Raw genomic sequence first — 144,179 nt, forward strand, 5'->3', positions numbered from 1 at the left:
GGGTGGAATGACGTTCCCCCGTAGCGACAATTTTAACTTGGACCTGCAGGTAAGAGCTGCGGTCTTTTTGTGTTTTTACCATGCTAATTACAGGTGGAGAAACCAACAGGCTGCGACAAAGCTGGTGGGCTAGATGGGATCAGCTGTGCCCAATGTCGCCTCCGCACCGGCCAGATCCACTCCACGGCAGTAAGGACAAAGCTGGTGAGGGAATGACCGCGGAGCAGCGGGCAGCCAGCAGCAGCCAGCGGCACTCGGATCACCGATAGTGGGATCAGCTGTGCCCGTTGTCGCCTCCACGCAGCCGGGCGGAAAGGCTAGACACAAAAACAAACAAGGTCGTGGACTCAGAGGAGTCCGACTTTGAACAACCGCGGGCGGCCAGCGACCGAGAGCGCTGGAGCCGGATGAAGCGGTGTGTGGAGCATTTGCTCCAATGTGACAGACTCCGGGAGATGGAGTCGGGTCACTGTGGGCCCTATGATAAACCCACAGCAGTACCTCTTGAAGGGCTGCACAGTGTTTCTACCTCATCAGAGGGGAGCACTGCGGGTCAGTTCTGGGCTGACCTGGAAGAGGGGTCCGCAGAAGGAAAGACAAGTGTGCAAGGGGTGCAGGAACAAGAGAACCTACTGGACTAATAAAATGGACTCCAACAAACACTACAGCCAAAGACAGCACCCCTACACACCCACCAGCAGAACTGGTGAAAGCTCGAAGGCCCGGTATTCAAAACATGAGTCTTTTTAGGCCATGGCCCAGGCCGGCCTTCTTGGAAGATGCGGGGACCTCCAACGCCAACCAAACCAAAAATCCAGACACCAGCGCAACAACAGCAGCGAAGAACCTACAAAAAGAAGTAAACCTGCCACTGGTAACTATGGAGGTAGGTGGGTCTGGTTCCCTACAAAATACAGGGAGCATGGAGGTTGGGGGGAGACTACACTCTTTTCTGAATGCATGGAGCATGTTAACAACCGATACTTACATCTTAAGCAGTATCCAGGGATATACAATAGAGTTTATACACAAGTACAGCCCTCCAGTTCAACATATACCGAACCGAATGTTCGTGCCTTCTGATAAAGAAAAATCAAAAGCGCAAGCTGAACTGGAGCGGCTTTACATAAAAGGTGTAATTGAGAAAACTCAACACAAACCATTAGAATTCGTGTCTGATATATTTATCAAAAACAAAAAAGATGGTGGTTGTCGCATCACCATAGATCTGACAAAATGGATACCTTTGTTACTGCTAAACAATTAATTTCCAAAGGTTACTTCATGGCCAGCATCGATTTAAAAGATGCTTACTATTCAGTGCTTATACGAGGTGACCACAGATGTTACTTAAAATTCAACTGGATGGGCAACTGTGGCAGTATAACGCACTGCCAAATGGGTCATCAGCCCCACGCTGTTTCACAAAAATTTTGAAACCAGCCCTAGCGTTTCTACAGAAATGTAAACACATGGTCATGGCATATTTAGATGACATACTCATTGTGGGCAAAACTTTGGAATTGGCCAAACAAACTGTAACAGCCACAAAACAGTTATTTGAAAAACTGGGATTTATTATCCATCCAGTTAAATCTAAACTAACGCCTTCCACTACTATGGACTATTTGGGGGTTTCACCATTGACTCAGTTCACATGTCGGTGACTCTGCCTAAGGGAAAGGCTAGAGATTTAATAGAGGCTTGCATAACCTCATTGACATCAGCAAACCATTCATCAGATTGGTAGCAAAAGTAAATGGCAAATGGTGGCTGCCTTTCCAGCCACACAATTTAGACCTCTACATTACCAAAACTTACAGAGAGCAAAAATACAAGCACTCTAAATTAATGCAGGTCACTTTGACAGACCTATGAAACTACCAATCAAGCTAAAATGGAATAAAATAGTGGATAGATAACATCTGGCTTTGTTCCAATCCAATCATTGTCAGTAACCTTTCCATGGTACTACAAACTGATGCCAGTGCACTTGGGTGGGGAGCCACCAATACCATCACCAGCTGTGGAGGTAGATGGACTGCTCAGGAGGCATCATTATTACTCACACTGGGCATAAACTACCTGGAAATGTTGGGTGCATTCCATGGCCTAAAGTCATATTGTACTGGATCATATCACCAGCATGTTAGACTACAGATAGACAATACCACCGTGGTAGCATACATTAACCACATGGGTGGAAACAAATCGACATCATGTGACAATCTGGCTAATACAATTTGGCAATGGTGTATCCAGAGAGATATTTGGATATCAGCCACTTATCTACCAGGAAGACTAAATTTAGTGGCAGACACCAGGTCACGCAAATTTAATGAAAACACCGAATGGATGTTGAATTAAAAAGTATTTGCTGATATTACAGCAAAATATGGAACACCAGATATCGATCTATTCGCATCCAGACTTAACCACCATTTATCAAATTATGTTTCATGGGAACCAGGCCCTGGGGCAGCAGCGACAGATGCATTTTCGCTGCATTGGGGGGGAAATTGTTTATTTACGCATTCCCTCCTTCCTGCCTCATCAGTCGGGTATTAAGGAAAATACAACAAGACTCTGCGTCTGGTATTGGTAGTACCCGATTGGCCTACTCAACCATGGTTCCCAATGGTATTAAACATGGTATTAGAACCATGTATCACCATCCCACATAGACCAGATTTATTGCTACATCCCGTAACAAGGGATAGCCACCCATGCCATAAACATTTGAACTTATTAATTTGTAGAGTTTAAAAACACCTCTACTACAACTGGGACTGATGGACCGAACAGTGAACATGATCTCGGCGCCCCAAAGACAGTCAACCAAAAAACAGTATCTGGTCTATATCAGGAAGTGGGCGATGCACTGCCATAAAAACAACATCACCTACAGAGACATGAACATCCCGTCTGTTCTGGAATATCTGGCAGGCCTCCACTATGATGAGGGGCTCAGTTACAGTGCCATCAACTGCGCCAGAAGTGCCCTATCGACTTACTTATGGCAGGGGACAGAGCGTTACTCTGTTGCGACTCACCCACTGGTAACAAAACTATGAGGGGAATTTTTAATACTAATCCCCCAAGAACCAGGTACTCCCAAATATGGGATGTAAGTATTATCCTGAAGATGCTCAGGAATTGGTCTACAGCAACAGCTCTGTCCCTACACAGACTGACATTAAAAACAGTCATGCTAATGGCATTGGTCACGGCACAGAGGGTACAGTCACTGCATAAACTAAGACTGGACAACATGACTTCCTCAACAGAAAATATTACGTTTCATATCTATGAGTTAGTAAGCAGAACAGACAGGGATCAGCAGGCCTCAATATACAATTTAGGTCATACCCAAACAGATGACCGTCTGTGTATAATAAGACATCTGTCGTTATACATGGAGAAAACAAAAGTCCTAAGAGGCAATGAGAAGGCACTTTTGGTCAGCCACTAGCAACCACACAAAAGAGCGACGGTCCAGACCATCTCAAGTTGGCTGAAACAGGCGCTAACACAGGCTGGGGTGGATACTAATATTTTAAATCTCATTCCACCAGGGCTGCAGCTACATCGGCAGCGATACAGTTGGATGTACCAATGGACCAAATCCTCAAGGCAGCAGGATGGTCTGGGGGGGAAAAAACATTCCAATTATTTTACAATAAACCAGTAATAAAACCTGGAACGTTTGCAGAAACAAATTTAAGTCTGTAAATTAATTTAAACCCATAAAAAGGAGTTATAAATTTGTGTTAATAAATTTTATGATTTCAATGTCGAATTCATGTCCAAATTATGTTAACACAATTCCTCCTACAGTAATCAAGCCAGACGTGATGCATGGACTCGTTTCCACAGCATGAAATCACAGAGCTTTAAAATCTTCACGTAGTCACTCACGTGACTCCGAAGTAAAATAGTAAGATTAAACAAGAACTTACCAGTTTGAAGTTTGATCTGTATTTTATGAGGAGTTACGATGAGGGAATACGTGCCCTCCGCTCCCACCCTGATCATATACTCAACTGGTATCTCTTCTCTAATCTTACTATGTTTAGTCATTACAGTTATCTGTGATTTCACACCGCTGCTTTGAAGAATGACACGCATGCGTCGTGGCGGGGTTCTTCACGTAATCCCTCATCGTAACTCCTCATAAAATACAGATCAAACTTCAAACTGGTAAGTTCTCGTTTAATCTTACTATTTTAGACTCTCCCACTAGTGGAACTATCCTCTCTACATTCACTCTATCCAAGCCTTTCACTATTCGGTAAGTTTCAATGAGGTCACCCCTCATTCTTCTTCATACTGACAAATGTATTATGTAGTAAGAGCCTGTGCCATTGTGTGGTTGACATTGGGAGGAAGGCTGGGATGGAGTTTTTAAGTACTGGAACTCAATGCTTCCAATGCAGTACTAGATAATAATATTTTATTTTCGACAAACCCCCATTAAAATATTCTCTTGCATGACCAAAATAAACTTTTACATATCACCACTAACTGGTATTTCCGCAGATTTCCGGAGATCTCAAGATACAGTTTCAAAAGTTCAAACGCTACTACATCTGCTGAACATTGGACGTGGGCGTAAAGATTTCATGGGAGCACTGTTCAATTAACATAGAAATGTTAGCTTGAATAATTGCCAACCACGATAAGAGTTTAGCATGCGGACTATATTAGTCGTTGTCATATAGATAACTTTCATTTAATGGTAGAAAAATAATTAAATATGGACTTTGAAAGCCTACTGATCATATTAACACAGAACATAGACCAGTACAGCACAGGACCAGGCCCTTGGGCCCACAATGTCCATGCCGAACATGATAGCAAGTTAAAAAAAAAAACTCTGCCTTCTCGTGATTCATATCCCTCCATCTCATGATCTTATCTGCTCATTCTTGGCTTTTACCTATTTAGTATTTTGCTTCCTAAGTTGAAATATGTATTTACAAAATGGTTCTTCTCCTTTATCATCGTTAGTTTTTTGCATATCTTTCATTCGTTTGTTTCCTATCTCTCTATATCACTGTCTATATCTCTCCTTTCCCTCTCCCCTGACTCTCAGTCTGAAGAAGGGTCTCGACCTGAAACGTCATCTATTCCTTGTCTCCAGAGATACTGCCTGTCCCACTGAGTTACTGCAGCTTTTTGTGTCGATCTTCAGTTTAAACCAGCATCTGCAGATCCTTCCGTTACAAAATAATTATTGTATTATATTGATCACTTTATGTGCAACCTGCAGGAGACTGGAAATTTACTATTTCCAATATGGCCATGAATTGGCAAGTGCAAGACTTTCTTTCAGATGATTTTCATTTAGATTGAGGAACTGACAAATTTGTGGTGACTGCTTGATGAACAGATGTTGAATTTGCTCCTGTTGCCACATGCAATACATTAGGGAGTTTAATCAGATTAAACTGTTGTTTATCATGTTAGTTTACTTCTAATGTTAAATTATCATCTTTTTTCCATTACAATAGATCAGAAATTGGATATTCTATTGTCATTTTCTACCTTTGTCACTTTTCAAAACCTTTATACGTACAATGCACAAGTCAGGGCGTGCATTTGAATATTATTCATTTGACTGATGGATACAACTCCAGCACCACTCAAAATGCTGAGCAATATTCAGGAGAGACACAAAATGCTGGAGTAACTGAGCGGGTCAGGCAACATTTCTGGAAAACGCGGATTGGTGACGTTTTGGGTCGGGACCCGTCTGAAGATGGGTTTCAACCTCAAACATCACTTATCCATGTACTCCATAGATGCTGCCTGACCCACCAAGTTACTTCAGAACTTTGCATCTTTTCTTTAATAAATCAGCATGTGCAGTTCCCTGTATCTACAATATTATCTCACTACAAGATTATCTCACTAGATTTGTACCCCATTAACTAATGTAATCATCCTCCCCCTGACGCCAACCCACCATCAAACTCAGGAATGCACTGGTTGTTCTATATATGATGCACCATAACAGCTTACCAAGGCTTCTTCAGCAGCCTTGAACCCAGAAATTCCACGTCCTAGATTTATAGAGGCCAGGTGCATGGGACATCATCAGCTCAAAGTTAAACGTAAACATCATGACTATGTCATTTATCACATTTTTTAACATCTTTCCTTTGTCAAAATGCTGAAACTCCCTGCTCAGCTGCAGTTTGGGAATATTTTTTTAATCACATGGACCTGGAATTCAAGGGGAAGGTGCACTGTAATGTTCTCAATAAAAGCTGGCTTTGCTATAAATGTCAATTTCCAGAATGAACAATGACATTCAGAGGAATTTAACATTTTAAATGGTCAAAACAATGCAAATAACCCTGCAGTTTATAAAATAAGAACAAAATCCAATTACTAAAATGTATATATTTATTGTTGTAATTTCTACTTATATAATACATTTTCAACTGATATGCCTTTTGATCTCATATACTGGTTTTCTTCATCCAAACTCACCACCAACTGGGTCCAGAGGCCTCTTCTTCTCTCCATAACAAGTCTACAGTTAAAGGATTCTCATACTTTTAACTTTACTGCGAGAATAACTAAATAAATAGTGCAATAATTAAGAATTATATAAGGACAATAACAGTGAAATATAGCTCTGAGGTGGCTGAGAAGGCCAATGTAGGACCTACAGATTCTGTCATAGGTGAGGTAATGCTTTATTTCCACCATTTATGCTGGATATCTGTATGCTCCCAGTGAAAGATCTTAGTGATCTCAATATCATCCCGAATGCTCCTTCTCCATTTTGACCAGTTGTGGTGCAGGGATCCCATGGGTCTGTGGGAATGTTACCCATTTTGACGGAGGCTCGAGAGGATCCATGACTTCTCTTTGTGTGCTAACAGGCCTATTTGCATCTATTACGGCAATTCTACTCTTTTAAATCTCAATTCGAAGACTGTAAGAATTACTAACAAGAGGTCCGTTTTCAGGTCTGGCAATCTTCCTCGTTCCACCAGGAACGATGGACTGTCTGACCACTCATGGACCCGACCACCACTGGTTAAAACGAGGCCTATCGCGTCCAAACAGAACTGTGACCTTCTGAAGCACCCGAGGAAAATATTCACTGACTTCACGATCAGGCTACTGGACCCAGCTGACAGAGACCCTGACCGAAGATAGACACAAAATGCTGGAGTAACTCAGTGGGACAAGCAACACCTGTGGCGAGAAGGAATGGGTGATGGGTCGAAACCCTTCTTCAGGAGAGATGCTGACCTCCTAAAGTGCAGAACTGCATGAATCTAAGACACCTAACTGGCCACACTGGAACAGCAGCCTACAGCGACAGAAGAAGCCAGCAACCTGGTGGCCTCTGACTGGATAAGCACGCCGCTCAGTGGGAGTGGCTGACCTCACGACCCAACCCCGAGGCTTGACTGAACAAAGGGTCTGACCTCGTGGAGTGACCGACACCGCAAGCTGAAATAGTCAAGTCAAGTCAAGTTTATTCGTCACATACACATATGAGATGTGCAGTAAAATGAAAAGTGGCAATGCTCGCGGATTGTGCAAAAAAAACAAACAAACAAACAGCAAACAGAATGGAACAGAATCACATATTATTTTACATTTTACATATTGGAAAAAGGATAAAAACAGTAATTAAAAAAAACAAACCAGTAGAGTGGTACAGTAAAGTTAGTCCCTGGTGAGGTAGGAGTTTACAGTCCTAATGGCCTCAGGGAAGACACTCCTTCTCAACCTTTCCATTCTCACAGCATGGCAACGGAGGCATTTTCCTAACCGTAGCAGCTGGAACAGTCCGTTGCAGGGGTGGAAGGGGTCTCCCATGATCTTATTGGCTCTGGAGTTACACCTTCTGATGTATAAATCCTGCAGAGGGGCGAGTGAAGTTCCCATAGTGCGTTCGGCCGAACGCACTACTCTCTACAGAGCCTCAACCAGGGGAGAGCTCTAGCCTCCGGAGCTACAACCTTACTCCCAAACTCCCTGAGGAACAGCAACTCCACACACCGACTTCCAGGCCCACCCAGAAGCAGCCACTCAACCAGGAAGTGAGGGAGATGCGCTGGTCAGCATGCTCCCGGCCAACATCCATGCTACTGAAAACCAGCTGAATGAACCTAAAGCTAGACTCACCTACCTTAGGGAACTAAGAGACTCCCCATGGTCCTATCGTTCACTGTGAAGATCATTATCCTGTTTTAGCTTCCCAAAATGGAACACCTCATATTTATCTGAATTAAATCCCATTAGCTATCCCTCGGACACTTGTCCAGCTGATCAAGATCCCAGTGTAATTATTGATAATCATCTTCACTCTCTACGATACCACCTATTTTTAATGTCGATATGTGTAGAGGTCTGCGTGTCAAAGAGGTCAGTCTAAGTGTTACCATAGATGAACATTGAGATTTATTCCCAAGAGAAGTCCAAAGCTGATGCATTCAAAACAAATGATCCCGACCTGAGAGGGAAATCAACATATGACCTTCATAAAGCCATCAGGGATATCAATGGATAATTCCAGAGCAAGCTAGAATCACACACCAACCACATGGACACTAGTCAATTGTGGCAAGGCTTGCATGCTGTAATAGGCTACAAATACAAAGTCAGGCAAAATCGCTAGCAATGACACATTCTTCTTAGACAATCTCAATGCATCCTAGGCTTGTCTTGAACAGTCAGTTAAATAATGTCACCTGCCTCGACACCCCAGGTGCATATGTATCCACAGTCACTGTCACAGCTGTCAGATTGGCCTTTGTGAGAGTGACCCTACGGAAAATGACTGGCTTTGATGGACTCCCCCGTCGCGCTCTCAGACCGTGCGTGGGTGGGCCAGCTGGTAGGGGTATTCGTGGACATATCTAACCTCTCCCAACTCCAAAATGATGTCCCTCCCTGCTTTAAGAAGACCACTGACATCCTGGTGCCAAAGAAAGGCAAAATAGCTTGCCTTAATTTCAACTGTATGATGTTGGCATCCACCATCATGATGTGCTTCAAGATGCTAGTCATGGCACACATCGACACCAGCCTCCCAGACAGCCTTCATCCACTGCAGTTTGCCTGCTGCTGCAAATGGTCCATGGCAGATGCTATCTCCCTGGCCTTACACTCAATCATGGAATGTCTGGGTAACAAAGACACCTACATTAGACTCCTACTTATTGACTGTAGCTCTGCCTTTAATACCATCACACTAACCAAACTCACCTGCAAACTAGGAAACTCCCTTCTGCACTGACTCCTTGACTTCCTGGCCCATAAGCCGTAATCAGTAAGGATGGGTAAGACACCCTCCATCATAATTTTCAACAACCTTTAACATGGCTGCGTTCTCCACTCCTTACTGTACTCCCTAGATAGGCATGACTATCTGGCCAAATTCTACTGTAAGTATATTTACAAGTTTGTAGGTTTCAGTTTTCATAGGCCAGGGCATTGAGTATAAGAGTCAGGAATCTTGATGCAGCTCTATGGGGCTTTGGTTAGGCTGTATTTGGAGTATTACATGCAGTTCTAGTCGCCCCATTACAGGAAGGACATACAGGCTTTGAAAGGGTGCAGAGGAGGTCTAGATTAGGGGTGATGCCTAGATTAGGGGTGATTAGGGTCAGGGAGGGGTTGGATGGGCTTGATTTGTTTACTCTGAATCACTGGAGCTTGTGAGGTGACGTGATCGGATTATATAAAATTATGAGATAGGGTAGACATCCTAACCTTTTCCCAGGATGGAAAAAAAAAATAGAGAGCATAGCTTTAAGGTGAGGGAGGCAAAGTTTTTTCCATTGAGGGTGGTGAGTGCCTGGAACGTACTGCTGGAGATGGCGGTTGTGTCAGATATGATTTGGCATTTGACAGACTTTTGGATAAAAATATGAATATGCAGGGAATGAAGGGATGTGGATTAAGAGCAGGCAGATAAGAGTTGGTCTTGGCATCATGTTCGGCACAGACATTGTGGGCCAAAGGGCCTGTTCTTGTGCTGTACTGTACTATGCTCTGTGTTCTTTAACACACTATACGGGGGTTGCACGTAAGGTCACCAGGTCATAGGGCTTGACGCACGGAGCTGCTCAATCCATCTGGAGGACATCGCAGCTTCTATTATATGTTGTTAGTACACGAAACGCGTACTTTCCTACCTGTTAAAAACCGCCAAAATTGTGAATTTTTCCGCTGTAAAGAATTGTGGAAGTCGGTGTATGCGTGAAAGACATCTATCCTACTTCAGAATTCCAAAAGTGAAGAGAAATTAAGGTAAAGAGAAGCGAGAGCTGGAGGGACAACAACAGCTAAAGTGGTTGGCAAACATTGGCCGTGCAGATATCAAATTGGAAAATATTGGGAATTATCACGTTTGCTCACGACATTTCATCAACGCTAAGGCATTATGTATGTTTTTTCTTTATTCATTTAATATCTAAAAAGTTTCAGAAGGGATAAATCTAGCTGTAAAATTTTTAAATCGCCCATGGTTCTGAAGTGGGTTTTTACATGCAAAAAGAAAACGCTTTGAAGCTAAATTTATCATTAAAAAAATCTCCAGACTTACGAGTGGTGTGAGGAAAAGTAACTTTTCTATCATTATGGTATTGAGATGTATATTTTGGCAAATAATGACATGTTCTGACAGGTTAAACACCCACTTCCTTTCAATGGGATATTGTCAATTTGCTGAGGTTGATTATGTCCAATTAACAGCTAACAATGATGCCATTCCTTGGCTTGAATCTGAGTAAAAGGTAACTCAAAACCCACGTATGGTTTGCGATTTTTTTTTTTAATGATACATTTTGCTTCAGAGGCGTTTTCTTTTTGTATGTAAAAACCCACTTGAGAACCATGGGCGATTTTAAAAATTTACAGCCAGATTTATCACTTCTGAGAATTTTTAGATGCCAAAGGAATCAATAAAAACACACAAATGATGCCTTACTGTTGATGAAATGCAGTGAACAAACGCGATAATTCCCAATATTTTAAATCTCGATATCTGCACGGCCAATGTTCGCCAAGCACTTTTGCTGTCGTTGTCCCTTCAGCTCTCGCTTCTATCTACCGTCATTTCTCCTCACTTTTCAAATTCTGAAGTAGGGTAAATGTCTCTCACGCTTATCCCGATTTCCATAATTATTTACAGTGCAAAAACTGACCATTTCGGCGGGTTTTAACGGGCCCGCTACGCTGGAAACAATGGTCAGTGATTACCTGCGGTTCATCGCGTGTACTCCAGTTGGCCTAGCGTAGCAACAGTACGGGTCATGGGTCGTGACTCGACTGTCGTGCAACCTCCCTATAGTGGGCTGGATCCCAAACAAAAACAGGACGTTGTATAGGATGGGGATCGAGAATTTAGTAACATGGTGTCAAAACAATAACCTATCCTCAATGCCAGCAAAACTAAAGATCTGCTCATCAATTTCAGGAAGCAAGATGGAGTACATGCCAACTGAAGCGGAGATAGTCGAGAGCTTCAAGTCCCTCGATGTAAGTAAAGCTTGGGTGCAACAAATAGGTGGCTGGACTTAACCACCCACAATGACTAACTCCACCCACGTACTGTACCCTGTACCTTCGAATGGATCTTGTAACAGGTCCATTGTTGACAACATTTAATCATTTCATCTTTCCCTGACAAAAAAAACATTTGATAACAGTGTAAAATGTGAGAGTGAATCAGCTGGTCAGACAGCCACTGTGGCCAGAGAAACTAGGTGAATGTTTGAGGTGGACAATCTTTAACCAGATCTGGAACATTAACTTTGTTTCTCCCCAAACACAGCTTACCTTCACCATTTTATTTTAAAATTATTGCTGATTTTCCGACAGGTGGAATATTTTGGCTTTTAAAAATAACTTTATTGCTATGATTGTTGTGAAATTTTGTTACATTTCCTCAGACCTCTCCTGGAGACCCAGTGGAAAAGATTTTGATCTTGAACGATTTAGCCTGAACGATGTGCTTCCATTGTCATTCATTAAAACGTGACGTTCAGCGATCGCTGGTAAATCTGACGTGAATCTTTGGGCTGCCTTATTGGTACAAAACTCCGTTTCAAGAGAAAGTTTCGCACAACTTCAGGAGGGAGATTCTGGCCAAAAAAAGAGAGTTGAGATATAGAGCCTCTCGGAAAGGAGACGCCTGGAACAAAGTTTCCAGTCCGACACTCCCTGATTTACTCCCTCCCCTGCTAGCGTCACATACGCGTGGACTTTTATTTTGATGATCAACTTCCAATTGCAGCAGAGAACTGCTGCAACTCTCAGCACCGGGCAAGGCGCACTGAATCAAGGGCAAAGTGGCAAACTCGGCTGAGTTTGTGTGTCAGCGCTCAGCCTCGCTGCTCAAACACTATGCCGGGTGGAAGGTCCGGATCCGCGCCTTCACAGTGCAGCCCGGTCCCGGTTATCAACGCTCACCCTAACTAAGGGCACTGGGCTCTCGGAAGCGGGGCGCCCGCCGTGGAGATGGATCGATCAGACACTTGCGATCCTTACAGGTGTCCCGCTCGCCGGACCCAGTGGATCGTCAGCGCCTTGGCTTATCACTACGGCCTGGACCGCGGGGTGGAAAATGAGATTATTGTGTTGGCCACGGGTCTGGATCAGTACCTGCAGGAGATCTTCCACCATTTGGATTGCGAGGGAGAGGGCAGGATCCCGAGAGAGGATTTTCAGACCCTGTGCGGGATCCTCGGGCTGGATGGCAATTCGGAAGTTGAAGAGTGCGCCGAGATCCTGGAGCAGGTCCCGCAGGAGCTGAATTTCAGGCAGTTTCACGCCAAGCTGTGCGGGCATTTCAGCACCAAAGCCGGCTGCCAGTACGAGACGGGGAGGCTACTTGTCGGGGAGGACAGCGAGCACATCGAGACCCAGATCCGGCTGAGGAGCCCCCTGCGGCGGCGCAAGAAAGCCCGAGGCACCGCTACCCTTGGAGCTCCTTCGGGCCAGACGCGCAACAGGGCACCTTCAGCAGACAGGCAACGAGCTGGCCCGTCTTGTGAACAGCGCCGCGCCTGCACCAAGGAGTGCTACGAGGACATCGTAGCCCTGGAAGCGGCCGAGGACAAGATTGCAAAGCTGGAGCAAGAGAACGAGAGCTTGAGGGAGCTGGTGGAGGACATGAGAGCCGCCTTGCAGAGCAGCGACGCCCGCTCCCTGGCGCTCCAAGTGGGACTGTGGAAAAGCCACGCCAGCCACGAGTCCCAGAGCTGCTTCCTCGCCTGGTCCAGATCGGCCACTTGTCGAAGTGTCCGGAGCCGCGCCAGTCCCAACAACGGGCTGCAGAGCGTGCTGAAGGAAATCGAGCTGATCCGCAGTTCCAGGGACGGGCAGATCGAAGAGGCGTTCAGGTTCAACCAGGAGATGGGGAGAGAGCTGAGCAGGTCGCAGGACGCGCTACTGAAACTGGAGGATTGCAACGGCCACCTGAAGAAAGAGCAGCTGCAGACGAGGAAGCGAGTGGAAGAAGCGCGCCAGGCTTTGCTGGAGAGTCTGGAGAAAGTGAAAGAACTGGAAACTAGTGCCAAACAAATCCCTCTCTTACAGAGAAACATTGTGCAACTGGAATCAGAACTGCAGTACTACAGGTAAGGAGGCGCCCAGTGCGGTTCCATCTTTAATGTCTCATTTAATGCATAAAAACTGTTTTCCATAACATTCATCAGTGGCCAATTTGACATAATCTGCAATTAGAAGGGCAAGCAGTCAATGTCATAACGTGAAATATGTTACTTTTGCACGAGTTTAAAAAGTTTTACTTTTGCATGGAAATTGTCCGATTTGGTGTTTTATGTTGAAGATATGGATATGATTGTGTGAAAAACAATTGAACCCTTTATACGATCACCCTCAGGCAAATCAACTTGCTACTTTTTAAAGATCTGACGCTTGGAAGGAAAGCGTGCTATATGCAATGTAAACATGCTATGTCCGAACTATTATTTTTGATTTACTACCAACCATGTCCATCGGTGTCACTACAACACTCTCCACTACCACCTCCAACATACACGTGGAGCCCATAGACCTATTATATTTTGATAGGAAACATCTGTCCAGCAGCCTCTGCCATATCCTTTCATTCCTCTGGCTCAGAAAGTAATACTCCAAAATTATTCTCTACTTTAGCCCTGAAGTCATTCCTTTTTCTAATTCACTGCCTCTATCCTTCTCTAAGCTCGATATATCCATACAGCTGCATACAGCAACACGCCTGTAGCTGCTCACATCTATTCATACTAATTCACGCAGCTACAAACATACTTTCCTGGCCCCCACCTTTTCAAATCTGCCTTCATATCCTCTTGGTTCTTTGATTCATCAAACTTCAGCCTCTCTTTCTCCTTTTAAGTTACACTTTCTGTAACACCATGTTTGAAACTGGTTAATCTTTTGCCCTGGCATGTTACTGAAATAGTCCTAACCAAAGTCATAGCTCACAACCTCAGGTAGAGGTGCATAAACACTGTTAATTCCTCTTGCAGCCTTTTATACAGTTGACCTCGTCATCCCCTCCTTTACACATCCATGTGGGAGTGCTCTTGGCTGGTTTTAGTGTTATCTATCCATTTATAGAACAGAAATCTCTTAAAATGTTCTGTTCCCTTTGGACCATTGCAAGGCACCATCATTTACCAATGTCAGTCCTCATTAATGTGCTTTAAGTAGAACTTCACCAGCAGTTCACTGAAAATCATTGATAATATAGGATAAATATCTCAAATAGCCATTTATTCTATCTCATCAACCTGTGGCAGAGACTGGAAAATCACATGTGGATTTTTTTCATTGTGAGTTTTACTCAACAGCATGATGTTTCCATTGATGTGACAGTACCATTTCTGTATATGAGTTGTCCCAGTATATTAATTAAGTATTGCAATTAAGTATTGGTAAATGAAATGCTGGTAATTTGAGGAAACGTTCCCCAGATTTTTAATGATTTGTATATGAAAGGCAAGTTCACGAGAACTTAGTCAAAGTTGGAGGAACAAACTCAATATATTATGTTGATACCGTATGTCCAGTTATTTGAAGCACTTGGCACATTTAAAATATCCATCTTCACCATCTTTTCTTCCTTATGGAGGTACTTGTATCCTCTCCAGTGGTCTGCGAACAGTTGCTATCATAATGATAATTCTTCCCATAGGATTGAAGATTGTTAAGATAATAATATTTTGTCCCAGTGGAAGCTTGCAAGCAACTGTGAAGAACATCAATCACTTTAAGCATTCTACAGTCCATAGATACACTAAGCAACTGAGAAGTGTGATATTTACAAAGTGAAGTAATTAGTCGTGGCCTGTGGGCAGCCGGAGTACAGGTAAGGGTCAGTGGTGGTGGCGGCGGCAGCAGCAGCCCAGCCTGGTAATGGCTGGGGAGGCTGTGCGGACTAAGGGTGGCATTGGCAGTCAAACCTGGCAGTAGCCAGGGAGATGGCGTGGGCTCGGGTGGCATCGGCTGCCCATCTGGGAAATGGCTGGGGAGGCGGTGTGGACTGGGGGTGACGTCTGCAGCCCGACCTGGCAGAGAAGGTTGACAGGTCCGTCCACTATTATCAAACTCCATCATAAAGAGGTCCATTTAAGCAAGAGTTTACTGTACACACCAAAGTGGTAATAATTGAACTCTTGAAATCTGTAAATTTCCCATACCCCCTCCTAGGCAGCTTTCTGTAAAAGGTAATCAGTGAAACCACAATATCTTTAGTGGCTCAGTGGCTACTGAGGATTTGGAGAAAGAACAATATTATTCAACTACATTGGAAGTATTGAAGGAAAGATAATTATTGTCATTTAGTTAAAGACAACATACCATGCCCCAAAGAGGACCAGAAAAACACCTAGTGCATTCTAATTATAAGAAATAACCTGGTAACTCTTTCCTCAAACATCTTATAAATAGGCAATTCACTGCACTCTATGTCCGAAATTAAGAAAATGGAGGCGATGAAATAGGTAAACATAGCATAGGAACAGCCATTTGGCCCACCACGATTCAAGGTTCAAGGTTCAAGAGAGTTTATTGTCATGTGTCCCAGATAGGAAAATGAAATTCTTACTTTGCTTCAGCACAACAGAATATAGAAGACATGAATACAGAACAGATCAGTGTGTCCATATACCATTATATAAATATATACACACATGAATAAATAAAACAGATAAAGTGCAAATAAACAGATAATGGGCTATTAATGTTCAGAGTTTTGTTTGAGTTGAGTTTAATAGAGTTTAATAGAGTTCGCACTATGACCAGCTACACAGTCATGAGTATAGAATGACTACAGCAGGGGGCTGAGCACGCAGCCTTGAGGTGCTCCCATGCTGATTGTTATCGAGGCTGACACCTTTCCACCAATTCGAAGCTAAACTGATCTCACCTGCCTGTGCAGGATCCATATCTTTCTATTCCTTGCACTTCCATGGGTCTATCTAAATGCCTCTTAAACACCACTATCATATCTGCCTCCACCACGACCCCTGGCAAAGCGTTCCAGACCCTCACCACTCTCTGAGTAAATAATTTGCCCTGCACATCTCCAATAAACTTTTCTCCTCTCAGCTTATAGCTACAGTATGTCTTCTAGTTTCCAACCTGGGGACAAGGGTCTGACTATCTACCCTTTCAATGCCTCTCCTAATTTTATATACTTCCATCATGTCTCCCGTCAACCTTTGACATTCCAGAGAAAAGTTTACCCAACTGCTCCTTGTAATTGAACCCCTGAATCCAGGCTGCTCTACATCGGTGAGACCAAGCGTATGCTTGGCGACCGCTTCGCCCAACACCTTCGCTCGGTTCGTACTAACCAACCTGATCGCCCGGTGGCCCAGTACTTCAACTCCCCCTCCCATTCCGAATCCGACCTTTCTGTCCTGGGCCTCCTCCATGGCCAGACTGAGTCCCACCGCAAATTGGAGGAGCAGCACCTCATATTTCGCTTGGGCAGTTTGCACCCCAGCGGTATGAACATTGACATCTTCAGCTTCAGATAGTCCTTGCTTTCTCCCTCCTTCCCCTCCCCTTCCCAGCTCTCCCACAGCCTACTGTCTCCGCCTCTTCCTTTCTTCCCCCCCCCCCCCCCCCCCCCCCCACCTCCACATAAGTCTGAAGAAGGGTCTCGACCCGGAATGTCACCTATTCCTTCGCTCCAATGATGCTGCCTCACCTGCTGTGTTTCTCCAGCATTTTTGTCTACCCTGAATCCAGGCAGCATTTTGTAAGCCTCCTCTGCACCTACTCAAAAGCCTCCACAACCTTCCTGTAAGGGGTGACCAGAACTGCAGGCAATACTCCAAATGCAGTCTAACCAAAGTCTTATGGAGCTGCATCATCACTCCCTGATTCTTGAAAGAAGGCAGGCATACCTGGCCGTAGACCTCTAACCAGAATATCTTCGTCCCACCACAATCCTCTGTCTTCTACGACTGAACCAGTTCTGAATCTATACGACCAAGTCTGTGTGAATCTCGTACATTTTAATTTTCTGGATCAGCCTAACATGAGGGACCTTATCAAAAGCCTTACTAAAATCAATAAATACAACATCCACCACCATCAATCTCATCCGTCACCTCATAATAGAAACCATAATAAATTTGGCAATTCTCAGTTCTTCTTTGTTTATGCAATATTTAAACTACAGATACATTGTCTCCATGATTGAAAGATTCTGTGTAATAGTAAATGATTGACATTCATTTGTCCAGATCTATTCCCTATGTTCAGAGACACTCAAGTCAGACACAAGTCAGATACAATTTTTACACTATATGCAAAAAAAAATCTGATCCTCGTAATATAATGAAAAATATAATCAATTACCAAACTTTTAATATCTGCAATTATAGTCTCTGCACTAGAGGAGAATGTCTTGTCTTATGGTGAGCTGCATGCAAAATAATGCAGTCATTGGATACTTCCATACATCAATAAAATAATACTATTTGAACAATTATCAACCTAATGGAGACACAAGAGGCTGCAGATACAGGTATCTTGACCTGCTGAGTTCATGTAGTAGTCTTTTTATTCAATTATCAACGTAACATTGATTGAAAATAACATTTCACAATTTATCTTGTTTCCTTCTAAATATTAGATGTCACATTAGCATCAAATAATGAACTGGTTGGCATTTCGTGTTTAGAAGAATGAAAGTTAGTGTTATTGAAACACACAAGATCCCAAAGGGACGTGGTAGTTGGATATCGAGATGTTGTCAAAAGTGGGAGAACCTTGAACAAGGGTACATAGTTTCATGATGAGGGACCAGTCATATAAAACCAAGGAATGTAGTGATTTATTCTCAAAGAGAGTGGCGAATCTCTGGAATTCTCCGCCATGGAGATTTGTGGAGGCTTGCTTATTAGAAGTATTTAAAGTGGAGGTGGATATTTTTTTGAAAAATTGGGGGAACCTAAGGCAATGATGTTCTGTCATATAGAAGCATTTGTGACCCATGATAATGGGTTATTTCTGCTCCTATTTTCTTGTGTTCATGCGCCAGCTTGTGATAAAATCTCACGTTTGCTCAAAGGTTTCTCAACTTACATCCACTTCATGTCAACTGTATTCACAGTAAATCCACAGTTTACAGAAAGGCGGATATAGAATTAATGTGGAAAGGATGTTTCCGCTGATGGGAGAGCCTGGGACCAGAGGTCATAGCCTCGGAATTAAAGGGCACTCTTTTAGAAAAGAGGTGAGGAGGAATTTCTTTAGTAAGAGGATAGTTAATCTGTGGAACTCATTTCCACAGAGGGCAGTGGAGGCCATGTCAGTGGATATTTTTAAGGCAGAGATAGACATATTCTTGATTAGAATGGGTGTCAAGGGTTATGGGGAGAAGGAAGGAAAATTAGATTAGGAGGCAGAGATCAGCCATGATTGAATGGTGGACTGGACTCGATGGGCCGAATGTCCTAATTCTACTCCTATAACTTGTGAACTTGTAAATGATCAAAATATTATGACATAAAATCCAAAGAAAAGTTGAATGCATTTAGTTTGAATCCTACAAGTAGTTTCCTCAACCAAATTTGAAAGCAAACCTGCAAGGAGGTTGCAGAATTGGGTGACCAAAAACAATGAATTCTCACTTCTGCAGATGCACTTGCACAGTGGAAAGAATGCTGTAACTTGTTGGGCAATGCCTCAAATTCAGACCATTCAGCTATTAACTTAAATACTAATGGTGAGATGCAATATATAATCAGACACTAGAAATAAAATCACTTAATTAGCACCTGGTATATTTAAGAAGTATGTGATGTAAAGAAAACTACTATGAAAAATAGTGTCTTTATGAATTGTGGAAATTATAATCACCACTTGTACCCAAGGGTGTAATTTTACAATTATTCCTTACCATAATATTTTTATTTATATATTTTTTGTATTTCCATTTTCTGGGGGAGTATAGAGGAAATTTAGTCACATCTTGGTTTTTGTGCTGTAATGAGCCATGGATCTACAACTCTTGTGCTTTTGAGGAGATCTTTAAACATTAACTAGACTAAGTGCAGACCCGTTGGGTCTTGCTCCCCCAACGCAATATTCCAGCACTCACCCGTTTCCCCAATGCAACCCGTTTCCCCAATGCAATATTCCACCACTCACGCGTAGCCCCAACAGCGCAGGCTCGGCTCATTTCCCCTCATCACCCAGCACTCCCTCCCCCTCCTCTTCACTCTCCCTCTTCTTCCCCCTCTCCCCCTCCCCTCCTTCAATCCCTCCCTCACCTCTCCCTCCCTCTCCTTTCCCCTACTCTCAGTCACTCCCTCCCTCCATAACTCTTCTCCCCTCCCTATCCCCTCCCTATCCCCCTCCTATCCCTCTATTGCCCATCTCCCCCACTCCTCACCTCCCCTTACACCCCACTATCCCTCCTCACCTCCCCCACTGCTCTCCACTCCCTCTATTCCCCCTCCTCCGCCACCAGATATGTGACAGGAAAAAACTGAAAAAAGAGGAAGAGATAGATTGCTCCACGGATTTTGAAATTCGGCATGCCCCACTGCCGCCGTGAAGCCCCACCGCCCCGTGAAGCCCCACCACCGCCATGAAGCCTCACCGCCGCCGTGAAGCCCCACTGCCGCCGTGAAGCCCCACTGCCGCCGTGAAGCCCCACCGCCCCCATGAAGCCCCACCGCCCCCATGAAGCCCCACTATCGCTGCAAGGCCTCACCGCCGCGGTCTCGATGCCTCCTGGATCACTGTGTAGAACCCCGGCATCATGGGTAGAAGCCCGGGTCGGACAAAGCGGCCGACGGCACCCGCGGCTGGGCACCAGGAAGGCCATGAAGTGGGATCGGCCGCTCGCCTGCTCGGCTGCTCGGCACCGAGGAGGCACTCACGGACGCAGCTCCAGCCGGTGAAACGTTAATGATGCTCACTCCGCTCCTTCAGCTTTATATTCTCCTCGCCGGGCGCCGCCCGTGGTTGACAGCGGACCTGGCCAATCAGTGCGGCAATGGTGCAGGAAGGGGCTTCGCCATCCCGGCGACTGACAGGAGAGGAGACCAATCTGCGTGGCGGCGACAGACATGAGAGGAGACCAATCTGCGGATGCGCAGTTTTAAATAATTTAATAACTTTTAAAATATACCATCAATTGGAACAAAACCTGTTGCCCTTGTCGCATAGGAGAATGGTGAGTAAGGTGGCGAAAATTCGTAGCGCTATCATGTACCGTTTTTGTGCAAATAGAAAAAAACGCAAAACTGGAAGAGCACAGGATCAGAGTTTTAGTTATGTATAGATATTATTAATGTAAACCTATTGCTAAGGGACATAATTGGATCCAAGACTTTGTATGTTTTAATGGGATAAATAATCCTTTCATAAGGTCACTATTTTTAGATTACAGTCCTGTTAATTTTTTTCTTGCGAAGGTGAATGGTAACCAATGACATGGAGAGGAAAAGTTTTGGATCGGAAGTTTTCACATGTTAATTAATCATTTTGTTTGCTGGTGGATTTCATGCACTTTATTCTGCTTGGTTACTTATTCCCTCTTTATATAGCTCTGTATCTTTAGTAATATTACAAATATTTCCTCAAAGTCTTTGCGCTTGAATGACGGAGACAAAATATTTGTAATCTTGGGTTGAAGAGGACATTAAAGAACAATAACATGTTTAAGAAGGAACTGCAGATGCTGGAAAATCGAAGGTACACAAAAAAGCTGGAGAAACAAAGAACAATAATAGTTTTGCACCACTTATCAGTTTTACCAATCGGTCCCATTTCATTAAATTGTTTAGAATCTTTTTACTGCTTGGACCACTTGACAGAAAGTAACAGTAAAGTTGATGGAGTAGTTTCTGCTTGACAATGTATCCTCTTTTTTAATGATGTTTTAAGGAGATAGTATGTTGGGAATATTTTGATCAGCTATTCCCAATCATTTAGTGAGTATTTTAATTTGACTGACAGTGAGGGAATTCAGTGGCCTAGTGCTATAAGAGTTTGCCAGAAATGATCAAATTAAGATGCTCTCAGCAATTGCATAAATTGATTGTAGTAAATGGTTCAAATCCCAGTAAGCTGCTACAGTTTATCGGCCCCTTTAAGCATTAATTGGAAAAGCCTAAGGGTGTAAAATTTGATTTGGTTGTGCCTCTTTTAATCTATCAATTGTAAAAGAAAAGTTATTCAGGTGGGAACAAGTTTAACAAGGCAGAAGAGAATATTAGTAGAAGTCTGGTTGGATCTATGTTATGAAAATAAATGGAGGTTCTTGGGTTTAGGCTTGGGTTTATTGTTGTCACATGTACCGAGGTACAGTAAAAAGCTTTGTTTGTATGCTATCCAAACAGATATGATAATATATATGAATACGATCTTCAAACTCAAGTAGGTAGAGCGAAGAGAAAGCTACAGAGTGCAGAATATACTTCTCAACATTGTAGCGCATCAGTTCCATAGATAAAGTCCAATGTCCATAAAGGGGTAGAGCTGAATTGGACCGTATCCTAGCTTATGGAAGGACCATTCAGAAGCCTGATAAGAAGCTGTTTCTGACTCTGGTGGCGTACACTTGCAAGCTTCTGTATCTTCTGCCCGATGGGAGCAGGGAGAAGAAGGAATAACCGAGTGGGGCAAGCCTTTGATTAAGTTGGCTGCTTCTATGAGGCATCATGAATTAGAAACGGAGTGAATGTTGGAGAGTCTGGTCTGTGTGATGAATTGGATGGTCCACAATTCTCTGCAATTTTTTGTAGTCTTAGGCAGAGCTGTTTCCAAACCAAGCTATGATGCAACGCAACAGTATGGTGCATCTGTAGAAATGTGTAAGTCATTAAAGACATGCCAAATTTCCTCAACCTCCTCAGGAAGTAGAGGCACTATGTGCTTTATTGGCTGTTGCATCAGTATAGTTGGTCCACAACAGATCTTTGGCAATAATAACATGGAGGACTTTGATGCTGATTGGGACATATGCTCCACCATGCTTCCTGAAGTCGATATCTAATTCCTTCATTTTGCTGACCTTCAGGGAGTGATTGCTGCCCTGGGCACTATGTTACTAAGTTCTCTACCTTCTTCTTGTACTCTGTCTCCTCATTATTATTGATCCGGCTCACCTCAGTGGTATCATCTACAAACTTGTACAGCCAAAATTTACCTGTACAGTCGTGAGTGTATTGGGAGAAAAGTAGGGAACTGAGAATGCTTACTTGTGGAGCCACTGGATCCACGACCTTCTGACCCACCAAATTATTGTGGAAAAGGTGTTGGCACCTATCCTCACTGATTCTGGTCACAAAGTAGATGTTCCAGTGGCAGAGGAGGGTTCTGATTCTTAGGTCCAGGAGTTTGGAGATGAGTTTGGATGGGAATATGGTGTTGAAGGCGAAGCTATGGTCTATAAATAGAGTGAGGTAGGAGTCCTTGGTGTCTAGGTGTTCCAGAGATGAGAAGTGGGCCTACTGTGACAGTAAACAAATGGCAGTGGATCAAGGTGGGCTGGGAGGCTGAAGTTCATGTGCACCATCACCATCACCAGTCCCTCAAAGCACTTCATGATGGTGGATGTTAGAGCCACTGGATGATAGTCATTAGTGCTCATTACCTTACTCTTCTTTAGCACCAGGATGATAACAATCTTCTTGATGTAGGTGGAGATCTCAGAATGGAGTCGTGAGAGATGTCTGTGAATACTTCTGCCAATTAATCCATAACAGGTCCCCAGGATGCGACCAGGGGCTCCATCTGGACCAGTTGCTTTCCACACGTTCTCTCTGAGAAAGGCCGTTCTTTGTGCCTGGCACAGTAACCATTGGTACAGGCACACCCAAAACTAATGGGCCTTCCTGATGCAAAAAAAGAGGTGTATAGGGTCAGGACATCCATGTGAAGATGTGGAATTGGGGGCTAGGGAATTGGATTTTATTTAAATTACTATTTACAATTATCATTATCTGCTCCCGGTTCATTTCTGATTTGCCTTGCTATGATTCTACAATGCTTGTATTTTTAGTTTGTTAATGTTGGATTTTAAGCTGGAGTGGAGCTGCAAATGTTTGCAGGATCTCCGAATTTCCACCCCTTGTGTAAAGACATCACAGACGCTCTCTCTTCAAAGAGACTCAACAAATTTCATTCCACGTGTAGCTTGCAAACCAAAGGTGTGAACATTGAACTTTCCAATTTCAAGTTATCTATCTCCCTCTCTTTCCTGTGGCCCAACCACACTGGTGCATACATATTTCTCCCACCATCTCCAAAATTGGCAGTCACCCTGCTCCTTTTCCCTCCTCATACACACATCTCCTATCCATGAGACCCCCATTTCCCTTTTAAACCCTTTCTTTCCCATTCCTCTTGTCCCCTTCCACCCATATCCCCCCTCCGGATTTACATTTCACTCTTCCTTATCTGACACCCTTTTGTCTCCTTTTCTCCTCTAGCCTTTGTCACTTACTCCACCCATCTGCAAATCATCCCTCACCCCCTTACTTGATCCACCCGTCACTTGCCAGGCTTGGTCCCACCCAGACCTCTGTTTTTTGCACTTTTCTCTTGCCTATTCCATCAGTCTGAAGGAGGATCCCCTGTCATCTGTCATCTGTCCATTCCTTCCACAGATGCTGTTTGACCCACTGAGCTCCTCCAACGTTCCAGCATCTATAGTTTTTTGTGCCACCATTTCATTATTCCATGCAAGAGAGCGGCAGCTGGAATGAGCCCACACCTTCTGGAGGGTAGTTGTTTTCTCCATCTGCTGAATGCCACTGATTGTAGGACAATGTTTCGCTGGTGGATCACATCAAATCTGAGATATACTGAAACCAAAATGGATTCCAGTCCCTCGGTGTTCAGCTCATGTGTTACTACGAACACTCGTTAATGCTCACCATTGTCCCTATTTTGGCAGCAACTACGATACCTTCATTATTTGGCCATCTGCCTCTTTGCCTTGTATTCAAGCCAACAATACAAACCAAAAAGCAGCTATTATACAGCAAAGGCAATTTAGAGACATTTGCAGAAATGACTCAGTATTTGAAATATACTCATGAGCACAACATGATTCAAAGAATGCCATGCTGCACCATAAAATGTGATGGGAGAGAGCGATAATATGTGGAATCAATACTTCCATCACCCAGACTTCTCTCAGAGAAGGCAGCAGAGTTCAAGAAAGAATTGACGGCAATTTTAGATCAGATTAGAAAATTGACTGAGTGGCGTGGAGTAATGTGCCAGACTTCAGATTGGCAGAATGTAAAAGAGGATATTTTGCAAGGATCATTGTTGTGACTTTGTTGTATTTACCCTATCTATGAACAAATTAGATGACTATCATCGTTTGCCAGTAACACATGGATAGGGTGCATTGTAAATAGCTTAGCAGGAAATGACAATGGGCTGAATGAAGCTAGTTGTGTCCATTGATTCTGAAAGGAATAGTCAAATTTAATTCTGGACTGGGTTTGCCCCTCCTTTGAATAGGGACCCCCAGCCTAGATATTAGGAGGGAAAAGTAAGTAAAGTTATATTTTTTAAACATTTTAATATTCTAAATTATTTATTCGTCTTGGTGCAATTTATATTTGTTTTCTTTCACTTTATAGCCATTTCAGTACTTTTTAAATGTTCCTGATTTCAGAAAAAGAGTCTTAAAGATATGAAAATTGGCTACGTCAGCCAATTTTCAAAGACTCAGGGTGATTCTCAGAATGATGCTGCCTACTTGTACTGAGGCATTGTTAAACCTTGCTATCCGCCTTGCAGGTGCTGAGTCTCACCTTAAATGGAGCTCATAAGTTCATAATGAATAGGAGAAAATTAGGCCATTTGGCCCATCAAGTCTTCTCCACCATTAAATCATGGCTGATCTATCTTTCCCGCTTAACTCCATTCTCCAGTCTTCTCCCCATAACCCCTGACATCCATACTAATCAAGAATCTATCTATCTCTGCCTTACAAATATCAATTGGAGGCCTCCCCAGTCTTCTGTGGTAATGAATTACACAGATTCACCACCCTCTGACTAAAAAAACGTCCTCCTCATCTCCTTATGGGCCTGTCCCACCAGCATGCGATTGCATGCGTCTAGCGCGGTCAAACGTGGTCTCTTGAGGCGTACGGCCTCGTGGGGCCGGTCCCAATTCGAACCGCGGAGGCGTATAGAGTTGTGCAGGGCTGGACCCGACATTATACGCACCAATCAGCTGGGCAGGAGGCGGGCCGACTGAATTTGGACGTCGCATGGCGTCGGGAATTGACGTCATCACGCATTGGCACGCCGGGCGGTGACGTCATCGCGCAATGCCACGCGCTAGGCGTACGCTGTCAAGATGCTGCGTACGACGTCAAGACGCTGCGTACGCCCTCAATGCGCCTGCGGGCGCACGGGATTTTAGGTCAGTGCAAGATTTTTGGAGCCCCGCACGATGTCGGGACCAGCCCCGCACAACTCCATATGCCTCCGCCGATCGAAGTGACCGGTTCGTCGAGGCTGTACGCCTCAAGCGACCTCGTTTGGTCGCGCTAGACGCATGCAATGCTGGTGGGACAGGCCCTTTACTCAAGGAATGTCCTTTAATTCTGAGGCTATGACCTCTGGTCCTAGACTCACCCACTAGTGAAACATCCTCTCCACATCCACTCTATCCAGGCCTTGTTCCTTGTTGGTATTACTGTTAATGGAGATCTCAGTGAAGCCGAAGTATCACTTGGCCTTCATGGCCTTCATGTCAATAATGTCAGTGCCAGTTATAGTGAAAAGGAGTGCTTCTTTGTCTTGGAGCACAGAGGAACTGTGTCAGTGGGTGCCACGTGTTTCTCTGATGCCTCTGCCATCACGGAATAGCTGGTAATGTGTGCTAGCTCTGAGATGTGGGTGCAAGGCTTGGAGCAGTGGTCAGTGTGTGAAGATTTGGTGGGACATATGAATGTTAGGCCTGAGTCGTTATTCGAAGAAAATGTCAAACAATGATGTAAATGCACTCACTGCATTAGCAACGTTTGAGTCCAATGTTGCATTTTGGAGGAAGACGTTTCTGCTGACTGGATAGCACGCAACAAAAGCTTTTCACTATATCTTAGTACACATGACAATAAACTAAATTGTAGCCGTAACAAAGACCAGATCACTTGCACAGATTATTAAACTCCTTTCTGCATTAGATATAGTTGTTTGGGGTTTTATTCTGGGTGATCATTTTCACTGTAGTCTCCTCCCTCTAGTGCTTGACCATCTGCCTGTATGGCATGCCATCCCTTGGGAAGAAAGGTCATTTCTCTTTGTCTATTTCATCCCCAGTGGTCATTCACCACCATTCGCAAAAGGGCTTGATCTGTGACTTCCACCTATTTGATGCCACAATCTGTCTGTTCTTTATGAGGTGAAGACTTGGGTTCAATTACCACTTGCTTGCAACCTCAACTGACTCTCAGAATTAAAGTCGGCCTTTATAGGTTAGGGACAATAAGACCCAAGTTAGCACTGCCTGTTCACACTATTAACAATAATATTGTGGCAGCATAAACTCTGCATGCAACCTCAAGCAAACCCTGGCTAATTACATATTTTGAGTTCCATATCTGCTTTTCATTGCCAACCAATTTCAGTCCTCTATCCCTTAAATGCACAACTTTAAATATAGACTTAGCCACACTACAGTTTATAAAGTATAACAATTTCAAATATGCTCAGAGAGCTCTAATTTTTGATTACTACTCTTGCGTAATTTGTCTTCTGGTCCTGCAAATACCACAGTCAAATTTAATTGCCAAATGTCTTGGCTGCAGAACTAAGATTAAAGAAAACGTTGATGATATAAAAACCTTAGAAGAAATCAGCAAATTAAAAACACATCAAACACCACACTGGCATCTGGAATTTTAGTGAACCTGTGCAGCCGAGGAGAAAACTGATCTTTTAATATACAACAGGTTCACTAATCACTGTGTGAATAATCTTGGAATTGAATGCAAAAGCATCAGAGTTCCAAACAAATTCCCGAAATTTTCCTAATTTGGAATTTTCTTCCACATCAGTGCTTTGTATCATTGTAAAATGGTGTCTCACAAGAGTTTGCCAGAATACCATCTGCGAAGACTAAGAAATGCTAATGTTCATTGTCTGCAAGAAAATTACCAATCTCAGTAACTCCTGAGATTTATTGCACATTGCAGCAGGAATTAACATGAGAATGTCTTAAGGGCAGAAAAATAGCCCAAGATAGCATTGAGATTGTACTACACCAGCTTTAGTTTAACTGAGATTATAATGCAACCATTCACTAATAAAGGCAGTGGACAAAATATTCTTCAAGCAGCAAGAAACAAAAATCTTGTTAAAGTAATTGTTTGAAGAAAATGTAAACGAAAGCTGAAATTTTAATCTATCTATCATTCGCTGCTTATATTTTAGAACTCATTCTATTTATTACATCATTCCTTGGCAGCAGTAGTTCTTCAGGCTCCCGACAGATGGATTTGATCATTTTTTGTTCTTTTTCATTGTTAGTGTATTTTCCCTCTGTGCTCCTCCAGCACACACTCCATGTAACCTTATGCATCATACAGTATTCCCTCATTAATGGCCCGGACAGAAGGCAGGCCAAAAGGCAATGAATAAAAATGAGAAATAAATGAGTGAGGAAGGAATGTGGCTGGCCACTAATATAGAGTGGAAAAATAAACAATAAGATAGAATAATGGAAATTGCCACTCTTGGAATTTGAGTAAAGGGCCTGTCCCACTGTACGGGGTAATTCAAGAGCTCTCCCAAGTTTAAAAAAAATCTAACTCGTGGTAAGTACGTAGAATGTACGTAGCGGCTACGTCGGAGCTCGTGGATGTCTCATAGCAGCTCCTAATGTTAACGGCAGGTACTCGGGAAATGCGGTAACTCGTGAAGTTTTTTCAGCACTGTGAAAAATGTCCACGAGAGCCCCGAGTACCTACGAACGGCTATTACCGTAATTCTCCGAGTTCGAATCAGGGGAAACTCGGGAGAACTCTTGAATTACCTCGTACAGTGGGACCGGCCCTTAAGTTGTTACTTTCTTCAGAGTCTTGGCTTCTGTTTTTAAGGGGACATTGAGCACCTGACTCCGCTCTATTTTAATGCAATCAAATGTTGCATGTGTACGAATGCAACAAATTATATCTGAATGCAAGAAATTATAATAATCTGCAAATAATGTCAGAAATTAGCAAATTTCAGAAAAAAATAACTGTTAAAATGAAGTTATAATAGTGGGAGATTTTAACCTTCGAAATAAAGACTGGACAGCCATAGTGCAAAGGGCTTGGGTAGGGTGGAATTTGTTAAGTGCGTTCAGGGAAATTTTCCTAATTAATATGTAGATGGCCGACCAGAGAAGAGCCTCCTCTTGGGAAACAAAGCAGAGCAGATGATTGAAATGGTGCAAATTGAAATACAGAGGCAGAGACCCGGGGTTGATCCTAACCACAAGTGCTGTCTGGACGGAGTTTGTACGTTCTCCCTGTGACTGCGTGGGGTTTTTCCAGGTGCTCAAGTTTCCTCCCACACTCCAAAGACGTGCATGTTTGTAGGTTCATTTGCTTTGGTAAAAAATTGTAAATTGTCCCTAGTGTGTAGGATAGTGTTAGCGTACGAGGTGATCGCTGGTCGGCCTGGACTCAGTAGGCTGAAGGGCCTGTTTCCGTGTCTGAAGTCCAAAACGTCTAAGAGAACACTTTGGGAACAATACTATCAGCTTTAAAATATTTATGGAAAAGGATAAGACTGGTTCAAAAGTTGAAGGCCTAAATTGGTGCAAGGCCAATTTTGATGGTATTAGTTTAGTTTAGTTTAGTTTAGTTTAGTTTAGTTTAGTTTAGAGATACAGCGTAGAAACAGGCCCTGCGGCCCAACGAGTCCATGCTGACCAGTAATCCCCAAACACTTACACTATCCTACACACACTGGGGACAATTTACAATTTTACCCAAGCCAATTAACCTACAAACCTGTACGTGAGTGAGGATACTGGAACACCCGGAGAAAACCCACATGTTCACGGTGAGAATGTACAAACTCCATAAGGACACGCACCCGTAGTCAGGATCGAACCCGGTGGTCTGGCAGCAACTCTCGGGCTGCGTCACCGTGCTACCCCAAACCATTAGACAGAAGTTGATTGAGGAAGGCTGAGGGCAGGTACAGGATTGTCTGATAAGAGGGAGGCTTTTAAACATGAGATAAGCAGAGTTCAGGGACACTGCTCCTTGCCGAGTGAAATGTATGGCTAGTAAGAGTATGGAATCCTAGTAAAGGACATAAGATATTGAGGCTCTGGTCAATAAAAAGAAAGAGGCATATGTCAGGTCTAGCCAACTGGGGTTAAGTACATCCCTTGAGGAATAATGTGTAAGAGAACTGCAGGTTTAAACTGACGATAGACCCAAAAATCTGGAGCAACTCAGCGAGACAGACAGCATTTCTGGAGAGAAGGACTGGGTGACGTTTCGGGTCGAGACCCTTCTTCAGACTGGTTAGGGATAAGGGAAATGAGAGATATAGACGATGATGTGGAGAGATAAAGACCAATGAATAAAAGATATGCAAAAAAGTAATAATGATAAAGGAAACAGGTCATTGTTAGCTGTTTGTTGGGTGAAAACAAGAAGCTAGTGCAATTTGGGTGGGAGAGATAGAGAGAGAGGGAATGCCAGGGCTACCTGAGGAATAAAATGACTGTAAGAATACACTGAAGAGGGAAATCAGGAGGGCAAAATGGGACAGGAGACAGTTTTGACAGATTTGGTCAAGAAGAATCCAAAGAGATTCTATAAATATATTAAAGGCAAAAGAATAACGAAGGAGAGAATAGGACCCCTAAGTATCAGCAATGCCATCTATGTGTAGTGGTCCAGGAAATGAACAAAGTGAAGAAATATATATTTCTTGTCAGTATTTGGCATGGAGAAAGATATGAAGGCAAGGGAACTTGGGGAATGTAACAGTGATACTTAAAGAGAGTCCACATTACAGAAGAGTTACTGGATGTCTCAACATGCATTATTTTAGTTTAGTTTAGTTTAGAGATACAGCACGGAAACAGGCCCTTCGGCCCACCAAGATGACATCAACTAGCGTTCCCTGCACATTAACACTATCCTACACACAGACAATTAGAATTGGGACAATTTAGAATTTACATTTATACCAAGCCAATTAACCTACAAACCTGTACGTCTTTGGAGTGCGGGAGGAAACCGAAGATCTCAGAGGAAACCCACGCGGTCACGGGGAGAATGTGCAAACTCCGTACAGACAGCACTCGTAGTCGGGATTGAACCCGGGTCTCAGGAGCTGCAAGCGCTGGAAGGCTGCAATTCAACCGCTGCTAGAGGAAGTGGTAGAGGCTTGTCCAATTACGATATTTAAAAAACATTTAGACAGACACACGGATGGGAAAGATGTTGAAGGATATGGGCCAAGCACAGGCAAGTAGGACTTGCTCCGTAAATCAACTTGGTCATCATGGATAAGATGCGCTAGAAGGACAGTTTCTGTGCTGTATAGTTCTACGACTTTATAACTGTATGAGATTTTGGTTCATGAGATGCTGTGAGGAAAGTTGGCTGCTGTGCCGGGCTGTAGCATCAACTAATGGGGTGTTATTGTCTGGAGTATGAAACAATCGTGATACAAGAGCTCATGGTGACCATCTCTATATTTTTAAAAGGTACCCCATTTTTTGGGGTAGAGTTGGATTTAGATCTTGGGGCTAAAGGAATCGAGGGATATGGGGAAAAAGCAGGAATGAGGTACCGATTTTCAATGATCAGCCATGATCATATTGAATGTTGGCTCGAAGGGTCGAATGGCCTGCTCCTGCACCTATTTTTCTACATATGCGCAAGTTGCATGCTGCATTGCTGCTGCTAGCAGTTTTAAGCCAGGTGATAAAGTTCTGCATTTATTGATCCAAACTCGTGTAGGCGCTTATCATACGTAGATTTTCCAGGAGTCACTGAAGTGAAATCTCAGTATTTGTGGCAAAACATGCACTACCAATTACTTTCTGATCATCTCATTGTGCCTAATTGAATCCTGTGCCACATGGAATTTGCCATGCAGTGAGTGGTTTGTTTTGGAAGCAACATCCTGCATAATATTAAATCAGGCAAGCACATCTCATGGAAGATAATGAAATGAAAATCAGTTGATTTGCATGATCTGAACCAGATTTGAGGAGATGACAAAGGAGATCGATGAGAGTAGGCTGGGAATGTTGTCTACATTGATTTAAGTAAGGCAATTGATAAAGTCACCCATGGTAGACTGATCCAGAGGATTAAAATGCACAAGATTAATAGTGATCTAGCTATGTGGATTCATAACTGGCTTACTGATAGAAGACAGAGATTTGTGGTGGAGGGACAATATTCAAGCTGCAGGACTGTGATCAGCTGGGATCTGTGCTGGGACCTCTATGGTTTGTGATATATATAAATGACTTGAACGTAAATGTAGATGGGTTAGTTTGCAGAAGCCACCAAGATCGGTGGGTTCTCGACTGTGAGGAAGATTGTCGAAGTACATAAATTGAGTTTAATCCAAGCAAGTGTGAGGTATTGCACTTTGGAAGGTCGACTGTAAGAGGAAAATATACAGTTAGTGGAAAAACCCTTAAAAGCATTGATGTATAGAGGGATCTTGGGCTCAGGGAAAGAGGCATGATAAGTAGATAGTGGATAAGAAGGACCATGGTATGCTTGCCTACATTGTTTGGGGTATTGAGTATAAGAGTCAGGAAGTCATGTTGCAACTTTATAGGACCTTGGTTGGGATGCTTTCAGAATATTACTAGACTAAGTGGGACCCGTTGGGTCCCAGCTTCACACGGGAGGGCTGGTCCCCCAACCACCTCTCCACCAATTCCAATATACACACACACAGACTCACATACACACCCGCCACCTCACATACACACACACACACTCACACACATACACTCATGCACACACACACACACACTCACACACATACACTAACACATACACACACACACTAACACATACACACACACTCACTCACACACTCACTCACACACTCACTCACTCACCCGCACAAACACTCAAACATACACTCACACACACACAGACTCACACACACACTCACACATACACTCACAACTACACACACACTCACACATACACTCACACACACTCACACACACACTCACACAGACACACACACACATATACACTCACACACACATACACATACACTCACTCACACACACACATACATTCACACTCAGACTCGCACACACACACACACTCACTCACACACTATGTATATGACAGTAAACTTTCTTGAATCTACTCACACGGCTGAGTGCGGCCTCTCCACTGTGGGGCTTCCGCAGTCAGCGGAACTTCCGCAATCAGCGTGACCTCTGCACTTACCGGAAATTACGCAATCAGTGCGACCTGTCCACTAAGCGGAAGTCACGAAATGAGTGGGACTTTTGGACTAAACACAGTCGGACCTAATAAAGCATTTATTCCTTCCAAACACAGTCGAACCTAATAAAGCATTTATTCCTTCCAAACACAGTCGGACCTAATAAAGCATTTATTCCTTCCAAGCACACAGACCTAATAAAGCATTGCAATTTCAAGCACAGGCAGGGCAGCAGGCCAAACAACTCATGGCAGTGTCATTAAGGGCTAACAAATCATTTATTGCAAGTACATTGCAGACTCACAGTTCAGTTGATTTGCAGCTTGGAATGACAGTCATAGAATCATAGAATCATAGAAAATAGGTGCAGGAGTAGGCCATTCGGCCCTTCGAGCCGGCACCACCATTCCATATGATCATGGCTGATCATCCAACTCAGTATCCTGTACCTGCCTTCTCTCCATACCTCCTGATCCCTTTAGCCACAAGGGCCACATCTAACTCCCTCTTAAATATAGCCAATGAACTGGCCTCAACTACCTTCTGTGGCAGAGAGTTCCAGAGATAATAATAATAATAATAAATTTTATTTATGGGCGCCTTTCAAGAGTCTCAAGGACACCTTACAAAAATTTAGCAGGTAGAGGAAAAACATGTAAGGGGAATGAAATAAATAGTAGAGGCATGACTAGTACACAAATTAAGGACAGAATTCAATTCAAAACACAATATAAGTCAATTCAAGCACAGATGAAAAGGGAGGGGGACGTGGGACTTAGGATAGGCAGAGGTGAAGAGATGGGACTGGAAGATGGTGAGGGACACGGTATTGCGGATCAGTTGGGGGAGGGTGTTCCAGAGCCTGGCAGCTGCCCTGGAGACGGCTCTGTCCCCAAAACTGCGGAGGTTGGACTTGTGGATGGAGAGGAGACCGGCTGATGTGGATCTGAGGGACCGTGAGGGTTGGTAGGGGGAGAGGAGGTCAGTGAGATATGGGGGGGCCAGATGGTGGAGGGCTTTGTAGGTGAGGACCAGGATTCACCACTCTCTGTGTGAAAAATGCTTTTCCCATCTCGGTCCCAAAGGATTTCCCCTTTATCCTTAAACTGTGACCCCTTGTCCTGGACTTCCCCAACATCGGGAACAATCTTCCAGTCGTGGCATTTCCCTCACGATCTTGCAGATTGACTGACTCACGTCCAGGCATCCGGGGTTTTATAGTCCTGTCCCCCCCCCCCCCCTGGAAGGGGCATTACCTTCATCGTGGTTATTGGCAGGCGAGAGGACCACTCAGCTGATCTCAAGGTTTTTTAAACACTCATAACTTTTTTATTTTTCATCAATGGGAAAAATCCTCGGGGCTGGCTCAGCGGAGGAGGACTGTGAGTAAGATGGCCAAAAATCACAGCGATACAGGGTAGTGTTTTTTCTAAAATCAATATACAGCGCAGACAGGAAGTGGTCAAGATGAGACTTTTAATTATATAGATGTGCAGTTCCAGTCGCCCCATTACAAGAACGATGTGGAGGCTTTGGCGAGGGTACAGAGGAGGTTTACCAGAATGATGCCTGGATTAGGGGCTATAAGATACAAGGAGAGGTTGGACTAACTCCAGAACACTGGAGGTTGAGGGAAGACTCGATAGAAGTATATAGAATTATGAGAGAAATTGATAGGGTAACAGACAGATGTGTGGGGCACGTTTTCTACATAGAGGAGTTTGTGTGCCGGGAACATGCTTCAGGTGTGGTAGTAGAGGGAGATACAATAGTGACATTTAAGAGACTATTAGATAGGCACATGGATATGCAGAGAATGGAGGGATATTGTCTATGTGCAGGCAGATAAGAGTTAGTTGTGACATCATGTTTGGCACAGACATTGTGGGCCTGTTCCTATACTGCACTGTTCCCCGCTCTGATACAATCCAAGCAGCATTATTTTAATTGTAGGAAAAGTGTCTTTAAAACCTGTACAATAAAAATAATGTAATCAAATCTTTGCAACCAAAAGTTTTGGGCAAGAAATGGGATGACATTTGATCATTTCAGTCCAAATGCATTATTTACCTTGTACCAATGAAGGATGAAAATGCATTATAGCAACACAAGCCAAGGATCAGCAAGCAAATAAATGTAGACACAGCAGACCTCTTTGCAGGTTTACTTTCAAATTCCACTATTTGGATCTCCGTCAGTTCTTTGTTTCTGGCCTAATATCATGGGTCTGCCAAAGCAAATTATAAAACAGATTTTTTGGTGGTCGTTTTTCAGTCCAGAATCTCGCAAAACCTTATGAAAGAGCCCTTGTCTCTTTGGGCACAAATACAAATGTTTGTAACTTCTGAATCTGTGATCTGTTGGTTAATAGCATAAAAACTCTTAAAAGTTGAGATTATGAAATATCCTGGAAGTGGCTGGAACCAGTACACAGTGAACAAGTCACTCAAGGCATTCTTACCCATATGGAAATCTAATCATGTTAGTCGCTTATGCATGAGGCAGGAACCAGTCTGTCTGCTCAATATGTCCCCAAAGTAATTTATTGGACAAGATTCAATAAATAAAGGGGGCTGGAGAGTGTCAAATGACACCATGGGGTAAACGCGTCGATCCTGTGCTTCCAGCAAAGAGTTGGAAGAGATTATGGATCATGGATTAGGAAAGCTATGTTACCAAATTACAGGCTTTAATCCAGTCTGCATCTCCGTCAAATAAATTTAAGAATGAGAATTTACTAAATATACTCCTGTGCAAGAGTAGTGTTTGTCAATCTCTACTTCCTGTGTAATTAGGAGGCTATTTCTTAAGATAGACACAAAAAGCTGGAGTAACAGCGGGACAGGCAACATCTCTGGAGCAAAGGAATGGGTGATGTTTCGGGTCGAGTCCCTTCTTCAGATTGGTTAGGGATAAGGGAAACAAGAGATATAGACGATGATGTGGTTCTTACGGTTTTTATTCATTCACCCAGATGACATTTTATAAGATTCCTACTGCAGAACCCTGTAAAGATATTTACCTGGTTACTACGAGAACCTGTAACAGTGATATCTCCATTGCCAGCAGTAAAGTGATCTCAAGGAACAGTTTCCTCACAGTATGTAGTTCTAATAACATAAATAACTTCACAGTAAATTGGAAAAACTTGCCACATGCAAACAAACCTTCAAGTTTGGGATTTGAATCATTTTGCTTAGGGAAAATGTTACTGTGACAGCTACCAGGCCAGTTAATGTTTACATTGCTATATCCAATCCACTCTCACAACCCCAATTTTAAAACTTATTTTTAAATATTTCTCCCTCATAATCCAATCATAAATTATAACAGATATTCTTCCTTTATTCTTCCTGAATACTTTTTAAAACCCCAATTTTACAACTTTTTTTTTGTTCTGTCGGTGGGGGCGCTGCGAGACTGCTGCCCTGCCAGCAGCGTGTTAGTCAATTCTACTTTTTTGTTTTTTTTTTAGTATGTCCAAATGTTTGTTTTAATGTCTCTCGGTGTGTCATGTGTAGGGGGTGGTGAGGGGGGGTATGGGGTAAACCGCTTTCGGTCACCTCCTCCACGGAGAGGCAACTTTTTCCATGTCGCCTCCCTCGTGGCCTAACACCAAGGATCGATGCAGCCTTTCCCGGAGACGGGCCCGGAGCTTCAGCAGCGGGCGCAGCGTGGACTTTTTCATCGCGGAGCGGGCGAGCCATCGCCAGGGGTCGCCAAAACGGCAGTGCTCCAATCGCTGGCCCACGGCAGCGTGAAGCACTAGTCACATTTTTCCATCTCCATCCCTTTCCGCCTTCTGCAGAGACCGTTCCCTCCGCAACTCCCTGGTTAACTCATCCCTTCCCACCCAATCCACCCCCTCCCAGGTACCTTCCCCTGCAACCGCAGGAGATGCAACACCTGTCACTATACCTCCTCCCTCGACTCTGTCCAGGGACCCCGACAGTCCTTTCAGGTTGGCCAGAGGTTAACTTGCACCTCCTCCAACCTCATCTACTGTATCCGTTGTTCAAGATGTGGACTTATACATCGGCGAGACCAAACGCAGACTGGGCGATCATTTTGCGGAATACCTTCGCTCAGCCCGCATGAACCTACACGATTTCCCAGTTGCTGGACACTTTAATTATCCTTCCCATTCCTCCACAGCCCTTTCTGTCCTCAGTCTCCTCCATTGTCAGAGTGAGGCTAATGGCAAATTGGAGGAACAGCATCATATATTTTGCCTGGGCAGTTTACAGCCCAAAGAGATGAATATTGATTTCTCTTACTTCAGGTAGCCCCAGCATTCCCTCTCTCTCTATCACTCCCCCACCCAAGTCACACTAGCTTCTCATTTTCACCGTACAAACAGCTTACAACGGCCTGATTCCTTGGTCAACGTTACTTTTTTGCATATCTTTTATTTATTGTTCTTTACCTCTCCACATCACCGTATATATCTCTCATTTCCCTTATCGCTAACCAGTCTGAAGAAAGGTCTGGGCCTGAAACGTCACCCATTCCTTCTATCCAAAGATGCTGCCTCTCCCGCTGAGTTACTCCAGCTTTTTGTGTCTATTTTCAATGTCAGTAAGGGAATGGGAAGGAGAGTTAAAAAGGTTAGCAACCAGGAGATCCAGCAGGCCGTGGCTGACCATGTGCAAGTGTTCGACAATACAGTCGCTGAGTCTACACTTGGTCTTGCCGATGTAAAGGAGGCCACAACGGGAACACCAAAGGAAGTTAGTGGAAGTGCATATGAACTCCTGACTCACCTGGATAGACTGCTGGGATCCTTGGATGGATGAAAGGGTGGAGGTATATGTGTTACATCTCCTGTGGTTGCAGGGGAATATTCCTTGGTCTTGTTGACTTTGAGCAATATCACCACTCTTGAGCCATAGAGCACAATACTTTGGCCTTTGCCCATGCTGACCAAATGCCCCATCTGCACTAATCCCACCTGCTGAAGGTTGGCCCATATCCCTCTAAACTATTCCTATCCATGTACCTGTCCAAATGTCTTTTAAATGATGTTTTAGTACCTAACTTATCTACATCCTCTGGCAACTCATTCCATATACCCACCACCATCTGTGTGAAAAAGTTGCCCCTCAGGTCCCTATTAAATTTTTCACCTCTCGCCATAAACCTATCAAGTCAAGTCAAGTCACTTTTATTTCTATAGCACATTTACAAAACAACTCTCGTTGGCCAAAGTGCTTTACATTGGTGGAGGTACTAACGTTATACAACATTGGTTCATAGATTAACTACATACATAAATACATACATATAGCCCTCACTCAGAGGACGTCAAGAAAGGCTTGAGAGTAAAGATGAGTTTTTAGTCTCGACTTAAAGGAGTCGACGGAGGGGGCAGTTCTGATGGGAAGAGGGATGCTGTTCCACAGTCTAGGAGCTGCAACCGCAAAGGGGCGGTCACCCCTGAGCTTATGCCTGGACCGCGGGATGTTCAGTAACCCCAAGTCGGCCGATCTGAGGGACCTGGAGGTGGTGTGGTGGGTAAGCAGACTTTTGATGTAGGTGGGGGCAAGCCCGTTAAGGGCTTTGTAGACATAAAGGAGGATCTTGAAGTTTATACGGAACCGCACAGGGAACCAGTGGAGAGAGGCCAGGATCGGGGTGATGTGGTCCCTTTTTCGGGTGCCCGTCAGGAGTCTCGCTGCGGCGTTTTGGACCAGTTACAGGCGGGACATGGAAGATTGGCTGATGCCAGTGTAGAGGGAGTTGCAGTAATCGAGGCGGGAGGAGATGAATGTGTGGATGATCTTTTCCAGGTCATCAAACTGGAGGAATTGTTTTATTTTAGCTATCGTCCAAAGCTGGAAGAAGCTAGCTTTTACCACGGCATTGACTTGTTTGTCAAATTTCAATGCCGAGTCAAATATCACGCCAAGGTTTTTGACGTGAGGTTTAGTGAGCATTAGTGAGTAGTATGTTCTCTGGTTCTTAATTCTCCTATTCTGGGTAAAAGATTTTGTGCATTTGCCCTGTCTCCTCCCCTTATGAACGTATGCATCTCTATAATAGAACCTCTAAGCCTCCTGGGGTCCAAGGAATATAATCCCAACCTCTCCCTCATAGCTCACCCTCATTCAACCAGGTGTTCTAGCTCTTACCTGTGTGCTGACTCATTGCCACCCGTGTTTCAATGTGGTGTCATGAGGTCATAAGGAATAGGAATAAAATTAGGCCATTCGGCCCGTCAAGTATACTCCACCATTCAATCATTGGCTGATCTTTCTCTCCATCCTAACCCCATTCTGCCTTCTCCCCATAACCTCTGATACCCGTACTAATCAAGAATCTATCTATCTCTGCCTTAAAAATATCCACTGACTTGGCCTCCACAACCTACTGTGGCAAAGAATTCCATAGATTTACCACCCTCTGAGTGAATAATTTTCTCCTAATCTCCTTCCTAAAAGAACGTCCTTTAATTCTGTCGTCAGCAAATTTATAGGTAGCACCGGGCTGCGCTTGGCCACACAGTCGTGGCGTAAAGAGAGTAGAGGAGGGAACTAAGCATGTAGCCTGGAGGTGAGGAGAAGATATAATTAGAAACAATAATGTGACTCCCACTTCTCACAGATCTAGTCATGAAAAGGCAGCAGAGACTGAAAGGGTAATTAGGATGAATAGAACACAACACAGATGGTTGTCCATTTAGATCTGTAATAAATCTTGAATGCAAATGAAAAGTTGTAAAGATGCATGACCCTGAAATAATTACACAAAATGCTGGGAATGCTGAATAGGCCACACAGTATCTATGGAGAGAGACAAACTGAGTTAATATTTCAGGTTGAAAACTTTTCATCTTTAGTTTTAATTTAGTTCCGATATACAATGCGGATGCCTCCTCGAGTGGGGCTGAGATACAGGGAGAGGTTGACCCACCGAGTCCGCACCGACTAGCGATCCCCGCACATTAACGCTATCCTACACACACTAGTGGCAATTGACACTTAAACCAAGCCAATTAAACTACAAACCTGTATGTCTTTGGAGCGTGGGAGGAAACTGAAGGTCTCGGAGAAAACCCACACAGGTCATGGGGGGAACGTACAAACTCCGTACACACAGCACCCTTAGTCAGGATCGCACACGATCCATAAGGCAAGATGTTAGCTTCCATCACCTTCTGTCTTCAGATATTGCTTGATCTGCTGAGTATTTCCAACTATTTCTTATTTTTTATTTCTTGAATTCAGATGTTTTCATTAAATAACTGAATTGGATGAATATTTGGTAAAAGCCTTAGATCAAACTAAAATGCTTTAAAAAAAAAAGTTAAAAGGCATAAATGAAAAATATTTTGATGAGGTTAAAGGAATGAAGGAAGGAAGTGGTTATAAAATATGAAAATAAACTAAATGCTAGATTTGATTTAATGGGAAAAGTGAATACTGTGTGTGTCTCTGGGGTATTGCCAAAGGGCTGAGTGAGTATTGGCAATCTTCCAGTCCCAGATGTTGATATTGGTGCTTAAAAACAGTAAATAGTTGAGTGACTTGGATTTTAGTTGATCCTTATGTAACTTTGTCCATTTTAACATAATATTTCTGGAAAAATAATTTCCAATATTATAGAAGTTCTCCAATCATATTTGCAGAATACTCTGTTCAGTGACTGATAAATGCTTAAAATGCAGGCATTCATAATCAGTTTATTTGTAACCGAGAATTCAGGATGATATGACGAATATGCTATAAGATGTTAAATTAACTTGTCATGAAATGGGTGGAAGATTACTTCATTTCAGCAGAACGATCATCCCATCCCTAGTTTCTGCTGCCAATGGATCAGAAGAAAAGACGTCACAGGATGGTGCCAACAATTGTGAGCCAGTGGAAAGGTTAGCCCAGCAAGAACTTACTGATTAGGTAAAGAGCAGAAAGGGATGTTTTGCTATGAAGGTGAAGAGGAAATATAATTGACACAGGTCCTCAAATCGTAACTGTCTTGGTGGAATAAATGAAGAGGAAATATTTGCAATGGCAGAAAGTTCAGCCACTAAAGATGTCAGAAAATTTCCCTGGGATACAGATGCAACAAAAAAAACTATTTATCCAATGAGTTGGAAACTGAAAGAATGGTATGAATGGATTTAGTAATAACTCTCAAATGGAAATTGGATAAATACTTTTAAAACAGATGTAGGGAGAGTGAAAGATAAGAGGACTGCATGGTGGCTCAGCGGTAGAGTTGCAGCACCAGAGATCCGGGTTCGATCCTGTCTACGGGCGCTGTCTGTACGGAAGTTGTACATTCTCTCTGTGGGTTTTCTCCGAGATCTTCAGTTTCCTCTCACACTCCAAAGACGTACAGGTGTGTAGGTTAATTGGCTTGATAGAAATTGTAAAATTGTCCCTAGTGTGTGTAGGGTAGATGTGTGGGGATCGCTGGTCAGTGTGGACTCAGTGGGCCGAAGAGCCTGTTTCCACTCTGTCTCTAAACTAAACTAAACTACACTAAACAGATATCACAGCTGGTATGACAAGGGGAAATGGTAGGAGATGTCTATCCAGTAATGTTCACAGTTTTACAAAATGTTACCATACAAAAACTACAATATTTTAAACTAAACTAAGACTGGGTTTTCCAGTGATTTGCAAAATGACGACTGCTTTTGAAGTTATCCTAATCTGTGGTTATTATGTGGCTTTGTAAGTGACATTTTGAATTGCATGCGAGTGAATTGAAATTTACAAGTCCTATGACTATCTGGAGAGGCACAGAACGTGGATGATATGTTTTACCCAGCACTTTCAACCATGCTTCTGTGACATATCATACAGGGGACTTGTTGAAAAGTATCAAAACACAAATGCTGGTGAATTTGCTTGCTGGCCAAAACAAGACTCAAAATCATGAAAGCAAACACATGAAGTTATTATATAAACCTCCCACACTTACCATCGGGACATCTAAAGGGTCTTGTTTAACATGTTTGGAGTATTTAATCTCGGTGTTATAAGGCCTGCCTTCTACTGGGGAGCATTTAATCACTTGTCCATTTCAGTATAAGCCTGGAGCCCAGATGGAAGTACAAACTATTTTTCAAGAAATCAGGACTGAAACCGTGCCAAATATTTATACATGGCACATTGTGAATGGTGAATCTTCAAAATAAGACCTTTCAGCCTTTGAAATTATGCTTCCGTGCTGGTGATATGTTTTATGTCATTGGAAGGCTGCAAATGTTCAATTCATAGTGATGCCTGCAGTAAATGCTACCTTAACCCGAGATTCATGCTTGACTTTTTTTCAGCAGCTGTGACGTTTATCAGATTTCTTATCAAGCTTTTCTCCAGAGATGCTGTCTGACTCACTGAGTAACTCCAGCTTTTTGTATCTGGAGCATCTCTGGAGAAGTCTGTAACTCGTTATTACCTCGGCCACAGCTAACAATGGCCTGTTTCCTTTATCATCGTTATGTTTTTGCATATCTTTCATTCATTTGTAGATTAATAATATGGATTTAATGAGTTAATGTATGCAAAAATGTACATATAAAAATAATGCATTTTATTCTGGGTTCCATATGTTTATCAGCCCATAGCACTTCACTTGGCCACGGAATGAGACTTCACTCACTGCCCTGATCTTTTTTATTTTATTTTTTTTTTTTTTTGGAATATTTTATTTTTTATAGAAAGAGGGAGAAAGAGAGGGTAGAAAGTTACAAAGAAAAAAGAAAAAAAAAACACAACAGAAAGACAAGGGAGGTGGAATGGGTTACCTGTAATACGTCAATGGAGATAGGTTTGTAGGTTATAAAGTATAGCTTTTCATCTGTTCCTGAGTTCAAGTTTCAGTTGGGTCCTCGTGCTGTGCCAATCTATCCCTTCAGATAGTTAATGAATGGAGCCCAAATTTTATGGAAAAGATCTTGTTTGTCCATTAAGACAAGTCTAATTCTTTCTAAGTATAGGGTCTCCGACATTTCCGTAATCCACATTTTAATTGTGGGGGTTGTAGGGCCTTTCCAAAATTTTAATATTAATTTTTTCCCGGTTATTATACTGTAGTTGAGGAAATTTCTTTGGTTTGTTGTGAGTGTTAAGCTTTGTTCTTCACTGCCCTGATCTAAGCTCAATTTCCCAGGATAATGGTTGGGATAAGAATTTATCCTAGCTCCCTGCAGATCTCTGACAGGGAGCTGGGAGCTGGCAAGAACCTTCAGGAAAATAAAGCTTTATTCTGGCACATTGCCAGGGAAGAAAGGACAGGTCCTAATGAGACCCAAGGACTATTTTAAATCATCCACCAAATATTCGAACAGGGCTCGAAATTAACGGTTGCCAGGGAGCCAATGGCCACCAAAAATCCTGCTGGACAACCTAAAAGCCGTGTCATTTTGCCTGGCTTGGCACCCCTCTCTATCTCTCTCTCTCTCTCTCTCTGTCACTCTCCGTCTCCGCACACCATCCGTGTCCGGGCCGCCGGGTTTTCCCTCTCCGCCCGCTCCTCATCCGCTGGCACAGCCGGCCGCCTTGCACATGTGCACTGCTACGGCCTGCACATCCTCCCCCAGCACATGCGCACAACCATGGCCTGTACATCCTCCCCCTGCACATGTGCACAACCATGGCCTGCACATCCTCCCCCAGCACATGTGCACAACCATGGCCTGTACATCCTCCCCCTGCACATGCGCACAACCACGGCCAGCACATCATCCAGAGCCCTGACCGCAGGGGGGCAAATTCTACCCGCCAATCGGCTGCAAAGTCCCGATGAGGTCGAGACCCGGCCTCGGTGCCACATTTGTTGGGGGGACTTCCGGGTGGGATGTTAAGGGCACTCTCATAATTTTGTCCGGATTAAGGAAGGTGCCGGAAAATTAGTGGTGGCCCAGTATGATCAGCGACTGCCAAATGTAACTCATGTGGATCATGCATTGCAAGGTTTATATTTTGAATCAATTGCATTGTTCATTGTATGAGATCAGCAATACGGATTGATCCTGCATTCAGATGGAGCTGGATCTGTTTGATATTCATTTATATCCATGATCTGCAGCTTTATATACTTTATAAATGAGCACAAGATTATCCATTAGTGTCTTGGTTCTGACACTCAAGCAATTTGTTGCAGCAGCCCATTTATTCATATTGTCCAGTGTATGACAATGCTTTACTAAAATCGGTGGTGAAAATACTGCCATGGTGGGCTTTTGCAGTGTGATCTTTTTAATTTGTGGTCGTATCGTGGGTTTAATATTGGTCAGGATTAATTAACTAGTTTTGTCTTTGGCTAAATTCATCGCTTTATAAAGCACTAGCTATTACCCTGTAGGGAGGAACTGCAGATGCTTGTTGAAACCGAAGATAGACACAAAAAGCTGGAGTAACTCAGCGGGACAGGCAGCATCTCGGGAGAGCAGGAATGGGTGACGTTTTAGGTCAGGACCGCTCCTCAGACCAGTCTGAGAAAGGGTGCAGCCTGTCCCGCTGAGTTACTCCAGCTTTTTGTGTCTAGCTTCTTGATATTAACCTGTTATTCTGGTATTATCCCAACATTCTGTGATGGGAATAAATCTCTAGCTTGGAGCCCAGCTCTCTACCGTTCTTGAATCAGGGTAGATTTTAATTGATGGGTGTAACTGCAATTGAACTCTGTAGTCCAGTTTCAACTGTTGTGGAATTTTAAAATTAAATATTTAAACCTACAAAATAATGGACGAATAAGGATTTAGTGCATGGCAACAGTGTCTTTTAATTACCACAGAAAACTACTTATTTCACTTTTCTCAGTAGAGGTTATGTGCTTTTCCAATCGCTGACTTTTATCCTCGTCTACAGGTCTCGACCTGAAACGTCACCTATTCCTTCGCTCCATAGATGCTACCTCACCTGCTGAGTATTTCCAGCATTTTTGTCAACCACAACAGATAATCTTCGACATTTTCGCCACCTCCAACGGGATCCCACCACTGGCCACATCTTCCCATCTCCCCTTTCAGCTTACCATCGATACCGCTCCCTCCGTAACTCCCTGGTCAATTTGTCCTTTCCCACCCAAACCACCCCCTCTCCTGGCACATTCTCTTGCAACCGCAGGAAATACTACACTTGTCACTTTATCCCCCCCCCCCATTGACTCCATCCAAGGACCCAAGCAGTCTTTGCAGGTGCGGCAGATGTTCACCTGCACCTCCTCCAACCACATCTATTGCATCCACTGCTCTAGGTGTCAACTGCTCTACATCGGTGAGACCTAGCATAGGCTTGGTGATCGCTTCGCCCAACACCTCCGCTTGGTTCGTAATAACCAACCTGATCTCCCGTCGCCTATTTCCTTCACTCCATAGATGCTGCCTCACCCGCTGAGTTTCTCCAGCATTTTTGTCTACCTTAAATTTAGTTGAGTTTGGTTGAGTAACTATGGGAGGGTGAAGACTATTCCATGCTTTAATTGTGCGGGGGTACTCCATGGAGCAGCCAGCATCTCTGGATAGAAGAAATTGGGTGACGTTTCAGGTAGAGACCCTTCTTTAGACTCCCTCTGGTTTTAGTGTTTTTAGTTTAATTTAAAGATACAGCGCGGAAACAGGCCCATCGGCCCACGAGTCCACGCCGACCACCGATCACCCGTACACTAGTTCTATCCCACACATTGGCGACATAAGTCAAGAGTCAAGAGTGTTTTATTCTCTCACGTCCCAGTTAGAATAATGAAATCCTTACTTGCAGTAGCACAACAGAATATGTAAACATAGTACTCTGTAAACAATGTTATAAACCAGAAAACAAAACAGAGTTTTTTTATATATGAATCTATAACTATATAAATATACATAAAGTTCTATCGCATAGTATCTATATAAAGTTCTATCGTATAGTATCCTGTGGGTAGGAAGGAACTGCAGATGCTGGTTTAAACCGAAGATAGACACAAAAAGCTGGAGTAACTCAACAGGTCAGACAGAATCTCTGGACAAAAGGAAAATATTACATTTTGGGTTGGGTCTGAAAAAGGTTCCTGCACACCTTTGGAATGTGGAAGGAAACAAGAGCACCCGGAGAAAACCCATACGATCAAAGGGAGAAGGAACAAACTCCGTACAGACAGCACCCATATTCAGGATCAATTCCGGGTCTCTGGCACTTTTAGGCAGCAACTTTATGGGCAATGTAGAAACATAGAAACATAGAAAATAGGTGCAGGAGTAGGCCATTCGGCCCTTCGAGCCTGCACCGCCATTCAATATGATCATGGCTGATCATTCAACTCAGTATCCTGTACCTGCCTTCTCTCCATACCCCCTGACCCCTTTAGCCACAAGGGCCACATCTAACTCCCTCTTAAATATAGTCAATGAACTGGCCTCAACTACCTTCTACGGCAGAGAATTCCAGAGATTCACCACTCTCTGTGTGAAAAAGGTTTTCCTCATCTCGGCCCTAAAAGATTTACCCCTTATCCTTAAACCGTGACCCCTTGTTCTGGACTTCCCCAACATCGGGAACAATCTGCCTGCATCTAGCCTGTCCAACCCCTTAAGAATCTTGTAAGTTTCTATAAGATCCCCCCTCAATCTTCTAAATTCTAGCGAGTACAAACCGAGTCTATCCAGTCTTTCTTCATATGAAAGTCCTGACATCCCAGGAATCAGTCTGGTGAACCTTCTCTGTACTCCCTCTATGGCAAGAATGTCTTTCCTCAGATTAGGAGACCAAAACTGTACACAATACTCCAGGTGTGGTCTCACCAAGACCCTGTACAACTGCAGTAGAACCTCCCTGCTCCTATACTCAAATCCATGTACTGCCCCATAGTCTTGAATTGAATTAACACATACAGTAGCTGTAAAGGGAGACATAGCGTGACTTAGAGATTTAAGACTGGAAATGGATAGGTTTTTTTTAGTAACCAAAGTTATCAACGTATAATTTTTGTGTGTTGGAAAACTAAATATAGTGGCACGGCTGGTAGACTTGCTGCCTTATACATCAGAGATCTGTGTTCGATCCTGTCCTCGGGCACTGTCTGTGGTGAATTTACACATTCTCCCTGTTAGCGTATGGATTTCCTCCCACATCCCAAAGACGCATTGGCTTTGTAGGTTAACTTGTCTCTGTAAAATTGCCCCTAATGTGTAGGGAGTGGGTGAGGAAAGTGGGATGACAGAACTTGTGTGAATGGCTGGAGAAAATCAGCGGGTGAGGCAGCATCTATGGAGCGAAGGTAATAGGCGACATTTTGGGTCGAGATCCTTCTTCAGACTGATGTCGGGGAGGGGGGGGGGGCGGGAAAAAGAAAGGAAGCAGAGACAGTAGGCTGTGGGAGAGCTGGGAATGGGAGGGGAAGGAGGGAGAAAGCAAGGAGAAGCCAATGTTCATACCGCTGGGGTGTAAACTACCCAAGCGAAATATGAGGTGCTGTTCCTCCAATTTGCGGTGGGCCTCACTCTGGCCATGGAGGAGGCCCAGGACAGAATGGTCGGATTCGGAATGGGAAGGGGAGTTGAAGTGCTGAGCCACCGGGAGATCAGGTTGGTTATTGCGAACTGAGTGGAGGTGTTGGGCGAAGCGATTGCCAAGCCTGCGCTTGGTCTCACCAAGGTCGATCATACGCTGAATAATCCAACTACATTTTTGTTTGGAAGTGAAAAGAAATAATAGAAACTGCATTCATTGCAACGTGTAAAAAGAGTTGAGATGCTGTATTGTAATTTTGCTGCATGTCATTGTGGTATATATAATGTCTTGATTGGTGAATATGTTTAGTTTGTGACTTTATTTGAAGCAGAAATAATATGTGAATGCTTCATTGAGCATAATTCCGACTGGTAACTATGCACTTTGTCCGAGCACATTATCGCACGCGTCATGCAAGCCGTCTTAAATGACCACCTAAACTGTCATTTGGCAACCAAAAAGCTGCCTAGGTTGCCCGGCTGGCATCAGAGAAAAAAAGTTAAGTGAGAGCCCTGTGTAATGAAGTGTTTTTGAAAGATTAACTGTGTTTCTCTGTTCACAGATGCTGACTGACTTTATGGGTGTTTATAGCATTATCTGTTTATATTTCAGATATCCACCATGAGCATTTTTTTAATAATTTCCATCCACCAAATGCCTTGGTGGACCTGTTCTACGGATGGTGCAGAGATAAAAGATAATTTGCTACAAGGCCAGAGTATTCGATTTGATAGCTTTGCATTCATATCCCAACCTGACAGTCTGGTCATGACCCGAAACGTCACCTATTCCTTTTCTCTAGAGATGGTGTCAGACCCACTGGGTCACTCCAGCTTTTTGTATCTCTGGATAAAAGGTCTGTAACTTATTGTCACCTCGCCCACAGCTTACAATTGGCCTGTTTCCTTTATCATTGTTACTTTTTTGCATATCTTTCATTCATTTGTTCTATATCTCTCTATATCACCGTCTGTATTTCTCATTTCCCTTTCCCCTGACTCTCAGACTGAAGAAGGGTCTCGACCCGAAACTTCACCTATTTCATTTCTCCAGAGATGCTGTCGGACCCGCTGAGTTACTCCAGCTTTTTGTGTCTATCTTCAGTTTAAACCAGCATCTGCAGTTCCTTCCCATACAAGATTCCGAGTGTGGTCTGTATTACTGTGGTTCTTCCTTCCTGACAAAAATAGATCATTCATTTACTTTCCAATTACCTCAACTTCAAAATGGTGAAGCACCAACCCAAATGTAACAACAGTTAACCAATATAGCAATTATTAATTATGCTTAAATAACTCTACACTGCGTGATATGTATTTTGGTGTTTAAATTGTGTTCTCTTATATATAACCATATAACCATATAACAATTACAGCACGGAAACAGGCCATCTCGGCCCTTCTAGTCCATGCCGAACACTTACTCTCACCTAGTCCCATCTACCTGCACTCATCCCATAACCCTCCATTCCTTTCCCGTCCATATACCTATCCAATTTATTTTTAAATGATAAAATCGAACCTGCCTCTACCACTTCTACTGGAAGCTCATTTCACACAGCTACCACTCTCTGTTTAAAGAAGTTCCCCCTCATGTTACCCCTCAACTTTTGTCCCTTAATTCTCAAATCATGTCCTCTTGTTTGAATCTTCCCTACTCTCAATGGAAAAAGCTTATCCACGTCAACTCTGTCTATTCCTCTCATAATTTTAAAGACCTCTATCAAGTGCCCCCTTAAACCTTCTGCGCTCCAAAGAATAAAGACCTATCTTGTTCAACCTTTCTCTGTAACTTAGGTGCTGAAACCCAGGCAACATTCTAGTAAATCTCCTCTGTACTCGCTCTATTTTGCTGACATTTCCTATAATTTGGCGACCAAAATTGTACACCATATTCCAGAATTGGCCTCACCAATGCCTTGTACAATTCTAACATTACATCCTAACTTCTGTTCAACTGCATTTCTCAATTCGCTACCATCTACCATGTACGTCCTATTTTGATTTGTCCTGCCAAGATGTAGCACCTCACACTTATCAGCATTAAACTCCATCTGCCATCTTTCAGCCCACTCTTCCAAATGGCCTAAATCTCTCTGTAGACTTTGAAAATCTACTTCATTATCCACAACACCACCTATCTTAGTATCATCTGCATACTTACTAATTCAATTTACCACACCATCATCCAGATCATTGATGTATATGACAAACAACAGTGGACCCAACACAGATCCCTGAGGCACCCCACTAGTCACCAGCCTCCAACCTGACAAACAGTTATCCACCATTACTCTCTGGTATCTCCCATTCAGCCACTGTTGAATCCATCTTGCTACTCCACTATTAATACCCAACAATTGAACCTTCTTAACCAACCTTCCATGTGGAACCTTATCAAATGCCTTACTGAAGTCCATATAGACAACATCCACCGCTTTACCCTCATCAATTTTCCTAGTAATCTCTTCAAAAAATTAAAGAAGATTAGTCAAACATGACCTTCCAGGCACAAATCCATGTTGACAGTTCCGTTAACTACAAGCATTAAGCTTGTAGAATGATGGACAAATGGAAAGTATTTCAATAAAGAAAGATTTGACAGGGTCTTCATAGTCATTATGTTATCCTCGTTGCATAGTTACAATAAGCCAAATACAATTTTGTTGATTTCTTTGTACATTTGAGTATTTTTACCAGAAACATAGATTAGTTCATGAATGTAATTGTTAATAGTTACGTTAGCAACATGATCTTCTTGACATTGCACCCTCAGAAATTTCACAAGAAGTATAAAATCACAGTTCAACAGAATTGATGCAGGTAAAATATTGAGAAGAATTTTCTAACAAAACTTACTTTCAGCAAAGTTGCAAATTAAGAACTAATTGCATTGGTTATGTTGAAGGATATACCTGTATGGTGGGGAATAAATAAATGATATTAATAGAAGAGTTAAGTTGATACTATACATTAATCTTGCTTTTGAAAATGATGTAGTTCTACATTTCTGATCTGCTACATATCACCTATTTCTCTATATTAATTGTTCCACCAATGGTACAATGCTTTTAACTGCCTGAACCTAGGCTCTGATGTTCCCTTGCAAATCTTCATCTCCTTTCCCTCTTAAAGATGCTCATTAAGATTGACATTTCTGACCAACTTCTTGGTCATCTGTCTTGACTTTGTCATCAGATTTTATTTATACTCCTGCAAAGAACCTTGTGCCATATTTCTACTTTTTGAGGTGCATCTTAGTTGGTCAAGAAGACTCGATTCAAAACATAGGGCGAAAGATTCCTACCATGGTCTGCATTACTGTGGTTATCCTTTTTGAGGAATAAAGCAGAAGTAATTACAAAATTGGCGTTGTCTATGATGAAGCCACAAAATTGATCATGCTGCTAAATGTAATTGCAATCATGGTAAAATGCTTAAGAATTGTGTGGCACCATACATTCCTACATGCAATACTTCCTGGAGGCTGAAGACATTCTAGTGGATTGAGAAAATCATGTAGTCCTATTGCTTATGAAGGAAACGACATCAGACCATTGGAGCTGTAGATTCCACCAGTGTGGCATTAATTGAGGAGACATGGTTGGAATGCCATTTATAATCACTTATGGAGTGCCATGGCCTTTAGGAATTTCCAACATTTCAGAAGATGAAGAAGAGGCCAAAAAAGGTTTTAATGATTTTAATTATGTGATTACTGGATATAGACAGTTTCAACTCTGAGAACTGACTGAAACACTGCTTGATTTTATTTGAAATTGTGCACGATCTTGCCTGCAGAAATATTCTGAGCCAAAACTTTGTCCATTTCCCTCCATTGAATCTGCCCGGTCTGCTGAGTGCATCCAGTAGTTTATTCATTTTGCTCGAGATTCTGATATTTGCAGTCTGTAGTGTCTCTGTGATCTTATTTTCTGTTATCCAGGTCTGTTATTGTACTAGTTTAAATGTCCACTTTAAATTATTGAATACTAAAGGGCCTGTCCCACTTGGGCATCATTTGCGCGTCACGCAGGTGGCGCGCGAAGATTTTATGAATCCCAAAATCTTGGGGCGCCGCGCGCAACCGCGCGTCACTGCCTAAGTCACCACGAATCATGCGCAAGTAATGCATGCCATGCGCGCGTAATGCATGCACGTCACGACGCGCGTGTTGTGCATCGTGACGCGTAAATGATGTCACGTAAATGACGCGTAAATGACGCCCAAGTGGGACAGGCCCTTAAGAGTGAGAGACGTTGAAATGTAACTGTTGCACCAGACTCGTTTTTTCACTTGTATCGTAAGGTGATTGGCACTTGGTTAACTGCATTACGTTGAGAAAGGCGGTTCGCTTCACTTCATCCCATCACAAGGGGAAACTGTTGCTGGTCATGGGAACAGAATTGGCATAAGCAATGAGGGGGCCAGTCCATTGAGCTAAAGTGAGTGTGCATTGTATGAAAGAGTGTGTCTCTCAATAAAGTTAACGCAGTGTTCCTTGTGAAAATATGGAGAATGCTCAGGGTCACCCAGCAAAAACTTCACTGAATCACTTACATACTTTCCGATAGCCTGATAATTTACTAGAACAACCTCATACGTTAAGGTTTAAGTGGAAGCAAATCTGTAATACCAGCTCGTTAGTTTGATGAAACATGCTCACAAAAGGGCGCTGGAAATTGGAAAATCCTCCCATCAACTGACAGCTGATTTGCTCCCAAAGTTTGTGAGTTCATTCTTGCAGAGCTGAAGTGATTAATTGAGTAGCCCAGCTGAAAAGAAGGAGGCTGGGGGGATGCAAGCAAGAAAAAAAAACAGTTTGGTTCATTACCGTGAAAGAACAGAGGCCATCGAACCGTCACCTTCTTTTCATCCTTTCATTTCTGCAGCCTTCTCTGACCTGGAGCAGCGCTGTTTAAATCAAACAGTCAAAGTGACTGATGGAAAACATGGTTGCTTTCCAAAACAATAGCGGCCGTTTGCAGCGGTTAAAAAAAAGAGTAATGCCATCTGGAGGGTGCGGAAAACACTCGGCCATTTGTTTCTGCTTTTTATTAGCAAGTCTCATGTTTGAAGGGCCACGAAGAGGGGCAGAGCCTTTCTATCCCTGAGAATGGGTGGCAGTTTACACAAAGCTCCTGCTGCTCCATAGCAGGCATCTTGTGTCTGTGCGAAAGAAGTAAATGTGAATAAAAGACCTGGCAATCATTCCAGACGATGAAAGACACTACGTAACCGATTGAATACTTCTTTTAAATTTAGTCCTGCTGGCTTACAAAAGTGTAATGAGTTTCTCATGGTGAAGTGAAAAATCTAGATGGGGCGGAATTCTTTTAATTTTTTTTGAACTGGCTACTGATTTTACACCGCCCAAAACGTAGCCTAAACAAGGTATATATTGTCGCCGTCTTTGACTTGAATTTATTCTAAAGATTGCTTTCAGCTCTGGAAAAGGATTTTAAACCCTTTTTTTAAGTTTATTTATCAGCCACATGAACTGCAGTTCTTTTATTCAACATCCATCTGTTTGTGGAACTTAAATCAAAGTACGCTACAGTTAAATAAAGCCATGTTGCTTTTCAACTATTCACATAGGTAAAGCATAAAGTGGAGAGGGTTGAATAACGTTTAAAAGCATGTGTCAATTACTAAAGTTGATACTTTAACTTTAGTTGATAAGTTGTTTTAGTTTTTAGTTTTAGAGATACAGGGCGGAAACAGGCCCTTCAGCCCACCGAGTCCGCACCGACCAGTGATCCCTGCACATTAACACCACCTACACACAGCAGGTGCAATGTACATTTATACCAAGCCAATTAACCTACAAAACCTGCACGTCTTTGGGGTGTGGGAGGAAACCGAAGATCTTGGAGAAAACCCACGCAGGTCACGGGGAGAAAGTGCAAACTCTGTGCGGACGTAGTCGGGATCGAACCCAGGTCTCCGGCGCTGCAAACACTGTAAGGCAACAACTCTACTGCTGCGCCACCGTGCCGCCAACACTTACATAAGCGATACTTAAGTTGATGTTAAAGTTAATATTTTAACTCAGGAACAGGCCTTCTGGAGGTGCCGCGTGGCAGAGGCCTTCTGGACCCAAAGGAGCGGCAGATGCGAAATTGCATGAAGGCTCGTCGGACCGCGGTGCCAAAAATGCGTCACTGGAGATATTGGACGCGAGGAGTGGGCCAGTAGGAGGGTAAACCAGGGTAATGCCTCCAGCGCCTTCAAGGGCGGCTACAGGAGGCACTCCCGGGACACAAATTTGGCCGGGCAAGGAGAGAAGAGGGACGTTGGTTTGGGGACCAAGCCGCTCAGGGGCAATGGAGGAAGGCCCTGCAGGAACCTAGAGCTTACTGAGATCGCGAACTGCTCCAGGAGACCGAGAGAGCGGGTGGATAGGACTTTGGACTTCGGACTTGGCACCAAAGCACGGTGGCCCGCATGTGGAAGTATGCAAAAAATTAATTTCACTGTGCAGTCACATATGTGACAAATAAGACACCATTGAACCATTGAGAATCCCGCTGGCCTTTGCCATGACTGCTCCGCGTTATAATAAGTTGTTGGATACCTCTTTGTCAAGTTTGACTGTACTGATATTTGGACAGATATATGGCTAGAAAGTGTTTCCAGGACTATGGGCCAAATGCAGGCAAATGGGACTTGCCCAATATGTCAACTTGGTAGCCATGGACAAGGTGGTTCAAAGGGCCTGTTTCTGTGCTGTACAACTCTATGACTCTACAAGGAAATGTAAGGTTCACATGTTTTAGTCAGTATGTCCCATAGTCAAGGTCCCACATAAGACATTAGTATACAAACTTAAAGCACACGGTATTGGGGGTTCAGTATTGATGTGGATAGAGAACTGGCTGGCAGACAGGAAGCAAAGATTAGGAGTAAACGGGTCCTTTTCACAATGGCAGGCAGTGACTAGTGGGGTACCGCAAGGCTCAGTGCTGGGACCCCAGCTATTTACAATATATATTAATGATCTGGATGAGGGAATTGAATGCAACATCTCCAAGTTTGCGGATGACACTAAGCTGGGGGGGCAGTGTTAGCTGTGAGGAGGATGCTAGGAGACTGCAAGGTGACTTGGATAGGTTGGGTGAGTGGGCAAATGCATGGCAGATGCAGTATAATGTGGATAAATGTGAGGTTATCCACTTTGGTGGCAAAAACAGGAAAGTAGACTATTATCTGAATGGTGGCCGATTAGGAAAAGGGGAGATGCAACGAGACCTGGGTGTCATGGTACACCAGTCATTGAAAGTAGGAATGCAGGTGCAGCAGGCAGTGAAGAAAGCAAATGGTATGTTAGCATTCATAGCAAAAGGATTTGAGTATAAGACCAGGGAGGTTCTACTGCAGTTATACAGGGTCTTGGTGAGACCACACCTGGAGTATTGCGTACAGTTTTGGTCTCCCAATCTGAGGAAAGACATTCTTGCCATAGAGGGAGTACAGAGAAGGTTCACCAGACTGATTCCTGCGATGGCAGGACTCATATGAAGAAAGACTGGATAGACTCGACTTGTACACGCTAGAATTCAGAAGATTGAGGGGGGATCTTACAAAACTTACAAAATTCTTAAGGGGTTGGACAGGCTAGATGCAGGAAGATTATTCCCGATGTTGGGGAAGTCCAGAACTAGGGGTCACAGTTTAAGGATAAGAGGGAAGTCTTTTAGGACCGAGATGAGAAAATCATTTTTTACACAGAGAGTGGTGAATCTGTGGAATTCTCTGCCACAGAAGGTAGTTGAGGCCAGTTCATTGGCTATATTTAAGAGGGAGTTAGATGTGGCCCTTGTGGCTAAAGGGATCAGGGGGTATGGAGAGACGGCAGGGATGGGATACTGAGTTGGATGATCAGCCATGATCATAACAAATGGCGGTGCAGGCTCGAAGGGCCGAATGGCCTACTCCTGCACCTATTTTCTATGTTTCTATGTTGTCATCTCCGGATGCCTCAACGATTTAACATCTATTGTAAAGAAATAATCTTGCTGAAACAACAAATAAATATACTTAAGGTGTTGCAGCAGTTAATGCTGCTGACTCCCAATGCTGGGACCAAGACCTTGGATTCTATTTATGTGGAGTTTGTATGTTCATCCAGACAGAATAGGTTTTCTTCCTGTTACTTTCCACATTCCAAAGATGTGCTGATAGGTTTATAAACAATAAGTTACCGGAGTGCCAAGAAATAATAAAAAGGGTAATGAGAATGATGGAATTGGTTAGTTTGGAAGTGGCATGGACTCATTTCAAAAGCATCAAATCATCTCCTTCCATGTCATAATAAGTTGATAATGTTTAGCAAGCTTTATCGAAGATCTTGGCACCGAGAAATTATTTAAAAATACTTGCCTAAAATAATAACTATTGCTTAACAAACTACAGTAACATTATTTCTGAGCTCTGGTGCATTGTTGAAACCTCAGCAACAAATGTACTTGTATATATTTTCCCTTGAATGCACTTTGTTTGTAGTTGCATGGAACAATTGGATGACGTCAATTGATAGGATTAACCGATAACATGTCAATTTCAGTTAGCCATCTATTTATGTTTACTAATGTGTTGTAAGTGGATAATATCCTAAAAATGCTACATTTTCCTTATTTTTGTACTGTAATGCATGCTGAGTTTATAATCAACCATTGTTTAGGATCCACACTGGGGCTGCAAATCCAAAAGTTTAAACAAGTTAAGCTCCTGTCCCACTTTCCCGAGTTAGTCACGAATTCTCCCGAGTTTTCCCCTTGATTCAAACTCAGAGATGCCAGCCGTGGGGCTATATTTTTTACTTGTGGACATTTTTCCACATGCTGAAAAAACGTCCCGACTTACCTGATGCCTCGAGTACCTACGGCTGGCATTACGAGCCGCTACGAAATATCTGCCGACTCCTACGGCCGCCTACCGACTTGCTACGGACTCCTACGGACTCACTATGGACATTCTCCGAGTTTGAATCAAGGGGAAAACTCGGGAGAATTTGTAAGTAACTCGGGAAAGTGGGACAGGGGCTTTAGTATCCTTGCAAGTAAAGCTCTGGTTATAGGAAAACCTTGTCTACAAGGACTGGTGACTCATTAGCTAAAAGTATTAGCAATATTAACTTGCCAACATTTAAATTTGAAGTGAAAACTGCATCAAAATTAGATTTGGAAACTTACTGGAAGAATAAAGGGGTAGGCTATTTAGGACTGAGATGAGGAAAAACTTTTCCACCCAGAGAGTTGTGAATCTCTGGAATTTTCTGCCACAGAAGGCAGTGGAGGCTAATTCACTGGATGTTTTCAAGAGAGAGTTAGATTTAGCTCTTAGGGCTAAAGGAATCAAGGGATATGAGGAAAAAGCAGGAAGGGGGTACTCATTTTAGATGATCAGCCATGATCATATTGAATGGTGGTGCTGGCTCGAAGGGCCGAATGACCTACTCCTGCACCTATTTTTCTGTATTTCTATGTTATTTGGTTAACACTGAGGTTTGCAGCTTCTTAGAATCTTCTTAGCATCTCATCACCAGAATCCTAGCTGGTTTCAACAAGTAGAACTCTTTTAATTTGCAGTAAATGAATGTGCCATTCTTTGGACCCAATTTAGCAAATATTGACACTTCTCCAGTTCCCGAAAATAATCTTGTTTATAGCTGACCCCGAATCCTTGTCTCCCTCTGCACACATACAAATACAGACAAATACAAAGAAATGCACGTTAAAAAATCCTAGTCTTCAATCGATGGTCTCTGTTAAAAAGACATTACCTCTCTCGCTTCTAATTTCAGTAAAGTGTATGACTGCTTAATAACTCCTCATTACAAGAATCCATATCTCTTGAATTAATCCGGTTAACTTTTAAATGTTAACATTTACCAGATTACTGTCATACATTTGTAACGTAGTGTAGTGTAGTTTGCCATTCACCAACCATTACTGCTCATACCTCAGATTGCGTGATGCCACACCACCATTTACACCTTCGCATCATCACCTCTTTCTGCCTTCCGCTGAGCCCACTCCCTCCGCAACTCCTTGGCTTATTCATCCCTAACTAGGAGGGAAAGGAGCTGGGCAGTGAAAGGAAGGGGGTGGGGGGTGATAAATGGAAGCACAAGAAGCTGCAGATGCAGGAATCCCCAGGCTTCATCTCTATCTACATCCTGCCCTTCCCCAACTGATCCATCTTCCCCCCGAGTCCGCACCGACCAGCGATCCCCGCACATTAACACTAGGTATAATTTACATTTATACCAAGCCAATTAACCAACAAATCTGTACGTCTTTGGAGTGTGATTACGTCTCGGAGAAAACCCACGCCGATCACGGGGAGAACGTACTGATTTGTTCCTACTCCACCCATCCCCTCTACAACTTGGCTCCATCTGCCTATAATCTCCCTCTTCATCTGTTTCCACCTAATGCACGCAACCCTACTTCACCCATCTCTCCCAGCTCTTCACATCGGCTATCTCCCCTCTCTGCTCAGTCCTGATGCACAGTCTTAACCTGGCCAGCTGAGTTCCTCCAGCAATTTATTTTCTCTAATTACAGCATCTACAGACTATTTTGTCTCTATCATTGTCTTTCCTGTTATTGTTAACTACACATTGTCTAGATATTATATTTGTTAGTAAAACACAAAGTGCTGGAGTAACTCAGCAGGTCAGGCAGAATCTCTGGAGATAGACACAAAAAGCTGGAGTAACTTAGCGGGACAGGCAGCATCTCTGGAGAGAAGGAATGGGTGACGTTTTGGGTCGAGACCCTTCTTCAGACTGGATAGGGATAAGGGAAACGAGAGATATAGACGGTGATGTGGAGAGATAAAGAACAATGAATGAAAGATATGCATCTCTGGAGGGCATGGATACGTGGTGTTTGGGGTTAGGACCCTTCTTCAACCTGGTTTTACATGATGTTAAAGAAATATTGCAAAGTGCCTTCAAGAAATATTGTCGGGTACACAATTAGAGATTTCTCGGCTGAATCTGCATTTAGTATCATACAGACTAAATTTAATGCCATTTTTGAAATATTAGGGCTGTTTATTCTACTTAAATCAATGATATGTAAATTGGGTAGATTCTACAATGAAATTCACAAACCAAAGGTTTTCATTAAATTAATAAATTATGTGTTCATTAATTTCCCACCCCTTTGTAAATCACGTTCCCTAAAATCTCAATTCAGTACATATTTTATTTCTAGCCTCGTCTCCGTACCTCAATATTTAACAGTATAGTAAATAGCACATTTAAACAAGTGCATATTATTGTATTTGTATGCTCATATTAATAGTACTGAATTTGTACTGAGTTTGTACGTTCTTCCCGTGATCGGCGTGGATTTTCTCCGAGACGTAATCACACTCCAAAGACGTACAGATTTGTAGGTTAATTGGCTTGGTATAAATGTAAATTGTACCTAGTGTGTGTAGGATAGTGTTAATGTGCGGGGATCGCTGGTCGATGCGGACTCGGTGGGCCGGAGGGCCTGTTTCCACGCTGTATCTCTCTTAAGGGGCTGTTCCACTTGGGCAACCTAATTGGCAAGTTTAGAAGAGTTTGAAAAAGTGTCATGTTGAAGACCTCGTTCGACTATGTTGAAGACTGTTTTCGACCAAAGAGGTTTCGACTAGCTACAACTAGCTACGACTAACTTTGGGAAAATTGGACACCGAATAGTGGAGAGTGAAGATGACCTCCTTCAACCTCCCTTCGACTACCCTCGATTACCTACGACTAACATGCCGACCTACTACAACTAAACCTATGAGTAAAAAAAGTATCGATTTTTTCCCAGGCAACCTTTTTTTACTCGCGGGCATTTTTTAACATGTTGAAAAAACGCCGCAACCTAGCTGAGACCTCGAGCACGTGGAGACCACTCTCAAGCATGAAGGAGAGTTACGAAGACCTCCTACGACCTCGTGTCGACCATGCTGCGAGTATGAGTCGAGGGCAAACTCGCCAGAACTCGCGGATTAGGTCGCCCAAGTGGGACAGGGCCTTTGGGCCCCCTTCGGTCATGGCTGGCCATGGGTGCTCCAGGGTGCTATTCCCTATATGGAGGACGCATGTGCGTGACTTTGTTTAACGTGGGGAGACTGGTGCACAGACAGCCACCACACGGTCCTTGACAGATCTGGGTCAGGATCCAGTGGCATGGAGTCCAAGACAACCGGAGACCCATTTCTGCTGCTGCAGCCTTCATCCGCCTTCCCAGTCGTTGTGACGCTCCACTAAGGTCAGCCATCGTCCTCTGCCTGTTCCACCGTTGAGGTCTTGGTTGGATTGGTCTTTGTCAGAGACCTCCCCCTCGACCTTACCACCATGGGTGGCCCTGCAGGAGCACAGCTCCAGACGGCTTCGGTCTCAGGATCTCAGGTCCACACAAGTTTCTCCACCACGACAAGGCGACAATTTCTACACTAAATTAAACAAAACTTAATGATACAATATACTTTATCGTAATTCCCTTCTATTCAATTGCTTATAATTATTGCTCAGATTTTGGACAAAGAGCAACAATGCCTTTCCACCAAATTAAATCATGATTAGAAATCGAAATGGGAACTGTGAGTGCTTATATCAGGATGCCCCCAAATGGATGGCAACAGCACTTTTGGCTGGCTGCTGGATAGCAGATAAAACAACCCTACTAGCAGGGAAGCAAATCAGTGACAACATGTCTGATTCAATGACAGATCCCACCCCGACTCCCACCATGGGGCTTCGGATCACGCAGGCTTCAACCGAGCTCTCTTTCAAAGGTTTCTTCCACTGCTTTATGAAGCAGGATTCCTGATACATAAGCCTCCGGGGCTGTCTCTCAGACTGTCAGTGTGTGGCAACACATATAAAAGAGGCCTGCGGTTAAATTTAACACAAAAGCAACCATCCGTGCACTCAGAACTCGCCTCCAGATTAAAATTGTGTTGGAATAACACATTATAAGAATCTGTCACAGATAACAATCCTGTTAGATTGTAATATTTTAACTGTGTTATTACTGGATTTTCTTTCCTGATTCCAAAATACAATAGCCATGCCAACGAGTTATAGAACACAATTAATACTTTTACTTTTGTCTTCTCCAAATAAATATTAGAAATTCAGTAAAGGTTCACAATTCATGCTGAGTTTGGGAGACCAATCATAAAAAACACATACATTTTCATTATTGTTAGGATCACTGTCCCTTGTGAATCAATGTGAACTTCCGTAATTTGCTTGTAGTTAAACTAAGGCAAGAGGTGCCAGGATCTGCTTTACAATTTATCAAGATAGACACAAAATGCTGGAGTAACTCAGTGGGACAGGCAGCATCTCTGGAGAGAAGGCATTGAGTGCAAGAGTGTATGCTCAAGAGTTCATTATGCTGAGCTGGTCATTTCCTAGAGGGTGTGAATGGCACAACACTCCACCTTCACGCATACACTTCACCGCAGTCCCCCATCCTCCCCCTCACCCACCTCTGCAAACCAGAAGTGGTGTTAACTTGGCTCATTAAAATCTCTTCCACCAAAGTGCAGCCAATCCCGGATATTAGCTTGCAACTGGAACTAAATGTAGTGACCTGATATTATGACTATCTTTTAATACAGAAACACAAATCCCCAACTGGTATTATTGTTTCTGCTATGAGATTATATACTTTGAGGTTTTCAAGTGGCTGGAGACTTATGCTCTGCCTAGATTCATCCGCTAATCTAATATCGTTCTGAGTAAACACACTAAATTGTTCAACCAACTGGCCACTGTCAGCTGCTTGATAAACTGTCAAATGCTATCACAGAATTAGGCTCAAAATAAGATGATCAATGTTTGATTCAAACTGAAGGCGATGGTTACAGCTTTATTACCTGGCCAGCCTAATTCATGTGAAAAATTTCCTCAGATTTTGAGATATTCCTCTTCTCAGAACACTGAGCTCTCACTAACAAAACTTAAATTGCAACAACTTTAGTTTAGTGATACAACGTGGATACAGGCCCATCGGCCCACCGTCCGCACCGACCAGCGATCCCCGCACACTAACACTATCCTACACACATTTTACATTTATACCAAGTCAATTAACCTAGAAACCTGTACATCTTTGAGTGTGGCAGGAAAACGAAGATCTCTGAGAAAACCCACGCAGATCACAGGGAGAATGTACAAACTCCATACAAACAGCACCCATGGTCAGGATCGAACCTGGGTCTCTGGAGCTGTATGGCAGCAACTATCCCACTGCTGCCGTAAATTTGCTGTATATAAAATAAAAACATAAAATGCTGAAAATATTCAAGTGGTCAGGCATCAACTATGGAGAAAGAAAAACAAAGTTAATGTTCAAGTTGTGACATAAAAATTCCAGTTCTGATGAAATATTATCAAAATGAAAGATGCTCTTTTTCTCAATCCAAAGATGTTGTCTAACATTTACATTATTTCCTCCATTTTCTGTTTTATCCCAGATTTAAAGAATCTGTGGTGTTTGCATTAAACTTGATGTATATGTTTGATAAAATAACGAAGCGAGAAAAACAATAAAGTCGTCAAGAATTTCATTTCAGTAATCGCTGTTAAAGAATCGGAAATTATATATAGATTATATATACTTTTGTTCAGTTACTTTTTTGATTTAAGGATTTTTGGAAAGAAATGAAAGCTGATAGGAATGCAATAATTTGGCAGAATTTTCTAACAAAAGATAATCACCATGGAAATAAAGGCAAGAAGAATTATGGGATGGATAACCCCAGGGAGCAATGATGGGCCTTTTCTGTTCCTTTAATCCACATGAATGAATAGATTTAGACATGCAATACAAATTGTTCAAAGTTGGCAGATGGTGTTAACCCCATGGGTGGGATCAACTGTGCTGAAGCAGCCATGGATCTAGTGGGAAAAATTGCAACCATGATATGAGACAATGCCTAACCTGATGAAATGAAATTAGTGTTGGCTATGCAGTTGGTGGAGCCTATGAATAACTGGCATCGAACAGCCTGGGGAGAGACAACAGGAGCTACCTCAGCATCATTAAGTGTCCCTGCTGAGACTTTATCCAAATGATGTTTTCCTCATCCCTAAGGCAGGCTCTTGATCTAAACGTATTATGAGAACAGCCTAATTAAGGTCCAAGATCTAAATACCCATCAATTCTACTGAATAATAAGTAATTGTTTTAAAGATGTCATTACTCTGACATGTATCTATGAAACATTTATCGCAGGTTGCTTCTCTTTATCAGAGTCAATTTATCTGCATAGGTCATTACATAATGTAAACCAATTAAAATAAAATGCGAACATTTATGAAGTAATGAGAAAAGCAATTTATTTCAAAGACTATTGATCACCCATTTAGAACTTGTGAAGCATGTTGATCGATTGATGTGGCCTTGAATTAGAAACTGTATTGCAAAATGTGTTGAAAGCAGGTTGTGCTGTTTTCTAAAATTCTTCTAGAATTTGATAATGATTTATTTTTGCTCTTTGTAAATGATGGGCTGATGGCTATTTGTTATTAAGTCAATCCTAGTTGTGTTCTAAAGGCTAACAATTGTTTTTAAAAATCTCTCCGATGTGGCTTCCATCTATTTCTCCCAGATCACATAAATATACATTAGTAAATTTCTGTTCATAGACATGAAGAAACACATCTCAAGATTAAAAAAAATAAAGTCAGATTATCCTTAATTGCATATTTAATTGACAGACTTCAAAATTAAAGATTGACTGATAAAGAGGAATTACAGATTCAGGTTTAAACGGAAGGCAGACACAAAAGGCTGGAGTAACTTAGAGGGTCAGGCAGCATCTCTGGAGAAAAGGAATAGGTGCGGTTTCAAGTCAATACCCTTCTTCAGACTGAGAGCCAGGGGAAAGGAGAACGAGAGATATATTGTTGCTTTTTGCATATCTTTCATTCATTCTTCCTAAGTTCCGTCTATATCTCGTTCCCCTTTCCCCTGACTGTCAGTCTGAAGAAGGGTCTCAACCTGAAACATCACCTCTTTAAGATTAAGGAGTTCGATCTGTACAAGAAAATAAATTCAATACGAGAATAGTGAAGAGGACAATTCTACAGTGGATTCTGAGCTTTTGAGAGTGTTCCATGGTAAATGGTCTCCACCAAGCATCCTGGACTTTTCCGACCACTGCATAATATCACTTCTACTTCTTCTTCTTCTTCTTGCGTATGGCGTGTACAGCTTAAAGTTGTAGGAAAACTTGTACAATATCACTAAGATCGCTTCTCATCCAGCTTTTGCTACAATTAACAGTAAGAAAAAAATAGTGTCTGGCTGTTGCCAGAAGAAAAAGATGTTCCATGAAGTTAGGCTGTAAAACAGTCTTCAATAAGTTGCCTCTAATTCAATTTTATATATCTAGAAAAATCAAGGATTTCAACTAATTGAAGTTAATTAATTTGATTAACGTTTAGTTTATCAATTTATTAATTTGTATAAAGTTTAGTTTAGTTTATTATTGTCATGTGTACCGAGGTACAATGAAAAACTTTTTGTTGCGTGCTATCCAGTCAGCAAAATGACTACACACGATTACAATACACCACAGTGTATATATACAGGATAGAGGGTATAATGTTTAGTGCAAGATAAAGTCCAATAAAGTCCGATTAAAGATAGTTTGAAGGTTTCCAATGGGGCAGGTGGTAAGTCAGAACCACACTCAAGCTGGTGAGAGGGCAGTTCAGTTGCTTGATAACAGTTGGGAAGAAATTGTCCCTGAATCTGGTGCCATGCCTTTTCCAACTTCTGTACCTCTTGCCTGATGGGAGAGGGAAGTAAAGGGAGTGACCGGGGTGAGACTGGTCCTTGATTATGCTGGTGGTCTTGCCGAGGCAGCGTGACGCAGTCAATAGAAGGGAGGTTGGTTTGCATGCTGGTCTGGGCAACATCGACAACTCTGTGCCATACCTTGCGTTCTTGGATGGTGCTGTTCTCAAACCATGCTGTGATGCATCCTGATAAAATGCTTTCTATGGTGCTTGTGTAGAGGATGGTGAGGGGAGACACAAAATGCTGGAGTAACTCAGCAGATCAGGCAGCATCTTTGGAGAGAAGGAATGGGTGACGTTTCGGGTTGTTAGGGACTTGCCGAACTTCCTAAGCCTTCTAAGGAAGTAGAGGCATTATCTCAAGGCTATTGATAGAGGAATACAGTTCGTTCAGAGTAATCTTGTCATCAGCATGGGGAGGAATGTAGGCTGATGTCAGGATAGCTGAGGTGAATTCTCTCAGGAGGTAGCAGGGTCAGCATTTCGCAGTTCGATATTCCAGCTCGCCAGGACTGCCACATCTGAGCACCACGAGGTATTGATTAGAAAGCGGACCCCACTGCCTCTAACCTTGCCCAAAGATGCCATGTGGTTCATCCGGTGAAGGGAGAAGCCCTTGGACAGGATAGCGCAGCCAGGTATGTCAGGAGTTGGCCACATCTCAGTGAAACAGATCACACAGCAGTCTCTCAGTTCTCTAAGGTACGTCAGTCTGGCTAAAAGATCATCTTATTTTAAATAATTTAATTGGCATGGTGGAGTGTTATTCATTTGATGGCTCTCTTCTAAATGCTTTCACTTTTCACAGGTTTATGAATACAGGTATTTGATTGTTATTTGAAAAACTGATGGTTGTAGCATCAATCTCTTGAACACTCTGTCAGAACTTATGATGGAACTCCTCTGACAAGAAATTGTTTCCTGTACTTCTGCCATCTTCTACATTCCCATTGATTTATATTGAATGTCCAAAGCTTTGAATTTAACAACAAATCTTGCATGGAACTTTCTCAAAAGTTCAGACTGCTCAAATTAATTATTTTAACTAATTTAATTATAAAATGGGACTTTGATCTATTTAACATGATTTTCCAGCCTTTTCTGTGCACATTTCTGTGCAATTTTAAAAAAATGAGCTCTTTGGGTTGTTAACGAAAACTGGTAGTAAGGCCCTTTAATTTAATTTAAATTCTCCTAAATATCATATTGGCATTTAGCAGCGTGTCATTTATTACCTAGAAATAAAATGTAGAATTTTATGAGAATGAAGCTTAATTACATTTTGTAAATCACAGGCTCAAGATATCTGGTTGAACCTTGGTCATATCACCACAGTACTAAATAATAATTTGCTGTTCCCTCTATAAATTCAACCATCCAGTTAAAATGTATTCTACGTTTACTTTTGCAGTGTGACTTGCCCGTCTCTTATTTCATTAAATTATTATGATCAGGAATGGAGAAACACTGTTATTTCCAACTTCAGATTCAGTTTAATTGTTGATAGTGAAGTTTCTCTATGTTCCTTTTCTCTTCCCAATTTCTCCACCCACTTGAAGAGTGAAATTCTATGTACTTTCCTCAGAGGTGTGTGGAAAGTAATTACCCTATCAATTATGTTTGAAGTTTTCATTGATATTAGTAAATTAGATTAATTTTGTGCACATAACTATCCTCCACTCAGTTGCACTTTCATAAATAAGTTACCTGACATTAATTGGGAAGATGTCATTGTAGCTTTTGCCATATTTTCTGTTTCCTTTTGATTTTTTTTAATAAAGACTGTTCTATGTGCAAAGATACAGAGTTTAGTGTATATGACATTATTTGGTATGAATCTGATTCCTACTCGTTGGCTGATACATTGCTATCAGTAGAAACAATTGCAGAAGGGTCTCGACCCAAAATGTCACCCATTCCTTCTCTCCAGAGATGCTGTCTGACCCGCTGAGTTACTCCAGCTTTTTGTGTCTATCTTCAGTTTAAACCAGCATCTGCAGTTCCTTCCTACGCAGAAAATTAAATGTTTTGCTTAAAAAAGGGTTCACTGAAAACAGAATAAAATATACAAACCCATAGTATATTAAATGAAATGTTTGTCATTAAAGTTGAATCACTCAGATAATCAAACATGAGTTCTGCAACAGTCATTGTCAATCGTGTAACAACTATGATTTCTGATCAGGCTTGTTAAAACCTTTACAGTTAATTGGATTGAACAAGAAAATCTTGACAGGTGACAATGTATTTTGCTAGTGCTTGATTGAAGGGAGAAATAAACCTTTTTAACAGAGCCTACAGGATTGATTGCAGGCATCACAGCTGAATCTAGTGTAACAAGGATTCTAGTCCAAATGTTTCCTGAAATGTTTGATTCGATCATCATTCCAGCCAGCTAAGATGATGGTTCTTTTGTTCAAAAATGTTTTTCTCTCCTCAGTCTTTTATGCTTATTATCCAATTATTTTTACTGTACTTAGAAATCTGCCTGTGATTATTATCTCATGAAGGAAAGCAATACATCTAATAGTTTTACCATTATGTCGACACTGAGGTTTGAAACGTGCTTCCTGTAGTATTAATTCTTCTTTATTGAAGCATAAAAATTAAGCCATTCTAATTTCAGCTCAACAAGAACAACCCACTCCAATACAATTATTGTTTCCCCTGTTTCTTGATTAGTATGGGTGTTAGGGGTTATGGGTCGAAGGCAGGAATATGGGGTTAGGAGGGAGAGATAGATCAGCCATGATTGAATGGCGGAGTAGACTTGATGGGCCGAATGGCCTGATTCCACTCCTATTCTTTATGACATTATGTTCTCTACGAAGTCTGGCACCCTTTATTGTGGATATCTGTTGATATGCTGCATATTATGAAGAAAGGTGATCCATCTAATGGTTTGTCAATTATTTTATTGTCATTGTTTTGTATTTTCAATAAGATGTTCTACCTGTTTTACCTTTATCTCTTAGTCATAGCATCTTAGATTTGTTCAGCACAGAAATTGGCCCATTATTATTGTCACATTGATACAGTGAAAAGCTTCATTTTGCCTGCTATGCAAACTGATCATACATACCAATACCATACATTGATACTCTTGGTTCAAACTCAAGTACAATAGTTTTTAGTTTAGTTTTAGTTTAGTTTATTATTGTCGAAAGCTTTTGTTTGTGCGCTATTCAGTCAAAAAAAAAACTATACTTGAATACAATCAAGCAGTCCATAGTGCAAAGAAAAAGGTTAAAGGATGCAACATTTAGTGCAGAGATATAACATTGAAGTCTGGTTAAGTCTGATCAAAAAAAGTTCAACGGTCTTCAATTACGTGGATGGGAGGTCAGGATTACACTCCAGTTGATGAGAGGACTGTTCAGTTGCCTGATAACAGACAGGAAGAAATTGGTCCTGAATCTGGAGGTATGTTTTCAAACTTCTGTCTCTCCTGCCTAAGAGGAGAGGGGAGAAGTGGGAGTGATCTTGGTGAGGAGACTGGTCCTTGATTGTATTGGTGGACATGCCGTGGCAGCTTGAAGTGTAGATGGAGTTGATGGAAGGAAGGCTAGTTTGTGTGATTTGTCTGGGCTGTGTCCATAACTCTTTGCAATTTCTTGTAGTCTTGGATGGAACTGTTCCCAAACCAGACTGTGATGTATCTTGATAAGATGTTTTCCACGGCGCATCTGTAGAAGTTCGTGAGGGTTGTTGGAGACATGCCGAACTTCCTAAACCTTTTAAGGAAGTAGATGCATTGGTGTCCTTTCTTGGCCATAGGTTCAATGTGGCTGGTCCAGGACAAATTGCTGGTGACATGTATTCCTGGGAACTTGAAGCTTTTGATTATTTGCACTTCAGCGCCATCAATGTAGATTGGGGTATGTGTACTGCTTTGCTTCCTGAAGTCAATCACCATCTCCCTTGTCTTGCTGACATTGAGGGAGAGGTTGTTGTCTTGGCACCAGGTCACTAGCTTCTCAATCTCCTTCCTGTACTCCGTCTTGTCATTATTCAATACCCGGCCCGTTACGGTGGTGTCATCTGCAAACTTGTAGATTGAGTTGGATTGCTATTTGGCTGCACAGTCGAGAATGTATAAAGGGTATAGTGGTGGGCTGAGAATGCATCCTTGCAGGATATCAGTGTTGAGAATTATCATGGCAGATGATTTGTCACCTATCCTAGAGATAGAGCAAATGGATGATACAAAGTGCAGAATATAGTTCTCAGCATTGCAGCCCATTGTCATACATCAATTCTTTAGACAATGTCTGATGACCACAATGGGGTCAAGGTGAATCGAGCTGTACTCTAGCTTATGGAAGGACCTTTTTGCCCATTTACACTAATCCCATGTCTGCACGTTGGGATTCTATCTTTCGATGCTTTACCTGCTTAAATGTTTGTCTAGGTGCCCCTTAAATGTGGAAACTGTATCTGATTCCACCACTTTCTCTGGCTGTGCATTCCAGATAACAGACATCTTCTGTGCAAACAATTTTTCCTCAGATCCCCTTTAAAACTCCGACCTCTTATCTTAAAAAAATGCCTTTTTGTTTTTGACTTCCCTAAATTGGAAAAAAGATTTTGACTATCTACCTGATTTAAGTCTCTTGTAATCTTATATGCTTTCATCGGGTCACCTCTGCTCCAGGACAAACAAACCCAGCCTATCTAATCTCTCCCAATAACTAAAGTCCTCCATTCCAACTATCCAATCCAACTAGTGGCACTCTCTGCAGTGCAATCACATCCTTCTTGTACTGCATGTAAGTGCAGTCTAACCAACGGTTCGTGAAGTTGCAACATAACATCCCAACTATACTATCCTTTGACAAAAAATGTACATCTGCTGGAGGAACTCAAGAGTTTCAATAGTGTTAACTTATCATAAGTACCAGATATGATCCAGAACAACAAAAGCCTAATTTGTAGCAGTTTTACAGGCACATTAGACACAACAACAACTAATAAATTATCAGTTAATCTAGGTAAATTGGACGACGATAGTGCTAAAATACGAAGTATGGAGAGCAACCATTGCAGTGCAAAATCCGAGTGGTTTGGTGCTGAGGTGGGTCCAAGTATGTCCTTTGTAAATATTCCTCTAACTCTTCCTTTGAAGCTTTGACCTTTCCACTGTTTTCCTGACTAAACATTCTTTTAACAAATTTAAATGGATCCCTATAAAACGCTGACCTGACTCGCTGCTCCTTCTCTCTCTTCCTCCAAAGGTGTTCTGCCCTCCTTAATATTGTTAACCGATTTCTTAACTCTTCTTGCAAAACATTAATTCCCTCTCTCTCATCAACTGTAGACTTCCTCCACTGCTTTCTCAACGGTCTCCTCTCCTTCACTAATCTCTTGATTTCTCTCTCGTCTAGGTCTAACCACCTGTCGAGCCTGCACCTTCTTTTTCTCAATAACACCGTACATGTCTGCACCATATTGATAAATTAACTGTCCCATCTTATCTAACTTGTTTTCCACTGTCCCTTTCAGACTCTCTAGCGCCTTTACCAAATCTATATTAACAGTTTCCCATTCCTTCCTTTCACTTGCCCTCGGCCATTTAACTCTAGGTTGGAGCCCACTGTTCTTCTCCCTGACTGACAGATTAACCTCGCCACCACCTATATCCCCCTCTACGGCGCTTGTTCCCTCAGCATCAGTAACAGGGGTAATGATATCCTGCAAACCGTGGTTTTCTACCTGTCGCTGGACATCACTCGACTGACTTGACTGACTTCTCAAGAAGTGCTGCTCAATGCGATTTCCCTGCACTCCCTCTAACAAGCACTTCTTATTTCCTTGATGTATTCTGAGGCCCTTTTTATGTGCTGACTTTCTGCTTACAATTTACTGTAATTTTGGGCTTGGATCCCAATGTGTCTCAGTTCAGAAACACCCCTTTATGCCCTACCATTTACTGCTTTGGTTCTACCCATATTTGACTTCCCTAAATGCATCACTAGTCAGGATTAAATACCATCTGCCCATGCTCAACCCAAATTTCTAGTAAATCTTGGGGTTTTATTTATTTTTATTTACTAATGTTCTCTATAAATTCAAACATTACTGAAGCCAATAATTAAATAGAAAGACGAACACCGTGTCTTTTAATCACATTAACCAGTGAAATTATAAAAGGAAGAGAAGATCTCATAATGTTTGAGATTACAATATTTATGAAAGAAAATATTCAGATTATAAATATTTTTAACGGTGAAAATGTGTTCAAGCTACATGAGGGAACTAATCCGCTTTGTATACATTACTGTAGTTTGTATATTTTTCTAGCAGTGATGTAACATCATGCACATTAGAAAACCTAGTTCCTTTTTTGTTGACTTTTGATTTTATTTTCTTAAAAGCCAACAACTGTTGATATAGTTTATAATTACTGATTACACATGGACATTTTTGAGATTTTCTTTAAATCAAACTCCTCTGAAAGTAAATCTGGAGAAACAATTTCTGCCATCTGCTTTCCTCATTTACCGCGTCTTGTACTTACGAGACTGCCAGAATATGTTGACATGTATCTCGTCGCAATAGCAATGCTGCTCAGCATTTACTGTCACTCCAGAAAACTTCAGTTCCACATCAAATCTTCGGAGAGACCATACCTGTCTACTGGAATGCCTGTTTTCATCTAATTGAGATTGCCGTCATCCCTGATGGCAAAACCTACACTGGAAGTTAATCATGTTTGTAGCATTCAATACCTTGATCCCAGCATATTTGATGACATGATTCCGGTATCTCCAATAGAGTTGGATTGTTAGAGATTGAATGAGCCTTCAGTATTTGACCATGTTGGGTGAAGAGCTTGACTAACAGATAAGACATACTGTAATAGGCAGATTTTCTAAGTCCTTACATGCACAGCCATCTTATCATGTCAAATAGATTCGGATTCAGATTCAGATTCAGATTCAAACTTTATTGTCATTGTGCAGTGTACAGTACAGAGACAAATGCAGTTAGCATCTCTCCAGAAGAGCGAACATAGAATATGAGCAATAAATATATATACGTACATACAGTCGTAGTAGTGCAATTGTTTCTGGGGGAAGGAGTGTCCGGGGGGGGGGGGAGGGGGGGGTGACTGGCAATCACCGACGTACAGAGTTAAGTAATGTAACAGCCGCAGGGAAGAAGCTATTCCTGGACCTGCTGGTCCGGCAACGGAGAGACCTGTAGCGCCTCCCGGATGGTGGGAGGATAAACAGACTGTGGCTGGGGTGAGAGCCCATATAGATATAGGAAAGTCACAAATGTTCAATCTACAAATTTCATTTTGCAAGATGGAATTATGTTGCAAGAAGTATTTGTAGAATGAGTTGGAATGGGAGATTATGAATGATATAGTTTAGTGTAAAGATACAGCGTGGCAATAGCCCCTTCTGCCCACCGAGTCAACGCCAACCAACAATCACCTGTACCTTAGTTCAGTGTTATCCCACTTTGCTATCTTATACACTGGGGGCAATCTATAGAAGTCAATAAACCTACAAACCTGCACATCTTTGGAACGTGGGAGAAAACCGAAGCTCCCGGAGAAAAACCACACGGTCACCGGGGGAACGTATAAACTCCATACAGACAACACCTGTAGTCCAGATTGGTTCTATGCCACCCTAGATTGAAAATTGCCAGGTAGAAGAATGTGTAGATTGGCAGATTTGCAGCTGGAAACTAAGAGAAGGATAAGAGACTTTAGAGATACAGGACTTTAGAGATACAGTGCAGAAACACCGAGCCGGCTCCGACCAACAATCTCCCTGTACAGTAGCACTATCCCACACACACTAGGGACAATTTACAATTTTACCGAAGCTAATTAACCTACAAACCTGTACATCTTTGGAGTGCGGGAGAAAACTGGAGCACTTGGTGAAAACCCACGCGGTCACAGGGAGAACGTACAAACTCCGTACAGACAGCACCTGTAGTCAGTATCAAACACCGGTCTCTGGCGCTGTAAGTAGCAATGTTACAAAATTTTGAGATTTTAAAAATCAAGTCTGCAATTTATCCCATCAGATAAAGCATAAAAATAAGTTTAATTTGACACCTAATTCACTTTCATATCTCAAGTATTTAAAAAGTTATGGCCATTTTCATACTGGGAAATGAGCATCTTGTTCCCTATTGATTTTCTATGGACATAACAAAAAAGCTGTGATCGTGAACAGTCAAAAGCCCATAACTTTCTTAAAAATTAAGAGAACTGAATGAAATTTTCAGTTATCATAGATTGAAGCATTCTGAAACAAATATAAAATAATCTTACTTGGATGACCTGAAATTAAAGCATATAATTAGTTAGTTACCTAATTGTAGCTAATTTCAGACTTCAATTACTAGATCTAAACATCTATCCATTTCTTAATAAATGATTAACATTTTTAAATAGCCTAAATGTCCAAATAATATTCACAAATAATTCACAATAAAACATGATTTTTAAATCTCATTTACATTAATTTATAGACCAAATGGAAGGAATTTAGCGTTCAATTGCTGTAAATTAAAGTCCATTTAAATCAGCTTTCCAGTGGGTCCCTGTGGAACGCGCTGGTTTAGAACGTTCACATTGCGGTAGATTTGTGCCCCCAAATGCCCAGAAAAATACTGCGGGATATAATGGGCCCAAAATGAGCTACTCGCAATATTAAACTTTGTATAAAGGGATCTTTAGAAGCCCTTTTTAATGTAAAAATATACAGCCTACCTTCAATTGACTGCTTTATGAGACCCTGCGGTTGCTGGTGTTCGCGGGTTTAGAGATTGATTTTTAAACTACTATAACTATTATACGAGGCCTTTAAAACTAATAATAGCTTTTGCGACGGGGTCTTCCAGCGATTTTTCGTTAATAATTAACTAGGCTGAACATCTTCGATTTGAACAGCCTAGAGAAAATCGCGTTTTAAACCCGCCCCCTCTAAACGGCGCCAAAATTGCGCACACGCACTGGGGCAGATTCTCAGCGACGCTTCAGGTAGGCTTTGCAACATACCTACTGTAAGGCAGCAATTCGACCGCTGCACCAATGTGTCACCCCCATCGCCAAATTTGATAATCATCAAAAAATGTTTATTCCTATACTTAAACAAGACAGCCTAATTTTAATGCATCTTATAAACACATAGAAAGTATTAAAAAAAACCTAACATTAGGTAAATTTCTTCTTTTGATGTGCAGCATCCTTTAAGAGAAAATCTTAGCCCAGTCTTTTCTGATTTGATTTTAAAAAAGAGTAACTTCTTCCAAGTACATCCTAAGAACTAGCTACAGTTTTAAATAAAAAGCTTAAAAGCCCCGAAGCTCTGGAGTATGCTATGATATGGTATGGATTTATTATTGTCACGTGTACTGTCTAGTGCTGCTGTCTAGTTAAATCATACTGTACATGTGTACAATCGAGCTATACACAAGGACAACTGGTATTGTAAAGTGAAAATACCAGAGTGCAAAACATTGTGCTACAGTATTATATCATTAGAGCTATGAGGAAAGTGCAAATAAAAAAAAGTGCAAGGGCTGCAGTGAGGTAGGTTGGGAGATCAGGTCTACACCCTTAGTTTATGAGAGGACCATTCAGTAGTCTGATAACAGTGGGAGCACAGTGTATTTTCTGCCCAGCAGGAGAAGAGGGAATGACTGGGGCATAAATTGCCCATCCCTGAGGCAGCATGAAGTGTAAATGGAATTGATGATGGCTTTCTTCAGGTTAGTTTAGTGTGGAAACTGGCCCTTCACCACCGAGTCCGCACCAAGCAGCGATCACCTGTGTAGGATATACACTAGGGACAATTTAAAGAAACCAATTAATGTACAAACCTGCACGTCTTTGGAATGTGAGAGGAAACCGGAGTACCCGGAGAAAGCCCACTCATTTACAAGGAGAACATACAAAGTCCATACAGACAGCATCTGTAGTCAGTATTGAACCTGAGTCTCTGGCGCTGTAGGGGAGTACCTCTACCACTGTGCCACTGTGCTATTTCTGTGATGGACTGGGCTAAATCCACAACTCTCTGCAATTTTATTTGCAGTTTGTGGCAGGACTGTTGCCGTAACAAGTTGTGATACATCCCAATAGGATGCTTACTCCTGTGCACCTGTAGTAGTTGGTAAGAGTTATTGGACACATCCTAAACTTCCTTAGTCTTCTGAAAAATTCCTTGGTATGCTTTCTTGACCATTGCTTTAATGTGATTGCTCCAGACATATTGTTGGTGAGTTGGAAGTAGGGTCTCAACACGAAACATCACCTATTCCTTTTCTCCAGAGATGCTGCCTGGCCCGCTGAGTCACTCCAGCTTTTTGTGTCTATCTTCATATTGTTGGTGATATTGAAGCTACCATCTTCAATTCGGCATCATTAATGTTGACTGGAGCGTGTACACCATCTCGTTTCCTGGAGTCAATAACCTGCTCCTTTGTATTGCTGACATTGAGGGAGAGATGGTTGGCTTGACACTATGTTTCTAAGCTCCCTATTTCATTCTGTACTTTGTCTCAACAATACTTGAGATCCAGCCTACTGCAGAATGTAAGTTACAAAAATCCAAGTTAGGCTGTCAGATTCAGCCATTGCTCGATCAGAGACAGAGTAAGGCCTCTATTTGCTTTGGCAGTACATTGACCTCAGAATGGAAAAATGCTGGATGAGTTCCTACATTACACACGGGCTATCCTTGTGAGCAACTTGAGACTGGCACACAATAGAAATGGAATTGAGACTTCCAAACCTGAATAACCGTTGCCAATTTTGTGATGGGTGTGTGATAGCCTGCCAAATCTAACAATCTACGTAAGTCCATAAAATATAACAGATAGAATAATTCATGAAAAACTCTTGGTAAATGATATTGTATTGGCCTCAATTGATGCTTGAAGCATGTAAGACTGTGAAATTTATTTTGAAGAAGGGTCTCGACCCGAAACCTCACCCATTCGTTCTCGCCAGAGTTGCTGCCTGTCCCACTGAGTTACTCCAGAATTTTGTGTCTATCTTCGGTTTAAACCAGCATCTGCAGTTCCTTCCTACACAAATTTATTTGATCGTTTGACTGCGGGAAATACCACCCCAAATTCAACAGTTAACTTTGTTTCAGATCCAGTCATCCAGTGCAAAGTAATTTATCACAGTCAAGCCGAAGTATCAGAAGAGAAAGGACATTGTGCCAATTTATTAATTTAACCTGTGTCTATAGATTCATTTTTTGTTCCAAGATTAACTAGATTCTTCATGTATCCCAAGACTCTCTATACTTTAGCAAGAGTCAAGAGTGTTTTATTGTCATACTAGACCAAGTGGGACCCGTTGGATACCTGTCACATGGGAGGCCTGGTCCCCCAATGCAACCCGTTCCCCTTTCTCCAACACAACCCATTCTCCCAGCGCAATATTCCAGCACTCACCCACAGCCGGGCGGGACCACTCTCCATGCAGCGGAGGGCCGGCCGAACGTGGCTTCCGCTAGGGGAAGCCCACCCACCCGCGTGACAGACGATCGGGTGGGGTAGACGGAGAGGAGGTCGTCCCACATGACGGCCAGAGATCGCCAGGTGGGATCGGGATCACTAGCGAGGAAAAGGCGTTGCGATTCCCCCAAGTCCCTGCGATCGACAGAGGAATCGCAGGTCTCCATAGACGACCTATTGCAGAGGGAGTAATGGCTGCCCGGGCCACCTTCCCATCATGCTGCCCCGTACACTCACCCACGCCCGCACGGTGATAATGACCGCCGCCATGTTCTAGAACTTCAAGGAGCCCAGCGGAGTGCGCAGCACGACCTGAGCAGTGGTTTTAAAACGCTAAGTGACAAATTTATAGAAGTGAAAGTTAAGAACCCAAGAAGTACAGAAGACATAACAGGGTGATGTCACTCGCAAGCAGTCAGGCCCATTGTGACGTCATCAGCGAGACCATCTCGTTTATTTTCTAAGTTATTTGAGATTTGTGAACATTTTCATAAATAACTCGAGGAATAATGCATAAGATTTTCAGATAAGGCGATTTTTGACATTTATGGCGTAAATCTCTATCGGAATATGTAAAAATTTCACCGTTAGTGCGTCATGTTTTTGAGGAGATGTGAAACTCACACAAGCATCACACAAATAAATACACATTCAAGATCAGTTTTATAAGTATAGAGATAGAAAGATGTCTCAGTTAGAACAATGAAATTCTTACTTACAGCAACACAACAGAATTTGTAAACATAGTACACTGTAAACAATATAATAAATGAGAAAAAAAAGTTCAGTGTGTATATATACACACACGCATACGTACACATAAAAAACAAACAAATAATAATAGTGCAATAATAGTCTATATAGTTCAGTGCTTTTTTTAGGTTGTAGTGTTTAGTAGCTTAATGTCTGTAGGGAAGAGTTTCTTCCTCAACCTGGATGTTACAGTTTTCAGGCTCCTCTACCTTAGCACATGAAACTTTGCAGTTAGAATAGGTTTTAGGTAGAAGTTCCTGCTAATTATTGGAATTTCTAGCTTTGATAATCAAAAAATGAATGCACTAGGGGGAGAAATTACTAAAGTGCTTAACTCTTACTGCATTTTGGCTTCTAATTTGCTTTTCAAGTCCTCAAACAGTCAGAGGAGCATTGATTAGAATGTCATTAGTCATGGATAATATTTCAGGACCTATCACTTTACAATCTTTCACTCTCTATGACATTGTTTCAGGATCTAAAGCCGCTTACATCAATCGCACAAAAGAACTGGAGAGATGTTTGTCTCTCACTATGGCGACCTCATTCCGCCCTGTTTGTGTACTGATACATTATCAGTGTCTAATGTTTCTGAATATCATCAAAGTGGGTTGTGGACATTGCCACACCAATTTTAAACTTAACACTGGCATTAGGTCTGTGAAATGTTACACTTAATTGACGGTCAAAGCATTTTACAGATTTTACCTGCTAGTTTTTTTTTTAAATGATGTGTTGTGTGGCTCATTGAAGCAAATAGAGGGAATGTATAATTAACATGAAGAAATCTCTTGTCAAAAACTCAACATTAGAACATGTCAAACAGAGGATTATTTGGACAATTAAATGTTTAACATTTTTTAAATGTTTGATGTTGTGAAAGTACAAAGTTACTCGACACTTTGAAGCATTGATGAATTCAAAATTGTTGTGGATTTTAAATGTGCCTATATATTAATCCTTCAATTTTTTAAAGCATTTCTCTGGTTTGCAAAATATATAAATACAGCAGTAACAAGTACAGTGCTGGGAGATTGTTGAGATTGTGTAACACCAAACTAATTTTGGAATCTGATTTGGCAATTATAAGTTATTTTGCAAGAATAAAATGTTGTTAATATTAAAGCATTATAATTCACATCTCTTTCTCAAAACTGATCAGAGCATCTAAGAGTAACCATTCAGAACTTAATTTAAATGTGTGCATATCTATAGTTAAACTGTGAGCTTCCAACCTATAGCTCTGCACTCCAATTAGTTCCAACTCAGTGTGAAACGGCAGCATTTTCCCATTGGATAGTTTCTAAGAGTGATATATTGATGGGGATATTTTATGAGGTCACTTGTTTGGCTCAACCAGTGAATTCATTTCAACCATCTTTAATTGACTGATAGCTGCAGTAATGGAAGATTAGTGAAAGCATGCCGTAATGTTTTTTTAAATGGCCCTTTTTCATTTTATATATTGTCTTATTACCGGAGGATTATATTCTTAGTTACTTCTTGAGACTAAATCGCACAGCGGGAAGGATATGGCCACTGCTTTTCCTTTATCCGATGTACGGTGAAAAATTTAGCATTGTTTTAATGTGTCGGAAGGAACTGCAGATGCTGGTTTAAACCGAAGATAGTCACAAAAAGCTAGAGCAACTCAGCGGGACGGGCAGCATTCCTGGAGAGAAGGAATGGGTGATGTTTCGGGTAGAGACCCTTCTTCAGACTAGTTTGGGAAAAAGGGGGGGGGTTCCATTCCTTCTCTCCAGAAATGCTGCCTGTCCTGCTGAGTTACTGCAGCTTTTTGAGTCTAGCATTGTTGTAATTTTGTTTCACCTCAATTTTGTGAATTTTACCTGATACGTTTGCTAATATATTACAAATTATTCCAGTTTTAAATCCCACAATAGAAAAAGTTAAATAAAACTGATTTTTAATCAACTTAGTGTAATTTATTTTCAAATACAGCAGTAATAACTAATAATAATTCCTTTTCATTAACAAACAGGAGGATGGCAATTTATCCAACCTGCTTTGAAATTCAGATCCATAAATTTAAAAGGTTGATCCATGTTGATCAATATATGTTGGTCCAATGTACCACTAAGCAGGGCTGCCAACATTGGGTGAGAGTTGGGAGTGAGAAATTGCGAGAGACCAAGCCCGAGGGAGTATAGCGACCGGGGGGAGGGGGGGGGGGGAGGAGAGTGTCCCCCTCCCATTGGTACGGAACATTTGCATTTTTCAGCTTGAAATTGTGCAATATGGTGCATACTGTAGCGAGTCTTTTAATTTACACTTGAATGCAATATATATGCTTTAAATTGGATTGGAGCCTTTTTGAAAGGGGGGAGGCTGTGCGATCACTGATCACTGGCCTTGGGGGTACCCGGTGAGGGAGTGGAGCAATCGAGTGGGGAGAGGGTGTGGAAGAAGGGTGTCCTCCCTCCCAGGGTAGGAACTTTTTGAAATTTGATGTATTAAAATCATGTTTTAGTGCACTGTAGAAGTATGATTTCAATGTTTTTTGTATGATGTAATTTTAAGAGGTAACTTTTTAAGGGGTAACTTTATCCACACAAAGGGTAATGGGTGTATGGAACAAGCTGCCAGAGGAGGTAGTTGAGGCAGGGACCATCACAACATTTAAGAAAAAGTTAGACTGATACATGGATAGGACAGGTTTGGAGGTATGGACCAAAAGCAGGTGGCGTAGCTGGGACATGTTGACGGGGAAGTTGCACCGAAGGGCCTGTTTTCACACTGTATCACTCTATGACTACATTATACCTCCACCATGCATGAATGCTTCAAAATCAAGTGATCAAGGTTTATTGCCATATACTCAAGCATAGAAACATAGAAAATAGGTGCAGGAATAGGCCATCGGCCCTTCGAGCCAGCACTGCCATTCAATATGATCATGGCTATTCATCTAAAATCAGTACCTCTTTCCTGTTTTTTCCCCATATCCCTTGATGTCATTAGCCCCAAGAACTAAATGTAACTCTCTCTTGAAAACATCCAGTGAATTGGCCTGCACTGCATTCTGTGGCAGAGAATTCCACAGATTCACAACTCTCTGCGTGAAGAAAGTTTGTTTTCATCTCAGTCCTAACTGGCCCCCCCTTTATTCTTAAACTGTGACCCATGGTTCTGAACGCCCCCAACATCGGGAACATTTTTCCTGCAGTTACAGTAAGTGAAAATCTAGCAGGATGCTTTCACCAACCACCCCCATTTGAAGTCCACTATCTTCCACCGTATCTACCCAGTGCTTGGTACTTACTTCCAGCAGCCACTGGTTGTCCTCCAGGATGCACCGAGCCGCAGCCTGATCCATGCCGGTCACCTGGGCGAATTCGGCACAGAGACTCTCACGGCAGCGGCGCAACGCTTCGACGCCTCCGACGGCCCGGGACTCTTGCACTGAGGCTGCTCCATGGCCGGAACTGCAGTGAGCGACTCGCCAGCCCGGAAAACACTCTCCAGCCCCGCTCCCCGTCCGCATCTGTCCCCGCCGCTGCTTCCGCTTCCAACACCCGCTGCCCATGCAGTTGATATGAGTTTTGAAATTTTCGTTGATCACAGAATTTCTCACCAGAGCGAGAGAAATTTATGATCAGCGTGAGAATTTGGTGAAATGCGTGATTCTCACGCTCAATGCATGGGAGTTGGCAGCCCTGCCTCTCTATCCACCTCTCCCTCGCCCCCCCTCTCTCTGTCCCCCTCTCTCTCTCCTCTCTCACTCCCCTCTCTCTCCACCTCTCTTTCTCTCCCCTCTCTCTCTCCCTCCCACCTCACTCTCATCCCTCTCTCTCTCCCATCTCTCTCCCCCACTCTCTCCCCTCCACCTCTCTCTCTCCCCCTCCCCCCTCTCTCTCTCCCCTGTCTCACCCCTCTCACTCTCTCCACTTCCCTCTCTCTCCTCTCTCTCCCTCTCTATCTTTCCCCCCTCTCTTCCCCCCCGTCTCTCTCTTCTCCCATCTCTCTCTCTCCTTCTCTCTCTCCTCTCTCTCTCTCTTCCCCCCTCTCCTCCCAATCCCCCCTCACTCTCCCCCCTCTCTCGTCCCCTCGTCTCCTCTCTCCTCCCCCCCTCTCTTTCCCCTAACTCTCTCCCCCCCTCTCTCTCTCGCCCCTCTCTTTCTTCTCTCTCCTCCCCTTCTTCTCTCTCTCTCCCGTCTCTTCTCCCCTCCTCTCCCTCTCTACCCCCATCCCCTCTCTCTCTGTCTCTCCTCTCACCTCTCTCATCTTCCCCCCCCTCGGTCTCCCCCAACTCTCTCTCCCTCTCATCACCGATCTCTCTCCCCACACCTCCCTCTCCCCCCTTGGCTCTCTCTCCCCTCTCTCTTTCTCCTCTGTCTACCTCCTCTTTCTCTTTCCCCCCCCATCTCTCTCTTTCCCCCTCTCTCCCTCTCTCTTTTGCCACCCATCTCTCTTCCCCCTCTCTCTCCCATTCTATCCTACCCTCTCCTCCCTCTCCACCCCCTCTCTCTTCCCTCTTTCTTCCCTCTCACTCCTCTCTCTCTTCCCTCTCTCTCTTCCCCCCCTCCGACCTCACTCTCCCCCCTCTCTCTCCCCCCCTCTCCCTCTTCTCTCTCTCCATTCACGCCTCCTCTGTCTCTCCCCTCTCTCTCCTCTCACACCCTCTCTCTCCCCCCACTGTCTCCTGTCTCCTTCCCCTCTCTCTCTCTCCACCTCCCTTTGAGAGTCTGTCCCTTCGACACAGAGACTCTCGCGGCAGCGGCGCAACGCTTCCGACGGCTCCGTGTCCCGGGACACTCGCACTGTCCGGAGCTGCTCCATGGCCAGAGCTGCAGCGAGCGACTCGCAGCGCCGCAAACGCTCGACAGCGCCGCAAACACATTGCCAGTCCCGGCTCCCCGCATCTGTTCCCGCCACTGGTTCTGCTCCCATCCCTCCCGCAGCCCCTGCTCTCCAACACCCGCGGACCATGCAGTTTACCCGAGTTTTGACATTTTCGTTGATCACAAAATTTCTCACCACTGAGCGTGAGAAATTTCTGATGAGCGTGAGGGCGTGAGAGTTTGCTTGAGGGCGTGAGTCTCACGCTCAAAGCGTGAGAGTTGGCAGCCCTGCACTCAGTGACATATTGATAAGCTGTTTATTTGATGTTACATATTAAATGACGAGGATATCAACATAGGGTCATAATATACTGTCTTCTACAAATCCACCGACAACCTAAATTGATTCAATGGAAGGGAAGAACTGCAGATGCCAGATTAAATCGAAGAGAGACGCAAAAGGCAGGAGTAACTCAGTGGGACAGGCAACAAGATGCTGCCTGTCCTGCTGAGTTACTCCAGCATTCTGTGTCTATCTTTGATTCAATGGAAGGCAGTTTCCAAATGCTTTATTTGTTATTATGGTGTGAAAATGGTTGCATTTCTATATAATGTAGTGAGTTTCAATGAAACAAATGTTATTAAATCATGGGATTGAAGTGTTTGTCTCACTGAGCTTCATGGAGGGGATCTTTGGATTAAAATGAATTTATTATCTTGCAAACAAAACAATCGATGGTGAGCAAATCGTTCCAGCTAAATGATCAGGAATCACCAGAAAGTGTAATGGTATTTCTACTTGTTAGGATAGCTGTAAATTTGTGACAGATATGTTTGTAGGTATGTAAGCATTTTTGAAAGGGTCAGAAACTGCAGTTAAGGTAAGAAAACCTCAAACACTGTCAGTAATCTCAAGGGGATTTGCTCTTACATTTATTCACTTTTTGTTTAGGTCAGAGGTCATGAAGTTTCAATTCCTTCAAGCAAATCCGTCAGATGCGAGGTCTCCTCATGCATTATACGAATGGAAGGGGTGTTTACCCGTGCATCAGGAACGCAGATCACTGACAGGCGATACAGAAGCATCAACTTATAATGGTAAGAATATTTAGAGGATTAGAAAATCTACAATGTGTTATTTGATGCAGATGGACCTTTATTTCTTCTCATTTATTTGCCACGTTTACATAATTTACTTCATTTCGATTTACTATTTCATTTCCAATTTAGGTCTTTCATTTGCTATTTTATTAGGACCATTTATGATGGAGGTTCTGATTGTTATCAACATACTGTAGAAGTCTAACATCCTACTGGTTAGGTCTAGAATTAAAACCACACTCAACAGTCTACATGTTGTCGTCTAACATGTCACATCACCTGGAGAGAACCATAGGCAGGTTGGATATAAAATGTGTAGGAAGGAAAATGCAGATGCTGGTTTACATCGAAAATAGACACAAAATGCTGGAGTAACAGCGGGACAGGCAGCATCTCTGGAGAGAAGGAATGGGTGACGTTTCCAGTCGAGACCCTTCTTCAGACTCAGCCTCAGCATTATGGATTATAAAATGTTAGGCGAGTTTATAACCTCACAGTTGTTCTGTCCTCATTTAACTTTCCAAATTCCATCACTTCACACTTATCTGAATTCCATCTGACATCGATTTGTCTATTTGCCTAGTTGATCTAAGCCCTGTTGTAACCTTAAACGCCCATCTGCATTGTCCACCACATCACTAGTTTTAGTGTCATCTGCCAACTTTCTAATCATGTCACCTACATTCTCATCCAAATTGTTAATATGTGTGATAAAAAACAGGGAATCCAACACCAATTCCTGCAACACACCATTGTCACAGGCTTACAATCTGAAAACGACTCCTTCTTGGTGGGTCTTTAGTCAGAGGGTGGTAAATCTGTGGAATTCTTTGCCACAGAAGGCTGTGGAGGCCAAGTCAGTGGATATTTTTAAGGCAGAGATAGATAGATTCTTGATTAGTACAGATGTCGGATGTTATGGGAAGAAGGCAGGAGAATGGGGTTAGGAGGGAGAGATAGATCAGCCATGGTGGAGTAGACTTGATGGGCCGAATGGCTACTCCTATTCCTTATGACCTTATGAGCCTCTGATTCCTATCACCAAGTCACAATTCCAAATTCACCAAATTCACTACAATTCCAAACTAAGCACAAACAGTTGCTTCAGTATCTATATTACTAAAAGTCTGATCTTGATCACTTCCTGTTCTTCAGTATATTGATTTTAGAAAAAACGCTGCCACTTACGACTGTGATTTTTGGCCATCTTACTCAGTGTCCCCCTCCGCTACGCAGGACAAGAGGATTTTTCCCATTGATTAAAAATTAAAGAGTTAGTGTTTAAAAAATGTTGAGAATCTCTCTCCTGAAGGCCACACCCCTTCCGGAGGGACTATAAAACCCGGAAGTGTTGAGTGCCTCAGTCAATCTCTGCAAGATGGGGGAGCGAGAGGGTCACGTCTCTCAGTCTGAGCTGTGAATAACACTGAGCACATGTCTACTAAACTTTGAGTGCCCTTAATGTGGTTTGAAAATGTAGTTTGAAAATGCCTCAGTGTTTTTTGCTTTGAAAATGCCTCGGTGTTGCCTTTGCTTTGAAACTGACTCATTGGAAAGTGGTTGGTATTCCCTCTGCTTTGAAAGTGCCTCATTGGAAAGTGGTTGGTGTTGCCTCCTATATAATTAAAAGTCTAATCTTGACCGCTTCCTGTTTGCGCTGTATGTTGATTTTAGAAAAAATGCTACCACGTATGGCTGTGATTTTTGGCCATCTTACCCAGAGTCCCCCACCGCTCATCAGGTGCCGAGGTCCCATCGATGAAAAATTAAAGAGTTATTAGTGTTTAAAAAATGTTGAGATTCTCCTGTCAATCACGCCATGAAGGCCACACCCCTTCCTGTGGGTTGGGGGAGGTACTATAAAACCTGGAAATGTGGGCGTGGCTCAGTCTCTGCAAGATGGGGAAGGGAGAGGTCACAACTCTGTGTTTAGTGGCCTTGCACGCTGCTTGAAGTGGCATGAAACTGCACTTGAATTTGGTGGCCTTGCACCCTGTTTGAAATGGAATTTCAAGGAATAGCCGTGTCAACTACTAGCCCACCAGCCGTGAGTGAGTGAGTTGCCAGCACAACAGGCTTGAGTGTCTGAGCCGCCTGCCCAAAAATCCATTCGGCCACAATGTCCATACTAGCCCTCTAGAAACCAGTCCCTTCAGCCCACAATGCCCATACTAGCCCTCCAGAAAGCCCCCACTCCCCTGCCCACCAATATTGGAATTGGTGGAGAGGCGGAATATTGCACTGGGGGACCAGCCCTCCCATGTGAACATGGGACCCAACGGGTCCCACTTAGTCTAGTAAAATATATAACCTTATATAACCTTATAATTGTACATGATAACTCGCATGTCAGGAATAAAAAGGTGTAAGATATATCAGTGAGTCAATATTTCTTATATTCTGACTAAAGGTTTGCAAAGGAACGCCAAAGGTCAAACTGTGTGATAGACAATTTTTTATCTAATTGGCTAGCTTACTCTGTGTCCCATGTCTCACCTTCCAAACCAGACTACCAGGCAAACAAAATCTTTTCTAAGCTCATTCACAGTCAACTTTAGAAACCACTTGCAATAGTGCAAACAAAAGCCAAATCAAATGCAAATCAGAAATGCATATGGAGTAGATTATAACAAATAAACATTTGTACAACAGTTTGTGATTTTTTTTGCTGCAGAAACACAGGCATTATACCATACATGAAATGGATCTCATAATATTTTTATTTCTTAAACAAGATAAAATTCAAAGGCATGTGCAAACTATGTTCAATATAAATGTTATTAATGAAGAGTACCAGATTCTACTATATTTATTACTCAACTGCAAAATGCAGTTTGTTTAATTATATTTTGTTTAAAGCTTTGCTGAATATTCAATCCATTTTGACCTTTGGCATTCCTGTGCAAACTATACAGAATATAAGGAATATTTGCTCACTGATATTTCTTGCATAATTTCATTCTTGTCATGCGAGTTATCATGTACAATTATCAGGATATCCTATTGTATTTTATACTGGAGTAACTGTTGATTAGTTTGTGCTAAGCTTGGAATTGTGGTGAATTAAAGCTCGTAACTTTATATGTCAAAACATCAAAGACAAGAGACTTTGGGAACATTTTGAAAATTTTCAATTTGCAAGTACTTATAAATAGTTAATATTTTTATACATATTTATTTTTTAAAGATAACCATCTCAACTTTTCCATAGAAATGAACAGTGGGATCACACTGAAGTGTTGTTACAGTTTTGCAAGTTTAAATGATGTTAAATATTTGCTTCTGTGCATCAACTAGTTGAAGAGCAGCTGTTTCGCTCGGTAGAAGGACAAGCTGCCTCAGACGAGGAGGATGAGAAGTGGACTGAAGATCAGAAGACCCAGGTGAAAGAATTGAAGAAACTTTTGAACCGTCTCTGTTGCTGTGGAAATGGGTGAGCAGAACTGCTGAACCTAACCATAGAACTTTAGGTATCTCACTGCAACCCAATGCAAAAATCTAACTGAAGGGTCATACATACATCCCTCTCTCTAATGAATGCTCCCATTTCGCCCCAGTCCCATAGATTAAGGAATTTGAAAACGTTCTTAATTCTATCAGAGAGAATATAGGTTTAATTTTTGAAACGAGTATTAAATTGGCATGTTCATTGCTGATGCAATACGTGGTAAACAGGGATAAAACTGCTATCTTCTCAAGTCTCTCCTCATAGCAAAACTCTTCATCCCGGGCAACATCCCCTGCACCCTGCCCTGCATTATTATATAGTTTCTGTAGTGTGGTGACCAGAACTGTACTCCGACTGCGGTCAGACCAATGTGGAGTGCAACCCGGATAATTGTAAAAAATGGGTTCACCAATTTCCTTCAAAGTAGGAAAGCTGCCACACTTATAATAATAATAATACATTTTATTTATGGGCGCCTTTCAAGAGTCTCAAGGACACCTTACAAAAATTTAGCAAGTAGAGGAAAAACATGTAAGCGGAATGAAATAAATAGTAGAGACATGACTAGTACACAAATTAAAGACAGAATTCAATTCAAAACACAATATGAGGCAATTCAAGCACAGATGAAAAGGGAGGGGGACGTGGGGCTAAGAATAGGCAGAGGTGAAGAGATGGGTCTTGAGGCGGGACTGGAAGATGGTGAGGGACACAGAATTGCGGATCAGTTGGGGGGAGGGAGTTCCAGAGCCTGGGAGCTGCCCTGGAGAAGGCTCTGTCCCCATAAACTGCGGAGGTTGGACTTGTGGATGGAGAGGACACTGGCTGATGTGGATCTGAGGGACCGTGAGGGTTGGTAGGGGGAGAGGAGGTCAGTGAGATATGGGGGGGCCAGATGGTGGAGGGCTTTGTAGGTGAGGACCAGGATTTTGTAGGTGATCCGGTGGGAGATGGGAAGCCAGTGAAGTTGTTTGAGGACTGGAGTGATGTGATGCCAGGATTTGGTGTGGGTGATGAGTCGGTCGGCTGCGTTCTGGACCAGTTGGAGTCGGTTGATGTAGGTGGAGCTGATGCCAAGGAGAAGTGAGTTGCAGTAGTCCAGTCGGGAGGAGATGAAGGCATGGATGAGTCTTTCAGTAGCGGGAGGTGTGAGAGAGGGTCTGATTTTGGCGATGTTGCGGAGGTGAAAGAAGGAGGTTTTAATGACATGGCGGATGTGAGGCTCAAGGGAGAGGGTGGAATCAAAGATCACGCCAAGGTTGCGGGCCTGGGGAGATGGGGAGACAGTGGTGCCGTCGATGGTGAGCCCCTCTTTGTAACTCCACAGCAACTCCACCAATAGTAACCCCCTTAACTATCCTGAAATGAGTAAGCAAATCTCATTTGGAAATCAACACAATAGAGTACTATTTCCTAGTAGAGCACTGTGGATCAAACTCAATTAAATTTCTCTAATTTTAGACTAATAACTTCTCCATCACAGATAAATCACTAATAACTTCTCCATCACAGATAAATCACTAATAACATCTTCATCACCATCAGGACTTTCATATGAAGAAAGACTGGATAGACTTGGCTTGTACTTGCTAGAATTTAGAAGATTGAGGGGGGATCTTATAGAAACTTACAAAATTCTTAAGGGTTTGGACAGGCTAGATGCAGGAAGATTGTTCCCGATGTTGGGGAAGTCCAGAACTAGGGGTCACAGTTTAAGGATAAGGGGGAAATCTTTTAGGACTGAGATGAGAAAAACAATTTTCACACAGAGAGTGGTGAATCTCTGGAATTCTCTGCCACAGAAGATAGTTGAGGCCAGTTCATTGGCTATATTTAAGAGGGAGTTCGATGTGGCCCTTGTGGCTAAAGGGATCAGGGGGTATGGAGAGAAGGCAGGTACAGGATACTGAGTTGGATGATTAGCCATGATCATACTGAATGGCGGTGCAGGCTCGAAGGACCGAATGGCCTGCTCCTGCACCTATTTTCTATGTTTCTATGTTTCTAATATGAATTATGTACTTGCATATCAGGAGAGGTTGAGCAACGTTTAAGAAACAGTGGGACAGGTACATGGATAGGACAGGTTTAGTGGGATATGGACCAAACGCAGGCAGGTGAGACTAGTGTAGCTGGGACATGTTGGCCAGTGTGGGCAAGTTGGGCCGAAGGGCCTGTTTCCCCGCTGTATCACTCTATGACTCTATTGAGGTGTCATGCATAAATAAAAGAAGGCTGGATTATTACTACAGCATGTGCAATGCACATTTTCAAACTTTCAATGTTCAAATTTTCATATTGAACAATATGTCTGCTTCACCAGTAATTCTGCGCAATTTGCAAAGAAATAACAATGAATACCAATCAGCCTCACTGTACTGTTGACAGCAAGTCATGAAATTTTTAACCAAAGTGCTTTCTACAAAAAATTGTACACATCTATTGCACTCTCAGACCCTTGACAGTCCCTTGTTACATGTTATGTTTTCACAGCTGTGATGATAAAACTGTAAGGAAGCTACTGTCAGAGTTTGGGAACATACAGTGCGACGAGAGCAACAATGCGATTTGGGAACTGGTTGAGAAAGTGGCAAAATTAAAGGAGCAACTGGAGTTAAAGGAATATGAAACCCAACAAATGGAGACCGACATTGATCAGGTGAGATATCGCAACGTCCCGCTGCATTTCTTTGTCAGCAAATGTACATTTATGACAAAAATATTCAAGGGGTTCTGCGTTTGTTAAAAATCGGCTTTCAACTAACTTTTGATATAATGATTTTTGAATCAGTTCAAACCTTTCATTCTCATTAAGCAAAATATCGCGCATGCTGGAAATTGAAATGAAATCAAGTCAGACAGCACCCTGTGGAAAGAGGAGGAGTGCTGGTGTTTCCAATTAATGATCTTTCATCAGAAGAAAGAACAGTTTAAGTTGCAGAGAAGGTGGAAGGGCGAGATGAGGGGAATTGGAGGCTGAAAGGAACTATGGGAATATCTGATAGTGTGTAGTCCAAGGGGAAACAGATTGACATAAATAGAGTCATAGAATGATACAGTGTGGGAACAGGCCCTTGGGCCCAACTTGCCAACATCAGCCAACATGTCCCAGCTACACTAGTCCCACCTGCCTGCGCTTGGTCCATATCCCTCCAAACCTGTATATGGTTATACTTTCAACTGATAGAGGGTGGTGAAGGGTTGTTAATCATAACTAATCCTTCTGAAAGAAGGAAAATAGTTAATCCATCTGAAAATAGTTAATCAGCATTTTCCATTTTAATTCCCTTGGTTTCATACTTGCCTGCCATAGAAGGAATACAATTTGGAATAGCACTCTTATTAGAAAGAGGACAAATTTTACTTGGTATACCTTTGCAAGGGGATTGAAATTCTATCCATTCTTGTGAACAAAACACGGATAATCTCCTTGATAGTAAAAGTAACTGCAGAACCCTGCATGAGGTTTACAACCATGTTATTGCACATGTGTACTACTTCCTGGAGAACTCAGAACATGACTCTCTGTATAACGTTACAGAGGAGTCAGGTACAAATCTGTCTGAACATCACCATCCAGTTTTAGTTCAAAATTAATAATACTTTACCTCAGGCATGGAGCAGCGATTATTTCAAGTGGTTATATTAATAGATCCACATCCTCCTTGGAGTAGATTCCTTTTAAAATTCCAATGTAATGCTGAAAGCCTTACTCAGTATTGGGTGATGTTCATAAAATATTAATGTCACAAAGCCAACTTTGAGAGATCATACATTTCCATAATTGATGTGAACGAATGTACCTCCCTTCACTCTAGAGTTCTTAATCATGTATTGTCTTTCCGCTGACTGGTTAACACGCCTCGGTACACGTGACAATAAACTAAACTGAAACTTTGTCTGAACATTTTTTAAAACAATGCCTCGTCAGATGTGGCCCAAATATAAAATTATCCTGTTTCCTAAAAGTAAAAACAAGTAAACACAGATGCTGATTTACATAAAAGCATGCAAAGTGCTGTAATAACTCAGCGGGTCAGGCAGTATCTCTGGGGAACATGGATAGATGATGTTTTGAGTTGTGACCCTCCTTCAGGTGGGTCCTTGGAGTCCTTTTCATGTTTCCCAATAGGTTGCGGGAAGGATAGAGCCCTTTGACTTAATAAATTAAATGATTGCTCCAGCACTTTGTGTCTACACTTGCATCTGCAGTTCCTTGTTTCTATCTTTAATAAGCACCTGCCCCCTTTCTATCTTTTAGTTTTACAGTTTATTTGACTTATTTTGCTTTTATATGGAAACGGTGGCATACCCAACATAGACTGTGTCTTTGGTTGCATTATGGAATTAGGTTTTTGCACTGTTTTTGTTATTTCCTTTATCCTTTGTCGGTACATTGTGAATGATTTGATTGTAATCATGTATAGTATTTCCGCTGACTGGATAACTCACAACAAATAGCTTTTCACTGTAGCTTGGTGCACATGACAACAATAAACTAAACTCTACCAAGCTCTGGGGTTCTAGTCCATTGCAGCCAGACCACGGCACCACTCATCGCCGACGGATGCTTGTGCTAAATATAGTTGATAATCCTGCTTCCATAGACTTCATTGGCATGGAATTTTGGAAGCAGAGGATAATACACATATGTATATTGTATATTCATCTGACCAATTCCTACATGTAGGAAGGAACTGCAGATGCTGGTTTAAATCGAAAATAGACACCAATTGCTGGAGTAACTCAGCAGGACAGGCAACATCTCTGGAGAGAAGGAATGAATGGATGACGTTTCGGGTCAAGACCCTTCTTCAGAACGTCACCCATTCCTTCTCTCCAGAGATGCTGCCTGTCCCACTGAGTTACTTCAGCATTTTACAGAGTAATTTCAGTTTCAGACACATGAAGGAGTAAAATGAATATTTTTAATCATATGCCACACATTTAAAGTTTTCATTAAATACTTCTAACATTAATCCATAAAATGTAAAGTCCTATAATACTCATTAATAACATTGGAATTTATGTTATTCTGAACTATAACTGAGGGAGCACTCTAAGAGGCATAAATATCCTTCAGTAGGAATGTTTGTCCTTTTAGTTCATCGTTGTAAATGCTATTACAGAGCTACAATGTAACTGTTCTTAAGTTTAGAAATGTGACCATATTTTCCTGGTTTGCTTTTCAGTTGAAGGGGTCATTGCTGTGTGAACTGCAGCGCAAAGTGGATGAGACCGAACTGCTGCAGATGGAGCTGCAGATGTTGGAGACCGAGAGAGTTCGTCTGTCACTGATAGAAGAAAAACTGATGGATGTACTGCAGCTCCTGCAGCAGTTACGTGACCTTGTGAGTGAATGATGCTCTGACAGCTTTCAGTAATTTACTGCAATGGACTGCCACGATAAGGAAAAGCTCATTTCCAGTTGTGCATTAGGATTGATTTATGTTTGTTACATTTCAGAAAAAAGATAGGAGTTTCAGCCTATGTAGAAATGAATACGCCACAGGGTTATTAAAAGTGACTTGGAAGGTATTTAAGTGCCAAAATGTTAATTAACCATATTTCCATTTTGCATTGTAATCAATTAAATCCTTATTTTATCTAGAATGTGCCTAGGAGATCGCTAGGAAAAATCTTGCTCAGCACTTTAGAGTCCTGCAATAACCCTCAGCATGGTGAGTAAACAAATTGTAAAACATTTCCCATTCCTGCTTTGTTCTTCTTTGTCCTTACAGTGTATACATGCAACAAATAATCTCAAGAGTGTTTATTTGGCACATGTACCAGATGTGCAATGGAAACATTAAATTCTTCCTTGCTGCAGCTTTTGAGGCACAATAGGTATCAAACCGATATTCAACTGATTTAATTGGCAATAAAACATAAAGACCAATAAAAGTCAGTGTGTGCATCTGAGGTGGAGGAGAGAAGGTGAAGAATAAATTATTAAATAAAGAAGACTTAGTCAAGATAGATAAAGCAAGAATATGTTTTGACAAATAATGAAATACCTCATGGGTTTCAGAGTCCCAAGGGGATTCAGTCTCTGCTATCCAACAGTGGTAAAGATAATAACATCAGGTCGAGTCCTTGAAACAGTAATTAAAAGCCCAGTGAGAAGGCATGAAAACATTGTCTTATTCCAAAATTTCATCCCTGCAAAATTACGGTGAGAATTTGACCATTTTTTATTGATTTTAAATGCTATAAGGAGTGTAAAAATATACAGGTGCAAAAATGTAATGAATGACTATACAATCCAGAAATGAACAAATAACCTTTTCTTCATTGTGGACTTTGGACTGTTTCTCTGCAATTGTAACACTATAATGCTGTAACACTCTATTCTCTTCACACTACCTGTGGCAATTGTGTATGGCTTGACTTTACTGGTAAGTGGTATGATTTAATTTGACGAGATAGCATGCAAAGAATGTTTTTCCACAGTATCTCAGTACTTGTGACAATAATAAGCCGATATCAAGATCAATTCCAATAGATGCAGCAATTCACCAGATTTTACTTATGGTGCACAACTTGGGTATTGCCAACTTGCTGGAGGTGAAGGTGGAATTTTATCCTGGTACCATTAATTGTTGCGTCATTAGTCAAGAGGTAGTGGAAGTTTGTGTGGAGGAAGAAAACATAAATGAAAGTAGTGCTAACAGTTGATGAATTTACCAGAAAATCACCATGCATTGGACAGGAAATTGTTTATAGATAATTGAGGGGAGGTAATTTGGGGGAAAGAACATTTTTATTTATATCCTAGACACATTTTCAAGGTGGTAAGTGAATAGTGTCCAAAATATTATAAATCTTCAGCTTTCAGAGGTATTAAGTATGTGTTGTGGAATTTGTAAATCCAATATCATGTAAGACATTTCAAAAGAAATAGTAAGATTAAAGGAGAACTTACCAGTTTGAAGTTTGATCGTTATTTTATGAGGAGTAACGTTAAGGGCATACGTGAAGAACCCCGCCAGGACGCATGCGTGTCATTCTTCAAAGCAGCGGTGTGAAATCACAGATAACTGTAATGACTAAACATAGTAAGATTAGAGAAGAGATACCAGTTGCGTATATGATCAAGGCTGGGAGCGGAGGGCACGTCAAACTTCAAACTGGTAAGTTCTCCTTTAATCTTACTATTTTACTTCGGAGTCACTTAAGTGACTACGTGAAGATTTTAAAGCTCTGTGATTTCATGCCGTGGAAAACGAGTCCATGCATCACATCTGCCTTGATTATGGGGAGAATAGTGTTAACATCATTAGACATCAATACGATATTGAAAACAACGATAAATTTATTAACACCAAATCATAGCCCCTATTTGTCGGGTAAAATCATATTACAGAACTTAAAATTGTTTCTGCAAATGTTCCAGGTTCAATGACTGGTTTATTATAAAATCGTTGGAAAGTTCTCTCCGTTGACCATCCTGCTGTCTTGAGGATTTGGTCCATTGGAACATCCAACTTCATAGCTGCCGATGTAGCTGCAGCCATGGTGGAGTGAGATTTAAAAATATTAGTGTCTACTCCAGCCTTTATTAGGACCTGTCTTAGCCATCTCGAGATGGTCTGGGCTGTCGCTTTTTTGTGTGGCTGTTTGTAGCTGATTAAAAGTGCCATTTCTTTGCCTCTGATGATCTTTGTATACTCCATATATAATAGTAAGTGAGTTACAATACAGAGACGATCATCTGTCGGGTAGGCCCTGAATTCTATTTTTAGCCCTGCTGACCCCTGTCTGTTCTGTTTGACTAATTCATAGATATGAAAAGTCAAATTCCCAGATGAAATAGTCATGTTGTCCAGCCTTAATTTCTGTAGCGACTGGACCCTTTGTGCCGTGACCAAGGCCATCAGCATGACTGTTTTCATTGTCAGTTTCTGTAGGGACATAGCTGTAGGTGGAGACCAGTTTCTTAACATGGTCAGCACAATGCTCACATCCCATATTTGGGCGTACCTGGTTCTTGGGGGATTAGCATTAAAAATGCTCCTCATGAGTTTGGTTACCAGGGGGTGTGTCCCTACAGAATGCCGCTCTGTTCCTTGCCACAGGTATGTTGACAGAGCACTTCTGGTGCAGTTGATGGCACTATAACTGAGCCCCTCATCGTAATGGAGGCTTGCCAGGAATTCCAGAACAGACGGGATGTTGATTGATCTGTGGATGAGGTTATTGTTGTGACAGTACTTTTCCCATTTCTTGATGTACACCAAGTACTGTTTTTTGGTGGACTGTCTGTGGGCCGATGCAATCATATCCACTGTTCGGTCCGTCAGTCCCAGGTGTAGTAGAGGTGCTTTCAAACTCCACAAATTAATAGGTTTGTATAATTATGACATGGGTGACTTTCCCTTGTTATGGGATGAACCAGTAAATTAGGTCTATGATGGATGGTGATGCATGGTTCTAATACCATGTCGAGTATCACCGGGAACCATGGTTGAGTAGGCCAATCGGGTACTATCAAAATACCAGATGCAGAGTCTTGCTGTATTTTCCTTAATACCCGACTGATGAGGCAGAAAGGAGGGAATGCATAAATAAACAATTTCCCCCAATGCAGCAAAAATGCATCTGTTGCCGCTGCCCCAGGGTCTGGTTCCCATGAAACATAATTCGATAACTGGTGATTGAGCCTGGATGCGAAAAGATCGATATCTGGTGTTCCATACCGTGCTATAATTTCAGCAAATACATTTTTATCCAACATCCATTCAGTGTTTTCATTGAATTTGCGTGACCTGGTGTCTGCCACTAAATTTAGTTTACCTGGTAAGTAGGTAGCTGATATCCAAATATCTCTCTGGATACACCATTGCCAAATTGTGTTGGCCAGATTGTCACATGATGTCGATTTGTTTCCACCCATATGGTTGATATATGCTACCACGGTGGTGTTGTCAATTTGTAGTCTAACATGCTGGTGATATAACCCAGAACAATATGACTTAAGGCCATGGAATGCACTTAACATCTCCAGGTAGTTTATGCCCAGTGTTTGTAATAATGATGCCTCCTGTGCATTCCATCTCCCTCCACAGCTGGAGATGGAATTGGTAGCACCCCAACCAAGTGCACTAGCATTAGTTTGTAGTACCATAGACGGGTTGCTGATAATGATTGGATTGGAACAATGCCTAATGTTATGTTCCCACCATTTTAGTTCCATTATGGCTTCTGTTGGTAGCTTCATTGGTCTGTCAAAATGACCACCATTAATTTTGAGTGCTCTTATTTTCGCTCTCTGTAAATTTCGATAATGTAAAGGTCCGAATTGTGTGGCTGGAAACGCAGCCACTATCTTCCCAATTATTCTTGCTACCAGTCTGATGGATGGTTTTGTGATGTCAATGATTTTGCTGCAAGCCTCTATTAAGGCTGTAACCTTTTCTTTCGGCAAAGTCACTGACATGTGAACTGAGTTAATGGTGAACCCCAGATAATCCATTTTGGTTGAAGGCGTTAATTTAGACTTAACTGGATGGATGATATACCCCAGTTTTTCAAATAATTGTTTTGTGGCTTGTTAAAATCGCTTGTTTAGCCAATTCCAAAGTTTTGCCCATAATAAGTATGTCATCTAGATATGCCATTACCATATGTTTTTGTTTCCGCAGAAACGCTAGGGCTGGTTTCAAAATTTTTGTGAACAGCCTGGGGGCTGATGTTAGATCATTAGGGAGTGCCCTGTATTGCCATATCTGACCCATCCAGTTGAATTTTAAATAACATCTGTGGTCACCTCTTATGGGTACTGTATAGTAAGCATCTTTTAAATCGATGCTTGCCATGTAGTAACCTTTGGAAATCAATTGCTTAGCAGTAACAAAGGTTTCCATCTTGAAATGAATATATTGTACGAAAGTATTCAAAGTAGTCAAATCGATGATGATGCGGCAACCACCATCTTTCTTGTTTTTGATAAAGATGTTGGACACGAATTCCTGTGATTCGTGTTGGGTTTTCTCAATTACTCCTTTTTTATAAAGCCGCTGTAGTTCAGCATGTGCTTTTGATTTTTCTATGCCTGCAAGCACGAACATTCGGTTCGGTACATGCTGAACTGGAGGGTTATGTTTTTGTATAAATTCTATGGTATAACCCTGGATACTGCTTAAAATATGTGTCAGTAGTTAACTTATTCCATGCATCCAGATAGTATTGGAATCTCCCACCAACCTCCATGCTCCCTTCAATTCGTAAGGAACCAGACCCACCTACCTCCATGGTTACCAGTGGTAGGTTTGTTACTTTTTCGGCATCCTCCGTGGACGTTGAGGCGCCGGTGTCTGGGTCTGTAGTTGGGTTGATGTTGAGGGTTTGCGCATTTTCCAGGAAGGCCGGTCTGGACCATGGCCTAAAAAAGACCGATGTTGGGTGTTCCTGGCCTTTGCGCTTTCTCCAGTTTGTCTTGGCCGACTGGTGGGTGCGTAGGGGTGCTGTTTCTGGCAGAAGTCGTTTTTGGACGCTGCTTTTATGAGCCCCAGGGTTTTAGCCTCTTCGTCAAGTTCTTTGACCTGTTTGGATAAGTCCCCTCCAAATAGTAGTATTGGTGGTTTGGAGGTTCCAGGTTTGCAGAGGCCTGCAAATTTGGGGTCTAAAGCCGGTTGGATAGCACTCTTCCTAATACTGTTTAACTCGTATTGGGAGTTGCAAAATAAAGCCAGTGCATCTTGGTGATCTTGGGTCATGTCTTGTTCGTTCAATGTGCGGGCGAAAGCCGTAATTCCTGCTGTTAGGACTTTCAGAACTTTTTGTATTTTCAAGTCCCTGGCTCTGATCGATGCCCTGACATGTTTCCAGATGCACTGGTTGATACTGGGAACATTTAGTGATTTGCAGTTCCCTGGTGGTAAGTGTCTTGCCGTGGTGTCCAATAATGCCTGTCCCTGTAGCTGGTTGAATGACATGTAGTCAATACTTGCCGCTATTTTGGGCTCCAGGTTTTGGCCAGTTTGGTCGGGTTGAATAAACTGGGACACCATATCCAACAGGTTTTCTTTCACCCCATGCACACTAGGGGTATGTTCTGCACACCCCTCTTCAGGGTCAGCCCAGAATTGACCCCCTGTACTCCCCTCTGATGAGGGAGAAATACTGTGCAGCCCCACAAGAGGTACTGCTGTAGGACTTACTAGCTGCCCACTGTGGCTAGTCTCCATCTCCCGGAGCCTGCCACTTTGGAGTATTTCCTCCAACAGCCGCTCCAACTGGCTCTTATGCTCTCGGGCACAGGCCACTCGCGGCTGCTCCTGATCCTGCAGCCGCTCCAACCGGCTCCAATGCTCACGGGCACTGGCCGCTCGCGGCTGCTCCTGTTCCCCCAGCCGCTCCAACCGGCTCCAATGCTCACGGGCACTGGCCGCTCGCGGCTGTTCAAAGTCGGACTCATCGGAGTCAACGACTCTGTCTGTTTTTTGCTTCGCTTTACCGCCCGGCCGTGGTGTTGATTTCGCCAGTGCGGGAGCGAAGTCGGGCACAGCTGTTCCCATTACGGGAGATTGGCGTGCCGTCGGCTGCTGCTGCTGGCTGCCTGCAACACCGTGGTTCTCCCCCGCCAGCTTTATCGCAGCCTTCTTTCTCGTGGATCTGTCCATGCCTCCACCTGTAAAGTAAGTGGGAAGAACGCAGACTCTCCTTACCTGCTGTTCCCAGCTTTTAAATTCTGCCGCTAAGGGGAACGTCGTTCCCCCTGCTGTGACTCGTTGCAATGCGTGTAGCGATATATGACACGCATGCGTCCTGGCGGGGTTCTTCACGTAGTCACTCACGTGACTCCGAAGTAAAATATACTAATTTTGTCACATGCAAATTTAATAAAAACAATTGATTTTAACCCAAAATGTATAAAATGTCACATGCAGTGAGGTATTGATGTATTCTACCAGAAGCTCTCTATGGTTAGGAGTGTTGGCTGGTTCTTCTTCTTGCGTTTGGGGCAGTAGAGGTTATGTAACGCCCTCAAGGCGCTGTAGCCAGTTCAATGTGCTGTTGGCTGATAAATTATGAACACTCCACCTCTTTCTCCCCCCCCGCCCCCCGGTCTCCCACACCCCTTTTCCCCCCGTGCTTCCCTGTGCCCGACCCAAATGGGCATCCATTTCTCCCCTTTCCCATCCTCCAGACCCCATCCAACTCAATTATTTCAGTTGCCTTCACATTTTCTGCCTCTTATCTACTTTTATCTACTTATCATACTTTTTGTCTTTTCATCTCTAGCCTTTGTCCAACCGTATGCCAATCCAAAACCACCCTCACCTATAGCTACCTATCACATGCCAGGCTTTGTCCTGCTCCTGCCTCTCTTCCAGCTTTCTCCCCTCTACTACAATCAGTCTGAAGAAGGGTCCCGACCCAAAACGTCGCCTGTCCATGTTCTCCTGAGATGCTGCCTGACCTGCTGAGTTACTTCAGCACTTTATGGGCATTTTTGAGATTTTGAGATTGTTGTGTATTCACATACTTCACATAGAAGAAAGAAATAAGAACGTCTGAGGAAGGGTCTCGACCCAAAAACTTCATCCATTCCTTCTCTCCAGAGATGCTGCCTGTCCCGCTGAGTTACTCCAGCATTTGTCTCCATCTGCGGTGTAAACCAGCATCTGCAGTTCCCTCCTACATAATATGAATTCTAAGTAAATTTCTACTAAGCTGTTCCATTAAATCATGTTATTACAAGAAATATTTAGTCTGCATGCTCTAAGCTATCTGGAAACATTTATTTGGTGCTATGATTTGGTGTGATGTGTCTGACAAAAGTTTCCTGTGTTGAGAGAATGGGGTTCATCGAACTGTTCTAGTGACGGTTTCGGTTTCAGGGTTTCAAGGTCGGTTTATTGTCACATGTACCAATTAAGGTACAGTGAAATTTGAGTTACCATACAGCCATACTAAGTGAAAAGCAACAAGACACACAACCACATAAAAGTTAACATAAACATCCACCACAATGGATTCCACAGTGATGGAAGGCAATAAAGTTCAATCTTCTTCCCCTTTGTTCTCCCGCGGTTGGGGCAGTCAAACCATCTGCAGTCGAGGCATTCAAACCACCTGCAGCTGACGATCGAAGCCCCCGTCGGGGTGATCGAAACTCCCATGTCAGGGCAGTTGAATCTCCCGAATCGACCACTTCTTACCAGGGACCGCGGGCTTCACGTTATTAAAGTCCACAGGCCCCGCGGTTGGAGCTTCGATCCCCGCTATGTTAAAGTCCCGCAGGCTCCTGCGGCTTGGAGCGCCCGTCGGTCTCCAGGAAAGGCCGCCAACTCCACAATGTTACGTTCATACATAATGCGAAGAATGACTGCAATTACTTCAGTCCAGCAACCGATCATAAAAGATGAACCGCGGAGGTGGAGGTTGGTGGGAAGCTGGCACTAGTTTATTTGGTTCACATGGGCAGCATGCAACAAAAAGAGATAGAGTGAGTCAGAAGTCACACTTAACTGGAACATCTGTTGAGCCTGAAACAATCAAATTTTAATCTGATTCTTTGCAAACATTTGAGCAACAGCTTGCAGGAAACACTCAGCAAGTCAGACAGCATCTGTGGAGGGAAGTGGACAGACAATGTTTCTGGTCGAAACTCTTCTTCAGACCCAAAATGTCATCTGTCTATTTCCCTCCGTAAAAGCTGCCTGACCGTTTAAGTTCCTCCACAGTATTTTTACTGAAGACTTCATTGCTGCAGTCTCCTGCGTTCCAGAATTCCAATCGAATATTTGGTTGCAAACATATGTGAGTTTCTAAATTAATTTTAATTTGTTAACAGGACTGGGAGGGGTGCTTTAATATGTCTTGTTGTGATCAGGCAGAGAAGAGAAGTGTATTACATTTGGCTGAAAATTACTAACTAATGATTGCAATAATACTTTAAAATAAAAAGAATGGTCTCTTAATTATGAAGCATTACTGAACAACGGACAGTAAAGGTAAAAAATACCAGAAGAAGAATCAGTCTTATCCATCATTCAATCAGAGTTGGCAGAATTTCTACATTACATCCACTTTCCAGTCCCATCCCTTGACCCCATATGTATCCCAAAATTTAATGTTCTCAGTTTTCAATGTACTTATGAAATTATTATACTCTGGGTGGAGAAGTAAAAATGTTCACAATCCTATGAGCGAAGCAATTGTTTCTCCTCCTAGGCCTAAATTTCAGACTCTGTATTATGAGATTATGATCTCTCATTCAAGGGAGCAGCCACTCAGCAACTACCCTACCTAACATTTGGTATATTTTATTAACATTGCCTCCCATTGCCGATATCAATCTTGGGAATGTCGGAAGTAAATAATCCTTCCTTGGGTAAGGAGACTAAAACTGTGGCCACTTCTCCAGGTTGGGTCCCAACACACTTCTGTATAATAGCAACAAACATTTACCATTCATTAATAAATCCCTTGCAATGAACTCATGATTGTGGAAAACAGGATAGACCAATACTGGTGAAGCCAGAGTATATATGGTCCAATTACAAACGTTGTCACTCTGATCCTTGAACTTTTGGTTTGAATGCTTATCCTTCTCATCTGATTCATACCATGAAAGAATATCATCTAGCAAAGTGGAATAATAAAATCCAATGGATATAAATAGACTGTTTTCATGAAGTATGAAGGCCTTGATGAGAGTGTAAAATGATACCAGGGTAAGCACCTTCAGTAGACAGGACAGAATGGAGAAATTGTCTTTGTTCTCATTGGAATGGAGAACTTTTAATGTGACTTATGATCGCGAATGGGTTTAATATGGTGAATAAGGAAAAAACTTGCAGAAAGCAGATTTAAGGTGATTGCCATCAGAACAAGTGGCAATATGAGGAAACCTTTTTGCACAAATCAAGTGTTTGATCTGCAATACAATGCCTGAAGGTGTGAAAATGACACCTTGTGTGAAAATGATAAAGAGGAAATTGTACAGTTAATGGCAAGAACCTTAACAGTATTAATGTACAGAGGGGCCTTGGGGTCAAAGTCTATAGTCCCTGAAAAGGAATCATACTCTTAATTTACTTCTTTTTAGATGTTACACGACAGAATAATACATTTTCCATTTGAGTTTAATGGGAGTGCAGGAAATAAAACCCAGAGAATTTAAAGGGAGCATGGGAAATAGGGCCCTTTTGAGTTTAAAAGGAAAATTGGTACAGGGCCCCAAGGGAGTGAGGAAAACAGAACCAGGCAAGGCAGATGCTGAAATATTTCAGTTAATTCCTAAGGTGTTTTAAATTCCATTTACTTATTGTGAATAATTTTTGCTTTTTAAAGATTATTTAAGCCTCATTAAGAAGATATGAAATGGCTTTGCATATCAGAGACATACAAGTAGTTCAAAGGCATTTGATAGCAGTATAATGTCAAAAGACATCTGGCTATTGTGTAAAGGGACAGCTGTGTTTACATTTGTGTAAAAATTAGGAAATGGGGACAGAATTTTAAAGTTATTAAAGAGTTTATTGAACAGAGAGATTAAATCAATTTCCTTCTAACAGTCTCCTCCGCCTGGCAGAACTTGTCCTCACCCTCAACAACTTATCTTTTGACTTCTCTCACTTTAAAGGGAGGAGGCCCACAACCCGAAACATCACCTATCCATGTTCTCCAAAGATGCTGCCTGACCTGCTGAGTTCCTCCAGCACTTTGTGTATTTTTTTGTAAACCATCATCTACAGTGCTTTGTTTCGAGCTATAGAGAGAGGTTGGGCAAACCTAGATAATTTGCTTTGGAGCATCGGACGAGATACATGTAAAGCACTTTTAATCCACTTTTTAGATGTTACACAACAGCATAATACATTTTGCAGTGAATCAAGTGGGTATGTAAAATGATGAGAGGTATAGATTGGGTAGATGGTCAACTTTTTTTCAGGGATGGAGATGTCAAAGACTAGAGACATAGCTTTGACCTGTTCAGTGCCACCTCCGAGTATACTCAGGCCATGGCCAATAGCGAATAAAACAATTGGCAGTGAACAGGTTAAGGCCAGAAGGGGAGAGTTTAAAAGAGATGTGCAGGGTTTACACAGAGAATGGTGGATGCCAGTAACCATGGGTAGTATTGGGAACAGATATATTCTGGCATTTACGAGACTTCTAGATAGACGTGGACATGCGGGAAACGGAAGGAAAAGGATCTCATGTAGGGTGAGGAGATTAGTTTAACTTGGCATCCTGTTCAACACAGACGCTGAGGGCCAAAAGACCTGTTCCTGAGTTTACTGTTGTATGTTTTATTGGATTTTATTCCTACTGGTATCACAGCACAATTTCCTGACCAGTGCATAGTTCCCTGAAAGAGGCGTCATGGTGGATCGGGTGGTAAAGAAAGGTTTTGTCCTTCATCAGTCAGGGTATTGAGTATAGAAGTTGGGATGTTATGTTACAGTTGTACAAGACATTGGTGATGCCGCATTCGGGGTATTGTGTTCAGTTTTTGTCACCCTGCTGTAGGAAGAATTCATTAAGCTGGAAAGAGTGTTGAGAAGATTTACGAGGATGCTACCTGGATTCAAGGAGCTATAGGGAAAGATTGAACAATCTAGGGTTTTATTCCTTGGAGTATATAGGGCTAAGGGATGACCTTGTCGAGGTGCATAACCAGGGCCGGATTTACCTATAAGCTAGACAAGCTTAAGTTTAGGGCCTCGAGGTCTAGGGGGGCCTCGCAGAGCCGGATTTACCAGGGGGCCTCACAAGTTGAACAGCTTAGGACCTCTCTTCATCTAAATCCGGCCCTGTGCATAACGTCATGAGGGGTGTAGATATGGTGAATGCACAGAGTCTTTTACCCAGGGTAGGGGAATCAAGAACCATAGGTTTAAGATGAGAGGAGAAAGATTTAGTTGAAACCTAAGGGACAACCTTATCAGTCAGGAAATGATGGGTCTATGGAATGAGTTGCTAGAGGAGGTAGCTGAGGCAGGTACAATAACAAGATTTAAAAGACACTTGGACAGGTGCATGGATCGGAAATGTTTTGTGAGATATGAGCCAAGTGCGGGAAAATAGATCTAGTTTAGATTGGGCATCTTGGTCAGTATGGATGAGTTGGGCTGAAGAGCCTGGCTCTATGGGTCCCCATCATACTTAATTTACTTCTGTTTAGATGTTACACGGCAGCATAATACATTTTCTAGTGGTTTTTATGGGAGTGCAGGAAATGAACCCAAGAGAATTTGAAGGGAGCATGGGAAATAGGGGCCTTTGAGTTTAAAAGGAAAATGGGTACAGGGCCCCAAGGGAGTGAGGAAAACAGAACCAGGCAAGGCAGATGCTGAAATATTTCAGTTAACTCCGAAGGTGTTTTAAATTCCATTTACTTATTGTGAATCATTTTTGCTTTTTAAAGATTATTTAAGCCTCATTAAGGATTTTAAATGGCTTTGAAAATCAGAGACATACAGGTAGTTCAAAGCCCTTTTTTTTTTACAGCAGTACATTGTCACACTACTGTGGAAGCAGGGCCTGTCTACGCATCACCACTTACAACCCCCTTCCTCTAGTTGTACCCTTGTCATGTTTAGAAGTTCAACTCGAAACTACTTGCTAAAAGTTAGTGCAGGCCAATGGCCACAAAGGGTAGTTGGCTTAGGGAGCAGGTCGGACCCAGGATGAGGGAGGAAATAATTCACCAAACAATGAGGAAAAGGCAAAGGAGATGGAACTCGGACGGGTTGTATTGCTATGCTGCCTTTAAATTCTCTAGCATTAATTTCCTGTACTCCCATTAAACCCACTGGAAAATGTATTAAGCTGCTGTGTCACACGTACAAATAAATGAATTTAAAGGAAAGATGGAAGCTTTGGTGAGGGTACAGAGGGTACAGGAATGCTGCCTAGATGAGAGGGGTTCAGTTACAAGGAGAGGTTCCATAGGCGGATTGTTTTCTCTGGAATGTTAGAGGTTGAGGAGAGACGATAGAAATATATAAAATTATGAGGCATAGATAGGGAGACAGTCAGGAATGTTTCCTAGAGTGGAAATGTCCAACACTAGAGGACATAGATATAAGGTGAGAGGGGGGAAGGTATTTGACCTGGGACGTATGGCCATGGGTGATGGTGAGGCAGATATGAAAGTGGCGTTTAAGAGACTTTTGGGTAGGCACATGGAAATGCAGGAAATAGAGGAATTTGGATCATGTGCAGGCCAATTACATCAGTTCAGCTGGGCATCATGTTCAACACAAACATTTTGGGCTGAGGAGCCCATTCCTGTGCTGTTCTGTGTTCTAATTGGCAAGTTCGGCGAAAGAGTCAGCCCACGTATTGTGAACTAAGTGTGTAAGAAGTAACTGCAGATGCTGGTATAAACTGAAGATAGACACAAAAAGCTGGAGTAACTCAGCGGGCCAGGCAACATCTCTGGAGAGAAGGAATGGGTGACGTTTCGGGTCAAGACCCTTCTTCCCCTTCAGTTTGACGAAGGGCCTCGACCAGAAACGTCACCCATTTCTTCTCTCCGGAGATGCTGCCTGGCCCGCTGAGTTATTCCAGCTTTTTGTCTATTACGAACCAAGTGTTCCCTTTTCTGCATGAATCTTGCTAAGATGCAGTTAATATGCCAACACGACAGTACAGTGGGAATACCTTTCTGCAGCATAATGTCTTCAGAAGAATAATGCTTGGATGTCTTCCATGATTATTTCAAGTATATAAACAAGCGTAGTACTATCTAGGTAGAAAGGGTGTTATGTAATGACATTTTTGAGAAAGTACTCAGGTTAACACAAAACAGATTTTACCGATTATGTCGTCTTGGTTTGGTTAGTATGTCACCAGTATCGCAGCACCTTCTTTGTTCCTGGTTTATGCCTTACATTTGAAATGTTAATATCGCACCTGTAAGTTACTATCATCTTAAAATGTTCTTATAGGTCCTTATACTATCTTTCTTTATTTTATTTTGGCACCATCTGTACCCTGTTTCGGTTTCTGAAGGACAGCGTACAATCCTGACCCTGAAAAATATAGTCTATGCCTCAGCTGTTCCCAATATTGCCCTTGAGGTAGCTCATAAGAAGAGTTTCAGATTTACAAGATAGGATTGCTGGGTTTGGAAGCAAACATGTGGGAAATTCTACATAAAACTAACAGGCTAATCTTTGGTTTTGTTTTGATAACATTCTCATTTTAGTCTGACTTGGGAGTCCATGGTCTCAGAAGCCCAGGGAATTACTTCCGGAGATCAGGGCTCTCTGGAGAGATGGGAGAGTCTGAGGTTGTGGCTGGTGTTCAAAGATCAGCGCAGAAGAAGTCATTGGAGGTCACTGTCAGATTGGTAGACCAGTGGGGAGCCCAAAGAATGCAGAATTTGCAACTGGGCCATCCATGGGTTGGGTCCCTATCATTAGGGTGGGACCTTTCCTGAAGACCTTCTTTAAAGCTATGAAATTAATGGAACCTAATTTCCCAGGCAATAAATGGAACAATGCCAGCCTATGTATGACTATTGTGTGGTTGGCGTTAGGATAATCGGCAATGACCTAGAAACATTCTCTATCACATTCCAACCCATACACAAGCAATATTCAGATCTATAGCTTTGGAAATGTGCGCTAAAGTGTATTTTCACCCTCTCGATAGGTCCAGCGTATTAAGCTAAATATGCAAGGTTATCGATTCAATATGTTACCTCCAAGGTTGCACTTCTCAACAGATTGAACTTTAAATTTGGACGTCTGCCCAAACACTAAACTTCCTAATATTCTGGGCTGGAAAGAAATTGCATATTATAAAAACTACAAATTGCCACTCACCACACCTCCATTACTCTACTGAATTAAGGAAGTGGCCCAGAGTGCTTCACAGAATAAATGAAGGGCATATTATGTGATGTAATAAAAAGCTCGAGCAAAGGTGTCAGTTTTAATGATGGTGATAAAAGAGCAGTGAGAGTGGGAAATGTGGGGGGGGGGGGAGTTTACTGTGAGAATTCCAGAGACTGGGAGTTAGATAACTGAATGCATGACCACTATAAACAGGACAAAGAATTTGGGTGTTTAGAATCAGTGTGCTAGGTATTTATTCAATTACAATAAAAGGTTACGTTGGTAAAAATTGGCTTAAGTTGGGAGCACACAATTTTGCACAATTTTCTTGGTATCTAAGTTCCATTGGAAAAATTCACCTTAGATTTTACAGTGGAATTTTAGTTCTCCCTCGCATTTTTCCTCTAATGATGTCTCCAATAAGATTGCCAACATCATGTGTTAGAACTGACAGTTCTTATTTATTCACAGGACCAGATTTTAATCCTGAGTCCCAGCTTTTTGCCGAGCCAACACACGGAAAATATATTTTTGCCGCACAGCAACCTCTGACCTACTGCGACTTCAAATACAAGCGCAGTTGTGTGCTTTGTCATTTCACCAGAGGAGGTCAGGATCACAGTCAGTGTCTGCTTCCTGGCCCCAACCTACCTCTGCTACTGATCTCCACCATGTTTCACAGATTGCCACCCTTTGCTGTGTTAAGGAGGTCACCCAAACTCCATATTCAAGTAGAGTCGACCATCTTTCTTGTTTACCCTACAAGAAACAACAAAGCAGACAGGGGTGTAGGAAGGAACTGCAGATGCTGGTTCAAACCGAAGATAGACACAAAAAGCTGAAGTAACTCAGCTTGAGCAAAGGTGTGAGTTTCAGTGATGGCGAAGCAGCATCTCTGGAGAAAAGGAATAGGTGACGTTTCAGGACGAGGCCCTTCTTCAGACTGAGAGTCAGGTGGAAAGGGAAACGAGGGATATAGACGGTGATATAGAGAGATAAAGAACAGATGAATGAAAGATATGCAAAAAAGTAACGACGACAAAGGAAAGGCCATTGTTAGCTGTGGGCTGGGTGAAAATGAATAACAGAGAATGAGAATCAACGAGACAACTTTGAAGCTGGTACGACTTGGGTGGGGGAGGGATGTAGAGAGAGGGGATGCAAGGGTTACTTGAAGTTCGAGAAATCAAAAGCATCTGCCTGCAGTGTAAGCACCCGCAAAATACAAGCACGTGGACACTGTTCTCATACCTCCCAGGCAACAATATACCTGGAAAATCTGCCTGTAGGCCTGAACGCTTCCTGTGACTCCCGGTGCACCAAATATGCATCCTGGATACGTTCGTCTTCAACTTGAGCAGGTCCCTGAAACCCTCTAGGATCATTCTCCAACATCCATATTCAGTAACGTTACTCCTGTGTGTTTGTTCAAGAGCTGACTGCAAAGATCACATTTGCTACGTGCTGCGAACTGTAAGCACGGATAACACATCAAAAGGAAACATTGTGCTGAAACCAACAATGTCAGTTTCAGCACAGTATTACACTGGAAACCAGACAACACTGTTCTTTGAGCCTCACACCGAAGTTGTTGCTCATCGTGTGCTTTTGCAGACATTTTTGGGGTATTGGTATTGGTTTATTGTTTTCACGTGCACCGAGGTACCGGGAAAAGCTTTTGTTTACATGCTATCATGAAATTAGATGATAGTATATATGAGTGCAATCAATCTGTACACAAGTATATAGACGAAAATGCTGGAGGAACTCAGCGGGACAGGCAGCATCTCTGAGTCTCAACCCAAAACGTCACCTATTCCTTTTCTCCTGAAATGCTGGCTGTCCCGCTGAGTTACTCCAGCATGGTCTGTTTATCTTCTGTGTAAACCAGCGTCAGCAGTTCCTTCATACACAAGTATAACAGGTATGCAAAGAGAAAAATACGAGAGTACAGAATATAATTTTGCAGCATTGTAGCGTCGTGGTTCTAGGAAAAAGTCTAGTGTTCAAAATGCGGTAGAATGGAAGATTGGGAGCACAATCTAATTTATGGGAGGATTATTCAGTAGTGTGAAAACAGTGGGGAAGAAGCTGCTCCTGAGTCAGGTGGTATTTGCTTTTAAGCTTTTGTTTCTTCTGCCCGATAGGAGATGGGAGAAATGGGAATGAGTGAGATGAATAAGGTCCTTGGTTATGTGGCTGCTTTCCGGAGGCAGCGTGAAGTTTAGATTGAGTTGATAGTGGGGAGTATGGTCTGTGCGATAGACTGGGCAACATCGACAACTCTGCAGTTTCAGCGCTGTCCCCAAATCAATAAAGCCCCAAAACCCCAAGGGTAATCCACATTGCTACTTTATTGCCAAATAATAGGCTGGGTGCCGTCTCTAGGTCTGGGAGTTTAGGTGATCTAGCACCATAATATTTATTAGTGATAACGAGAATGGCCATAACTGCTGGTGGAGAAAGATTTCAAAAGCAATCCCTTGAGGGACAGAGAAATGGACTAGGAGATTGAATTTATCAAAGATTAATTGATCAATCATATCAAGTTTATTGGAGATGTTGATGCTGGAATCTTAAGCAAAACACAAACTGGTGGAATAATCCAGGGGGTCAGGCAGCATCTGTGGAGGGAATGGAAGAGCGATGTTTTGAGTGGGCATCCTTCCCTAGACTTAATTAGTACTGCTGTCGGGGGTTATGGGGACTAAGCAGGAGAAAGAGGTTAAAAGGCAAAGGTAGATCAGCCATGACTGAATGGCATAGTAGACTTAATGTGCCGAATGGCTTAATTCTGCTCTTAGAATGTATGAACAATACTATTGTAGGATGTGGAGAAAGCCTATCAAGTGATAGATGGATACAGGTGAGATGGTTTTGATTTGCAGATAGATGGATACAGGTGAGGTATAGATAGGTGTACATGTGAAATGTGTAGGAAGGAACTGCAGATGCTGGTTTAAACTGAAGATAGACACAAAAAGCTGGAATAACTAAGCGAGACAGGCAGCATCTGTGAAGAGGAGGAATGGGTGACATTTTGGATCGAGACCCTTCTTCAAACTTCTTTCCAGAGATGCTGCCTGTCCCACTGAGTTACTCCAGCTTTTTGTGTCTATGTTAGGTGTACAGGTGAGGTGGGTTTGATTTGCAGATAGAACGACAGATGAGGGGGTATTTACAGGTTTCAGCTGTATGCAAAATACCTGCTGCAATGACCTATATCTGCAGGTGCACTTCATTGTATTGGATTCTGGTACATTACAATAGACTGAGCCTGTTTTTGAGTTTTAATCATATTTTTGAGTTCAGCTGCACCTCTCCTAAGGATTTGTTTTGGTTTTATTCTTACAACTGACAGCACCATTCTCTGCTTTCTTTGAGTAAACAAAGAAACACTTTAATGCAGGAATGGGTGCCTTATCCAGCATTTACAAAATAGTTAGAACCCATGTTTAACAACTCCAAACGGCAAAGTCAGAACAGGAAAAATTGATCAAGCAAACAAAATAATAATTGATTCTTTCTTGCAGGAAAGGCTCACATTCTGGAGGTACTGAATGCCTTGTATCATGAACTTGCTGCTTGTGAGCTTCTATCTGACACGTCTTTGGAAAAGGCTCCAAGTCACCAGTCGCTGGTAAATCCGCTGCTTATCTCGTGTTGAGAATCCGGAAACTGGCTTTGCTGATTTGTACATCGCGCACTTCAAATGTTTCCTATAAATCTACAACTCCTGTACTCTGACCGAATTTGTATAAATGACTAATGCACCTTACGTAACACAATGTTAAACTTGTCAGCTAGATCAACTTGATGGAGACTTGGCTGTGTAGTCTGGTTCTTGTTTGTTAATCTTTACGATTTGAGGAAGAGAATATTAGGGAATTGGCCAATAAAGGGTGGTTAACAAATGTATTTAGTTTCAAATGAACTAGTTGTCTCTTCTAATAGTATTAAACAAACAGCCAAAATATTAGATTATCAATAAAAGGTGAGAGCAATCTAACGAAAACATATAACATTGGCTCAAAACATATATCATTTGGGAACCATAAATATGAAATATGTATTTTGTGGACAAGACCATTTAAAAAATGACAGATTTACCTCCTACAGAGTACCACTGAGGTCACGATAAAACTACTGGGTCAGGCTTCATAACATAAATAGCTGAAGTGAAGAATACAGAACAGCAAAAATGGGAAATTAGACAGTGTATCTATGATCCAGACATAATGGAAAATACCAGTGAAAACTGACGGGAGGATTTTGTTTAACTGTCAATGCTGTTACCACAATGGATATTATTGCAGCATTGTATATACATATTTATTCTAGTGCCATATTATACACAGGATATACCTGATACATGTAGAGTTCAGCTCTAAAATAGCAGTATTGAAACTCATGCCCATGAGCAGCCAGGTGAAACATTTTGATTTGTATGCTGAACTCAAAACTATGGAGACAATTGTAATTGAACCAGATATTTCCATTGGTCATGGAAGTCAAACGAGAGTTAAGTTAATTGGCATTGCATCAGTAAAATGTGGTCTTTGGAACTGAAGTCGGTCAACAAGCCTGTACTGATGCCCCCTGACACTTTGCTCTGGGAATCCATTTAAAAAAAACACAAAGGGAGGCGAGGCGTGTGACTGATGCTATGAATAACCCAACAGCAAAACAAGGTCACAGTCTCCCGCTCCAAACAGTCAAGTTAATGGGCAAGTTGCCCACACAATATTAATTTGGCAACAAGCTGTAACTATAGTTGTATCCAAATTCCACTTAGTCGCATCTAAAGCTTGCGGGTGCATGGCTCAAGTCGCGGTTGAAATCCCTAGCCTGGCCAGTGAATGATGCATAATACTGCTTAATAAGATGTGTTCAGACAGCCATAAACTGCATCACTTATAAAGGAAATTAACTAGCAATTCAGCTGGCCTGAACTTGAGCCAGTCTGCTTCACTGTATTCCCTCAGAAGTTTTGTGTAGAGGTCTGTAATGAAGATTGTTCAAGTGCGAAGGAAATGCTCTGTGGAGAAATCGAAAGTCCTGGAATGAAAGCAGAAGCAAGGCTTAGGAATGTTGAAGCTAGTTGACAGCATGTGCAAAGTGACAGATATTCTGTACATATTTCTAACATCAAAATGCATTTCCAAAATAAAGTCTGTTGCATATTTTTACTTTGGAGAAGGCTGCTGCACAATTGACCATGTACTTTACGAGTGAGTCAAACAGTCTTCTGCTACTTAACTTTGCTACTTGTGCGACTCACATTATAAAAATAAAAATAAAAGCAAAATCTTTTTCTCTGCTATGTTAGATTATTTGCTCTATTAATCAATGGCTGCTGGAGGAGATCGTTAGCCATAACTACCCTGCACAAAAACACATGTCATAAGGGATAGGAGCAGAATTAGGTCATTCGGCCCATCAAGTCTACTCCACCATTCAACCATTGCTGATCTGTCTCTCCCTCCTAAACCCAATCTCATGCCTTCTCCCCATAACCTTTGACACAGAGAATTAATGCCATTCCACACGGTAGATTTGCTGGATCACACTTCTATTCACATAAGCCTAGGTAGGATCAGCCTGATCCTACAGAGCAGGTTCAAGGGACCAAGACTAGCTTCAGTTTTGAATGTTACTAAATCAATGTAATTTTGCATGGATTCAATTCAGGCAATTTTATCAAAGATACTACAGCCAACTTATGTGTCTGCTCCCAATGTATTCATTATTCAGACTTCAACATTGTATCAATGGTATTAAATGGAAAAAACATTAAAATAAAATAGCAGCTTTTCCATACTGGTTGTAATTTGATGTATTTTATTTTTGAACTTTTCTTCCTGCACTTATCTTTCTTGAAATGTTTGACCTCCTCTGTTTTCCTGTTTTCACTTTGTAAGCAGGAATTTGCTGAAATGCATTTACTTGGGTAGAAATTGAACCTTGTGACCATTTTGAAGGTTTTGAGGGATCTATGACTTGCACCTCAAAGCCACATCAAACAACAATACTGATTCTGAAAGTCCCCGGTGACTTAAGCTGTTAAGTTTAGAGAAAATGGATTCTGACAGGACCATATTTTTTCTTAGAATTAACTAACTTCTCTAAGGTAGTGGGATTATTGATCCGTTCCACATTACTCTTCACAAATAAATCATTATTTTTGTAGGAACTGCAACATATATTGTTTCTTGCACAGAAAACTCTCAGCATGCTGAGAACTGCCTTAATGCTGCTCTATCAATCAGATCAGCACAGATTGTATTTGAAAAGCAGGAACAAGAGACAGTGATTATTTCTGGATGATAAAGCCCATGCCGCGACTTCATAAGACCACAAGTGTTGCAGAGAAGTGCGTCATTAACGGGTGGCGCTGGCAAGGGTAAGAACTGAGCAGATTAGTGAATGCTATGGGGAAAGCTTCAGTGTCAGGCACAATGCAGAATGGATTCAGCACCTATGATGTAAATTGCTGCAATATGTTCCATGCAACATCACTTTCATATTGAATAACAATACATGGTAGATATCACAGTGGATGCCAGAAAGACAATGTTCACAGATGCTGTAGGCATGTGCCGAGAAGGAAAGGAAAGCAATACAATACAATACAATACAATTTATTTGTTGTCATTTGAACCCAGAGGTTCAAACGAAATTTGGTTTCTGCAGTCATACAAACAAGAAGAAGAACCAAGACACAACACAATTTACACAAACATCCATCACAGTGAATCTCCTCCTCACTGTGATGGAAGGCAAAGTCTTATCTCTCCCCTGCACTCCTCGTTCTCCTCCCAATGTCAGAGTCAAAGCCCTCGGCGGGCGATGGTAAATAAGTCCCGCGGCAATTATAAAGCCGCGCCGGGTGATGCAAGGCCGCGCTCCGGGTCTTGGTGTTGGAGCCCCCGGTGTGCGCTAACAAGTCCCGCAGCCATTTAAAGCTGCGCCGGGCGATGTAAGGCCCCGCTCCAGGTCATCCTCAACCCCGCAACTCGGGCGGGAGAAGTCGCCGTTGCGGAAGCCCTGAATAGCGGTCTCCCAGCAGGGACCCGCGGGCTCCCGGTGTCACCGTCCACCAGACCTGCGGTTGGAGCCTCCGAATCACCGGGGTCGGGTCGCAGCAGCGCGCCACCACAGCTCCTCCCGCTCCGAACTCGGCCAGCTCCGCGATGGTGAGTAGTCCGCAGGCTCCGTGACTGGAACCCCAGGCCGTTCCGGCTGGTAGCCGCTCCACGGTGCTAGGCCCCAACGACAACGGAGACCCGACAGAGAAAAGGTCGGTTCTCCATGCAGGGGAAAGATTTTAAAAGTTTCCCCACCCCCCGCCCCCCACACACATACCCAGTTTAAAAAAAATAAAAATAAAAACTACATTCAAACGAGACAAAAAAAAAAGACAGACAGACTGCAGAGGCCGCTGCGACGTAAGTCACGCCACCCACAAAAGCAGGGATGGAAATAGTGTTATTAAGCACAGGGCAACTAAACTCATAAGGACAGTTTCGAAATTACATGGGGCAGTGTTCTTTCCCAGAGGTCTCAATTCATCAAACACCAGCCTCTTTGATTTAAGTAACTAGACCTCTGTATCTAGTTACATGTCAATCCCTCATCAATGTTATCTGCCTGCCTTCAAACGGTGGAAAAATAGGGCAGATAATTGAAGGCCACTTTCATCAAAGGTCTTATTCATCACCATAAATCTGACACTGAGGTTTTGGACGGCTGAGAGTTTATAGGGTGAAACGTTATGTTTTTGCACTGAATTATACACTGGCAGGTACTGTTGAGGCAAATTAATCAGAAGTCCTTTCTTAAATTCTACCTTTTGGTATTTTTGCTTCACAAAATGGTAATCACTGAGTTAACAATCTGTGAGGTATATTTTAGAAATCTACGTGATTTATGGCAGCAAAGCAAAAAAAAAGGCACATTGGATAACGTTAATCTTTCCATTTGCAATTTGTACATTATTTATTATTAAGTTTCCAAAAAGAAGAACAAATTCACTGACTGCGCATCGTTTCCCACAATATGGTATTTTGTAAAAGTGCAGTCTCCATAGCTTCACGAACTAAAATGGAACTTTCCGTGTTTGTGTGGCTCAGTACACATCATAGGGAACCTCTGACTGGTGAACCATTGGGAAGCTTATAAAGGGTTCTTTATGGCTATATCAGTTTTACAGGGTAATGTACCAAAGAAAACAAAATGCGACATTCAGAGCAGAATGAATATGAACAGTCTTTTTCAGAAAGTATTAGTCAGTGTTAGCTAGGAGTTTTCCAAAAGTAATGGCCCGGAAATAGAGGTAACCGGTGAACTAACTGACATTAGTTAGGCATCCGTTCCCATTGAATCTCTGTGATATTTTGCACTGGTGTAAAAGCCATGTTGAAATAACACACGCCCTCCACAGGGCATCTGGGTATAAGACAACGAACGGCATTTTCCATTAACCAATCAGTGGTTCAATGTCACATATACAGAGATACAGTTCTGCACACTATCCATCAAATCATCAAATCATACCATGCCATACATTGTGGGCGGCACAGTGGTGCAGTTGCTAGAGCTGCTGCCTCACAGCACCAGAGACCCAGGTTCAATCCTGACTTTGGGTGCTGTCTGTGCGGAGTTTGTGCATTCTCCCTGTGACCGTGTGGGTTTTTTCCGGGTGCTCTGGTTTCCTCCCACACTCCAAAGACGTACAGGTTTGTAGCTTAATTCTGTAAATTTCCCCTAGTGTGTTGAATACGAAAGTGGAATAACATGGATGCGCAGGTGATCAACGGTCAGCATGAACTCGGTGGGCCGAAGGGCCTGTTTCCACACTGTATCTCTAAACTCTAAAGCTTGCAGAATCACCATGTTGCAGCGCATTCTTTCAACCTAAGTCCAAGGAGACATGTAATTCTTCTACAGTATATCTCACTTTAAGGCCCAGTGCCGTGCAGGCATTGGGTGAATGAAGGGGTCCAGCGATGCCGTCGACTCCTTCCATTGCTGCCGCACATTGTGTGCCCGCCTGCTGTAAAGCCTCACACAGCTGCCTCTGCTGTAACCACAACCCTAGACGATCTGAAAATAAACAGCACAAGGAATGAAACTGAAGTGCCAATGAGAGTGGGTGAATTTAGTTTCACGTTAATATCGAAAGAAACAGAAAGAATGGATTTATTTAGAAAACTAAAATAAAACATTTTTAAAAATACATCTCGAATGATTAGTGGGTGAAGGTGCAAGTTCAGTAATGGTGACAGAAAGGTCAACAGACACTTCACAACTTGAAGGGTGCGTAGAATGAAATGGATGCTTATTTCTCATTTACTATCTAAAGGCAGGAGTTTTACATCAATTTCAATAGTGAATCAATGAGAAGCTGGACAAGAAAGCCTGAACATCACGGACAGAATATTTTATTCCAGAATTTACTGTGTTTTTGCTGTATGATTAGTATGGAATGCCATTAAATTCTGGCCCAATATCTAAATATATACTTCAACGTTAGCAAGACCCTGAATTTGGAATGAAATGTTGTCTTTTATTTGTCTTTTCAAATGTGTCAATGATATTTTGGCATGTTGAATTGCGTATTTTTACATGAGGAATGATTACGATTGCCTCATGTCAACCTTAGGATGAAGTGTGTTCTGCATCAGGCATCAGTGCCCTGATTTTTCACATCTGCCAGAATCCAAACTGCATGAGCTTTGGCGGGTCATCCTCGCAGAAATTTCAATAAACTACCTGTAAATCAGACGCCTTTGTGCATTTTTGTGTGGGAAACCAGACAAGCCACCAGCTGTTAATGGGATTATGCTCACTGTTAATGGAGTGCAGTAGATGGTGCGGCAATTCAGCTGCCTTTTGTGAGTAAGTACAATGATGGCTGTTGGACATATGCTTGCACTAAACATGCTGCTTTGAAATAATGCCGCATGGAGTGAAGTAAAGAAGGTTCTTCGTCTTAGAAACTGAGGAATCTCAATATTGTAAAGAGGTGGACAAAATGAAAGAGTTGGTTTTGCAGAATGATTGGAGTCCCCTGAGCTATTTGCACTAGAAGCAAGGGAGCATGGACATTTCTGAAACACTTAAAGGGCCTGTCCCACAGTCGATTTTTTAGGAGACTACAGGCGACTAGGCTGTCGCCACATGGTTGCCGGGGTGTCGCCTGTATGGTCTCCTCAGTTGCCCAAAGAGTCGTAGAGTCTTTCTAGTCGCCACAGAATTTTGAAATGTTCAAAACTTTTCAGCGACCGTTGTCTTGATGCCAATGGGGGTAGCTGACGCAGCCTGATGTAGCATAATGTAGGTGCTGTCGCCAAGATGATGTAGGTAGTTGCCAGTGGTGACATCGGTGAATTCCATTAAAGTTATATTATAGATAATTTAAATTTGAATGCTATTATAATATTTGTGTATGCAACTGTGTGTGTTAAAGTTATATTATAGATCATTTAAATGTTTATGTTATTATTATATTTTTTATATGCACTGTTGTATGTTGTAGGGGTGTACAGTCGCGGCAGTCGCCGAAAAAAATCACCTAAGTGGGACAGGCCCTTAAGTCTTCATAGTAGAGAGGGGTAACATCTTATGATCTTCTTGTCTCCATCATCTTTCCATTTAGGACAAACATGGGATGAGTTTTGACCTACATGTGGAGGATGAGCAGACTGGGTGTATATATTTAAGTTTAGAAAAATGAGAGGCCATCTCATCAAAACATACAAAATTAAATTGTATTGAATACTTTATTATCCCATGTGACAAGTCACAGTGAAACTATGCTTGCATACACAAGGTATGCAAATAGTCGCCCAGAAAGGGTGCTTACAAAGTTACAAATTCCCCCCCCCCCGATCCAGTTCCCCCTTTGTTCTTCCCCCCCAACCCCTTCACGGCTGTTCCCCCACGCCTGCTCCTTCTTTGTTCCTTCCCTCAGGAGCGGCGACCTCACTTCCATGTGGTCCGTCCTTGTTCGCCGGTCTGCGCCATCATCGACCGCCACACCGACCTCTCCACTAACGTGGCGCCGACCCCGGCCCCAGCCGCGGGCTCCATCAACCCAGGCACCGATGACCGTGGGCTTCGTCGACCCGCGAGGCTCCACCTCCGACCCGCAAGGTTCCGACCCACGAGGCTCCCGCGTCGGCTTCTCAGCAACACCTCCGGAGGGCATCTGATGCAAATTGGTAGGCTAGGTGTGAGAATGATGGTTCTGCTGTCTGGGGTGTCTAAAACCAAGTCTATGCCAAACATGAGCCAAGAGAACCTCTTCTCTGTCTGCACATGGTCCATGTCCTTCCATTCCCTGCATATCCATGAGCCTAACCAGACACCTGTTAAATTCCACTGTCATGTCTCCCTCCAACACGACCACCCCTGGCACCGCATCCTAGACACCCACTGCCTGTGTAAAAAACCTGCCTCGCGCACCTTCTTTAAACTTTAGACACAAAGTATCTCAGCAGGTCAGGCAGCATCTCTGGATAAGTGATGTGTCAGGTCGGGACCTTTCTTCAGACTGTAGTGGAGGGGGGGGAGGAAAGGTGGAAGAGAGGAAGGGCAGGAGAAAGCTTGGCAGGTAAAATGGGGATACAGGTGAGAAAAGATTGCAATGTGCAGATAGTTGGACAAAGGCCAGAGATGTTTGGACAAAAGACAGGTTGAAAGGGAGAGGGAGGGGAGAAATATGTGGAAGTCCCGATGTGGCGTAGGGGGTGGGGGGGGGGGAAAGAATGGGGGGGGGGGGGCTTGGAGAAGAAGGGGGAGGGTTTACCTAAAATTGAAGAATACAATATTCATACCGCTGGGTTGTAAGCAGCCAAGTGGGATATGTGGTGCCGTTCCTCCAGTTTGCGTGTGGCCTCAGGCAATGGAGGAGGCCCAGGATGGAAAGGTTATTGTGGGAATGGTGGGGAACCAGGAGATCCACCGCATTTTTCCTTTAGACTTTGCCTTTCTAATCTTAAAGCTATGCCTTCTAGTATTTGATTTTCCCATCCTGTGGAAAAGGTTCTGTCTATCCTGTCTATGCCTCTCATAATTTTATATACTCATATCAGGTCTCCCCTCAAACTCTGGCATTCCAGAGAAAACAATCTAAGTCTGTTCAAACCCACCTTGTAACCAATAGACTCTAATCCAGGCAGAATTTTGGTGAACCTCTTCTACACCCTTTCCAAGGCCTTCACATCCTTTCTGTAATGAGATAACCAGAACTGCACAAAATACTCCAAATGTGGCCTAACCAAAGTCCTATAAAGTTGCATAATGACTTCCTGACTTTTATAATTAATACCTTGAAGACTGAAAGCACCATTTGCCTTCTTAACCACTTAATCTACTTGTGTTGCCACTGTCAGAGAGTTATGCACTGGGACTCCAACATATAGAGGCTCAGTTTCGAACTATAATCAAAGCCAGGCTTGATAGTTTTTGCATATTAATGGTATCAATGGACAGGAAATTAGTGCCAGAAAGTAATACTGAAGTAAAAGATCAGCCATGAATCTAATTGATGAAATGAATGACTAAACTTGCGTCTATGCAATCTCCTGAGATTGTCTCCTAAATGTTTTCCTAAATTCTAGAGAGTAATGACAAGCTCTGCTTAATCTCCTTTTGCAGGACAAATTTCCCATCACAGGGATCGACCTAGAAATTATTTAATTATGTATAAGCTATTAAAACTATAAATTAACAACACTTAGCCAGAACGGCCTTGGTAAGCAGAGAAAGCAATAGATTAAATAAAGGGCATGTAAAGTGCAAAAATAGAGAACTGAGAGAAGGAGATAAAGAATAATAAATGAAGATAGAGTAGAAAGGCACGGTGGCGCAGCGGTAGAGTTGCTGCCTTATGGCACCAGAAACCTGGGTTGGATCCTGACTGCTGATGCCGTGTGTGCGGAGTTTGTACGTTCTCCATGTGACTGCGTGGGTTTTCTCCGCATGTTCCGGTTTCCACCTAAACTACAAAAACGTGCAGGTTTGAAGGTTAATTCATTTCTGAAACAATTGCACCTAGTGCTTAGGATATAACTAGTGGATGGGTGATTGCTGGTTGGCATGGATTTGATGGGCCAGAGGGCCTAATTCCACGCCGAATCACTACACTAAAATAACTAACTTGGTTTGTTCTTATTGATAGCACTACTAAATCAGATATTTCTCTTTTTTTTAAATTGGATGAGCATTTTCAGTAAGATGGATCATTTTAGTGTAACAATTTTAATGTGCAGAGGTTCACTAGGTATGCTTTAAGGATTACTATTTTCCAAAATTGTTAGGAGAGGTTTCTCTCTCTCAAGGAATCATTTACTGCCTGTCCAAAGGATAATTGCTAAAGTAGGAATGGGAGAGTTGATATTATAAAATCACAGTCATACTGTGTGGAAACAGGCCATTTGGCCCAATTTACCCACTGCGACCATGATGCCCCATCTACACTCGTCCCAGCCGCCTGAATTTGGCCCATATCCATATCCATATCCTTTCCTGTCCATGTACCTGTCCAAATGTCTTTTAAATCTTGTGATGGTACCTGGATAGCGTGGAAACAAAAGCTTTTCACTGTATCTCAGTACACTTCATGGTCTTTATCACCCCACTCCTTCATTTGCTGGTGTTTCCGGGTCTGCTTCATGGCCCTGGCAGTTGATGGAGTGGATAATATAGTGGATACATTTTAACATAAACATCCACCACAGTGACTCCTCCACATTCCTCACTGTGATGGAAGGCGAAAAAAAGTTAAAATCTCTTCCCTTCTATGCTCTTCCGCAGTCGGGGGCTTCAAGCCCTCCGTTGACGGGACGATCCTCACTCCCGTAGCCAGCAGCATTTGGACCCCCGGGATGATCAGCTCCTGAATCGGGGGGGATGTCAGCTCCCCCACGGCGGCGATCGGACCCCGGGTCAGGGCTGGTCGAGCCTCCACGACGTTGAAGCTTCCCGACTCGGCCTCTCCCGAAACTGCGAGCTCTTGATGGTAAGTTCGCAGGCCGCGGTTGGAGCGATCCCAGGCAAGGGATCAACTCCGATGTTAAGTCCGAGCCCCATGTTGGGGCTCAAGTCAGGCTGACCGGAGATGTGACCCAGAAAAATATCACATCTCCAGCAAGGTAAGAAACTGAAAAAAAAAAGTTTCACCCGACACCCTTCCCCATCCCTCACATAAAACAAACCGGAGAACACAAACTTTTAACACACATTAAAACATTTTTTTTAAACGAAAAAACAGACAGGCTGTTGGCGGGGCTGCCAATCGTGCGCCGCCAACTCGTGTTCTCACAACTATATGATAAAACACAATCAGCAATATGTAAAAATGTTCCGGTCTTGCTGTAAAGCATTATGGCCCTGTCTCACGGTGCGAGTTGACCCACGAGTGACCCCAAGTGAAAGACTCGTGATTGTGAACGAGACTCCAAGTTTATGATCAAGAGTTTAACCGAGTTCCCACGGGTATGTCTAAGTTTGCTGTTTACTTCTCATTTCTGCGATGTTCCAAGTTCTTCTCCCGAGTTACTCTTGAGCCAACCGTGAATGAAGGCCTGTTTTAAGTATCAAATAGAGGAGCTGGATAGCATCTCATACAGTCAATAGAGTTCTCTCCAGTTCCCCACGGATTCACATTCACCCAGGTTGTTTCATCGTCTCTCAGGCTAAAGTGATCTTACTGTCAGCAGATCAGCTCCACACTGGGCTGTGCCATGAGTTGACTGAGAGATAGGCACAGATAGTGCACTGAGTTTTAACTGGAGACCAGACGCACACACAAAGTCATTCACATCAAGATCCTTTTTGTTTTGATGCTCGTTTATTGAGCTGATGAAACTGCAATGTTACAGTTCAATCACAATCACTGGAAGCACAGAAGACATTGTGAGCTTTCCAAACCTTGGTGTAACAAACAATGTGAAATCAAGAGGGTAATACAGAGAGAGACAGTAATAATTCCAATCAGCACAATCTAAATCAAGACAGGATCAGCCTCCACACTGGGACTGTCCCACAGTCCGTGTCTGCCCATTACCACCACCCCCGTGCCCCTGACGCTTTCTTGTCTACATGTGTGTGTCAGAGAGATGGCACCAAATGCCCTGGACACCGCTCTGTACTGCTGCACCTTTTAACTGGGATGCCCAACTGTTCCCGGTGGGATTTGAGGAAGGGCTCCAGCAGAAAGGACGAGGAGGGGAGTCAGGTTAAAGAGGGTGGACTTGTCTGTTCTGAGCAGTCACTGAGCTTCAGTCAAGGGTCAGTGTGTGGGGCAGTGCCCTGGAGTTTACATCCTGCTGAACCCTGTAGACATCCACCATGGTTCCCCGCTCCCCGTCCCTCTCTCAATGTGTGACGGAGAATGGCCGAGACTCTAGTGTACTGAGTTTGAAGCCATTACCCTGTCAGTGAGGGTGATGAGAAACTGGAAGGACAGTGAGTTATCCCTTACCCCGACGTAAACTGCCCTTTATTCTGGAATCGACACCACTACTTCTGCTGATCTGGTTAGAGAGGAAAGATCGCAAAGCAAGGTCATATTCAACAAGTGCAGTTTGAGGACATTGGGTTTTCCTCTCCACGTTTTATTGGTTTTTGTAGCCAGAAAAGTCAAAACATGCAATCATTATTATCTTTAATTCTTACGTACCCTCGTGATGTAAACATTGTTAATCTCCAGTCAATGATGTTCCCTCCTTTTCTGAAATAACCCTGGCTGATCATCTCTGTCATTGGGTTGGAGAACATGATCCCACAGGTGAACATCAGTTATCTCTCCGACAAACGACTGACTGGTGTCAAAACCTCCACCAACTGAGTCTTGTTCCTGACCTAGAATAAACTGGCCAGGCCCTTTCACAACCTGACCCTTTCCACCAACCTTCCGTACCCTGCGTCTCCCATTGACCCAGACTGTTATCTCACCCCCTTGAGACTCCCAGGTCACATAGATGTGTCTCAGTAAAGAATTCATGTCTGGGATGTAAAACTCTGTTACAAAATTTCCTAAATACAGCCAGAGTTGTGTTTTAGATTCTTCCCAAATCAGCAGTTCGTTGTCGGAAAAGCTCGTTGCGTAGGAGAGCAAACTGTAAGAGTGAGTCGTTTCAGAGGCTGCCCTGAAACAGACAGTAAAGGCGGTCAAACTGGTGGTCAGGCGCATGCAACCTGATGAAGCTGTTGGATGTTTTGCTTGAGAATATCACTGATTTCGCATCCAATCCTGTAAAATGTGAAGAGTTAAGATTGTCATGTCAGTTTAAAGTTGCAGCTTTACCATCTGAGATGGAGCACAAAGACGCAGCAGAAATTTGGAAATGTCATCCCGTCACCCATTCCTTCTCTCCCGAGATGCTGCCTGCCCGCTGAGTTAAAGAGTGCCCATGGTAGACTCACGAGTCACTAATGTAAACAACGAGTTTAAATGTTTCAATTTTTAACTTCAGCAGTACATTTTACTTGTGGAAAACTTTAAACATGTTTGAATTTTTTCAAGAGTTAACAAGTTTCACGGGTACCTGCCATTAGCGCCACGAGTCGCTAAGTTGCGTCCACGAGTTTCGACGTTCCCGCTACGTTAATTGTACGTGATTACCACAAGTTAACATTTTTTAAATGAGTGGCACGGTGGTGCAATGGTAGAGTTGTTGCCTTGCAGCGCCAGAGACCCGGGTTTGATCCTGACTACGGGTGCTTGTCTGTACAGAGTTTGTACGTTCTGCCCCTGACCAGGGTTGGTTTTCTCCGAGAACTTTGGTTTCCTCCCACATTCCAAAGACGTACAGGTTTGTAGGTTAACTGGCTTGGTATGAATGTAAAATTGTCCCTAATGTGTAGAACAGTGTTAATGTGCAGGGATCACTGGTCGGTGCAGACTTGATGGGCCGAAAAGGGCCTGTTTCCGTGCTGTATCTCTAAACTAAACTAAAGATTGGGTCTCATTAAAGTCAATACATATAATAATGGCACTTAGGACCGAGTTTAAAACAAATTTAACTCGTGGTAACTACGTACAATTAACGTAGCAGGAACGTCGGAACTCGTGGACGCAACTTAGCGACTCGTGGCGCTAACGGCAGGTACTCCAACCATTATACTTTGAAGCTCTGTTGATTTAGGATTTGCCCTTGTATATTAGTAAATTGTAATGGAATTGTGGTTATTGATATCTATACTTGAAGGCAGATCAACAAGCAATGGGCTGAGTGGCCTCATTCTATGTTGCAGTAAATATCAATTGAGGTTGGAATAAACTCTTCATGTTAAGCTAAGCCACACATATTTTCTAACCTCGTATTAATAGCTATATATAGAATTTAAGGATGGCGTTTAACAAAGCGTTACCAGATGAATTACATACCACAGGTCCCATGTGAAGAAGAACAAATGGAAATGTTAGTAAAGGAAGTAGACAAAAAACAGACTCACAAGCGCATACTATTTGTCATGTTTATTGTTGGCAGATTGACCACAAGTGGTCCTGCATTCAAGCTGACATTAATGTAGAAGCAAACAGTGGTTTCTATGCCTGTGGGTCTTCCATGAGCAAACTGTGAGCTGGAGATTTAATAGCACTACCCGGAGCACCTAGGGTTTTGTACGATGGCGAGTGTTATACGGTGAATGGTAGCCTTAGAGCCACAGGGCGCTAAGGAAAAAGCACAGACTAATGTCTTCACACTGTGATGTGACAGTGTGCCACTGAAACCTTGGATGTTCACACCAGGAAACGTAAACTGTCAGAACTGACAGATTGGAAGTTTGTTTTGAAAAGAGCAGAGAAGGTAAATTCAACAGGATGATGATGCGGACCATTCACATGCAGATCACAAGTCATCCGAAAGGACACTGCTGGGGAAGAGGTGAATGTCACGCAGCAGGTTATGTCTGGCCCCCCTCACCTCCACAGCCCATGGTTCCAACACCCCTGCATTTAGCAGGCAGAGGGTGGATCTTAATGGTTCCACTAAGATTATACGGAACAGTGAATATGTAATGAAATGCCCTCTACTTGGCTACACGACCTGTACTACAGCTACTAACTCATTCCAGCCCAATGACTTCCATTACCAAGGAGAGAGAAGGTATTAGGATACAAAAAACATCTACATGTTTCCCTCAAGTCACACACCAACCCAATTCTGACACTAACACTTATCCCCTGCTGACTTTTTAGTTTAGTTTAGTTTAGTTTAGAGATACAGCGCGGAAACAGGGCCTTCAGCCCACCGGGTCGACGCCGACCAGCAATCCCCGCACATTAGCACTATCTGACACCCACTAGGGACAATTTTTACAATTACCAAGCCAATTAACCTACTAACCTGTACGTCTTTGGAGTGTGGGAGGAAACCGAAGATCTCGGAGAAAACCCACGCTGGTCACGGGGAGAACGTACAAACTCCGTACGGGCAACACCCGTAGTCGGGATCGTTCCCGGGTTTCCAGCGCTGCATTCGCTGTAAGAAAGCAACTCTACCATGACCGCCAATCCACGCTAAAAATCCTTTTCAATACTGAATGAGCACAACGGCGAAACGTGTTGAAATCCTCTCCACTTCCCAGGATGATTGCAGCTCCAGCAAGAAATGGGACAGATTAACCTGTTCCATTGCCACCAAGTTAATCTTCTTAAAACATTTGTTCTCTCCACTGTTGGTGCACCATGGTGACCGTTTTATAATGTGGATTACAGTATCTACATAATGCACAGAACAACTCCTCAAGCCTTTCTTTTGAGAACATTTGCTTAACCCACATCCTCTATTGACCAGGAGTGGCAGAAGACATCAGGGAATACTTCTGCCTCCAAACTGTGTAGTGGAAAATATATTGCATTACTTTACTCCAGCTGTAACAAACCCAAATTCACTAACACCATTATGCTTTAGATTTTAAACAGACAGCGTGGAAACAGGCCCTTCAGCCCACTGAGTCGGTGCCGACCCACGATCACCCCAGACACCAGCACTATTCTACACACTAGGGACAAATTACATTTTTTACTAAGGTAATTAACCTACAAACCTGTTCTTCTTTGGTTTGTGGGTGGAAACCGGAGCACCCGGAGAAAATCCACGCTGTCACAGGGAGAATGTACCAACTCCATACAGACAGGACCCGCAGTCAGGATCCAACCCCGGTCTCTGGCACTGTAAGGCAATAACTCTACCGCTGCACCACAATGTCTACAGATACTAACTGTAGCCGTTTAAGAAACCACCTGACTGCCATCTCCTTTATGGGCAATTAGGAATATGTAATTGGTTCTGGATTTGCCAATGCCAGCAAGATCTCATCAATGGTTAGAAGTCCTCCAGACAAGCTTGACCTTTTTCATTGAATTTGTTGTGGCTGTAAAAATATGATCACCGCACAACCTCTGTCATTGTAGCTGGTGATGGATTGTGACTGATAGTCATGTCCAGCACGGCAAGCACAACTGACTCAAGTTCAAGGTACACAAAAATGCTGGAGAAACTCAGCGGGTGCAGCAGCATCTATGCAACGTCGCCTATTTCCTTCGCTCCATAGATGCTGCTGCACCCGCTGAGTTTCTCCAGCATTTTTGTGTACCTTCGATTTTCCAGCATCTGCAGTTCCTTCTTAAACACTTTGACTCAAGTTCAAGTATGGGCTCTGGTATAAATTATACATTATGCGTGATTTATATATGTTTAATAAAAAATATGCATAGTTAAACCTGTTTGTTTTTATTCCTCTATTTTAGTAATTTTATAGGATGCGGGCCTACTTGTAAGAGTAAACGCTATTTTTTTTAATGGTTTTTAATAAAATAAAGGCATGTAAAGTGATTGAAGAATGTTCAACCTGTAAATTATTGCTCATTATTTCTTCCTTTTCTGGCTTATTTTCATTAATAACATTTATCTCATGCTCTTCATTATGTTTTTTTAAGAGTCTCTCTCAAGGAATCCTTTACTGCCTGTCCAAAAAGTAATTGCCTCCTCTGCTAAAGTAGGAATGGGACAGAATTTTGTGTCTAAAATTCTTATAAGGTTTGGCAGGCCCTTTGCAGGGCAGGTATTTCCCCGAACTGAGGAGTCCAGGAGCAGGAAGCGCAATCCAAAGCCATTTAGGATCAAGTTGAGAAAACAAATTTCACACTCAGAGTGTGGTGAACCTTTGGAATTCTGCACCCCAACTAGCTATAGAGATGCAGTTACAGTGTTCATTCAAATCAGACTGGTGGGTTTTGGGGGGAAATCGAGTAGATTTGGGGGGAATCGTGCAGGTAAATGGCATCGAGATAGATGGTTAGCCATTATCTTAGGGGGCAGGTGGGTAACATGTTTCTACTTTTTCTAGTTCTCAGAGATACAACGCAGAAACAGGCCCTTCGGCCCACCGAGTCTGCACCAATCAGCGATCCCCGCACACTAACACTATCCTACACACACTAGGGACAATTTACATTTATACCAAGCCAACTAACCTACAAACCTGTACGTCTTTGGAATGTGGGAGGAAACCGAAGATCTCGGAAAAAACCCACACTGGTCATGGGAAGAATGTACAAACTCCGTACACACAAGCCGCTGTAGTCAGGATCGAACCCGGGTCTCTGGCGTTGCAAGGCAGTAGATCTACCGCTACGCCACCGTGGCGCACCTGTTTTCTTATGTTCTTACATTTGCATGACTTAACAATACAGTAATGTCAGAAATAACATGTAAAAATCTGAGCAAACAAAAGTAAAAATAGAAGGAGGGAACAGCGTATTTGTTGTTTTTAAATGTATTACATTTGCTGTTTCTGCTAATTATTTAATAAACAAACATAAGGGCTACAAAAGTGGTCGAGAAACTCCTTGAATAAAGTACATAGACAAAAATGAATGATCACTGAGAAGGACAAGCAACTCCCTGTGTCCCGTATGACTACATGCTGCAGAGAGTATTCCCATTATTCCTACTGCCACGAGTTCTTAATACAACACTCAATCAAATGCCCAGGTGCTCATGTAACCTGTGCTTTGATAATGGCAATGTCTGGTAACATAAATCCTTGTGTGCGTGCCTCTCATTTGCTCCATCCTCCTCTATGGGTTTTTTATGGAAACAGGCCCTTCGCCCCCACCGAATCCGCACCAACCATCGATCACCCACACACTGATTCTATATTATCACAGTATCTCACCCTGCACATTTGGGCCGATTTACAGATGCCAATTAACTTACAAACCTGCACGTCTTTGGAATGTGGGAGGAAATTGGAGCACCCGTAGAAAACAATTGCGTTTTTCCTCCATGATTGCTTTCAAAGGAGCTTCCTTTCCCTCCACTTACATGCTTGGCTTGAGTGTGCAAACTTACCATTACTCCTAATGGTGGCGCTGCGTCTGCTTCTGCGGCTTGCCTGCAGTCCGTCTGTCTTTCTTCCTTTTTTGTCTTATCGTTAATGTTAGATGCATGTTATAGTCTATTTTTAGTTGTGTATTATGTGGGGGGTGAGGGGTGAGGGGTGGGGGAGGAACTAATTTTTATCTCTTTCTTCAACGGAGGTGCGACTTTTTTCCGTGTCGTATCTCCGTTTGCGATGCGGACTAACATCGAGGAGCTGGCGGCCTCCAACTGGAATCGACCTTGAGGCCTCCGGTTGCAGAGCCTGTGGATTTAGCATCGTGGAGTTGTCTGACTTTCGGAGGCTGTGGTGGTGCTGCGATTGCGGCTGTGACTCGATTTTCAGAGGCTTCGGATGCTTCGGCCACAGGCTCTGTGGTCTGTAACATCGGGAGCTCGCAGGTCCCTGGTTGGCGACCGATTTTTAGGGAGCTCCAGCAACAGCAGCTTCGTCTGCCTCAAATCACAAGGCTTGAATCGGCCCGTTCACAGGACCTTTCATCGCCCGGCACGGCTTAAAATCGGCCACGGGATCTTCCATTGCCTGGCGGGGGCTTCAATATCGGGAGCCTCGACGCAGCAGTTTGATTGCCTGACCGCAGGAGAAGAAGCAAGGAAGAGATAAGACTTTTTTTACCTTCCATCACAGTGAGAAGGTGCTTGGAGGAGAGTAATGGGCCTGTCCTACTTACGTGACTTTTTGGGTGACTGCCGGCACCCTTATAATAATAATAATTTTATTTATAGAGCACTTTAAAAACAATCATAGTTGCAACAAAGTGCTGTACATCACTAATCATTGACAAAAAAGTTAATACACACCAATAATAACAATTAAAAGATGGAGTAAGTAAAGATATTCAAAATAAAGAAATATTAAAAACACTAAAAACAGGAGCAAAGTCTCATGCATGGTCAAAAGCCAGGGAGTATAAATGTGTTTTAACACTGGATTTGAAGATGGACAGTGAGGGGGCCTGTCTGACGTTCAACGGCAGAGCGTTCCAGAGTGCCGGAGCAGCAACAGAGAAGGCTCTATCCCCTCTGAGCTTCCGCTTAGACCTCGGTACCTCCAGGAGCAGCTGATCAGCTGACCTGAGGGACCGGGCAGGAGCGTATGGGTGGAGCAGCTCAGAGAGGTAAGGCGGGGCGAGCCCATTCAGAGATTTAAAAACAAATAACAGAATTTTAAAATGAACTCGAGAGTGCACCGGGAGCCAGTGGAGGGAGGCCAGAACTGGTGTTATGTGCTCCCTCTTTCGAGTTCCAGTTAAAAGGCGAGCAGCAGCATTCTGAACCAACTGGAGACGAGCCAGTGAAGAACGAGCAACTACAAAATAGAGTGCGTTACAGTAATCCAGCCTAGATGTAATAAAGGCATGGATTACTGTCTCAAAATGCTGCCGCTCGAGAATGGGCTTCACCTTTGCCAGCTTCTTTAAGTGAAAGAAGCTGGACTTAACCACCGCGCCTATTTGGTGATCTAACTTAAAGTCACTGTCCATCCTAAAACCCTTCATAGGTCGCCGAAAATTTTCAACTTGTTGAAAATTCAGCGGTGATCAGAAAGACGCTACGACTCTTTGGGTGACTAGGAGACTACTCACGACCAAACAGGCGACAACCTGGCGACATGTCGCGGGGTGAAGCCTGTATGGTCGTGAGTAGTCGCCCAAAGAGTCGTACCTTGTTCTGGTCGCCGCTGGATTTTCACCATGTTGGAAATTTTCGGAGACCTGCTGTGACTATGACGGGTGCCGGCAAGTCGCCGAAAAAGTCACGTAAGTGGGACAGGACCCATTACTGTGATGGATGTTTATGTTAAATTCATGTAAGTGTGTGTTTTGTTGCTTTTTATTGTTAAGACTGTATGGTAACAACATTTTGTTCAAATTTGATTTTGAATGACAAATAAAGAAATTTAATTTCAAAACACTGAGATGTGGGCTGTCAAAATTCCTATGAAAATCTCTGGGGATTGGAGCTCAGAAACAATTCACTTGCCTCAGCTGATCACATGAACTACACACTAATCCTCTGGCCAGCCGATGCTGAGAGTAAAAGCAAGAAAATCAGAGCTACAAAAACACCGGCCCTCATTAATACGTTCATTTATTAATGCAAATTGCAATGCAAATCACAATGAAACAGTTTCTGCCCCGTCTTAGGCCAAGAGTAATCCATCTAACAACTCGGCTGCCGTTTTGCTGAATACTTAGGCTTGGTCTGCCGGCTGAATTTCCCAGTTGCTCACCATTTTAACACCCCTTCCCATTCATGAGGCATGGGGCCGCCTCCATTGACAGATTGAGACCACATGCATATTGCAGGAACAGTGCCTCATAGTTTCAAAGTATTCAAAGGCTTTTATTAGTCACATTCACATACACCGAGGTGTAATGAAGTGAAATGCTTTTTGCCATTTTGCAGCACACAAAAAAAAAGAATACAGACATAACACCAATGAGAGTCTTAAACACAAAGAACATCCCCCCACAATGGCTCCCACCATGAGGGAAGGCACAAAGTCCAGTCCCCAACCCCAGTTCACCCATAGTCGGGCCTATTGAGGCCTCCACAGTTGCCTCTACGGAGGCCCGATGTTCCTGGCCGTTCACGCCGGGTGGTGGTGCTCCGGCGTCGGGAGAGTCCTCACAGCGGCATGGGAACCCTGGAACGGCCGCCTCCGTACTGGAGGCCGCGGCTTCCGAAGCCGACAAGGCCGCGCCGGATGGAGCTCCACAACTGGCGATCTCGTCGCGAGATCCCAGGCTCCCGGTGTAAAGTTCGGTGCTGCCGCCCACAGCTGGCCGCTCCACAGTCCCGCAGCTCCGCAATGTTGTTCCCGGTGGTCTCAGCTCACCGGAGCTCCAGCGCGGTGACCCAGGCAAGGCATCGCCCGCTCCACGATAGCGCTCCAGCGCTGTGCCGCCGCCGAAGCCGAGGTTCTGGGCGGTCCGCGACAGGAAACGCCGCTCCAGGCCCGCTGGTAGGCCGCGAGGACGGGTCGAAGCTGCAGCCCGGAGAAAAGCTGCCTCTCCGACCAGGTAGGGACCCTAGAAAGGCAGTTTCCCCCTTTCCCCACCCCCCACACAAAAAAGTCTAGACCTCCAAACAAAACACTTTAACTAACTAAAAATAAAAATAAAACAGTGAAAAGACAGACAACTGCTGGCAGGGCAGCCGCTCACAGGACAGCGCCCCCTATGTATTTTGCTTGGGTAGTTTACAACCCAGTGGTATGAATGTTGAATTCCCTAATTTTAGGTCACTTGTACAAACACTCCCTTCCCCCCTCCCATCCTTGATCCCCTTCCTCCATTAAAACTAGTTAAACAGTTCCACAGTTCGCAGAAATGTACCCCTCTTGGGATCACACCATCCCTAGCCAGCAATTGGCCGATCAGGGAACCACCCTGCATTAAGTCATCTGTTGCCGGCCCTGATTTGTCCTCGCCTCTTCTTGCATCCAGTTCCCCCCTGCCCCACCTGCTCCCCCTCCCCCACCTCCCTCCCACTCGCCACCCCCCCCCCCCCCCACCCCCCATGCAATCAGTCTGAAGAAGGGTCCCGACCCAAAACGTCACCTGTCCATTTACCCCAGAGATGCAGCCTGATCTGCTGGGTTACACCAGCATTTTGTGTCCATCTTTGATACAAACCAACATCTGCAGTTCCTTTTTATTACAATTATTAATCTTTTTTGCCGTGAATCTACATTTGTATAATATTGAGTGATGAAATTCTCTCTTTCATGCTGACGGGATGAACTGGGATTTGATCTAAATTAGGGTGCAAACAATGAATACCAATGCTCTGCAGTGATATCTGTAGAAACATATTGCAAACTTCCCTTTCCCTTACCCTAAACCCATGCTCCCCAGTTTATCCTCCTCATTTTAGTTTAGTTTAGAGATACAGCGCGGAAACAGGCCCTTTGGCCCACTGAGTCCGCACCGACCAGCGATCCCTGCACATCCTACACACACTAGGGACAATTTACACTTATACCAAGCCAATTAACCCGCAAACCTGTACGTCTGTGGAGTGTGGGATGAAACTGAAGATCTCGGGGAAAACTCACGCGGTCCCATGGAGAACGTACAAACTCCGTATAGACAGCACCCGTAGTCGGGATCGAACCTGGGTCTCCAGCGCTGCTGTAAGGCAGTATCTCTACCACTGCGCCACCATGCGGCCCTGATATGGAGAAAATATTTTTATAAACTATCGTATCTATACCCCTCATAATTTTCGATATCACAGTCAATGGATGATACAGTTAGCCCTCGGTTGAAAGTAACTGTCCATGTCAGCTTATATTTGGGATGTTGATGCTTTCTAATATGTTTGAATGTGAGAAGCTGACCTTGAAGATCAGCAGTGCTGCCGACTGACATTTGAATTACAGCTCTGATCTTTGTAATAGTGCCTACAGGATTAACTAAAGGTTTCAGGCATTACATATCCAATCAAACAAACTCGGAATGCCGAAATAAGGCAAACAAGATAAAATCCCCAAACTCTCCAAAGTCAATTTATCTCAGGCTACTTTCTTCATCTTTAATTTCAAATATGATTTTCATTCTCTGAAATCATTCATTGTTTTATTGTTTATTTGTTGTCGTCCACACAATTCAAAATTCAAATTTAAAATGATCCTATTTGATTCTAAAGGAATCAGTTTGATAGGTCAACGCAGGTCATGATCATACCTGATTCACTGGAGGTGTGATGTAGGAGCTCTTCTAGTTGTGCCACTTTTGCACCACCCATGATGTTCTTTCCCTCGCCCCAATGTCTCTGGCATCACGGCTTGCTTCGGCAACTTGAATGCCCAGGAGACTGCAAAAAGTTGCCAACACTGCCCAGTCCATCATCGCCTCTGACCTCCCCACCATCGCAGGGATTTACCGAAGTCACTGTCTCAAAAAATGAAGCCAGCATAATAGTAAGATTAAACGAGAACTTACCAGTTTGAAGTTTGATCTGTATTTTATGAGGAGTTACGATGAGGGGTTACGTGAAGAGCCCGCTCAGCGCGCATGCGCGACATTCTTCAAAGCAGCGGTGTGGAATCACAGATAGACATAGTTATTGAAATAAACATAGTAAAGAAAAGAAGACCTCAGTTATCAGTTTGACCCATATTATTGAGAGTGGGAGCGGAGGGCACGTAATCCCTCATCGTAACTCCTCATAAAATACAGATCAAACTTCAAACTGGTAAGTTCTCGTTTAATCTTACTATTTTACTTCGGAGTCACGTGAGTGACTACGTGAAGATTTTAAAGCTCTGTGATTTCAAACCGTGTAACAGTTCTTACTTCACTCACTGCCGAAGTCCTTGAGGGAGGAAGTGTGTTATCGTAATCAACCAATGAATCTGTTTGTAAAAACAACAACGGTATTTATTAACAATAACAACAAAGAAATTAATTTGCTCCCCTGGGCTTAAATTAAATATTTGCAGACTGTAAAATTTTCTCTGAAAATAAAGCAGGTTTTGCCAACGGCTTATTATAGAAAGTTCGGAACGTTCTTTCCCCCGACCATCCTGCTGTAGCCAGGATGTGGTCTATAGGCACGTCCATTCTTTTGGCCGTCGACGTGGATGCTGCCCTGGTGGAGTGAGATTTGTACATGTTAGTGTTTATACCAGCAGCTTTTAGCACCTGCTTGAGCCATCTCTAAATGGTTTGGCTCGTCACCCGACCATAAGGTTTTTTGTGACTGACCCATAAGGCTTTTTCACTCCCTCTAATTATTTTGGTTGTGTCTATGTAGGGCAGTAGGTGGGTCATGGCACATAACCGTGGTTCTGGCGGGTAAGCGCGGAATTCCACGACTGGGTTGGGTGTTCCTGGTCTGCTCTGTTTGATCAGTCCCTGGATAACGAAAGAGACCTGGTCTGGAGCTATGATCATGTTGTCCAGTCGCAAAAGGTGTAGTGACTGGACCCTCTGTGCAGATACAAGTGCCATCAGCATGATAGTCTTCAGTGTAGATTGTTCCAGGGTGAGGGACCTGGCTGGTGGCCATCCCCTGAGGTATGTCAGGACCACACTGACTTCCCATATATGGGTGTACCTTGGCCTGGGGGGGTTAGAGTTGTAAATTCCCTTCATTAGTTTAACCACCAGCGGGTGGGACTCCATGGCCTGATGTCCTGGTGCCTGAGTTAAATAGGCAGACAGAGCACTTCTAGCTGTGTTGATGGCACTGTAGCTGAGTCCTTCATTGTGGTGAAGGCCTGCCAGGAACTCCAGTACGTTGGTAACTGTTGCGGTTGAGTAGGTGGTCCCTGTATCCAAGCAGTACTTCTCCCACTTTTTGATGCTGGACAAGTACTGTTTTCTTGTGGATGTTCGGTGGGATGCTGACATGGTGTTGACGGTTTTTTCTGACAATCCCAGTCCCAGTAATGGTCTTTTCAAAATCTGCAACCCAGGAGTTTGATTTTATCATGGCATGGGTGGCTTATGCCAGATACTGGGTGGGTTAATAATTCTGGGTTACTGGGAAATATCATCGGGGTTTCAACAACCATGTCGTGGAGTAATGGGAACCATGGCTGTGTAGGCCAGTCGGGTACTATCAAAATACCTGAAGCAGAGTCCATTTGTATTTTGCGTAGTACCCGGCTGATGAGGCAGAAGGGAGGAAATGCATAGAAAATGAAATTTCCCCAATCCAGTGCGAACGCATCTACCGCTGCTGCCTCAGGGTCTGGTTCCCAAGCGACATACATAGGTACCTGGTGATTTAGCCTTGACGCAAATTGGTCGATATCTGGCGTGCCATATTGCTTGATAATTTTAGCAAACACTTTGGGGTTTAACATCCATTCGGTGTTGTCGTTAAATTTGCGTGACCTGGTGTCTGCCACTGTATTTAGCTTACCTGGCAGGTAAGTTGCTGATAGCCAAATATGTCTTTCGACACACCATTGCCAGATTGTGTTGACCAATTTGTCGCATGATATCGATTTTATGCCGCCCATGTGGTTAATACAGGCCACCACCGTAGTATTGTCTATTTGTAACCGAACATGCAAGTGATGCATATTTGATGCATATGCTTTTAAACCGTAAAAGGCACCCAACATCTCTAGATAGTTAATGCCCAGTGTAAGTAGTAACGATGACTCTGGGTTAGTCCATCTACCACCTGTGCTGGATATGGAGTTAGTTGCTCCCCAGCCTTGAGCACTGGCATCTGTTTGGATAACTAAAGTAGGGTTAACGATGATGATAGGGCTGGAACTATGCCAAACGTTTTCTGCCCACCACTGTAGCTCTGATATTGCTTCAGTGGGTAATTTCATGATACGATCATAATGACCTGCATGTCGTTTTAGTGCCTGTACCTTTGCTCTTTGTAAGTTTTGATAGTGCAAAGGTCCAAATTGTGTAGCCGGAAATGCTGCTACCATTTTCCCAATTACTCTTGCCACTTGTCGAATAGTTGGTCGCTCGTTGACCATTAAATTGTTACATGATTGTGCCAATTTTGGCAAAGTTACAGACATGTGGACTGAGTTAATAGTGAAGCCCAAGTAGTCCATGGTTGTGGATGGCTTCAACTTAGATTTATCTGGATGTAAGGCAAATCCCAAGGTTTCAAACAATTGTTTGGTAGCTGACACAGCTGATATAGCCAATTCCATGGTTTTGCCTACTATTAAGATATCATCAAGATATGCCATGACAATATGTTTTTGTCTCCTTAATATTGCCAGGGCTGGTTTTAGTATCTTGGTGAATAATCTTGGGGCTGATGTTAAACCGTGGGGTAACGCTTTAAACTGCCATTGTTGCCCCATCCAGGTAAATTTCAGGTATCTGCGATGATCCTTATGAATGGGTACTGAATAGTAAGCATCTTTGAGGTCAATGCTTGCCATGAAGTATCCTTTGGAAATCAGTTGTTTGGCAGTAACAAACGTTTCCATTTTGAAATGTACATACTTAACAAACATATTTAGTGAAGTTAAGTCAATGATGATGCGACATCCACCATCTTTTTTAGTTTTAGTAAATATATTAGACACAAATTCCAAGGGTTCATGTTTTGTTTTTTCAATGATACCCTTAGTGATTAGTCTCACCAGTTCAGCTTGTCCCTCTCGTTTTTCTTTAACTGAGAGGGAAAAAACACTCTGGGGTGAATGCTGAACTGGTGGCAATTTTTCTAGTGCAAACTGTATTTTGTATCCACGAATGCTATTGAGTATATACTTGTCACTCGTGATAGACTCCCATGCTTCCTTAAACAGGTGTAATCTCCCCCCTGTTAGTATAGCGCCCCTACTTTCTATATGCTGGTAGGAACCAGACCCACCTACCTCCATGGTTATGGGTGTTTCTTCTGCTTCTTCGCAGGATGACGAGTCTTGTGCGTTGTCTGACGTGTTGGTGAGGTTTGGGGTTGGCGCATTTTCCATGGGGTCCGCTCTGGGCCTTGGCCTAAAAAAGGCTTCGTGTGGTGATATGCGGACCCCGAGCTTTCACCAGTCCCATAGGGTAGACGTCGACTGGTGGACGCGATGGGATACTGCCGCTTGGGTTTTGTGGTTTTGGTTTTGCTCGTCCCGGGGCCTGCTCTCATGAGGCCGAAAGTTTTGGAAGCCTCCTCCATGTCTTTGACTTTTTTGGTGAGGTCTTTGCCAAAGAGCAGTGTATCTGACTCAATGGTTGGAGTTTTGCACAACCCCGCGAATTTCGGGTTGAGGGCAGGTCTTATAATCTCCTTGCGGAGGTTATTTATTTCAAATTGAGTATTGCACAGCAGTGCGAGGCTGTCCTGCTGGTTTGTGGTCATTTCTGTACCATCCACAGAACGAGCAAATGAGGTGATGGCTGACGTCAGGAGCCTGAGGATCCGCTGAAGTTTTAGTTCCTGATTTCGAATATTTGACCCAACGTGCCCCCAGATTTGGCTGTTGACAGCCGGCACTTTGAGCGATTCACAATTTTCAGGAGCCGTATATTATTCTAAGACCTCATTAACCACCTGCTCCTGTGGGGGCCTGTTGGATAGGTGGTTAATGCTGGCCGCTAGTTTTGGCTCTAATGGCCGTCCTTCACGTGGGGCTGCCACGTAGCGGTCCACCACACCCAGCAGCTCTTCCTGTTCCTGTACACCTGGCATACTCCCGACTTCTTCAGCCATTAACCCCTCTTCTTGACCAGCCCAGCCCTGGTCGCCACAGCTGTCCTCGGATGAGGGGGAAGCGATGGCCAGTGCACGTGGCACTGTGGAGGTAGTGCCTGAACTCCCTCTGCGAAACTGCTCCTCACGAAGCACGTCTCGCTGGATCATACGCTCCACGAGCCGCTCCATGCGGCTCAGTCGGCTGTCTCTGCCTCGAGCGGGCGGTGAGACGTCCCCGTCCGACGAATCGGAAACCACCGGCCGGATGGTATTCTTAGTGGCTTTACATCCAGTCCGCTGCTCAGGCGCTAGCGAGACTGGGCTCGGCTCGGTGTCGGGGATGGCGGAGCGCTGGGTTAGCGGTCCTACCACCTCCTGCCCCCCACTGATGGAACGCTCCTCCGTTGGAGTCGAACGGGGGACAGGCTTCTTGGAGAGCCTTGTTCTGTTCATTTTTCTTAGCTGTTGGAACAAAGCAAAAACTCTCCTTTTGCCAAGAAAAACCGACCTCAGAGTAGACTTACCTGACGGTCCGTCTTTTTTAAACTGTAGCGGGAGCGCCTGACTCCCGCTGCGTCGCTGTTGCCTGCGTGAACGCAATGTGTCGCGCATGCGTGCTGAGCGGGCTCTTCACGTAGTCACTCATGTGACTCCAAAGTAAAATCAGAGACTCACACCACCCTGGCCACACACTCATTTCACCACTGCCAACAGGAAGAAGGTACAGGAGACTGAAAACTGTAATGTCCAGGTTCAGGAACAGCTTCTTCCCTGCAGCCATTTGGCTACTAAACACTATAACCTCAAATAAGCTCTGAACTGCATAGACTAATATTGTTATTAGTGTACTATTATTGAGGGGAGGGGGGTTGTACATATGTGTGTGTGTGTGTGTGTGTGTGTGTGTGTGTGTGTGTGTGTGTGTGTGTGTGTGTGTGTGTGTGTGTGTGTGTGTGTGTGTGTGTGTGTGTGTGTGTACATATGATCTATATATATGTGTATTTGAGAGTATGTGTATATATACATTCAACTTTTTTTCTCTCTCTCGTTTATTATATTGTTTACAGTGTACTATGTTTACATATTCTGTTGTGCTGCTGCAAGTAAGAATGTCATTGTTCAATCTGGGACATATGACAATAAAACACTCTTGACTCTCTTGACTCTGTGTCTAACTGGACATCAGCAACTTCAGCTCTCATTACAAATCCTACTAACTAAAACTAATTATGCAGTACATTTGTAAAACATATTTTGGGCAAGTGTACTTTGTGAGGCATTGCCTCACTTTGTCCGTTTTCCAGCTTGCCCAGTCTGCATGCATTCTGTTATGCCTCGAGCATCTCTTCAGTATGTTGTTCATAACCATTAAAGCTGGCCCCAGGGCTCCCTAGTTAACGAGGGGAAGACCAGCCACTGTTCCTCCTCTAATGTACCCAGTGATCCCTTCTGGAAGTTCATATCATTGCTAAAACAAAGCAGTAACTCAAACAAAATGTTGGAGTCTGGCTTATGCCTGGGGAAAGAAACCTACCAACTCCTGCTTTCAAGAGAAAATGAGTGGGCGGAAAAGGCTGACAGAAATAGAAGAAAAATTTGACATGATGCTTCACAGAGCAGGTGTATGGCAATGTTTGGTGAATCTGTGAACTTTGCTGGATAGACATCTCCTACCATTTTCCCTTATCATACCAGCTGTGGCATCTGTTTAGTGTAGTTTGGTTTAGTTTAGAGATACAGCATGGAAACAGGCCCTTCGGCCCACTGAGTCTGCACCGACCAGCACATGAACACTATCCTACACACACTTGGGACAATTTTACATTTACACCAAGCCAATTAACCTACAAACCGGTACGTCTTTGGAGCGTGGTGGGAAACGGAAGATCTCGGAGAAAACCCATGCAGGTCACGGGGAAACCGTACAAACTCCGTACCGACAAACACCCATAGTCAGGTTCGAACCCTTGCCTCTGGCGCTGTAAGGCAGCAACTCTACCGCTGTGCCACTGTGCCACCCATCTGTGCTCTGTTCATCCAACCAACAATCAGAACAATATCAAACAAGTTTCTGTTTGAATGCTAATAATCCTTAAAATCATAAATTTGTAAATATTGAGCATTTTTTATATTTATCAATTGTCCCATAGACTGCCCATTTTGTAAAATGTATTTTATACCGTTAAAATGTGTGAACACGCTGAAAGTGTATCTGGCACCTGAAGAGTTAATCGTTCAGTGGGAAACTGTCTGGTACACACAGGAGCTGAAAGAACCCCTAAAGGAACCTCATTCACATCCTACTTAATGCATCCATGGCAACACAGCAACTGATGTCTGCTATCTCATGGGATTCCACTTCAATATATTCTCAATTGCAATAAACAGCTGTTCAGTCTGCCTCAAATCTAAATCTCATCCCAGGAAACAATGATTTAGTGCAGAGAGTATTAACATTGCGCATTAAGAGTGAAATTTAAGCCGGCCTGCACTGGATAAGAAGGCCATCAAGGATTCCTTTAAATCTCTCACACTTGCCTCAGTTTTGATTCATGGTTTGCAAAACCTTTTTTAATATACTGTTTATATTTTTTATAACTGAATTGTGAGACATGGCTTTTAACCAGCTGCAGAAAACTTATATTCAATATTTTTCAAAAAAATTGCCAGAGCATTGGGGTTTATTAAAGAAAAGTCTCTTTCATCTGCAACCAGATTCATCAAAGCCGGCTTTAAAAGATACTAGCTTAAGTGGGACCCATTGGGTCCCATGTTCACATGGGAGGGCTGGTCCCCCAACGCATTATTCCACCTCTCCACAAATTCCAATATTGGTGGCCAGTGGGCTAGTATGGATATCGTGGGTCGAATGGATTCTTGGGCTGGCAGCTCAGTCACTCAGGCCTGGTGGGCTGGCAGCTCAGTCACTCAGGCCTGGTAGGCTGGCAGCTCAGTCACTCAGGCCTGGTGGACTGGCAGCTCAGTCACTCAGGCCCTATGGGCTGGCAGCTCAGTCACTCAGGGCTAGTGGGCTGGCAATTCACTCACAGCTATTCATTGAAATACCATTTCAAGCAGAGTGCAGGCCACCAAATCCAAATGCAATTTCATACCATTTCAAGCAGAGTGCAGGCCACCAAATTCAAATGCAATTTCATACCATTTCAAGCAGAGTGCAGGCCACCAAATTCAAATGCAATTTCATACCATTTCAAGCAGAGTGCAGGCCACCAAATTCATAAGCAATTTCATATAATTTGGGCTTTATACTCTTGGCCACTCGGAAGCAGCGTTACCTTCATCATGGTGATTGACAGGCGAGAGGACCAATCAGCTGATCTCAAGATTTTTTAAACATTCATAACTTTTTTATTTTTCATCGATCGGAAAAGTCCTCGGGGCTTCCTCAGCAGAGGAGGACTGGGAGTTAGATGGCCAAAAAACATAGCGATATATGGTAGCGTTTTTCTAAAATCAATATATAGCGCAGACAGGAAGTGGTCAAGATGAGACTTTTAGTTATATAGATTTCCAAACTGAGGTCCAAACAATGCGGCCATTTCCATGAGTTCCTGGCAGAAGTAGCAGGGTCCCAGCTACCTCCTCCATTTATCAATTGACTGGAGTTTTGTTTCCTTCTGGTTTTGTATTGTATTGTAATCATATTGTATTGTAATTAATTTATTAGCCAAGTACGTAAAAACATACAAGGAATTTAATTTGCCATACAGTCATACCAAAAAGGCAACAAGACACACAACTACATAAAAATTAACATAAACATCCACCACAGCGCACTGTGATGGAAGGCAATAACGTATTATCTTCTTCCCTCCTTTTCTCCCGTGGCCAGAGCAGTCGAACCATCCGCAGTCGGGGCGATCGAAGCTCCCGCGATCGGGGTGGTCAAAGCTCCTGCGGTTGGAGCTCCCAAAGTCGACTCCTGACAAAGGGACCGCCAGCTCCACAGTGTTAAGTCCGCAGGCTCCCGCAGTTGGAGCTTCCAAAGTCGATTCCCAGCCAGAGGTTGCCAGTTCCATGATGTTAGGCCGCTGTGCGGATGGAGAAACGATACGGAAAAAGTCGCATCTCCGTCGAGGAAAGAGATTAAAAAATACACTAAAACATACATTTAACATCAAACTAAAATCAACAAAAGAAGGAAAGGACGAGACAGACCGTTGGCGAGGCTGCCATCCTACAGCGCCATCTTATGCCTTTAACAAATTCAGTCACATTGCCATGTTTGCCTTTGTCCTTCATTGGTCTTTCTTTGAATGATACAAGGGCAAGATTGATAATATGTCATGCGGAAGTCGGCATTGCCTTTCCAGTGCTGCTTTCCACCTCAACATTAAATGAGGGGAGATTCTTGCACGGAATCTATGACTAGAATAAAGTCATAAGGAATAGGAGTAGAATTAGGCCATTCGGCTCATCAAGTCTACTCTGCCATTCAATCATGGCTGATCTATCTCTCCCTCCTAACCCCATTCTCCTGCCTTCTCCCCATAACCTCTGACACCCATACTAATCAAGAATCTATCTATCTCTACCTTAAAAATATCCACTGAGTTGGCCTCCACAACCTTCTGTGTCAAAGAATTCCACAGATTCATCACTCTCTGACTAATGAAATTTCTCCTCATCTCCTTCCCAAAAGAACGTCCTTTATTTCTGAGAATAATAGTGGCCATTGATGCTCGTCACGTCAATGAAGGTAATCTGACAATGGCTGCCCAAGTTAGCATGAACACAGCTGCTGTCAAAGGAACCCTGCTCTCTTCCAGAGGAAGTGCTTCTGCAGCCCTCAGCATTAAGCTTGGCTTCAAATCACTGACATAGTCTGAACTTGCTTCCCGGTTTGTGAGTTAAGCACTGTAACAGCTGAAATGATGCATCCGAATTTTCCTTGACAAAAAAATTCCCTTGGTCCTGAAAAGTTGAATTTAGTAGTATGGATTTCCACTCGCTCAAAAAGGAAATTTAATGTTGGAGATTTATTTTTACTCTCTCTTTCCCTTAACCTCAAGTGTATTTCGTTTCCATGTGCTTCATTTAAATCTACATTTTACTTGGTTGAAGGTATACTCTTCCTGTTAAGAGACACAAAATCCTGGAGTAACTCAGCGGGACAGGCAGCGGGACCCAAAAGGTCACCCATCCCTTCTCTCCAGAGATGCTGCCTGTCCCGCTGAGCTACTCAAGCATTTTGTGTATACTGTCGGTGAATAACCAGCAGTGGCAGTTCCTTCCTAAACGCTTTTCCTGTTTACATTTGCTGCAGAAGCCTGACGAGATGGCTGCTTTAACATGGGCATAGATTTGGGGAAATCTCACTTACCAGATCGAAACCTATCTACAGGTTATACTGTCAATGGGTAGCTCTGTTCATTCATTGCTGAGGGGAAAATCCATACATACTGTAAATATTCTATCATAGATCAGCTGTATGCAAGTAAATTTGTTCATGAAGCAAACATATAAAATACTGAAAAAGTTGCTATTTCCATAACTGAAGTTTTTAAAGTTCCGTGGAAAGCCTGAAATAAAATGAATGCCAAAAACTGTAGGTGTTGGAAATTGTTTAGTTTAGAAATACAGCACGAAAATAGGCCCTTCCGTCTACCGAGTCCGCACTAACCAGCGATCCCCGCACATTAACACTATCCTACACACACCAGGGACAATTTATATTTATACCAAGCCAATTAACCTACAAACCTGTACGTCTTTGGCGTGTGGGGGGAAATCGAAGATCTCGGAGAAAACCTACGCAGGTCACGGGGAGAACGTACAAACTCTGTACAGATAGCGCCCGTAGTCAGGATCGAACCCGGGTTTCTGGTGCATTAAACACTGTGACGCAGCAACTCTACCTCTGCACCACCGTGCTGCCCTAAAAGAAAAAATGAAAATGGTGGAACCTCAGTGGGGTAGACAGGTCTGTGGAAAGAGAAACAGAGTTTATATTTTATGTTGAAGACCCGTTCACAGAATTAGGCCATTCAGCCCATCGTCCACTCATGGCTAATCTCTGCCTCCTAATCCTATTTGCCTGCCCATAACCCTTGACACCCGTTCTAATCAAGAATTTGATCTGTATGTAAGTATGTATCTTTGGTGTACGAACTTTCGACTAAATTACAATTAGAATCATCTGAGCTTTGTTTCAAGCGGATGACAAACATAGCCACTTTCAACGTCAAGTAGCTCAGACAGGCATAATTTGCAACAATAGTGATTTACTTTTTAGTCAGAAGAAAACAAAAGCAAAACATATGTGATTTAAAGTTATGTAGATGTGAAGGGCAATGGCAACGCAATAAAGAACTAGAAACCACAGGTGCTGGTTGTAACTCAATGGGTCAGGCAGTCAAGACTGTAGAAACTCAATGGGTCAGGCAGCATCTCTGGAGAGTATGGATTGTGGTGGGAGTGGGGAGGAATCTGGAACAGGGGGAGGGGGGGCTAGGACAAAGCCTGGTACAGGCGAGGGGGGGCTTTGATAGGAAAATGGTTGGACAAAGGCCAGATTTGAAAAGACACAAAGTGTGAGATAAGTATAGAAGAGGTATGAATTGTGAATCCAAAGGAGGGAATTGGGTTGATAGGGTGGGTGGGGGGGGGGGAGAAGGGACAAAATGGGTGGAAGTCCAGGATGGGCTCTTGGAAGAGAGGGAAGAAAGGAAAACATTAGTAAATAAATAAGGGAGGTTGTTTGTAGGTTAGTTACCTAAAATTAGAGAATTTAATGCTCACATCTCCTCTAACCTCATCCAGTGCATTCAGTATTCCCAATGTGGCCTCCTTTACAATGGTGAGACCAAGTGTAGAATCGGTGACCGTTTCAACGTACACTTACCAAGGCCAGCTGGATTGCCCGTTGACCAAGCAATTTACTCCCCCTCCCATTCCCATACTGCCCTCTCGTTCCTAGACCTCCTCCAATGCCAGAGTAAGGCCACACATAAACTGGAGGAACAACAACTCACATTCCACTTGGGCCGTTTACTACACAACGGTGTGAAGATTGAATTCTCTAACTGTAAGGTAACTAATCTACGAACAAACCCCCTTTTTTATTTATTGATTTTCATAAGTTCATAAGTGATAGGGGCAGAATTAGACAAGTCTACTCCGCCATTCAATTATGGCTGATCTATCTCTCCCTACTAACCCCATTCTCCTGCCCCCTCCCCATAACCCTTGACACCCGTACCAATCAATAATCTATTTATCTCTGCCTTAAAAATACCCATTGACTTGGCCTCCCCAGCCTTCAGTGTTTTGTTTTCCTATCTTCTTTCCCCCTCTCTTCCCTGTGCCCCACCTGGGTTCACACCCATATCTCACCATCCATCCCTTCCACCTATTTCCCTTCCTCTGGCCTCACAACATTCACATCTTCTATCCTCATCTCACACTTCCTGTCTGTTCATCTCTGGCCTTTGACCAACCAGCTGGCGATCACCCCCCCCCCCACCTGTATCTACCTATTATCATCAAGCTTTGGCTCCCTCTCCTCTTTTCCAGCTTTCTCCTCCACACACAGTCTGAAGAAGGGTCCTGACCCACTCCAGCACGTTGTGTCTTTTAGAGTATACACACAGCAAACTTTTTTTTCTCTAATTTCTTATATTATTTACTGTGTACTATGTTTACATATTCTGTTGTGCTGCTGCAAGTAAGTATCTTATTGTTCTATCTGGGACATATGACAATAAAACAGTCTTGACTTGAGTAACGCATTTCTCTTAATAGGATGGCACTGTGGTGCAGCTGGTAAGGCTGCTGCCTCACAGCACCGGAGACCCAGATATGATCCTGACCTTGGGTACTGTCTGTGTGGAGTTTGCATGTTCTCCCCGTGTGTTTCCTCGGGGTGCTCTTTTTTACTCCCACATTGCAGTGATGTGCGGGTTTGTAAGTTAATTGACCTCTGCAAATTGTCCCTAGTGTGAAGGGAGTGGATTAGAAAGTGGGATAACATAGAACTAGTGTGAACGG

At 43.0% G+C, this 144,179-nt stretch overlaps 1 protein-coding gene across 2 annotated transcripts; it reads left to right on the forward strand.

The window, feature by feature from the left end:
* Window positions 1–12,098: 12,098 nt before the first annotated feature.
* Window positions 12,099–111,432, forward strand: efcc1 (EF-hand and coiled-coil domain containing 1). 2 transcript variants are annotated; one of them, XM_033037218.1, is made up of 8 exons: window positions 12,099–13,619; window positions 82,211–82,356; window positions 85,657–85,792; window positions 88,301–88,466; window positions 91,000–91,158; window positions 91,274–91,342; window positions 91,419–91,488; window positions 109,146–111,432. In XM_033037218.1, exons 1-8 carry the CDS (start codon window positions 12,499–12,501, stop codon window positions 109,277–109,279), a joined length of 2,001 nt encoding a protein of 666 aa, XP_032893109.1. In that variant the 5' UTR covers window positions 12,099–12,498; the 3' UTR covers window positions 109,280–111,432. The 2 variants fall into 2 exon arrangements, with proteins under 2 accessions (XP_032893109.1, XP_032893110.1); XM_033037219.1 differs by lacking the exon at window positions 91,274–91,342 and having other exon boundaries at window positions 12,103–13,619.
* The last annotated feature ends 32,747 nt before the right edge of the window (window positions 111,433–144,179 follow it).

Source organism: Amblyraja radiata, chromosome 18 (assembly GCF_010909765.2).
Source record: "Amblyraja radiata isolate CabotCenter1 chromosome 18, sAmbRad1.1.pri, whole genome shotgun sequence".
NCBI lineage: Eukaryota > Metazoa > Chordata > Chondrichthyes > Rajiformes > Rajidae > Amblyraja > Amblyraja radiata.

Coding starts and splice junctions, on each gene's coding strand:
- efcc1 (XM_033037218.1), top strand. CDS start 12,499: ATGGATCGATCAGACACTTGCGATCCTTACAGGTGTCCCGCTCGCCGG. Junction 82,357..85,656: donor AGAAGCATCAACTTATAATG/GTAAGAATATTT, acceptor TGCATCAACTAG/TTGAAGAGCAGCTGTTTCGC. Junction 91,343..91,418: donor TATTAAAAGTGACTTGGAAG/GTATTTAAGTGC, acceptor TATTTTATCTAG/AATGTGCCTAGGAGATCGCT.